This window comes from Bos grunniens, chromosome 8 (assembly GCF_055505025.1).
Source record: "Bos grunniens cultivar Pamir isolate PY7600 chromosome 8, Bosgru_T2T1.0, whole genome shotgun sequence".
Lineage (NCBI taxonomy): Eukaryota > Metazoa > Chordata > Mammalia > Artiodactyla > Bovidae > Bos > Bos grunniens.
Window position 1 is genome coordinate 104539583 of NC_141172.1, and position 122918 is coordinate 104662500.

General features: G+C 40.6%; 2 long non-coding RNA genes across 10 annotated transcripts; one reads left to right on the forward strand and one right to left on the reverse strand.

Annotated features, from left to right (window-relative positions):
- Nucleotides 1-47194: 47194 nt before the first annotated feature.
- LOC147367868 (uncharacterized) lies at nucleotides 47195-61077 on the reverse strand. Of its 9 annotated transcripts, none has more exons than XR_015168757.1 (6): nucleotides 60803-61077; nucleotides 60144-60446; nucleotides 58242-58322; nucleotides 57681-57791; nucleotides 49975-50150; nucleotides 47195-48512 (listed from the first exon to the last, which is right to left on the reverse strand). It is a non-coding gene; the product is annotated as an uncharacterized LOC147367868 (long non-coding RNA). The 9 variants fall into 9 exon arrangements; XR_015168758.1 differs by adding an exon at nucleotides 58463-58867 and having other exon boundaries at nucleotides 60144-60937; XR_015168759.1 differs by adding an exon at nucleotides 58750-58867 and having other exon boundaries at nucleotides 60144-60917.
- Nucleotides 58724-120988, forward strand: LOC147367869 (uncharacterized). The gene is made up of 2 exons (XR_015168764.1): nucleotides 58724-58860; nucleotides 120577-120988. It is a non-coding gene; the product is annotated as an uncharacterized LOC147367869 (long non-coding RNA).
- The last annotated feature ends 1930 nt before the right edge of the window (nucleotides 120989-122918 follow it).

The following is a 122918-nucleotide window of genomic DNA, read 5'->3' on the forward strand; positions in this document are numbered from 1 at the left end:
GTTGGCTATCTAACACGGGTCAAGATCTTTACCAGGAGTATTAAAGAAGATAAAAATGTAAATAATAATGACATTTTTCACCTTGATTATAGTTTCCTTTGCTATGCAAAAGCTTTTAAGTTTAATCAGGTCCCACTTCTTTACTTTTGTTTTTATTTCCATTACTCTAGGAGGTGAGTCATAGAGGATCTTGCTTTGACTTATGTCATCGAATGTTCTGCCTATGTTTTCCTCTAAGAGTTTTATAGTTTCTGGTCTTACATTTAGGTCTTTAATCCATTTCGAGTTTATCTTTGTGTTGGTGTTAGGAAGTGTTCTAATTTCATTCTTTTACATGCACCTGTCCAGTTTTCCAGCACCATTTATTGAAGAGGTTGTCTTTGCCCCATTGTATACTCTTGCCTCCTTTGTCAAAAATAAGGTACCCATAGGTGCATGGGTTTATTTCTGGGCTTTCTATCTTGTTCCATTGGTCTATATTTCTGTCTTTGTGCCAGTACCATACTATCTTGATGACTGTAGCTTTATAGTATAATCTGAAGTCCAGCTCCATTCTTCTTTCTCAAGACTGCTTTGTCTTTCAGGGTCTTTTGTGTTTCCATATGATTTTTTGTTCTAGTTCTGTGAAAAATGTCATTGGTAATTTGACAGGGATTGCATCAAATCTGTAGATTGCATTTGGTAGTATAGTCATTTTGGCAATATTGATTCTTCCTACCCAGGAACATGGAATATCTCTCCATCTGTTTATGTTGTCTTGATTTCTTTCATTAGTGTCTTATAATTTTCTGTGTACAGTTCTTTTGTCAACCTAGGTGAGTTTATTCCTAGATATTTAATTCTTTTTGTTGCAATGGTGAATGGGATTGATTCCTTAAATTCTCTTTCTGATTTTTCATTGTTAGTATATAGAAATGCAAGTGATTTCTGTGTATTGATTTTGGATCCTGCAACTTTGCTAAATTCACTGATTAGCTCTAGTAATTTTCTGATACTATCTTCAGGGTTTCTTTAGGGTTTTCTATGCACAGTATCATGTCATCTGCTAACAGTGAGAGCTTCACTTCTTTTCTGATCCGGATTCCTCTTATTTCCTTTTCTTCTCTGATTACTGTAGCTAGGGCTTTCAGAATTATGTTGAATAATAGTGGGGAAAGTGCACACCCTTATCTTATTCCTGATCTTAGGGGGAATGCTTTCAGTTTTTCACCATTGAGAATAATGTTTGCTGTAAGCTTATCATATATGGCCTTTACTATGTTTAAGTAGGTTCCTTCTGTGCCCATTTTTGGAGAGTTTTAATTATAAATGGGTGCTGAATTTTGTCAAAGGCTTTTTCTGCATCTATTGAGATTATCATATGGTTTTTATCTTTCAATTTGTTAATATGGTGTATCACATTGATTGATTTGCATATACTGAAAAATCCTTTCATCCCTGGAATAAAACCAACTTGATCATGCTTTTTGATATGTTGCTGAATTCTGTTTGCTAAAATTTTGTTCAGGATTTTTGCATTTATGTTCATCAGTTATTTTGGCCTGAAGTTTTCTTTTTTGTGTGTTGTCTTTGTCTGGTTTTAGTATCAGGGTGATGGTTGCCTCATAGAATGAGTTTGGAAATGTTCCTTCATCTGCAATTTTTTGAGTTTTAGAAGGATAGGCATTAGCTCTTCTCTAAATGTTTGATAGTATTCTCCTATGAAGCCATCTGGTCCTGGGCTTTTGCTTTTTGGGGAGATTTTTTATCACAGCTTCAATTTTAGTGCTTGTAATTGGGTTATTCATAATTTCTATTTCTTCCTGGTTCAGTCTTGGAAGATTGAACTTTTCTAAGAATCTGTCCATTTCTTCCAGGTTATCCATTTTATTTCCACATAGTTGTTCATAATAGTCTCTTATAAGCCTTTGTATTTCTGCATTGTCTGTTGTAACCTCTCCTTTTTCATTTCTAATTTTGTTGATTTGATTCTTTGCTTTTTTTCTTGATGAGTCTGGCTAAAGGTTTGTCAATTTTATTTTTCTTCTCAAAGAACAAACTTTTAGTTTTATTAATCTTTACTATTGTTTCTTTCATTTCTTTTTCATTTATTCCTGCTTGGATCTTTTGATTTCTTTCCTTCTACTAATTTTGCTTTTGTTGTTGTTGTTTTTCTTCTTTTAGGTGTAAAGTTAGGTTATCTATTTGATGTTTTTCTTTTTCTTGAGGTAGGATTGTATTGCCATAAACTTCCCTCTTAGAACTGCTTTTGCTGCATCCTATAGATTTTGAGTTGTCATGTTTTCATTGTCATTTGTTTCTAGAAAGACAACCCTCAGAATGGGGGAAAATAATAGCAAATGAAACAACTGATGAAGGATTAATTTCCAAAATATACAAGCAGCTCATACAACTCAAAGCAAGAAAAACAAACAACCCAATCAAAAATTGAGAAAAAGTCCTAAACAGACATTTCTCCAAAGAAGACTTACAGATGGGTAACAAACACATGAAAAGAAGCTCAACATCTCTCATTATTAGAGAAATGCAAATCAAAACCACAATGAGATATCACCTCACACTGGTCATAATGGCTATCATCAAAAAGTCTACAAACAATAAATGCTGGAAAGGGTGTGGAGAAAAGGGAACACTCTTGCACTGTTGGTGGGGATGTAAATTGATACAGCCACTACGGAAGACATTATGGAGAGTCCTTAAAAAACTAGGAATAAAACCACCGTATGACCCAGGAATCCCACTCCTAGGCATATACCCTGAGGAAACCAAAACTGAAAAAAAACACACGTATCCCATTGTTCATTGCAGCACTATTTACAATAGCTAGAACATGGAAGCAACCTAGCTGTCCATCAACAGATGAATGGATAAAGAAGTTGTGGTACATATACACAATGGAATACTACTCAACCATAAAAAGGAATGCCTTTCAGTCAGTTCTTAGGAGGTGGATGAACCCAGAACCTATTATACAGAGTGAAGTGAGTCAGAAAGAGGAAGATAAATATCTTATTCTAATGCACATATACAGAATCTTGGAAAATGGTACTGAAGAATTTATTTACAGGGAAGCAATGGAGAAACAGACATAGAGAATAGACTTAAGGACATGGGGAGAGGGGAGGAGAGGGTGAGATGTATGGAAACAGTAACATGGAAACTTATATTACCATATGTAAAATAGATAGCCAATGGGAATTGCTGTATGGCTTGGGAAATTCAAACAGGGGCTCTGTATGAAACTAGAGAGGTGGGATGGGGAGGGAGATGAGAGGGAGGTTCAAAAGGGAGGGGAGATCTGTATACAAATAATAATAATAATGACAATAATAAGTAAATAACTTTGAAAGTTTCTGTACTCATTCTTTTAACAATTTGCTTAATATGCAAATATTGATAATGATTTGTGTACATATGCAAATTACTTCAAAAACTGGTTCTAATGAGTGCTCAAATCTATTATCATCATTATTTTTACAACAGATATCCTTAAATGTTGTAAACATAGATTTATAAAACCCAAATCCTGCAAAAACACAAATCTAAAGTGTGTAAAATCTAAGTGGGTATAATTTTTTAATGAAAGAGTCCTGAAGCCCTTAAAAATTATAGGGCTTGCCCATTGTCAGTGTCCCAGCTAGACTTCCAGTACTGAATTACACTGGATTTGGAATAATTACCCAGGGACAATGCCACCATAGCAAAGTTAACTCCAGCTCATTCACTCAGCATGTGTTTGGAGGGTCCCTACCAATGCCAGGTCCTGAGCTAGGCATCAGGGTTCTGAGTTACCTTTTGGGTAACTCTGAATGAGGGCCCTCTGCCTATTAGCACTATAAATGTATTATCTAGGCACTCAGCATAGAGAACCCATGTTCCAGTCTTATGATTACATAAGCCCCGTGACCAATCTCTGGGCAGAACCATCAGGAAATAACTGCTCTTTGGCTTCACATTCCTTTGTTAAGCTTGATACCCTCACAAAAGGAGGATTATACAAGGAAGGAAGAGATAAACTGAGGAAACATCACGTAAACACGTTCTTTTCAGAATGGAGCAACCTGCATGGGGGGAGAGTTAAGGCAAATGTCTCATACAATCCAGTAAAGAAGCTTTAGGGTGTGGACACTCTGACACTCTCTGACACTTTTAATTCCTCATCATTGGCCAAAACAGTGTGTCAACAGCATTTTTTTGGTGGCCAAAACGTAGAGAGATTTGCATTTGGAACAGCAGATGGAAAATGTAGAGGAGTCAGAAATACTTCCCTTCACAAAGTGTGCTTAGTCACTCAGTCATGTCCAACTCGTTGCGACCCCATGGACTGTAGCCCACCAGGCTCCTCTGTCCATGGAGATTCTCCAAGCAAGAATACTGGAGTCTGTTGCCATACCCTTCTTCAGGGGATCTTTCCCACCCAGGGATCAAACACAGGTGTCCCACATTGCAGGTAGATTCTTTACCATCTGAGCCACCAGGGAAGCCCCCCTTCACCTAGATAGCAGTGTAAATGGCACCCTCTAGAGCTGTGTAGGAGAAGGCAGTGGCATCCCACTCCAGCACTCTTGCCTGGAAAATCCCATGGACGGAGGAGCCTGGTGGGCTGCAGTCCATGGGGTTGCAAAGAGTCGGACACGACTGAGCGACTTCACTTTCACGTATTGGAGAAGGAAATGGCAACCCACTCCAGTGTTCTTGCCTGGAGAATCCCAGGGATGGGGAGCCTGGTGGGCTGCCGTCTATGGGGTCACACAGAGTCAGACACGACTGAAGCGACTTAGCAGCAGCAGCAGCAGCAGCAGAGCTGTGCAGTGCAGTCTTTACAGTTGTATCAAACGTGATTGAGAAGCATTCCCCACATTCACGTGCTTGTATATGAACAACAGGGATGAAGGAGGTGAAAATACAAGGCCATGGGCTATAAGAAAATATCGAGAGAAAGTAACAAACTGTATAGCTGAGGTTTAGGGAGGGGTAAGGCTTCCCTAGTGGGTCAGGGGTAAAGAATCTGCCTGCAGTGCAGGAGACTCAAGAGACGTGGATTCGATTCCTGGGTCAGGAAGATACCCTGGAGGAGGGCTTGGCAACTCACTCCAGTGTCCTTGCCTGGAGAATCCCTTGGACAGAGGAGCCTGATGGGCTATAGTCCGTAAAGTCACCAAGGGCTGGACACAGCTGCAGCGACTGAGCACAGTACACAGAGAAGGGTATGGTAGATTTAGATTTGTCAGGCTCAGATTCGAATTCAATCTGCAGGCAACATTAGGAATCCATGATGCAGGCTGATGGAAAAACAGACCTGATCGAAGGTGTGACTGAGATTAGAAATTTGGGTTTAAGATTTGTCAGTAGAAAGTTGATAACTGGAAAACATGAGAAGGAGGGTAATTTCTCTCATGGAAACAGAGCACAGAATTATAATAGAAGTGAAAGGGGTGCGGACTTAGACCTTGCAAATCCCTGTTAGGGAAAAGGATTAGGAGGAAGAGGACCTGGAAAAGCAGCTGGAGGCTGACGCTTTCATCCTTTGGAAAACACTGTCCAGTGTTTTGAGTGAATTGCAGTGGCATATCTCAGACTACAAGGACTCTGTGGGTTACAGAAACTTTGTTTGGCAAAGAAGAGTTTGCCATATAAGGGTACAAGCTGTCATTTTTCACAGATTCCAACCTTCTGTTTCTCAAGATATGCTTCAAATGCACTCATCAGTTTCCTCAAGGACGTTTCCCAGTGGTGAGGGAATCATAAATCTCACAATGTTCTTACGAATTCTTTAAAAAAAAAAAACCCACACTTTGGTTATTTAGATAGTAAATTAGTTTAAACTACCACTGTTTTTATATTCAGGGGGTGCTTAGACTCAATAAACATCCCATGAAATACAATAGATGGGCAGAATTTAACAGAAATTCTTTCCACTTGGTAGGTATTTAATCCAGACCTGACCATGCAACAGTGTTAAGGACTGAGGTCAAGTAGAGAATAAGCCTGACATCACCCTTACCTTATGGATGTACATTCTGATGGGGGAACAAACAAAAGTAAAGGCAAAAACAAACACATATCGAGTATTAGATAAAGACTGTGAATAAGAAATTAAAGTGGAGACTAACAGGGGCTCACCTCTTAGATAGGGTAGTAAGCAAAGGCCATTCTGCAGAGATACTATTTTAGCCAAGCACTAAAAGAGAAAAAAGTACAACCTCATGAAGAGGCAGAAGGAAGAACAATTCAAGTAAAGGGAATGGCAGGACCAGAGGCTCTGAAGCAGGAAAGAACCAGATGAGTTTTAGGACCTGCAAGAACCAGGAGAAGAGTTCAGAGGATGGAAGGGGGAGGAAGTCAGGGGGCAGATTATTGCTATGTGGACAATGGGTTGAAGGTGAGTAATAAAGGAGACTGCCCTCGTGGTCCAGTGGCTAAGAGTCTGTGCTCCCAATGCAGAGGGCCCAGGTTCAATCCCTGCTCAGGGGACTAGATCCTATTTGCCACAAGTAAAGATCAAAGATCTTGTGTGCTACAGCTGAGCCCTGACACAGGCAAATATATATATATATATCCATCCCAGGGACAGGGGAGCCTGGTGGGCTGCCATGTACAGGGTCACACAGAGTCAGACATGACTGAAGTGACTTAGCAGCATATATATACACACACACACACACACACACACACATTAACAGGTGAACAGTAACGTGCCTAGAAATCACAAAGGGATGACTAGCACAGTCATTCTGGGCTTCCAGACTAAGACACTGGCCATCAGACAGAGAGAGAGGATGGGAGAGAGAGAGTGGGAGAGAGAGAGATGAGTGGACCCAGGGATATATGTGGAGATCAAGTTTACAGCACTCATGGATCTGTATGTAGCCCCAAAGACACGGATGTCTCTCCAGGTATTTTGTTTGAGAAACGAGGTAAATGGTGGGACCCTTTGTTGATATAAAGAAGACCTGGGGGAGAACCACGTTTCTGGAAGGAAAGCCACAGTTTTATTTTAAACATGCTATGCTTGAGATATCTGTGAATGATACAGTCAAACATAATATTAGCACAATTTGAGAGGGAAAAGGAAGCCTTTGCTCTGTGGTAACTCTCAACAAGGTGAACAAAAATGTGCTCAATTCATTTGTTACCTTAAGCCTGTCTATGGCTTCAATTTACCTCTTGCATAATAAGGATCTTGATTTTTAGCCTGGAATTCGTTTTTGAAAATATGCAATACTCATTATTTTTCCTTCTTAGATATATGTCATCTAAATACAATGATACTAAGAACAATAAGAAAATGAAAAAGAAAGGAAATGTTGATTTACTCTGATCCATGAATCATGGACTTCTGGTCCAAGTCTGTTGTATTATGGAGTTTGAAAGGTAGAAAAATAAATACTTGCTAAGCCCCTGGTTTTTGCTTTTTTGCTATCAGCTGACAAGCTCACTATGAAGAATGAAGAACTGGCTACTAGATAAGTAAATTGCCAAAATGCTAAACCTTCTCAAAGAAACAGGAGTGGGGTTATGAATCTCCAATATTTTGGTCACCTGATGTGAAGATCCAACTCATTGGAAAAAACCTTGATGCTGGGAAAGATTGAGGAAAGGAAGAGAAGGGGGTGGAAGAGGATGAGATGGTTAGACATCACTGACTCAATGGACATGAGACTGAGCAAACTCCTGGAGATACTGAAGGATAGGGAAGCCTGGTGTGCTACAGTATACGGGATCACAAAGAGTAGGACACAACTTAGCAACTGAACAACAACAAATATACAGAATGTGTGTCTCCAGAAAAATGACCCCAAAACCCACTGGCTGATCTACAATATTCAGGGCAGGTACTTGGTACTGTAAGGCAAATCAAGGAGAAGGGAGGCACAGTCTTGTTTCTCAGAGAACTTGCATTATCTAGAAGAGACCCACATGCAGTATCAGTAGGAGAATAGATTAGAAGCTATCCAACTCAGAATGCCAGGAAATAAACATTGCTATTGGAAAAATGATGATAGAGAACTTCCAGCTGAGAATATTATGGAAGAGCTTCATGGAGGAGGGAGTGTTTGAATAGGACTTCAAAGGATGGGTTTGATTTTGAAAATATGATGAGAGGGACAGATCAGGAGGAAAGTAGATTGGAGCAGAGGCTGGAAGATCAAGGTATGTTTGTGAAACTAGAAATAGTTCAGTATGCATGCATCTACAGAAAGTAAAATCCAAAGTGGGAGGTAAGGATGGAAACATTGGTTGATTCAGAAGTTCAAGAAACAGGTTGATACTAGAGTATCCAATCCAGCAACCTCCACATTTGTGAGCCTTGAAAATTTTATGGCATTAGTTCCACTCCCAGTTGATGGGGGTAGGTCCTGTTTTGGAAGGAAGTGTTAGTTGCTCAGCTGTGTCCAACTCTTCACAACCTCATAGACTATAGCCCACCAGTTTCCTCTGTCCATAGAATTCTCTAGGCAGGAATACTGGTGTGTGTTGCCATTCCCTTATACAGAGGATCTTGAACCCAGGTCTCCTGTGGCTCCTGCATTGCAGTCTTACCTCCTGAGCCATCAGGGAAGCCCATATATGTATGTATTTATATATGAATCAGTTCAGTTCAGTTCGGTCACTCAGTCATGTCCGACTCTTTGCAACCCCATGACTGCAGCACACCAGGCTTCCCTATCCATCACCAACTCCTGAGATTGCTCAAACTCATGTCCATTGAGTCCATGATGCCATCCAACCATCCCATCCTCTGTCATCCCCTTCTCCTTCTGCCTTCAATCTTTCCCATCATCTGGGTCTTTTCCAGTGAGTCAGTTCTTCCCATCAGGTGGCCAAAGTATTAGAGTTTCTCAACTTCAGCATCAGTCCTTCCAATGAACATGCAGGACTGATTTCTTTTGGGATGGACTGGTTGGGTCTCCTTGCAGTCCAAGGGACTCTCAAGAGTCTTCTCCAACACCATAGTTTAAAAGCATCAATTCTTCGGTGCTCAGCTTTCTTTATAGTCCAACTCTCTCATCCATATATGACTGCTGGAAAACCCATAGCTTTGACTAGATGGATCTTTGTTGGTAAAATAATGTCTCTGCTTTTTAATATGCTGTCTAGGTTGGTCACAACTTTTCTTCCAAGAAGCAGGTGTCTTTTCATTTCATGGCTGCAGTCACCACGTGCAGTGATTTTTGAGCCCAAGAAAATAATATCTCTCACTGTTTCCATTGTTTCCCTATCTATTTGCCATGAAGTGATGGGACCAGATGCCATGATCTTAGTTTTCTTAATGTTGAGCTTTAAGCCAACTTCTTCACTCTCCTCTTTCACTTTCATCAAGAGTCTCTTTAGTTCTTCTTCACTTTCTGTGATAAGGGTGGTGTCATCTGCATATCTGAGGTTATTGATATTTCTCCCAGCAATCTTGATTCCAGCTTGTGCTTCATCCAGCCCAGTATTTCTCATGATGTACTCTGCATATAAGTTAAATAAGCAGGGTGACAATATACAGTCTTGATGTATTCCTTTCCCGATTTGAAACCAGCCTGTATATACACACAGACACACATACACACACATACATACATTGCTCTGTTGGCTTTATGCAAGAAAATCTCTTTGCTTCAGTGTGTGTTATAAGATAATGTTCTTTTTTTCCCCCGGATGTGAACATGGAAACCTGAAGCTTTGAGAACTCCTGACAGCCGTCTTGGGACCAGAGGAAAAATAAATTTTAAAAAAATTAAAAATAAATCTGGCACTGAGAAAACAAGGCTGAAAAATGAAGAGAGAGAAAAACTATGTCCTAACATTTTTTGAGTTAATGGATTAAGCTTCACATGAGAGCAGTGCTATTTCTGTGCTTTTGTGTCACATGAGCCAATAAATCCCCTTTATGGCTTAAACCAGTTTGACTTGAGTGTGCTATTATTTGCCACTCGAAGTACCTTGACGCAGAATCCTTGGAAGGCACATTAAAGTTTTGGTAGGCAGTAAGGATCTACCAAAATCTGTAGCCCCAAGAGTGTCATAATCTGGAAAGAAACCCTCCTAATAGTGGACAATGCAAGACACCATGAAATCAAGGTAGTCTAAAAGAGAAGCCAAAAAAGTCAGCCAGTGTTTTAAGCTGAGATTTGTCTTATTTTTTTCTCTCCTTCCCTGTCTAGTCATTTGACTTCTGTCTCTGTCCCCCAGAAGAGGAAAGGAAATAATTCTACTTAAGTCTTTCCTTGAGACCAGACATCTCCCCTGGGCTTGGAGCCTGACACCATTTTTCTCTCTTCCACTGACGTCATAGATGTATTCATTTCTCTTTGGGTATTTAATGTAAACCAGATAAGCCACAAACTTATAAAAACTTTAGTCAATTTCCATTCTCAGGCAAGCTGAATCACTGAGGCCAATGCTTCAAGTACAAGATACTGTGATTTCACCGATGGTGAGGCTGTTTGGGGAATTGCTTTCCTAAACTTTCCTTCCAGTGTTTAGATTATGGCACGCAGTCTAGAGGTATATTATGAGTGATCCTCTTGAACTTAGTCAGAAAGTCCTCATAAATCACATTCAAGAAAATATAGTTAACTTCCATATACATATATATGAAACTCAAGAACTCAGACAAGTGGAATGAATTCCAAACTGTCAGTTTATAGCAGTAACTTGCCTTTCCAATTTGAGGACTGAAATTTGGGGTGAGAAAGCTCTAATGGAAATAATATGTTCTTAGAGAAACAAGAGGATCTGCCTGACTTCTGAAACATTTTATATGCAATGATATTTAACCTTGGAATTTAAAAAAGGTTAGGTTATGATCCCAGATATTGGTGGGATTCCAATAGATCCCAGTTGCTAAACCTTAGTCTTTCATCTATGAAATGGGCTTAATTATTCCATTTTGTGTTATGACTCTAAAAGAAAATATTCTGGAATTAATACAATATTTACAATTGACTGTACGCTTAATATACGCCAGGTACTGTATTACAGACATTAGTTATTATCATTTATTGAACTCTTAATAGGTACCAGGCTGGAGTAAGAAATGGTAACCCACTCCAGTTTGCATGCCTGGAAAATTCCATGGACAGAGGAGCCTGGTGGGCTATAGTCCATGGGGTTGCAACAGTCAGACACAACTGGGCATGCATGTGTGCATGCGTGCATACACACACACACACACACACACACATACTCACACAGGTACTAATAATTGATTTGTATGAACATACTTAATACTCACACCATTCAAATATATGGGTGCTAATATTTTTGCCATTTTATAGATGAAAAAATTGAGGTACAGAAATGTGAAGAGTTTTCCCAAGGTCACATATGGCCGAGGAGAGAACCAAAGGGAAAAGGGAGGCCGTATGCTCTTGGTATGTCTTATCATTTTTATGGTTCCTAAAAGCACTGAGAACTAGGGATTGTGAATACTAGTTTCTAGATAAGAAAAGTAAGACTAACAGAGGATTATATATTTCTCAAGGATACACAGATAATTAATAAAAGAGCTTAGACTTAAATCTTAACTCCAGGACTTTCCTGGTGGTCTAGTGGTTAAGACTGTGCTCCCACTGCAGGGGGTAGGGGTTTGATCTGGTTGGAGAAGTCCCACATGCATGGTGTGGCCAAATCCTACTCCCTCCCCCCAAAAAACACTTAACTGCAATATTGCTTTTATCTTCTAGTCCCCATAGTATTTTCCTCATACACTCAGTCTCTTCACTTTAAAGCCTTCCATTCTATGCTATCTTCAGATTACATTGTCACCATTCTCTTTCTGAGCTAGAGTTGAGTGACATAGAAAAGGAGATGAATATTAGATAAATCACAAATCACTAGATTTGGTATGTACCCATGCTACGTTTTAGGAAATTATTGAAAGAACTTGATGTAAACAAGATATTTGACTCAGTGGCATATTCATTTTCAAATATAATTTCCAGTTTCATTTTTAAATTTAGCATGCTTTTTCATTTTTTACCACATTCATTAATGTCTTAAAATCATTAACACATTAGCACATTCCCCTAAAACAGGGAAGGCTTATTGATTCCAAACTCAAATTTAATCAGGATTAGATTTCTGAGTTCTCATTCTTTATTATTGGTAAATTGTGTGTGTGTGTGTGTGTGTGTGTGTGTGTTAGTCGCTCAATCGTGTCTGACTCTGCAACCCCTGGACTGTGGCCCACCAAATTCCTCTGTCTATGAAATTCTCCAGGCAAGAATACTGGGATGCGTTGCCATGCCCTTCTCCAGGGGATCTTCCAAACCTAGGGATTGAACCCAGGTGTCCCACATTGCAGGCAGATTCTTTACCATTTGAGCTACCCAGGAAGCCCAAATTATGCAGTAGTAATGTAGAAATAATCTGCTGCATTTTATTGTTAAGTTTGGCAGAGTCTCCTAAACTCCTTTTCTCTAAGACAGAAAGTGTAGAATAATTGTTAGTATTTATAGTTTTTGCCTCATTGTCACCTTGTGAAAACTGGTTTTCACCTTGACCAACTTTCACAACCCCATTCTTTACAAGCTGTTCAACAGATAAGGTTAAGCTATGAGGCATCATGATTTGACTTATGCTAAGAGGAAAGATTTGTTAGTGTTATGAAACCACCAAAACCATGAGATATAAATGGGCCACATTGGAATAAGGACAAGATATAGGAAGTTATCGGTTACAGAATCATCAGAATAAGAAGGAATGCTACATGGAACTACATGAGGTGCTCAAATGAACCTTGTGTTTTGTAACTTGCAGAGATCTTTCAGTTAACTCATCTCTTATAATGCACACAACCCCCCTGTGAGGCAAGTATCCTTTTTAAAATATTCCTGGAATAAGGATCAGAGACATGGTAAAATTACCCAAGTGTCTGCAGTTAGTAAGTAGGGATGCCAGGATATGAATCAAATTCTGACTCCAGAATCCAAGTAGATGAAGTGTTAAAATCCCATGGGCTTCTGTTCTGCTCTCACACAGGAATCTACTGGGTGATTTGGGTTTCTCATCCTTTCTGTCCTCTTCTTTTCTTTGACTCTTCTCGGCCACATTCATGGGAAAGGACTTCGTTTAGAACTTTGGGAGACGAAGGCTGGTTAATGCATCACTGACCACAGATGCTCCAGGATGTGGCCAAACCTTGGTTCCTCAATTGTCTGCCGTTCACTCCAGTCCTGTCCGGCCCCCTCTAGACCTTCTATTGCCAGGACTCAGAGCTGGTCTCTTTGCCCGGCTTTGGCCTAGACCTAGAGACCGGACAATTGTTTATGTTCCAATTATATCTTTATTCCCTTCTAAACCATCCACATAGAGAGAAAAGGGATGAAGCCCAAGTTTGCTTGGTGTTGAAGCCAGGATTCTTACCCTCTCCCTGTAGGGGTACTTAAGATGAGATACAAAATTTGTTGCTCTTGTTGAATTGCTAAGTCTTGTTTGACTCTTTGTGGCCCCATAGACTGCGGCACGGTAGGCTCCTCCTTCACTATGTCCCAGGATTTGCTCAGATTCATGTCCATTGATCTGGTGATGCTTTCCAACAGTCTTATCTTCTGCCACCCCCTTCTCCTTTTGCCTTCAATATTTCTAGTATGCATGCATGCATGGATGCTAAGTCACCTCAGTTGTGTCCACTTCTTGCAACCCTATGGACTGTAGACCTCCAGGCTCCTCTGTCCATGGGATTCTCCAGGCAAGAATACTGAAGAGGGTTCCCTTGCTCTCCTCCAGGGGGATCTTGCAAACCCAGGGATGGAACCCACATCACTTATTTCTCCTACATTGGCAGGTGGGTTCTTTACCACTAGCACCACCTGGGGAGCCAAGACAAAAATTCTATGCTAAATGTTAGGCTTTCTACTTTTGGTCCCAATATCTGTCTACTGGACCAGTTTTCATACTCCCAGTAGCTTTGAGTCACAACTATCAGCTGAGCACATTACCATCCACCTATAAGATTACATTTACATTCCAATTTTCTCTTGTGTAATTAGTTTCCACCATGGGATGAAATTCTGGCTAAAGATATGTAAACTAAAGTAGTGTGTAGAAGATTGTTCTGGGAAGTTTTCTTAAATGAGAAGTTATGTGTCCTTCCTTCTTCTTTCTGTCCTTCTTGATTCTTAGTGCACAGTTTCAATGGGTACCACTGTAGCAGCCAATTTGGTAATGCGAATGAGGTGCACACTCAAAGGATGCTGGAGAAGAGAGGTGTAAGGATCATGTTCTCTGACATCAGTAGAGCCACCAAACCAAATTCGGATCTCCAACCCATAATACACTTTCAAATACTTGGACACTTGTCCAAGTGTCCAAGGACACTTGCATATACTAAACCTGCCTTATTTTAAGATATTATTATTTATTTCCCTTATATACAACTGAAACCAATGCCAACTGATATAGATGGATATATATGTCTATTTAAAAAGAATGGATAGAGAGAGTTACATACTGATAAACTAAAGAAAATTGGCATGGATAGAGAATGTGGCTATTGTATTGAGCGAAGAGAAATCTTTTCAGAAATGTAGATTATTCCAGTGTTACCTATTATCTTTGTAGTTGGATAACTTGCATATAATACCCTCTAGTCCTTCCAGTTTTACCTTAAAGGATAAAGCCTACAATCAAATTCATGGAATCTCCACTTGCTAGGTGTTTGACATCAGATGAACTCACTTATCTCTTAAAGCCTTCTTTCTACATCAATGCAATGGATTATGAGTTATCAATAAATTACAGCATATGTGCCTGGAATAGAGAAGAAACCAAGCAGTGGGAATTCCCAGAGAGTCAGACACTATCCTCAAATCCAGGGACTTCATTGCCAGTTAGCTTTAAAGGAGCTAGATAACTGTATCTGCTGAGAAAACCTGTCTCCCATATTTGTGTTCTATTCCCTTTCCTCTTTGGATACACAGGGAGATAAGATCCTGTGATTTCACTATGATTCCATTAGCATTAAATGGAGCACACATGACCCAGGAGAATCGAGACTCTGTCAGTGGAAAACTCTAAGTGGAAAGGTTCTTGTCCACAAAGCTATGTTTTAGAGACCTTGTCAGTAAGAGCTTTTGTCTTAGGGGTTTGTAAATATTTATATTTTCAAACTACTATGAGAGGAACAACAGCCATTCCACATGAATGGATTACGTTAAATGTACCCAAAGTCTGTAATTCAAGCTGTCAAACGTGAGGAAATACCAGACTTAAGGCTGCCATTCCAATCCACTCAGAATAAATAAGGACTTTGGGCAGAGTTCGTCTGCACAATGGCTCACAGACATATGGAAGGCGTTACTAGGGAAGACGACCGAGGAGAAGAAAAAACAAACTAAATGAATTCAAGAAGTACCTAGCCGTTCTTCCAGAAAGGAAAGGGACTGGGGCTTGAGGGAGAAGGTTGTTGGCCCAGAAGCAAGGAACTGGGATTAACATTAGACCAAGAGTGAGGGGTGGCACGTGGAAGCTTTTCCTGTTCCTAAGACGCTTGTCTGTTTTTCATTTATTGTTTATGGTGTTTGGTGATATGACACCAATATAGGAATCAAAATGTGTGTCTGGATGGGCTGGATGAAGGGTAGGGGATTTATTTGCTGTGAAAGTTCTGTGTTAAGCATGCAGTGGAGTTTTCTAGACCATATAACACAGGTGGAATCTGTGTTTATTGAACAGAAAAAAAAAAAAAAAAGAATTTCAGGGAGATGCTGACTAGTGGGTCATATAAATTTGATTCAATTCTACAGACGTGTACTAGCCACCTACTTTGTGCCAGACATGGGCAATGAAGCTTGAGAGACAATCTGCTTTAATGGAAAGAGGTTTAGCTTCTTGTCCTTCCTCTGAAGTTCACAGATTTTGCAGAGTGAGGCAAGTAACTTTGCCTCTCTGAGCATCAGCTCACAATGCCAATATTTTCTTTTTAATAACTAAATACTAAGTTAGATGACTTGGCAAAGATATGGGACACATTGGGCTTGCTAATGCTCTCCTATTAACCAGGTGTGGTATTGTGTGTTACCATTCACTCTCATTCCATGCTCTTCTCTGTGGTGCCCCTAACTGTGACAGGATATAACACCCCGCTCTTTTTAATTCAGGTGAGGTCAAAAGATTTAGTTGCCTAGTGAGGTAAACGGAAGTGATATATCCGAGACGAGTATATGAGAACCACGGAGAGGCTCGCTGCATCTGTGTTTTCTCTCCTTCTGCCCTGATGATTCAATAATGGTCCAAATGGAAGCAGCCTGGGTTCTGGAATGATGACACGAAGCTGTGTTATTGCTTTCCTGCTAGGAACATTCACCATTAGTGCTTTTAAGTCACTAAAATCGAGGGCTCTTTCATTACTGCTGCAAAACCTACCCTTGCTGAGACTGAAACTCACAGAATAAGAGACAGCTCTAGTCTACAAAGTATAGATTCTTAACTTAGAATAGCCTAAGTCACAGTGACCCTAAGTATCAACCTAGTCCATGGCAGAAAGTAAGAGAGAGCAAATTCTAAATGTTCATGGTCTTTCAATAAACTAGCTCCACCCAGTAAAGAAATGTAGGCCAACCTCTATCTATGGTTTGCTGGTTTTCCCTCTATAAGAAGGAGACAGTAAAATTAGGGTCAATGACAAAATGTGTTACTTTAGTAAAGTCTCCTAAGAAGGAAAGTATGATGCCTGTTCCCCATTAATAGCACTGAAGACTTCTTGAAGAAGGAGGCGGCACACTCAGGTCTTTGTCTGAAATCTCTCTTGACGTGCTTGCGAGGGTGGACTGGAGTATATATGCCTGCAGCTAGGCTGACTAAGTAGAAGGGGGTATAGTAACAAATATAAATGAATGTGGAGAACAGTTTTAATAAGGACACTTGCAATAGAGATTAAGACTGCAAATAGGAGAAGTCTTTTGCAGGCAGAATTAATAGTCAGGGTTTAGATGTATGGAAGACGTGTAGTTACAGATGACAGTGACAAGACAATGATCAACTCATTAATAGACAGGAAGCCTGCATAAGGTGACTCAGTGAGTAAGTAATTTCGTTATGGGTTCCTCTTATGCTTCTGCACAGAATATCAGTCATCACATGGTTCTGCCCTTTGGGACCATATTTAGATGCAGAGCACTGGGCAAGATGCATCATTCAACTGGCCAGCGGTGACCCTTTCAGAAAATCTATGTCAGATTTACTGGAAGACCACATTGTTTATGATTCGTGGGAGGCATTCACAGCAAGTTAAAAAAGCAGAGTTTCGACCGCAGTTGTGAACCCTGAGACAGAAGACAGCTGGGCAGGATGCCTGGAGAACAACCTGAGGAATTCTGCAGGCTTGGGTTCAAATTCCAGCTCTACCACTCTCTTGATGTTTGGTTTACAACAAATTACTCAAAACCACTGAGTCTCAGTTTTCTCACCTATAAAACTGGGTATAATAATATGGACTTCAAAGGATTGTTGTGAAGATCCCAGAACGCAATCAATGTAATGTGACCGAAACATGGTAGGCATTCCATAAATGCCGTTTCCTTTTTCCTTCCCACATACCACTTAAATGATGTGAAATGAGACTGTCTCTAAAAGACACCATTGAATGATCTGCTTGTTATCGGTCGACTCACCCTTTCATTTTGGGAGCCCCAAAACAATCCTTTATGGTAAATCAAAGGGATTTTGCCATCAAAGAAAAGAAAGGGACCAAACATTTTTGGTTTACTACCCATTGAAAATAGCTTAAGCCAGAAGAGCATTTTGCCTGGAGATGATGACTTCTATTGGTATGTGCATGGTGGGAGTGGTAGGAAGAAGCCAGTCACCATTTCCAAATATCAGATGGTCATCTGAAAGGCAGGGGAAGTGATATGCTTTGGGGTCCAGACAAGAAAACTCTGGCCAGTAGGTTAAAGTTATCATGAGACATTTCTCAGTTCAATTCACTGCAATTAATCACCCCACAATGCCTCTTTGGAGGCAGTAAGTACTGTTACTGGATGTATGAAAGCTGAAGTCAGGCAAACACTGCATAATTAAGCAAGGAGTAGAGTTGCCCACACTTGGTGGGTGGGTCTACCAGATGCAATTTAAGGTAGAAAATATGTAATGAGGATCTAGTACATGTAGGATTCTGGCTGTAATCTGGGCAAGAAACAGATTCAAAGAAGACAACCATGTAATAAGTAGGTACTAAATATATACTATACATCAGATGCCATCTGAGGAAATGAAGTAAAGAAAGTAGCAAGGCATAGACCCTGTCCTGGAAGAATTCACATCTTGTAGATAAAGCAGCAAATGATTACAGGAAACAAGACATAAAAGCTTGTTGATACTAGACCTAATGCTTATGAAAATGAATAAACAAATGATTTTTGCCTTGAAAGATTAAGGAAGACTTTTTTAACTGGGGTTGCCCTAAGGTTTTGCGTGTCAGAATGATATGGAAAATCAGGATGATTCTGAAAATACAGATTCTGACATGTGCTTTAACTAGAACTGTGTGGATTCATGTGCTATAGGCTGGATAAATGAAAGCCAGTAAATGACAGGGAGAAAGAATTGAGTCCAGGCACTGGAGACCGCGCAGTGTGCTACACATATCGTGTACATTAACTCACTGAGTCCTCCCGACAGCCTATGGTTGACGGTACCACCTCCACTTTCACTTTACATAAAAAGGAACAATGGCACTCTATTTTAAGTTTAGTTAAAGTTACAATTCAGACCCAATGGTAGTGGCTAACAGCCGGGGTGTTGAAAGGATTTGGAAGCCACATATGATAAGAATGGTGACCTAAGTGGGAAGGAAATCCAAAAAAGAGGGGCTGTATGTTTTATGCAGGGCTGATTTACCTTGCTGTACAGTAGAAATTAATACAACACTGTAAAGCAACCATACTCCAATGAAAATAAAAAATGAATTGATAGAATAACATGCTTAATTAGGAATTCACACCAGAAATATTACCAAACTCTTTCAAAGTTTTAAGCATTGTTGTAAATGAGTGGAAAAGACTGGTAAACAAAAGCGGACATGGGACTCTGCTCTTCTGTTGCTGATTTCTAGAGGAAGACATGAGGAACAGTAAATATAAAAAATAATAAAATGCATCACTTTTAAGCCATTGAAAAGAGCTATGGAAAACCAAGACAGTGTAGCCAGGGTTTGTGGGCTCTGCAAGCTCATAGAGGTGTTACAAGTTCCATGCGGCGGACAACGTAGGTCTTAATGAGAAGATGGCATTTAAGCAAAGGCTTGAGCATGGTTCAAGGGTTAGCAACAGCAGGACGTGAGCATGGGTGATGTGAGATATCACAACAGCAAAATGGACATAAGGTCAATCTCTAATTATAGGTCTTGATGGCTCAAAAGCTTCAGTAACAGATTTCTGGTTAAGTAAAACAAAAACTGTGATTTCAAATCTTAGTAGAACCATTTCAAGCTGAAGGTATATTTACATTTTCAAGCTATGAGATTCTAAAAACAGTTATTTTCCCTTTTCTGAGCTCCAGTCTTCTCATCTGGAAAATGGGCTTCAAAATATCCAACTGACTATTTGTGGTGATTTAATGAGATGGTGATGGTGATTGTAAAAAACCCTGGTGTGGAGCCTGACACAGAGCTGGTGCTCTATAAGTGGTGTTTTTGTTCTTGTTTTTTCTTTTTCCCCACTCTCTTGAAAGTTTTAGGCACTACAGGGGGAAAAGAAATAGTGAATGTTTTGCTTTGGATAATCCACTCCTTGTGCAGATGTTTCTGGAATTTGCAAGCCACCATCCACCAGTTTCACTGCATTGTTGCAGGCTTATGTTCAAGTCTTTGCCCAAGTATTTATATAGCTTTGACTCATATTTGGGGTATCCAGAATATTTCTCTTTCCTGTTCTCTGTCGGATCTTACCACCCTCTTACCAGCTCCCTCTGCGAATGTCAATTTTGTGAATTTAAAGACTATATCTACTGTCATTGAAGTGTAGCAATTTTCTTTTTATGGGTTACAAAAAGAGGAAACACAAAATTGATAGGCAATCAAAGTATATAGTAGGAGAGAATTTTAAAGTAGGAAGAGTAAATGAACCTGACTTGTAGGCTAGTAATAGTTCATACTCTCAAACATAAATTCATTAAGACATTTTTTCACACACATCTTTGGAATTAGAAGCTCTATCTAAAGATGGTTTAAATAAACCTCACTGAAGGGCATGAGAAATAGTGTTTAATGGAATTTTACTTTGGTTCAAATCTCACTTACAATACCTACTGTGCATTTACTGATACTCTATGTACCCTAGGCTCCATGGAAGGGACTTTAATACCTTATCTAACTGAAGCCTTACAGCAACCCTGAGACATGGGAACTTTTTATCCTTTCACATAAGGAAACTGAAGTCTTCTATATCCTCAGTGTGCTGTGCTGTGTTTAGTCCCTCCGTCACGTCTGACTCTTTGTGACCCTGTGGACTGCAGCCCGCCAGGCTCCTCTGTCCATGGGGATTCTCCAGGCAAGAATACTAGAGAGGGTAGCCATGCCCTCCTCCAGGGGATCTTCCCAACCCAGGGACCAAACTGAGGTCTCCCACATTGCAGGCAGATTCTTTACCGTCTGAACCACTAGGGAAGCCCTATATCCTTACTACATTAGGAAATAGACTTGTTTGGAAAAAAATTTGTATTCAAAGAATACAAATAGAACTCCTAACCTTCAGAGTCAATAGTCAAATTCTGAATCCCCTTTAAGCCTATGTTTTTTCTTCCATTATACAATCAGTTCAGTTCAGTTCAGTCGCTCAGTCGTGTCCAACTCTTTGCGACCCCATGAATCGCAGCACGCCAGGCCTCCCTGTCCATCACCAACTCCCGGAGTTCACTCAGACTCACGTCCATCGAGTCAGTGATGCCATCCAGCCATCTCATCCTCTGTCGTCCCCTTCTCCTCCTGCCCCCAATCCCTCCCAGCATCAGAGTCTTTTCCAATGAGTCAACTCTTCGCATGAGGTGGCCAAAGTACTGGAGTTTCAGCTTTAGCATCAGTCCTTCCAAAGAAATCCCAGGGCTGATCTCCTTCAGAATGGACTGGTTGGATCTCCTTGCAGTCCAAGGGACTCTCAAGAGTCTTCTCCAACACCACAGTTCAAAAGCATCAATTCTTCGGCACTCAGCCTTCTTCACAGTCCAACTCTCACATCCATACATGACCACTGGAAAAACCATAGCCTTGACTAGATGGACCTTTGCTGGCAAAGTAATGTCTCTGCTTTTGAATATGTTGTCTAGGTTGGTCATAACTTTCCTTCCAAGGAGTAAGCGTCTTTTAATTTCATGGGGGCAGTCACCATCTGCAGTGATTTTGGAGCCCCCCAAAATAAAGTCTGACACTGTTTCCCCATCTATTTCTCATGAAGTGATGGGATCAGATGCCATGATCTTCATTTTCTGAATGTTGAGCTTTAAGCCAACTTTTTCACTCTCTTCTTTCACTTTCATCAAGAAGCTTTTGAGTTCCTCTTCACTTTCTGCCATAAGGGTGGTGTCATTTGCATATCTGAGGTTATTGATATTTCTCCCAGCAATCTTGATTCCAGCTTGTATTCCATTATACAATACCATTCTGTATTTTTAATAAAATAGATTTTGTATGAGAAATTTGAAGAATAGATTTGCATTTTATACACAATTCAGAAAACTCTGTTTGGGGAGAGAATTTTCATAGCATTCTGGAATAATTTTTAACAGAGGGGGATACCCAGTGTTTATGTCAGCACTATTTACAATAGCCAGGGTATAGAACCAACCTAGATGTCCATCAATAGATGAATGGATAAAGCAGTTGTGGTACGTATATATAATGGAATATTACTCAGCCATGAAAAGGAACAGATTTGAGTCAGTACTAGTGAGGTGGGTGAACCTAGAGACTATTATACAGAGTGAAGTAAGTCAGAAAGAAAAAAAACAAATTTTGTATATTAATGCATATATATATACACACACACACGCACATATATATATATATATATATACATAAAATATAGAAAAATGGTACTGATGAAACTATTTGCAGGCCAGAATAGTGACACAGACCTAGAGAACAGGCTTGTGGACACAGCAAAGGAAGGAGAGGGTGGGACGAGGTGAGAAAGTAGTGCTGAAACATATACATGACCGTATGTAAAAGAGATAGATAATGGGAAGTTACTGAATAACCCCAGGAGCTCAGTATGGTGCTCTGTGACAACCTAGAGGGGTAGGATGGGGTAGGGAGTGGGAAGGGAGGTTCAAGAGGGAGGGGACATATGTACATTTATGGCTGATTCGTGTTGCTGTATGGCAGAAACCAATGCAACACTGTAAAGCAATTATCCTGCAATCAAAAGTAAATTTTAAAAGAGTTATGTTTAACTCTCAAATATAAAAGCTGTCTAATGGTAGAGCTAAATTTCAAAGCATCGTTTTTGGTTTTCAGCATAGCAACTGAAACACGGTATGAATGCCATACCTGCATTTTCCAACTCTTGACTTCCAAGCAATGCAGAGGTGTAGACAGATGAGACATGCAGGAGACCATATCTGAGTGGTTTCCTGGGCCAGAGGGATGGAACAGAGACATCTATCCTGGGAGGCAAAAGACAGCCCTTCTGGCTCTTGACTGGAGGGTAATTTGTTTTGCAAAGATCTTGGGCAAGTTGCTTTGTCCTCTGTCAGATTGGAAACAGGTAACAAGTGCCTGTCTGGCATCCAGCCCCCACCTGCAGTCTCTGCATCTCTCTAGATCTGGCATCCAGCCCCCACCTGCAGTCTCTGCATCTCTCTAGATTGGATGGGTGTTTTTGGCTCCCTTGTGTAGGAAGCTTCTTGGATCAGCCATTGAATGTAATTCCTTTGATTTGGTTCTTTCCTATTATAAACACTGCTGCTGCTGCTGCTGTTGCTAAGTTGCTTCAGTTGTGTTCGACTCTGTGCGACCCCATAGATGGCAGCCCACCAGGCTCCCCCGTCCCTGGGATTCTCCAGGCAAGAACACTGAAGTGAGTTGCCATTTCCTCCTCCAATGCATGAAAGTGAAAGTGAAGTGGCTCAGTCGTGTCCAACTCATAGCAACCCCATAGATTGCAGCCTCCCAGGCTCCTCCGTCCATGGGATTTTCCAGGCAAGAGTACCGGAGTGGGGTGCCATTGCCTTCTCTGATTATAAACACTAGAAATGAGAAAAGGTAAAATTTTCTCTAAACATCACCCGGCCCTACCCCTTAATGATCAAATGAGAGACACAGAGGGTCACAAAAGGCTAAACTTTGGCTTCCCAGAGCCACATGTCAATTTAAAGCAGAGCAGGGCCAGATCCAGGTCCCTGCATCCTGGTTCAGCAAGCTCCATTGCTTCAGCGTGATTAAATCTGACGTCAGACCTCACAGAGAGATGGTGTTTTGTTGTTTTGTTCTGTTATCTCAGTCCAGACCATACAAGTTTTTCCTCCATAATGAAAAATGATCACCCTTCCTAAAGAATAATTGAAATGAAAAAGACAGTGTAATCATGCTGCATCTGCAGCTATTGGCATTTCAAAACACTGAGTGCATAATGAAATAATCCTTAAGGAAATTAGTTATTGTCCAAGCACGCTGCCTGCTTTGACTTCCTCCAGTGCACTCTCACATATATTAACATTGTACCGAAAAACAGTCAAGGTCTTCTTTCTTTGGTCTGCATGACAATGCTGGAAGAGAAATGAGATGCTTTAATATTATAGAGTGGTGTCATTTAATAGAAGTGTGATGGCCAAAGTCATGGTGATGAGATTCCAGCTTTGCAATTTACTTGGAACTATTTTTCCCTCTGGATGCCTGAGCTTCCTGGGAGACAAGCAGAAGCCCTGCACAATAAAGGGGCATGAAGTCATGTTATATCCTCTCAGGTTTGTAAAGAGAGAAGAAAAGCCAATGCAGAGTGGGAAGAAGATGGCTCACCATAGCAAAGGCTTCATGTGCTTCCTCTCATTCATCCTTATGATGATCCTGTTATATAGCCATTATTGTCCATTAATTAAAAATGAAGAAGCTGGGCCTCATGGACATTAAACAGAGAGTTCAAGGTCACTAGTGTGTCAGTAGAAGACCTTGTTGTTGTTGTTCAGCTGCTCAGTTGTGTCTGACTTTTTGTGACCCATGGACTGCCACACACCAGGCTTCCCTGTCCTTCACTATCTTCCAGGCAGTGAAAGTTTGAGTTTCCTCAAACTCATGGCCATTGAGTCAGTGATGCCATGCAGCCATCTCATCCTCTGCCTTCCTCTTTTCCTTCTGCCTTCAATCTTTCCCAGCATCAGGGTCTTTTTCCAATAAGTTGGCTCTTCACATCAGGTGGCCAAAGAATTGGAGCTTTAACTTTAGCATCAGTCTTTCTAATGAAGATTCAGGGTTGATCTCCTTTAGGATCAACTGGTTTGATCTTGCAGTCCAAGGGACTCTCAAAAGCCTTCTCTAGCACCATAATTCTAAAGGATCAATTCTCTGGTGCTCAGACTTCTTTATGGCCCAACTCTCACATCTGTACATGGCTACTGGAAAAACCATAGCTTTGACTATATGGGCCTTTGTTGGCAAAGTGATGTTTCTGCTTCTTAATACATTGTCTGGGTTTGATATAGCTTTCCTTCCAAAGAGCGAGCATCTTTTCATTTCATGGTTGGTTTTGCTATAACTGCAGGACTTTCTGAATTTGAAGACTTTGCTTTATTTTGCTTTTTCATGTTACTTCCAATGAAGAAACAGGTTGTTTATATTTTTATACATGGTAGATCATCTTTTCCACTTTTAATACTCAGTGTCACTTTAGAGACTGACAATGAGATTTTTCTTCCCTTGGATCCTCAGAATGGTGAGCAGGGAATACAGATGGGAAAAACAGAAGACATACTTTTAAGAGAAGAGAGGCCTTCCTAATGGTAAGACGTATGACTTTGATAGATCAGCTTCAGAAACTGCATGTTTTCAAAATAAGTATGATCAGTAAGTCAAGCAATGACCTCACAGAGATATAGGGAAGATCCAAGTCTTAGATAGGACTTTGGGCTAAAGAATCTGTACATTTCTGTGATTTATCATTTGATTTGCAGCACTGGTTAACACAGAAGGTACATTCGATTCCTGTAATTTTAGGTTCCTAAGTTTTGTCCAAATGCATATTTTTGCAAGAAAAGAAAAAGATCCTCGGCAGTGTTATATTATGGCTTTTGGCTGAAATCTCATGCCTAAAATGTGCAACTGAAATATGGCTTTATGGAGGAGCTCCAAGTTTTTCAGAATTATGTACTGTTTGAGAGGGGTCAACCGCAGAACTGCACATCTCTGCAGTGTCCTCAAACACTCTGAATTGCTGAGGTCTGCAAAACCAATTTGGAAACCTTCAGAATGGGAGGTCCTTTTGGCTTTCCGTCCCCAAGCTGCTCTCCAGCAGAATAGGAACCAGGAAACACTACTCACTCACTCAGAGCCACCAGGTTAGAAATTCACTGGCATTAGAAAAAGGAAGGCCCTGGAGAACTGTCAATGGTGAAACTCCTCCTTGATGCCCTGAAGCCTCCATAAAACTGCAAAATATTGGAGGTGAGAACTCAGCATTTTTTTTTTTTTTTCAGCCAGAGACACTAAGCTGAGGCTCAGAAACAGGAAGGAAATTGTTTAATAAGACACAGTGACTTTGTTCCAAGATTAGTACTAAATTCTAAGTTGCTTGACTCATTTGGTGCTTGAGGAATTGTAGAATTCCAGGATGAGACAGAACTTCAGAGGTCATCATTTCACCACCATTACCCCAACTGGATAGTAGTAGGCTTCCAGCGAAAGGGAGTTTCCTGAACAAGTAAGTTTATGAATCAGTGCCTACTATAGTAGAGACCCATAATGTCTTTGTGCAAAGTTCTGAAAAGCCTAGCATAAAAGATTTTTGTTTTGTTTTTATTACAGTATAATTGGAGTATAATTGTTTTACAATGTTGTGTTAGTTTCTGCTATACAACAAAGAGCATCAGCTACTTGTATACGTATATCCCCTCCCTCTTGAACCTCCCTCCCACCCCACCCACCCCTCAGGTCATCACAGAGGCAGAGGTGATCTCTCTGTGCTATGTAACAACTTCACAACCGCTGTCTGTTTGACACCTAGCAGTGTATATGCGTCGATGCTACTCCCCCAATTCACCCCCCTCTTCCCTTCCCCTTCCTGTGTCCACATGTCTGCTACCTACTTCTGCGTCTTTATGCCTGTCCTGCAAATAGGTTTGTCTGTACCATTTTTAAAAATTCTACATATGAATACATTTGATTTTAATTGTTTCCCTAACTCATTTGACTGCAGAGCCATTTTCCTCCAGGCCACCTATTGACATACTGGGAAACACTTGGACTTTGCAGAATACGGTTTGGAAATGCTGGCTTGGGCTGTTCTCACTGGATGCTTAGTTCCCCTACCAGCCAGGCTACCCTGTAGTGTCCAGATAGTGTCTACAGCAATGACGCTCTCATCAAACCGTAAGTTTATCAAGCAGATGATCATAATATGTTCCCAGTCCGGTTTCCTGTGCATGAAAACAAGGGCTTGATAATTACACGACTATTGCTCCCACAGGCATCCCTGCCACAGCTTTCAACAATTCCAGTCGTCAGAATGTCAGTCCTAACATTTGGCTCCAATTGACTTGCTGCAAGCCTGGTTCTCCTCAATGGGATCTGTCTATGCAGATGATAGCCTTGCAAAGATTTCAAGATGTTGATCATAACTCTCTTTCTCTCAGAAGCCTGAACTTCTTCTTGTTAACCACTCCCTGGTTCTTTTTCTGTTTCCCACACAGAATGGTTTCAAGTCTCTTCACCATTTTGGCCACTGATTTCAGTTAAAACCACGGGCTTTTATGCTATGAGACAAATTTAGGTTCAAATTTTTAGTTATTATACTTGGTACAATAGATGCATGATATTCTCAAAACATTTCCGACTTTTGTTAATCTCATTTTTTTGTTTTTACCTAATAAGAGGTATTTATCTCATATCTATCTTATAAAATCAACCCCATAAAGCTATGTTGATAAATAAAGTGCATGTATGACCTACAATATAGTACTCGATATATTTTATTCTTGATACCTTTATTCCCAGAAACACACTGATAGGAATCTACCCCAAAGCAGCATCATTTCAGCCAATCTTGTGAACATTTGGTTAACAAGTAAAAACAGAAGGCAATACTATGGGAGGTGATTGTCCTTCTGTTTCTGACCACTTTCAGAGGGCTGAGTTTCAGTTCTTCCTCGTGTTATCAAGTTACAGTTGACTTCTTCTCTATCTGGTCCTGCTCCCCTCTGTTCTTTACAGGTGTTTCTGAGAGCACTCCTCAATAAACCACCCACATGCAAGTCTCCAGTGACATTCTGCTTTTGAGACTCCATCAATGACACAGAAATGACATGGGATTTGGGAGAAAGGAAGAGTAATTGAGACCTTGATATTTGAAAGAGCAATGAGCTAGGAAGTTTCAAGTCATAAGAGCAATGTGCCATCACTTCATACTCTTGAGGTGGAGAAATCTGAGAATACACGTGTTAACTTGTATGGGAAAGTTACGGTTTGAAGAGAACCTCATTGTTGTAGATACTATCTGGACACTATGTGGTAGCCTGGCTGGTAGAGGAACTAAGTATCCAGTGAGAATAGCCAAAGCCAGCATTTTCAAACTGTATTCTGCAAAGTACAAGTGTTTCCCAGTTACAAGTTACATCTCTGTCACTTGGATTTAATGCAGTTTCTAGTTGGACAGGGAATTCTTTTCTTCTCTTTAAGGATGTACACATTTTATAAAGTCCTGACTAGTGAGAAGACGTAAGAAACGAGTGAACACTAGTTTAAACCTGTTGGACCAGTCTTATATTTTTTCTTCTAGGTTTCAGTTTCCCAACAACACAATGGAAAAGTTGAACCAGATAATCTCTGAAGGGTTGTGCAGGCTGTCCTTACAATGTTCTCTTTCTTTTCCAGAACTTCATCAATTATTCTCCTATCCCTTGAATAGAATTTTGAGATCCTTTAAGCAATTGACAGGTAATTATAGTGAAACAACCGTGGGGTAATTCCATTGCTTGGTTGTGAAGACATAATCGTAAGAGTGCTAGAAAAAGTGTAGAAGTCCGTGAAGATTTCCCTCTAAGTGGCTAGACATCCAATTAAGTGAACAATACGAAAGGGTAATGGGTAATAGATGAAGTGGCAACGACAGCCCACTCCAGTGCTCTTGCCTGGAGAATCCCAGGGACGGAGGAGCCTGGTGGGCCACCGTCTATGGGGTCGCACAGAGTCGGACACGACTGAAGTGGCTCAGCAGCAGCAGCAGCAGCAGCAGGATGCTATAGTAATGCCATAGAGGGAACTCAGCAATACAAAGAAGTGAAGACAGGTTTTTCAAGAGAAATGTCCTTTAAACTAAGGCTTGAAAAATGAGCCACAACAGATAAAGAGTTTCTATATGAAACAGTTGCAAAATCCTAGAGGCTTGTATATACTTGACTAATTTGAGCAACTAAAGAAGGCAACCCTTATAAAAAGGTTCTACATATGCTGAAGATTATGAAAATAAATAATATGTATTTGAAAAAGAAGGGTCATCTTATATTTTGTCACCAAACTTAAATAGTCTGTGCTATAATTTGTATATGTGAATTGGCACATCTGCATAATCTAAGGGTTTCCAAGAACAATAAATTCTTGGGCCTCACCCCAGACCCACTGAATCAGAATCTTTTTGGTTGGGGGTCCAAAAATCTGGGTTTCAATTATTTCTTTGGGTAATTCTTACGTAAACTGGAGTTAAGGTGGAGTTTTGACTCATGTTTACTTAATCCATTTGGATGTGTTCGTGATACATTAGGCTGTATCAATGGCAAGATTTCCTGCAAAATGTATTGGGATGCTTGGTGATGGTTATAACAGGGACAAAGAACTTGTAGCTGTTTCTTACATCAAAATTGACTTTTCCTCAGCCACCCAAGGCAGAGAATGATGCCATCTAGTTGTTTTTTGAGTAAAGTTTCTTGGGCTGTGGATATTTTCAATGCAGAATACACTGTTCTATTTCATTTCAAGGTATTGAACATAGCCTTCTGAGATATCTGATTCAAATTCTGGTATTTGAAGTTGCTTTCATAAAGACACAGAAAATCAAACACCCAGTCTTGAATATTTGATGTTCGGAAGCCTGCCTTTTATCCAGAACTCCAAATCTTCTTGCAGCATCCCTAAAATCTGTGTACAAAACATGAGCTCATTCAGATCTAAAACATAGGTCTCTAGAGAGCATGATGTTTATAGAATTTTGGGATATCAATTATAAGACAAAGACACTTTTCTCTCTGCAACCAGCCAACAATAGCCCTGTTTCTCCATAAATATCACTGGGGAGGTGGGGGTTGGTCAGATAGGATCTGGTTGGTGCTGCCATGTGAAATACCTTTTATGTGTCAGTTTTTAAAGAAATGGGATAATTTAGCCTCACCCTAATATCCTACATTAGCATGCTAAAACCCAGCCCCAGATAAGAAAAACTGCCCTGCATTGCTAAGAGTCATGTTAGCACCTCTTTAGGGCAGTAAAGGAAAAGATAAACGATAATGGTAGGGAAAAAAAACAATTTCCATAGTGCTTTCAGTCATGACTAAAGGCCAGTGTGTGAGGCAAAGACTTATACTGAGAAATCATAACATATAATGCATCATAATCCCAACAACCATCAAGAAGGACAAATGACATGTAAGAAAGAAAACCCTTCCTTGGTAAGACACTTGGTGAGTGCACCTAGGGAATCCTAGGATAATTTAAGCACTAATTTGGTGCATTGAATTTATAACACAGAGCAATCTCCATCTCAAATGCTGTTGTTTTATTTACAGTCTGAACTAATGGCTCCACCACGTTGCTCCTCTGGGTTCATATGGCAATCAAATACTTAGAGGGAAAATAAAGCAGGTTCTAGGACTTCTGATAAGGCTCCCAAAAGACAGAAATTGTGAAGTAAAGAGCTCTAGATAAGAATGTTTCTCTCTACAAAAACTGATTTGGTTCTTCGTAGTTCTTATCCCTGAATTCAGCTCCAGAACTTTTTAGTATAACTATACTCAGTAAGGTGCTCAGAACAACTGAAACATCCCTCATTTGGCAGAGTCTGCTCTCTTGAGAGGGCTTCCCTGGTAGCTCAGTGGTAACGAGACCTCCTACCAATACAGGAGACGTGGGTTTGATCCCTGGGTCGGGAAGATCCCCTAGAGAGGAGATGGCAAACCACTCCAGTATTCTTGCCTGAAAAATCCCATGGACAGAGGAGTCTGGTGAGTTATAGTCCATGGGACTGCAAGAGTCAAACACAACTTAGTGACTGAACAACAACTCTCATCAGAAGACAATTTTGGCTTTAAATAACAAATATTTTTCTTCACTATGCATCCATAGGTAATTTATTCTTTTACTTGTCAGCTGGCCTTTTTTTAGAGCAATTAAATATTTGTATTGGTCTTCACCAAATTATATTGGAAGTTTTAAGATGGCACTTATCATGACATAAATATCTTGGTTTTCCTTAGAGCATGTAGCATCATGCTTGGGACATAGAGAACTCTAATTCTTCTCATTTTCTTTATGCTAAATCACGTTCCTGGATCACAACCCATGAAAACCCATCTGAGTTTTGAGGAAAGGTTCCAAAGCACCCACTTAAGCTGGAGTTTTGACTCATGTTTACTTAATGCATTCAGATGTGTTTGTCATGAATTAAGCTGTTAGCAATGGCAAGATTTTATGCAAAGTACATTGGGATGCTCAATGATGCTTATAAGAGGGACAGAGAACCTGTGGCTGTTCCTGGTCTCAAAACTGACTTTTCTTCACCGTCTCTGGCAGTGTATGAAGTCATCTAGTTGCTTTCAGAGTAAAATTTCTTGGGTTGTGAAGTAACTCTGTCTATGGATGTTTTTAATGGAAAAGATTTGACCTGGTAAAGTAGAGAGAGTACCATGGTGTTTCCCAGGGTCGCCTGGAGTCTCATCCCAGCTCTCTACTAACTGCCTGCCTGAGCTTAGGAATTTCCTTCCTCTCACTGATCTTTGTTGTATTGATCTGTGTAAAGTTATAAAAACAAGTGATCTCTAAGGTCCTTTCGGAGAAGGCAATGGCAACCCACTCTGGTACTCTTGCCTGGAAAATCCCATGGACGGAGGAGCCTGGTAGGCTGCAGTCCATGGGGTTGTGAAGAGTCTGACACAACTGAGCGACTTCACTTTCACTTTTCACTTCCATGCATTGGAGAAGGAAATGGCAACCCACTCCAGTGTTCTTGCCTGGAGAATCCCAGGGACGGGGGAGCCTGGTGGGCTGCCGTCTATGGGGTTGGACACGACTGAAGCGACTTAGCAGCAGCAGCAGCAAGGTCCTTTCAGCTCTAAAGTTTAAAGATCTCTGTCAATTTGAAGTGACCTATTTTGGGTTTCACCATTTTTACACCTAATTTTGCTGTCTCTTGTGAGGCATAGGAGACTAAGTCTTGTAAATGTAGTGTGGTGGGTGTTTGAATTTCCCACTAATAAAGACTATTCATCAAATTCAGGTTGTATTAATATAGCAACGAGAATAGAAAAATGCTAATTTTAATGCCTTATAATAAAGAATGCTGATGAGCTAATGGAGAGGAAGGTGCACGAATATGAAAGATTTAATATGAGATAGAACAGGCTTGTGACGAATGTGGCATAAATAAAATCAAAGAGCTGGAGGGGTCAGAAAAGGAGATTGCTTCCTCATAGTGGGGGTTGGGGTGGCTTAATGGAAGCATTTTAATTGACACTTGAAAGTCCAAGTAGGAGACCTTCCAGGGTTTTGACTGATGCATAAAATGTGATGAAGCAGCATGAAGGATATAAACTAGAAGGGAAAGTTAAGGCTGGATTATGAAAGGAAACCCAGGCCAGTTCAGGTCTCTGGAGTTTTTAAAGTAGTAGTTATCAACCCTGGCTGTACATAAAAATCACCTGGGGAACATTTAAAAATTATCTCCACTGGGGCCTCATCTTCAGAAATTTCATGAATGGTCCATATTGAAGGCCAGGCATCAGTATTTTCATTTTTAACTCTCTAGATAAATGCAGGCATGCAGGCACAGGTAAGAGTCAACCATTGATGTATGGTGGGCCAATGGGAGGTGGAAGACAGGGGAAGGTTATAACTACAGTAGCCTTGTAATGAGTTGGAGAGATTTGTGTCCTCAGGACAATTGATACATGAATTGCTTTTGGGAAGGGAGACCCCTTTTTTTAAAAGACGTCCTTTATAGTGGGGAGTCATCTCTGGTTGACTCCAGGTATCATAAGGAAAAAGGAGTCTACTCTGCATGATTATGGGCTTCCCTTGTGGCTCAGCTGGTAAAGAATCCACCTGCAATGTGGGAGACCTGGGTTCGATCCCTGGTTTGGGAAGATCCCCAGGAGAAGAGAAAAGCTACCCACTTCAGTATTCTGGCCTGGAGAATTCCATGGACTGCATAGTCCATGAGGCCACAAAGAGTCAGACACGACTGAGAGACTTTCACTTTCACTGCATAATTAAGGAGAGAGGAAAACCAGAGAAAAGCTTGGCACTGCTTGGCAGGAAAGTTAGCCTCAAGAGATGGGTGTGACCTAGATAGGGCTGGGGTGAGGAAACCCTTGGGGAAGGAGACCTATCTAATGGGTTTGTTCCAAGTGAAAAGCTGTTGCCATACTACATTTCTCTTTCTCAGTACCTCATAAATCTTCAGCAAAATATCTAAGAAATGAAAAATGCTGGCTGTAGTAGGACTTCTTGTGGAAACTCATGAAAGCCTAGATAGTCGTGCTGAGATTTTCATGGTGCAAAGAGCTACTGTGGACAGCTAGCACGTTATATTCTAGGTTAGAGAGCTGTGCAGAGCTAATTGGTATACCTTAGAGAAGGTTCTCAAACATGACTAAGCCACAGAAACTGTGAAGCAACTCATTATAAATGTAGATGCCTGGACTCAATGCCAAACTTTATGTTAAGCTGGGTTTTGATGGTGAGGAACCTGTATTTTTAAGGTTTGTTTTTTTTAAAAAAAAACTTTTAATTTTTTTTGAAGTAGAGCCAATTAACAGCGTTGTGATAGTTTCAGGTAGATAGCAAAGGAACTCAATCATATATATACATGTATCCCTCAACTGCTGTCTCATCCAGGCTGCCAAATAACATTGAGCAGAGTTCCCCGTGCCATACAGTAGGACTGGTTGATTATCTATTTTATTTTTTTAATTTTTTTTTCATTTTCTTTTTTTATATAAATTTATTTAATTGGAGGCTAATTACTTTACATTATATTGGTTTTGCCATACATCAAGATGGTAATGATAACCCTGTATGCGAGACAGCAAAAGAGACACAGATGTATAGAACAGTCTTTTGGACTGTATGGGAGAGGGAGAGGGTGGGATGATTTGGGAGAATGGCATTGAAACATGTATAATATCATATATAAAACAAATCGCCAGCCCAGGTTGGATGCATGATACAGGATGCTCGGGACTGGTGCACTGGGACCAGTGCACAATTTATCCATTTTAAATATACTGGAGTGTTTATGTCTATCTCAAACTCCTTAACTATCCCTTCCTCCCATTTCCCCCACTAGCATAGGAACCTGTGTTTTTAATCAGTTCCAAAGACTGAAACTGTGTCAGAGGTCCTGAGTGTGGGCAAGACTTAAATGGAATATACGAGAGTGGGAAGATCTGGAGACAGGGAGGAAGAGAGACAGCTAGAACTGAGAAGTTCTTATCATAGTTTGAGAAAGGGGAAAAAAGGCCTTTGATTTAGATAATTCTAGAGGGTTTATATGAAGAAAATAAGATAGTTAAAATAACTGCAGGTCATATGAAATAAATATTTCCCTGTGGCTAGGCCTGGCCAAAGACATCACAAAGCATCTTTTTTTTCTTTCTATTTCTGCTATCCCCTGGGACAGACCGCTCTGGGCCTCACAGAGTTAGGAATCAGAGTGTTCTGACATATGCAGCTAATAGAACATGCATTAGTCTTAAAATTAGGAGCTCTGTTCTGAGTGTCCATGATTTCATTCTTTATTCCAAGAATATTAGCCTCTCCTAATATAGAAGAGATGTGAAATTTTCATACACGTTTCACTGACTATCTTACAATGGATTCGCCACTCATTTAGTCTTTTCTTCACCAATTCTACTCTGACTACCCAGGAGACAGATCACAGGAATGATTCCCTACTAGCTTGATTTCAGAATTACTAAGGCTATCAATCACAGTGTCTTTGAGTGAGGAATTTTCATTTTAGGGTGTATATATCTTCTGCAATTAAACAAGAATGACTGTGTGTGTGTGTGTGAGTTCCTCTAGCACTAGGGAGGGCATCCATAAGATTTTCCAAGACCACAACCCATTTATTATCAAGTGTCCCTGGTGTATAAGAAAAGTGAAAGTTGCTCAGCCATATCCAACTCTTTGTGACCCCATGGACGGTAGCTCACCAGGCTCCTCTGTACATGGAACTCTCCGGGCCAGAATACTGGAGTGGGTAGCTGTTCCCTTCTCCATGGCACCTTCCCAACCCAGGGATCAAACCCAGGTCTCCAGCATTGAAGGCAGGTTCTTTACCAGCTGAGCCCCCAGGGAAGCCCAGTATACAAGAAAGAACACTGCTAAATTTAGTACTGGCCCTGACATGTGCATGAGCGTGACTTTGCAGGAGGTCATCACTCCAAGTCTCGTTTTCCTTCCACTCTACACAGGGATATGAATTCAAATTATCCAATGCATTTAAATATGTCAATTAGAAAGCAATAGAATACAGGGGGTTCTTGTAACCCCATAAGCAATCTTATGTACACAGAGATGGAGCACCACAGCTAGATCCACCACAGATTCCATTAAAAAAGAAAAGCCACGAATGAAATAATGATCTTTGTAACTGAAGAATTGTGTTCATATATATTAAAGTATCATGCTATCTAATTCACTTAACATCAGGATTACCATGAGTATAAATGTAAGACTTCCTTCCTTGGTGGCTCAGACAGTAAAGAATGTGCCCGCCATGCTGGAGACCTGGGTTCATTCACTGGGTTGGGAAGATCCTCTGGAGAAGGGAATGGCAATCCACTGCAGTATTCTGGCCTGGAGAATCCCCATGGACAGAGGAGTCTGGGGGGCTACAGTCCATGGGGTTGCAAAGAGTTGGACATGACTGAGCCGCTAAGCACAAATGTAAAACTAACGATAGTGATGAGAGCGACTCTTATTTATTGAGTGCTTACCATGTATTGGAGAAGGCAATGGCAGCCCACTCCAGTGCTCTTGCCTGGAAAATCCCATGGATGCAGGAGCCTGGTGGGCTGCAGTCCATGGGGCCACTGGAAGTTGGACATGACTGAGCGACTTCACTTTCACTTTTCACTTTCACGCATTGGAGAAGGAAATGGCAACCCACTCCAGTGCTCTTGCCTGAAGAATCCCAAAGACGGGGGAGCCTGATGGGCTGCCGTCTATGGGGTCGCACAGAGTCGGACACGACTGAAGCAGCAGTACCATGTATAGGCACAGTTTTATTGAAGCCCACAATCCTATTAGGTGAATATACTTATATCCATCATAGGAATGAAGAAGGAAACCTGAGAGGGTTGAGTGAGTAAATGAAGGTCAGAGTTAGGGCCAGAGTCAGGGTTAGCAAGTGGGGTAAAGAAGTTTGCATGAAAGCTGCTCTCACTTACCTTCAAAGACAGCCAAAGGGAAGGGAAGTTGATTTTCTTCTGTGTGACTCCGTAGAGTAGCAGAACCATGATCAGGAGTGGCCGTGCTACGAGGCTATGACTGTCCAGCTTTATTCAATGCAGAAATATTCAATGCAGGGCAGGAATAGAGACACAGACATAGAGAATGGGAGAGCGGACACGGGGTGGGGCAGGGAGAGGGTGTAGGGGAAGAAGGGGATGGGACGAATTGAGAGGGTGACATATATACACCACCATGTGTAAAACAGATAGCTAGTGGGAACCTGCTGTATAGCACGGGGAGCTCAGCTCAGTGCTCTGTGATGACCTAGAGGGGTCTCTCGTCTAGAATATTGTAGACAAGGCTCCTGAACCGGATGGAGGGATTAGGGTGGCCCTTTGTAGGGGTCTCTTCCCAAACTTGGAGCTTGTATTTTCATGATAAAAACGATCTGTTTCCTTGGTGATCACTGTAAACTCCTCAGGGAGAAAATGGAATTGACAGGGACATTTGCCCCTTTGACTCAGATTTGATAGTTTGCCTTAAACAAAACCACAACCTGATTCCATCTCAGCTCTTTCCTGAGATACAGGGTTGCTGTAATATCTGTTGCTGATTTCAGAAACAGATGATGTTAGCATATGCCCCAGATTCCTTGGGAGGCTCACCTGAAAGGTGGTTTTGCTATTGACATTTTCATAGCTAGGAAGAGGCTAGCCCACTCATTTGTGAACTTACAGATGGCATAATGACCCTTTCCCACGAAAGGCTGGGAGACTTGAATGAGATATTGTATGTAAAACGGCTAGACACACTGTCTGGCACTTAGTAAGTCTTCAGTAAATGTTACTTGAGTCAAGTTCAGTTCTAGTGGGCATAGAGATGTGCTCTCCCGGTCCCCTTTTAAGGAAGGTCATGTACCCAGGGACTGTTGATGGCTCTGGCAGAGAGCGTGCTACTGCTAGCAACCCCAAACCCATCTTGACTGCAGAGAACTGCCTCACGGGAAGTGCACCCTCCTGGGAGAGTCTACACCCAGAGACCGAGCCAGGCAAGTATTTCGTCTTCCCATTTTGGTCTAACGTGAGACACTCAGACAAGCTCCTCTCTGGCCTGGTGGAGACTTCTCCCTCTCTCAGTCCCACACTTCACATCTTCCTCCTCCTTTCACAGGCATCGATCCCCAAGAAGCACCTTGTGTTCTAAACTCCACCTCAGTGTCTGCCCAGAGAACCCGACCTGTAACGCCTGCCCACACCCCACAGACTTAGGTGTTAATTGAGAAGATCCTCTTCATTCCAGCTTCCTGGAAGGTGTCACAGTATTTGTACAAAAATATAAATCTCTTGCATTTTTAGGGTATTTCTTGGATATTTGTTGGGTAATTCTTGGGTATTTCTTTTTTGGGTATTTCTTAGGTAATTCCTGGGTATTTCTTTGGGTAATTCTTGGGTATTTCTCTAGCCTTTGGTTGCCTTTGGTCTTCAGCAGGACAGCTGGGGCCACACGCCTGTAAGGGTCCTCTCAGTGCTGACCCTGCAGGAGGTTTTATTTCCTCCATTCATATTCTCATCACACCCACTGGAAAACTTCCTTGGGGTCATATTTTCTATCTTGTGTTCTCAGGGCATGCTGTGTCCACAGCAGAAAACCCTTCCACTACATTGTCATTTGGCTTTCATGCAGCTGTCTTCTTTACCGGATGGAAACCTTTGGATTAAAGACGATATCTTTCATCTTAAAGTCACCTGTGGTACCCACTGCTGAGTCAGGAGCCTCAAAGGTATTTGATAAATGGATGCTCAATAAATGAACCCGTGCAGACATTCTCTGGGTTACTCTGACTGAGGAATACATGAATGGCACTCCATAACTCTCTTTCCAATTGTCCTCTCTTTGGGTAAACCATATCCTACTTCATGAAGATCAACTTGTTTTCAAATTGCCGCAGGATACAAACGTGTCTAAGTAACTGGTTCAGAAAATGACGACATGGCACTGTATTTTAATCAACTGTCAAAATCAGGTGGTTCAATTCGCCAGCACATCATCCCTTCCCAACCAAACGTATCTTGCTTAAAATGAAATTGCTTTGTATTGATTTATTTTGTTTCCATGTAAGAAAGTAAGGATGACAGCTACCAAAAGACAAAAGGGCAAAGGGTGATGAAGTGATTGGCATGAGACAGACTGAAAGGGTGCAGGAAAATCTGGGAAGGGCAAGCAAATTATACATGCCAGGCATTGTTTTAAGCTCTTATTTAAGCTCTATATTTAACTTAATCATTGTATTTAGCAGACAAGAATGCTGGGGCACAAATTGGTTAATGATTTGCCATGAATCCCGTAAGAGAGGTCACAAAAGTAGAAATAGAAACTCAGACATTTCATCTCCACTGAATGGAGCTGTCTGAACAAATAAATGGAATGAAGACCTCAGAGGTATGTTCTATGCAAATTGTTCACAGAGTGGGAAAGGGGGAAGGAGAAAGAGAGAGGACGAGAGAATTACCAGTAATTGCTAAATAAAATTGTACTTATCTTACTTAAATGTAGAATCTAAAAAAAAAAAAGTCAAACTCATAGCAGAGTAGAACAGTGAATACCAGAGTCTAGGGGATGGGGGGAAGAGGAGATATTAATCAAAGGGTACAAACTTGCAGTTATAAGATGAGTACATTCTAATGCACAGCCTGGTGACTACAACTGATAACCGTGTATATTTGAAATTTGCTAAGAGAGTAAATCACAAGTGTTCTTCCCATTTCCCACCACCAAAAATAGTGGCTATGGGGGATAAAGGCTATGGTAATTTCTTTGTGGTAATCATTTTACCATGCACACATACATCAAAACACCACACTGTATACCTTAAATATGTACAACTTTTATTTGTCAAAAATAGATCCAGGGACTTGCCTGGAAGTCCAGTGGTTAAGACTTTGCTTCCAGTAAAGGAAGTGTGGGTTTGATCCCTGATGGGAAAACTAAGATCCCATATGCCTCATGGCCAAAAAACCAAAACATAAAACAGAACAAATGCCGTAACAGATTCAACGAAGACTTAAAAATGGTCCACATTAAAAAAAAATGTTAAAAATAAATAAACAGAAGCTCTAAAAATATTTCCTGAGTAGAAAGCAATGGTCTAAAGAAAAGGACATATATAATTGCAAAGCATGTTTCCTGCCCACAAAGAACTTCAATAGATAGTTGGGAAGACAAGACATCAGTGCATTAAAAATAGAACTAAATGGAATACTACTCAGCCATAAAATGGAATGCATTTGACTCAGTGCTAATAAGGTGGATGACCCTCGAGCATATTATACACAGTGAAGTAAGTCAGAGGAGAAAAACAAATGTCATATCATATATAGCACACACATATGGAATCTAGAAAGATGGCACAGGGAAGCAATGGAGACACAGAGAACCGACCTGTGGATGCAGCGGGGGAAGGAGAGGGTGGGGCAAATTGAGAGAGCGGCATGGAAACATAGATGTTACCAGATGCAAAATCAGATAACCAGTGGAAATTCACTGTATGATACCGGGAGCAGAAATCCAGAGCTCTGTGACGACACACAGGGCGGGGTGGTGGGAGGTGGGAGGGGACTCAAGAGGAAGGGGACACGTGTATGCCTGCCGCTGATTCACGCTGATGTGTGGCAGAAAGCAACACAACATTGTAAAGCAGTGATCCTCAGAGTAAAAGTAAATACATTTGAATTTAAAAAAAGAGAGAGAGATCTGGCTACCCAGGGCAATGAGGCAGGGATGTTCCATCGCCTTCACAGTAAGTTCAGAGTCGAGATTGTTTCCAGTAGGGCAGTCAAGATCGACTGGAAGGAAGACCTGTCTTCACTCCCAATTCATCTGGCTGTGAAAGTGAGTGATGTCTTATTTCTTCCACTTCTCTCTGATCCCTCCTTTCAGGGTCTCCTCACACTCACTCCAGAGTTATCAGAGGGGGGCCTCATGAAAACAGAGGTCAGGACTTCCCCGGTGGTCCAGAGGTTAAGAATTCACCTTCCCATGCAGGGGACACAGGTTCAATCCCTGGTCTGGGAAGATTCCACATGCTGTGGGATGACTAAGCCCTTGCCCCACAACAACTGAAGCCCTTGCTCCTAGAGCCCGCGAACCACAACTTCTGAAGCCTGTGTGCTCTGGAGCCCAGGCTCGGAGACAAGAGAAGCCACGGCAGTGAGAAGCCCACACACCGCAAAAAGGGTAGCCCTGCTCGCCACAACTGGAGAAGGTGCTTGAGCTGCAACGAAGACCCAGCACAGCCAAAAATACATAAATAAATAAAGCGAACTGTTTAAAAACAGAAAACAGAGGCTGTACTGTATTCTCCTTCCCCAGCACTTCAGTGGCTCCCTGTCCCCCCAAGGATAAAGGACCTTGCTCTACATTGCCATGAGTTCTTTACATGTCAACCTACTACTAACTGAATTACTACTAATCCACCGTAAGAAAGAAGGAAAGGAAATCAGGTTTTCAGAAATCAGCCCTATGGCCAGAGAGGTTGCCCCATTTCAAGGAGTCCTGTGGGCCTTGCCCGGAAAATTATCCACATTTTTTTTTTTAGTTTACTTTCAATTATGAATTGATTCGCAGACATAGAATTTGCCTATAACCACCTCCAGCTGTGTACCTTGAGTATTTTCAAAGAGAGAAAATATAAGATGATATGGAAGAATCAAAGAAATGTCTCCATTTAAAAAAAAAAAAAACACTACTCATTTCAAACATGGTCCCTAACTAGAAGAAAGGCTTTTGCTGAAAATGCCGGGACTCAAAAACACAAGGCTGCTTTAAAGTGGGAAGCTGTTCCGGTGAAAACGCATAGAAAAGGCAGTCCTCTGTGAAGATTTTGCATCTGGGTGTGTAATACAGACATGCAGGTCTGATTTCCTTTGCAGAGAAGGAATGTAACATTGTGACGTTTTTGAAATTCTAAACCTGAGAACAGAGGTCAGGGGGAGTCATTAGAGTGAACACAAATGCCAAGGTATGCTTTATGAATGCTAAAGCTGGAAAGATCACTTTTAAGGACGTGCACAGGTTTCCCTCCTGGCCACCCCTGCATCCGGCCCCTTTTAAAGGGTCTCTCTTGGAAAATAAAGTCGGGGATTTTGGTTTTTTTCTGAAAGGACCCACAAAGCAAGAACAGATGTGACACGAGTAACCTCTACTTTGTGCATACCTCAGAGAAAAACGACGCGGACTAGCGCCGGGGATCTGGCCGCTGGCCAGGGAGAAGGACAATTGGAGTGTAGGCCTCTAAGGACAGGGCTCGCGTCAGCTCGCTCCTCTCACCTCGCGCAGGGAGTGCAGGTGGGAGAAGGGGCTGCGTCCCCGCGTTGCGAGCAGGGACGAAGGATTGGCAGAACGCTGCTGCGTTCCTCCCTCTTCCCACCTCAGCATGCCCCGCTGCTTTAGCTGACGCCTTTAAGTGCCTGGAAGATGGGACCTGACGCCGTGCTGGTGGCTTGGGTACCAGATAATGAGACCCAGAGTTAGACTTCTGACTCTGCCACCTACTAACTACGTAACTTCTAAAAAAAAATATATATATATATATATATATATTTATGCTTTCTACGCCACCTTCTTTATTAACAACACAAGGATAATAACATGGTCTACTTCACCAAGTTTGTTTTGAGAATTTGACAGGAAGTAAATTAGGAACAGGGACTCCCCTAGTGGCTCAGAGGTAAAGAATCTGCATGCCAGTGCAGGAGATGTGGGTTTGGTCCCTGGGTCAGGAAGATCCCCTGGAGAAGAAAATGGCAATCCACTTCAGTATTCTTGCCTGGGTAATGCCAGAGCCAGAGGGGCCCGGAGGCCTACAGTCCATGGGGCTGGAGGAATTGGACGCGACTCAGGGACTAAACAACAGCAACAAATGAGGAGCACGTCCAGCGACAGCCAACACACAGCTAGTTGTCCACCGCCGTTGTTTGTTCTAAGGATTAAGAATCACTTTCCATGACATTTTGTATTTATTTGGGTACATCTCTTGTTTTCCCCTTGCCAGAAGGGAAGACCCTCAAGTATGGGAAAACATGTCAGTTCATTTTAATATTGCACTATCTGAACTCAGCGTCCGTGGCGTGCTGCTACATGCTTGACAACAGGCTCTCTGAAAAGGAAGCTGGGATCTGTCCTGTTTGCCAATTTCTGTGGTGTAAATGCTCCCACCATGGTCATTTTCAAAATATCAACAGGACATCAGCTGACTCACAAGATTCCTGAAAATTTAGCAATGGCCTCTTGTAGGGCAATGCAAGCCAGCATCAATACTCTGCTAAATGTATGCACGAGAGAGATGAGAAAGAATAAACATGTCAACAAACAAATTTAGAAATTACTGATTCCCAGATTCTCAATGATATGAATGAGTATGCAACCATTTATTTGCTCCCCCCCAGCTTTATTGAGGCAAAATTGACAAAAATTGTGTGAATTTAAGGTGCACAAGATGTTTTGATAAACCTATACAGAACCTGGGCCCCCTGCAGTGAAAGCATGGCATCCTTGGAGTGCCAAGGAAGTCCAGAACAAATTTATTTTAAAACTGGAAGTTTGTACTCAGTGACCAACTTCTTTCCATTTTTCCCACCACCTGAAACTATCATTCTCCTCTGTGTTTCTATGACTTCAACCTTTTTTTTTTTAGATTCCACATACAAGTGAGATCATACAGTATTTATCTTTCATATCTGACTTATTTAACTTAACATAATGTCCTCTAGGTTCATCCACGTTGTCACAAGTATTAGGACTTGCTTTTCTATGGATGAATAATGTATTTAACTCACAGTTACTTTATCCATTCACTTATCAGCAGACAATTCAATTGTTTCTCTGTCATGGTTATTGTGAATAATGCTGCGATGATGGGAATATAGATCTCTCTTTTCTACCATTAACTAGGTTTTGATAATCTTGTCTATCATCTTAAGAGAGGCCCCTGGCCAGAAGAAATCTTTACTAAAGATTTCTACAGAACATGGGTCCTTTGTGCTGCCTCTCCAAAAGAATGTGCTGTGCTTTGCTGCTCAGTCATGTCCGACTCTTTCCAACCCTTTAGACTGTGGTCTGCAAGGCTCCTCTGTCCGTGGGATTTTTCATGAAAGTATACTGGAGTGGGTTTCCATTTCCTACTCCAGGGGATCCTCCCAACCCAGGGATCAAATCCAAGTCTCCTGTGTTTCCTGCACTGAAGGCAGATTCTTTACCACTGGCCATGGATGCTGTCACACATCACGTGTTTCTTGTGAACACTCATAATACACATGCATATGTTACAGACAGTAGTGTTACAGTAAAGAAACCCATTTCTACACTGTAATGTAAATGTGAAGAAACATTTCCTAAATATATTTGATCACTAAATCTAGTTTGCCTCAGTAAACAGTAACATAATAAGGAGTTAATATCTCTGCAAAACACTATCAGGACTACTTTTTATACTTATATAGAAAAAAGTAAATGTCCTTAGTAATTTTTGGAGAATATTTTTTTTAAACTTGGAACAAAATACATCATGGATATTCATCAAAAGAAAGAATATATTAATAAAAAGTAATAGCCACTCTGTGCTGAGGACTGTTAATGTATAAATCTGCAAAGTAGATAAAATTACCCCATTGTACAGATGATAAGATGGAGACTCAAGAAATTTAATTAATTTACTTACTGTCATACTTTTGAACAGAATTCAGATGCAGCTCTTTGTGGCTGCAAAACCAACATTTTTCTTGTGATGTCACATGTCAACATTAGACATGTGATGTCATTATGAAATTATGACTGTTAGTTTATGGTTAACCTTCACTGTTCTAGCCAATTTCAGTAATGTTTTCTTCATTTTATTTTCCTTTTCTTCACAATAATTATTGCAAAATTTCTACATTTTGCCTGCCACCCTACTTGTAGAAGTTTATTTCACTTCCTCTTAACCAATGTTATAAAAACATTAGAAATAAGTGTCCTCAATTGTTTGCAACCTAACCTGTACGTTTAGCTTTATGTGTACCCATCTCCCCATCTTTGTTCTATTCATCTCAAGAAATAAAGAGAGGAAAAGAAAAGAAAATCTCTACATCTGTGCTACATAACACTTGACTTCTCAAATTCCTTTTTTGTACCTATGCCTATCTCATTCTCTACCCTTCCCTCCCCAGTGGATTTTTTCAACATTTTTAACATGTTCAGTTCTCTCCCTACAAGCAGTCTAGAGCAACTCTTTCTCCTCCTTTCCTACCTGCATATCTTCCAGTTTACTTTTCTCTCTCCTTAGCCAAGCTTCTTGAAAATCTTGTCTACTTATCTCCACTTCTCACTTTCCAAACCTCTTCAATTAAGCATCTCCCCCTTTTCCCTTGAAACTTTTTCAACAAGATCATCAGTGAGCTCTTAGTTGCTGAATCTTTGGGTACTTTTTGATTCTTTATTTAATCAACCATCCCTTTCCTCTTGCAAAACGCTATTTCTTTTCCATCGTTACAACTCGGTTGACTTGGTTTCTTCCTGCTTCTCTAGTGACTTTGTCTCAAACTCCCCTAGAGGTTTCTCTTCCTCTAGCTGTCTTCTAAATGCTGCTTTTTCTCAGAGAAGAAGTCCAGGCTCATATTCCTTCTCAATAGTCATACTCTTTTTGAGTCATCTCACCCACTCTTGTGGATCCAATTTCACCCTGTTATGCTTATCATTTTAGGTTTACCTGCAATATAGAAGAACTGCTGGCTCAAAGTACATCCAATTCTTACAAGAAATTTCAACTTGAATGACCTATACATATGTCTAAATTGAAATTATTGATATTCTCCTGTCTCAATATGCTTTACTACATATATTCCCTTTTGAAAGTAACTTGCACTCAGACTTTAAGGCAAATGAATGAATGAATTAACAGTAATCCTCATTTTTTCTGTCTTATTTCAGACCTAATCCATCAACAATTCCCTTTGAATTGTTTCTACCTAACACTTCTAAAATTAATCCATTTTTCTCTCATACATGATAAACATGCTACATTTTTTTTCTTGGGGGTCAATAGCACCCTTTTATCTGAACTTCTAACTTCTACTCTTGCCATACTATAGTTAATTCTGCATTCTAAAGCTAGAGATATATTTCTTTTTATCATTGTTATTCAAATAGATTTATTATTTGTTTTAAAATTTATTTTATTGAAGTGTAGTTGATTTTACAATCTTGTGTTAATTTCTACTGTACAGCAAAGTGATTCAGTTTTACATATATATTATATATGTATATATAATATATAATGGTGGAGAGGAAGAAATAATTATGTATATGATGTGAAATAATTATATAAATCAAGGCACAACATGGTAAAGATTAGGAACACTGAGGATGTTGGGAAGAACACAAAATTTTTGGAGAATAGAAGAAATCAGGTTCACATACAATGTTTGGGGCCTCAAAATGCTACCACTGTTCTCAAAATGTAAAAATGTCCTTAAAATTGTAAAGAATTTCTAACATCTAAATTTCTAGACTCATATTCAAATTTAAAAGTAAAATAAGGACTGGCTGAAATGTTCAAGGGCTAAAAAATTACACAGGAAGCCCAGATGCCCCAATAAAATAAGGCACCAAAATATAAACAAGAGAAGATTGGGATTCAGAAAATCATAGCTTCTATACTGAAGATAAAAGAACCCAGGATAATGATAAAGGGAATATCTAAGGTAAGAGCTGTTTAAAAAACCTGGAGAGAAGTTAGAGTTATGTTGGTGGGCTCCAGGAGGAAGACCTTTAAGGAGACAAAAAACAGATATATTAACTTACCTGTGTACATTCGGAACACGACTGAAGTGACTCAGCAGCAGCAGCATGTACATTCACACATACACACACACCCATATAGATGACTGATACATAGATATGCAGATAGTCTTTTCTTTAACAGAAATAAAGTTTCATTGTTCTGGTAGATATTTGAAGGCTTAAAAGAACTTCCTGAACAAATGGATTATTAAGACAGTTGTTAACCCAAAAAAGAAAATTTATACAAATAAAGGAAGTAATTTTGCTATACTTCATGGCTCAGCTCTGAAAACATTTTCACAGTCTAATAATATAAACACTAAAATGTTTATTTAATTAAAGGCGTGGTAGAACTATCTTGAAAAGTTAAGGGAAGGAAAATGTGTATGCTGCATGTTCGTACAAAGGAAAGGCAGTAGCCATATTATCATAGCTGATCAATAGACAATGTCTAAAGTTAAGACTAAAAATAGATATTGCATAATTTAGAAAATGGAAGCAAATACCCAAAGAAATATTTTGAAAATGTTGAAATTATGTCTTCAGGAAGTGAGACTCAGTGATAAAAAGGGGAAAGGATTGCTACTTTTTGCTAAAAGTCAGAGAATAGTATTCAACTTTTATAAAATATTTCCGTACAAATAACAAAACAGTCATGTGGATGGGGAGGAACACATAGGTAGACATGAATCAAAGGTCATGTTCTTGTCCTTGAACTGGATGCTAAGTTCAAAGTGTTGGTTATATTATCATGCTTTATAGAATACATAAAACTTACATATATTATTTCATATACATCAAAAACCTAAAAAGTATTTTAATACATAATCATTAATAAATTAAATATTTGATAAATCAGTACAACCACTATGAAAAACAGCATGGAGGCTCCTCAAAAAAAAAAAAAAAAAAAAAATATCCTGCCAGGCTCCTCTGTCTATGGAGCTCTCCAAGCAAGAATACTAGAATGGGTTGCCATTTCCTTCTCCAGGGGATCTTCCCAACCCAGGAATTGAACCTGGGTCTCCTGCATTGCAGGCAGATTCTTTACCATCTGAGCCACCAGGGAAACCCAGAATTACCATATGGTCCAGCAATTCCACTTCTGGGTATAAATCCAGATAAAACAAAAACATTAATTCAAAAGGATGTCTGCATCCCAATGTTCACAGCAGCATGATTTACAGCAGTCAAGATATGCAAGCAACCCAAGTACCCATCAGCAGAAAAATGGATAAAGGAGATTTATAGTGGAATATTACTCCATTATATAAAAATGAAATGCTGCCATTTACAGCAACATGGACGGACCTACTAAGAATATTATGCTTACTAAAATAGGTCAAAGACAAATACTACATGATAACACTTGAATGTGAAATCTAAAAAATAATGCAAATGAAGGTATATAACAAAACAGAAACAGACTCACAGTACATAGAAAACCATCTAGTGGTTACCAGAAGGGAGAGGGAAGCAAGGAGGGGCAAGTTAGGAGTGTGCAATTAAGAGGAACAACAAACTACGCTCTATAAAATAGGTAAGCAGCAAGAACGTTCTACAGAGTACAGGGAGTCATAGCCATCATCTTATAATAGCTTTTAATGGAATAAAATCTGTAAAAATGCTAAACCACCAAGCTGTACATCTCAAACTAGTATAAAGTTATTGTACATCAAAAATAATTCAATTAAAAAAAAACTTGAAACCAAAAAACCTCATCTGCATTCAATGTTGAAGTTTTCAGAAATGGGGAAATAGATTTCTGAACGTCTCTAAAGACTGTTGGCTGCAGTGTTTCCAATAAGTTTCTTTTCTTTGACTAAATACGAAGTAAATAAAACAGTCAAGTGTCTTTGTTACACAAATCTCTGGTGAACCATGGGTAAGTTAGCATGTGGTGTGTTTCAATAAAAGATGCATTGTCAGACATAAGACCATGGAGACCACTGGGCTGAGAGAAAGAAGTCTGACGGCAGCATTTTACTGACGTCTGTTCTATTACTACAGACACTTGCTCAGGGCACATTGGGTTTACATCTGCCTCTCATCCTGGAATTTACTGACAAAAACAAAGGGACACATTACCATAAATCTAAAAATTAATTGTCTACGCTTTCCAAAGGATCTGCCATTGAGCAGATCATGTGCTCACTCAGTGTTCCACTTCACTTTTTGTCTGCAAGCTCCATGCAGGTTGGGACCTTATGTCTTGTGCATTCCTGGATATGCCTGCCATTTGCCTCGCACATTGGGAGAATTAAATACATAGCAATTGAATGAATGATTGAACTATTGATGTTTTTTTGCTATTGATTAATCTGAGGTTTAGCCTATAAAAAATTGTATCAGTTCAGTTCAGTCACTCAGTCGTGTCCAACTCTTTCCGACCCCATGGACTGCAGCACGCCAGGCCTCCCTGTCCATCACCAACTCCCGGAGTTTACTCAAACTCATTGAGTCGGTGATGCCATCCAACCGTCTCATCCTCTGTCGTCCCCTTCTCCTCCTGCCTTCAATCTTTCCAAGCATCAGGGTCTTTTCAAATGAGTCAGCTCTTCGCATCAGGTGGCAAGAGTATTGGAGTTTCAGCTTCAGCATCAGTCCTTCCAATGGATATTCAAGACTGATCTCCTTCAGGATGGACTGGTTGGATCCCCTTGCAGTCCAAGGGACTCTCAAGAGTTTTCTCCAATACCATAGCCAAATCTTACACTTTTCTGCTTCTCTCTCAGATGACGTAATGACGAGAATGTAAAATTTAATGGCAGAAGACTTCAGGTCAATTCCTGGGTATGCCCTCCACCAACTGTGTCATTCTGAGCAACCCTGCATAGTTCTCTGAGCCTAAGTCCTCTCATCCATTCATCCATCATATCATGGTCATAAGACTTCTCTTGCTCTGGGGAGGGAATGAGTTAATAATTGGGTATTTTATAGACTGTAAAATAAGATATGAATGTCAGTTGTATCTATGACAAAAATCTTTCTGATATGTATTTTCTAAATATTGTAACCATTTTATTCACCTCAGTACATGTTAGTTTTCTAAATTGAATTAATAAGCAAGATATTTTGGTGCAATGCTAATAGTCTTCATGAGTTTCTGTGCATATAGATATAATGGATTATTACTCAGGCATAAAAAGGAACAATATTGTGCCATGTGCAGAGACATGGATGGACTTAGAGACTGTCACATAGAGTGAAGTAAGCCAGAAAGAGAAAAACATATATCATATATCAATGTATGTATGTGGAATCTAAAAATGTACAGATGAGCCTATTTGCAAAGCAGAAATAGAGACACAGGCATAGAAAACTTATGTATGAATACCGAGGGTAGAAGGGGGAGATGGGATGAATTGGGAGATTGGGATTGACATATGTACACTGCCATGTATAAAATAGAGAGCTAATGATAACCTACTGTATAGCACAGGGAATCCCACTCAGTGCCCTGTGGTGACCTAGATGGGAGGGAAGTCCAGAAGGGAGGGGCTGTGTGTACACATGGGGCTGATTTATTTTGCTGTATAGCAGAAACTACCACAGCACTGTAAAGCAACTATATTCCAACAAAAATTTTAAAACTAGATAAATAATAACTTCTTACACTGCACACACTGCACGTGCACACACACACACACACACACACACAAATTGTTAAAATAGGAATTGCCACAAATATTCATGTCTACCTCCTGGAGTCATAAGACCTCAAATATGTGATTCAACTATATTTTGCCCAAGGTACCATTTTCCCGCCATTTTTCTGACAAACACAGAGTTGATCAGTTCTATTATATGGTTAAGTCACTAAGATATAGGGAAACAAGAAATCATTTTTTATTTTCTTTTTTAAATCACCTGTGTTTCAGATAAGTGCATGCTCTATGAAGTTACAGATAAAAGTTCACTTTATTTAACTACTGAAGAACAAAGAAACCCCATCACCATTAAATTAAAATTATTTCATTATTAGATCTCTGTGTGCACAGATGATCTTTCTTTTAGATCAGTTAACATCTTTGCAATGCAACAAAGATCAGACCTCTATATGAATTATTTAGAAGAGAATCTGATGCAGTGAAGCAAGACAAGGTTTTGTAGCAATGCACCCTGAATTCAAATTCTGACTCAGTCATTAATTTCCATGAGCCTCAGTTTCCTTACATGCAAAGAAAAAAAAAAAAGCAAACAGATACTTGAAAGGATGACAGAAATTTTACAGAAGGTGCCTGATTGGCAATCAATTAATGTTGGTAATCAGTGTTAGTAATCATCATATTAGAGTCAGATTTTGGGCTTTTGAACCCCTCATGCTCAGATATCATTCTCCAACAATGCTTGTATTTACATACCAAGTTGGATGTGTGGAAAGCAGTGGATACTGGCTGATTCCCAAGAAGAAGAGATGTGGCTCGGATGTGCAGGTGTGGAGGCAGCGACATCCCCAGAAGGCGGGAGTGGCTGGGCTGCATCTATGTGGCTGTCACACACGCTCAGAGACCCACAGATGCCAGAACTGCGTGAAGTGCTTTACATGTGGAACAAGAAGAGAAACAAAGGCAGGCAGCAAACCAAGAGCGTCTGCTTGCTATCCCCAAACCACAGCTACGTTCAAAGCAGGGGGAAGCCTGTCAGATAGAAAGAGCTTTGTTCTCCTGAAAACTTGATGGCTTTGGACATGCATGTTTGGTATTAAAACCTAAGAAAAGCAGCCAATACCCTGCTTTTAAGCACTGCAAGATGAAGGGGGTGAGTGGGAACAAAAAAGAGAGAGAAAGAGAGAAGCAGGGAAACTCATGCAGGTCTGCGTACAGCCAACCAGGGAAGCCCCCAAATATTTCAGTAAAGTCTACTGAACTTATGCATGCTAATGTGAGTGACTGTGTTATTACAGTTACATAAACTGGAGGAAAAACTGATGCCTAAATCAATGCAGTAAGGGGAAGAGGTAGGTAGACCATCATATCAAGAGAAACTAAGTATCTCCCAGGGACTCCTATAAACCTTGGGCAGGACTTGAACTTGCACAGGCTATTTGGGAGTTGGAAGTAATTTGATCAAATCCAAGTGTACATGTGTGTACTTTTGTTGGGGGACTCTTAGTTCACCCAGAGATTATACACAGATCATAGTATCCTTATCTCTACACTACAAACAAGGCTGGAAGATGCTTAAATGACTTGTCCAAAGTCACTTAGCTAAGTATATAGGGAAGGGGGTGTTGGTATTTGAACCTGTGCCCACCTGTCCCCTAAATGGAACCCTCAGTTACCATGTCATGTAGTTTTTGTAAGATGATTCTCTCAATCATCTAGCAGGGGTTAGCTAGATGGGGGTTGCATCATAAATCACATCAGAGCTCTTGAATAAAACAAGCAAGCAAGCCCTGACTGTGCATATTCTGATTCATTAAGTTTAGGCAATATCAGGGGAATCTGTATTTTTTTTTTTCAATTTTATCAGACATTTCTAATAGGAATTCAGACTCGGGACCCAAAGATAGTCTCTTCTCTTAATATAAATGTGGGAAGCTCAGGGTCTCTGTTGGGAAGGGTCTTATGCAAAGACAAACACCAAGAACTCAACTTATTCCGAAGTCAAGGATAGAGCCTATATTTCTGGTCTCAACACTCAGTGGGAAATACTCATGAACACAAACTAAGAATCCACACAACACAGAGCCTAGAGGAATCAAGTGATCAAAAAAGTAGTTTAATGAGACACCTCTTTTTTAAAGAAACTACTAGAAAGTATAAGAATGCTTCGGTAATTTTCTAGTTACCAGTTTTGTAACATAAGAGTAGTAGCCTTATTCTGTCAAAAAAGAACACGAGGCTACAGAAGGAAATGATTTGACAAAGACTACAAGAGCAGCCCAGATAATCATGGCCCAGATAATCACAATACTGTGATCACTCACCTAGAGCCAGACACCCTGGAATGCAAAGTCAAGTGGGCCTTAGGAAGTGTCATTACGAACAAAGCTAATGGAGGTGATAGAATTCCAGCTGAGATAGTTAAAATCCTAAAAGATGATGCTGTGAAAGTGTTGCACTCAATATCTCAGCAAATGTGGAAAACTCAGCAGGGGTCACAGGACTGGAAAAGGTCAGTTTTTATTCCAATCCCAAAGAAAGGCAATGGCAAAGAATGCTCAAACTAGTACACAATTGTACTCATCTCACACACTAGCAAAATGATGCTCAAAATTATCCAAGCCAGGCTTCAACAGTATGTGAACCATGAACTTTCAGATGTTCAAGCTGGTTTTAGAAAAAGCTGAGGAACCAGAGATCAAATTGCCAACATTTGTTGGATCATCGAAAAAGCAAGAGTTCCAAAAAAATATCTGCTTCTGCTTTATTGACTATGCCAAAGTCTTTGACTGTATGGATCACAACAAACTATGGAAAATTCTTAAAGAGATTGGAATACCAGATGACCTGACCTGCCTCCTGAGAAAGTGTATGCAGGCCAAGAAGCAACAGCTAGAACTGGACATGGAACATCAGACTGGTTCCAAATCAGGAAAGGAGTATGTCAAGGCTGTATATTGTTACCGTACTTATTTAACTTATATGCAGAATACATCACGAGAAATGCTAGGCTGGATGAAGCACAAGCTGGAATCCAGATTGCTGGGAGAAATATCAATAGCCTCAGATATGCAGATGACACCAACCTTATGGCAGAAAGTGAAGAAGAACTAGAGAGCATCTTGATGAAAGTTAAAGAGGAGAGTGAAAAAGTTAGCTTAACACTCAACATTCAGAAAACTAAGACCATGGCATCTGGTCCCATCACTTCATGGCAAATAGATGGGGAATCAATGAAACAGTGGCTGACTTTATTTTTTGGGGCTCCAAAATCACTGCAGATGGTAACTGCAGCCATGAAATTAAAAGACACTTACTCCTTGGAAGAAAACTTTTGACCAACATAGACAGTATATTAAAAAACAGAGACATTACTTTGTCAACAAAGGTACATCTAGTCAAAGCTATGGTTTTTCTAGTAGTCACGTATGGATGTGAGAGTTGGACTATAAAGCAAGCTGAGCACCGAAGAATTGATGCTTTTGAACTGGGGTGTTGGAGAAGTCTCTTGAGAGTCCCTTGGACAGCAAGGAGATCCAACGAGTCCATCCTAAAGCAAATCAGTCCTGAATATGCATTGGAAGGACTCATGTTGAGGCTGAAACTCCAATACTTTGGCCTCCTGATGCAAAGAACTGACTCATTTGAAAAGACCCAGATGCTGGGAAAGATTGAAGGCGGGAGAAGGGGACGACAGAGGATGAGATGGTTGGATGGCATCACCGACTCAATGGACATGGGTTTGAGTAAACTCGGAGTTGGTGATGGACAGGGAGGCCTGGTGTGCTGCAGTCCATGGGGTCGCAAAGAGTCCGACATGACTGAGTGACTGAACTGAACTGAACAAGAGCAAACCAGGATTCTAATTCAGCTCTCTCAGCATGAAAAGAGAGACTACACACTTGATAAACAATACTCTCAATTTCAAAGTGCATGTGTATTACATGAGCTGCTCTTGAGGTTGTAAAAACAGGGTCATTTTGTGCGTAATCAGAAGGATTCCTCTGGCTCCCACTCTCACCCACAGTTTTGCAATCCCCAGTCCCTTGTAGAGTCTTGTTCAGGCATTCCTGAGGGTGGTCGAGAAGAGAACACTACTCTCTCCTTACCAGCCTTATCTGTCCTCAGGATGAAGCTAGCCTGGAAAACTATAAACCATAGTGACAATGAAAGGCAGTTCAAATGAGACAGCATGCAAGTCAAAAGAAAATCAGACCCCTGGATAAGCAAGGAGCTGAAAGTCAGAGAGGACACTGTTAGAGAAATGGGAGGAGAAACTCATTCATGACAAGCTTTACAGTCAAGTGTCCTTTATATGCTGGAGACCACACCACAGCTGTACCAATGTCTGCATAGCTGTAACTTCCCAACTGCTATGCTATTACAGCAGTGATATAATGAGAATAACAACAGAATGACTCTTCCTTCTACCCTCTTCCTTTCCTTCTTCTCTTCCGTCTTCTTCACAGAAGCAAATGCATGCCCTGCAGTTGAGGAAGAAGAGTTTCGGAGAGATGGGGTCATGGCATCATCCGCAGAGCACTGATGCTCAGAGATGCTCGTGTGAGTGTGTGTGCACGTGCAGTGGGGGGAGTGCAGGAGGGCCAAGGGAGCAGATGTGGGCAGGTGAAGATGAAACCAGGATGGTGGGGAGATTGCTTACATGAAGCAAATGACTGAGCAAACGAGTAGATATTTTGAGAATAATGACATCCAGTTTTCTCAATGTTGAAAAAATGATTTAGAAACATAAATAGGGTGAAATCTAGAAAGAAGCCTGAGGTATTAGAATTAGATGTTGTTCTAGTTACATGCCAAACCTTCCTGAAATTGAGTTGCATATGGCAATCGCGTTTTCTATTCGCAGGTCCTGTGGGTCAGGAATCCCGGCAAACACAAGAGGGCACAGAACGGCCTGGCTCCCTGGTGTCTGGGGCCTCCGCAGGGGGTGGCCTGGGCACAGTGTGCTGCAGTCATCTGGGGTCTCCAGGGTGGCTGAGCTTCTCCCATGCTAGCCCAGGACTTCTGTGCAAGCATTCTGGTGAACAAGGCAGAACCTGCATGGTTTTTTCTGCACTGGCCTCAGAAATCACATAGCATCATTTCTGCCATAACCATGGAATTATATACGAGTCAGAGGTTAACCCAGACTCAAATGAAGGGGACATGCATTTTCTCTTTGGTGGAAAGAGCGACAAGAAATTTGTGGGTATTCAGAAACACCTAGAGGATCGCCATGAACTCATGTAGGTATGCATATGCATATTTAAGCATATATGTAGGCACGTGTATGGGCTTCCCTGGTGGCTCAGTGCTAAAGAACCCACCTGCAACACAGGGGACACAGCTTTCCCCAGGTCGGAAGGACCCCCTGGAAGAGGAAATGGTAACCCACTCCAGTATTCTTGCCTGGAGAATCCCATCTCTATCTTGCCATGGATAGAGCAGCCTGGCAGGCTACTGTCCATAGGGTTGTAAAGAGTCAGACATGACTGAAATGACAGCATGTACACATGTGTATACTTAGTGTATAGATACACACACATTCATGCATGTGTATATATGTATTCATACATATAATGACATGCATATGTATTTCCCTACCTCTGTCAGTCAAGAGTTCATTGAGCAATGCCAGAAAAATAATGATGAACACACGGAATACCCAGATGATCTTGGCTTCTAAATATCTTACTTCACAAGAAGGAATGATGATGCTTCCAGAACTAAGAAAGGAAAAGCGATGATTGTAGGTTATCTTGTTTTGCCATAAAGCAAGGAAAGGTTGAAAGAATACAAGGCATGTCAAATAGATACAGGAATCAGCTAGTAGTTGCTCCCAACGACCAAAGATGGGACAATTTAAGCATCAAAATAGATAGTGATAGTGACATGTAACAAATCAGGAAAGTAACTGGTATTCATGAGCCCATACTTGATATAAACAAAAATATAAATAAACAGGGTGAGGGGATATTTATTCCTTGAGAAAAACTGAAAGTGAAAGTTGCTCAGTCATGTCCAACTCTTTGCGATCCTATGGAATTCTCCAGGCCAGAATACTGGAGTGGGTAGCCTTTTCCTTCTCCAGGGGATCTTCCCAACCCAGGGACTGAGCCCAGGTCTGCTCACATTGCCAGCAGATTCTTCACCAGCTGAGCCACAAGGGAATTCCTTGAGAAAGATGCCAACTGATACATGTAGAAGGAATAATGGAAATAGAAAAATCACTGCTTGGCTATCATCACATTCTGGATTGATTTAGGCAGAAGTTATTTGTCTCAGATGGTACAGAGTCTCCCTGCAATGTAGGAGACCCAAGTTTGATCCCTGAGTCAGGAAGATGCATCCCCTGGAGAAGGGCATTACCCACTCCAGTATTCTTGCCTGGAGAGCTCCGTGGACAGAGGAGTCTGGCTGGCTACAGCCCATGGGATCGCAAAGAGTTGGTCACAAGTGACTAACACTTTCACTTTCTATCGATGGATGCTAAGGCAGCGGGTGGGGTTCCGGAAAACAAGATGCCAGAGTAATCTCTGAATACCTACCCCTGGAAGACTCATCAGAAACAGAGGGAAAATGGTGACCTCACTGTAGGGCAGTCTGGCAGTTAGCACTGTGCCCAGGTGATCCTCATTATGACCACTGGTGGGACCAGTCAATATCATGTGTCTCCTGACATGAGTCACTGAGAAGAAAAGAATGCAAGGTCTCTGCTGCTTCTGTCTAGAAAGCATGGCCCATGTTAGGTTGTAAGGAAATAACGGACTCTGGTTGAGGTTTGTCCTACAAATTGAACAGATTGTGCTCTTAAAAACTGTTAGAGAAAGGACAGAGAAAGTCCAAACCACTGTTCCAGGCTGAAGGAGAGTGATGAGAGCTGTTAACTAAAACAATGAATTTCTGAAGAAGCTCCTTGGCCAGGAGAACAAATTGGACACTGTTGAGACTGTGGCGAAATCTGCATGGGGTATGGATAATAGATTGGATGGTAGGGCCATGTCAAGATTGATTTTCCGATTTGGAGAGTTGTGTGGCAACGCAAGAGTCTGTCTTTGCCTGGGTGGTATACATACTGGAGGGGAGAAGGCGATGGCGCCCACTCCAGTGCTCTTGCCTGGAAAATCCCATGGGTGGAGGAGCCTGGTAGGCTGCAGTCCATGTGGTCGCGAAGAGTTGGACCTGACTGAGCGACTTCACTTTCACTTTTCATTTTCATGCATTGGAGAAGGAAATGGCAACCCACTCCAGTGTTCTTGCCTGGAGAATCCCAGGGACGGGGGAGCCTGGTGGGCTGCTGTCTATGGGGTTGCACAGAGTCAGACATGATTGAAGCGACTTAGCAGCAGCAGCAGCATACATACTGGAGAATTAAGGAGTCACGGGAGGGGGTTATACCTGCTATTGCTCTCAGATGGTTCAGAAAAACTAATGACAATGGGTATGAGGAAAGAAGAGAGAGCAAAGGAGGAGAATCCATGGGTTGAATGACGTTCCCCTTTCTAAATTCACATGTTGAAGTCCTGTGCCCCAGAACCTCATAATGTGACCTTATTTTAAGATAAGGTCTTTAAAGAGATAATGAAATTAAAGGGAGGTCATTAGGGTGGGCCTTACATCAATATGACTGATGTCTTTACAAGAAGAGGAAATCTGGACACAGACAGACACACAGAAGGAAGAAGTGTAAAGAGACAAAAGGAGACCACCGTCTGTAAGCCAAGGAGAGAGAGACTTGGAACAGATCCTTCTTTCACAAGCCCTCAGAAGGAATTTACCCTGGATACACTTTGGTTTCAGATTTTAGACTTGATCTTTGACTCTCCAGAGCTGAGACAGTAAACTTCTATTGTTTAAGCCATCCAGTCTGTGGTACTTCGTTTTAGTACCCCTAGCAAATCAACACTATGTGAAAAGGATACAGATCTTCTTCATAATGTTGTTTGCAACTTTCCTGTTTAAGTTCGAAATTACTGTACACTATTATTGAAATAGTGAGAAGGTATCATTTTACATGTGATCACCTAGCACTATTTTCACATGTGCTCTTTCCTTTGATCTTCAGTACACCTCAAGTGGGGTAGCGATTATTAATTGATCATTAATTATTCATTGATCCCTTTCATGGTGCAGTAGGCTCTGAGTAAGTTGCAAAGGGATTTTTATAGTTAACAACTAATGGAGAAAAATGAAGCTTAATGAAGTATCCTCTGAGCTTCTAATGTTGACAGTAGGAGAAGCTACTAGTTAATACATGTTAAACTTTTAATGAAGTAATCAGAAGAAGAAGGGCAATAAGAAAGTTTCCTTTACAGATTTACAGATTGCCCTAAACTCCGTTTTTTTAAAGAAAAGACTTGGAGGAAGGATAGAAGAGAAGAGGAGAGAGAGAAGCAGAAAACAGGGAAAGGGTGAAGGGGAGAGAGGAGTAGTGATTATCACCGGCTGTTTTTGGCCCTCACCTGGAAGCTGATGAGCAGGCAGATGGGAGACAAAGAGCAGCATCCTCTCCTCGCAGGTAGAGATGGTCCCTTTCTAGTCTCTCCTGGTTCATAAAATCTCCACAGTGTCCCCTGCCAAGTGGTATTGTTATAAAATGCTATTTTTTTTTCTCTACTATAACCGGAGGCATTCTAGCCTCTTCAGGTCCTTGGTTATAGAATCTTGGGTAAAGACAGAACCATGATCCTGTAAAAACACACTCATGGGCTTCCTGGGAAGTCCAGTGGCTAAGACTCAGTGCTCTCAATGCAAAGGGCTTAGGTCAGATCCCTGGTCAGGGAAGTAGATCCCACAGGCTGCAACGAAGACCCAGCACATACAAATAAATAAAAATAGACATTTAGAAAGTACGTAGTCATATGAAGTCATTCCTCTGCTCAAACCCCACTGGTGACTCTCAGTAAAATCCAGTGTCCGTCCCAAAATGAGCATCGCCCTACCTAATCTGTCCATTTGTCACCTCCCACACTGCATCCCCTCAGTCCAGCCTCCAGAAACTCCTCAAGGTACCTCAAACTCACCAAGGTGGCTCCAGTACTGGTGCTGTGTAGAGTAGGTCCCCCTTCTCTGCAGTTTCACGTTCCTTGGTTTCAGTTACCATGCTTTGAAAACATTAAATGGAAAATTCCAGAAATAAACCATTGCTAATTTTTAATTTCATGGATGTTCTGAGTGGCGTGATGAAATCTCGCGAGGTTCTACCAGTGACATGACTCCTCCCTTTCCTCAGCAACCCCCATGCCTTAGTTACTTAGTAGCCCTCTCAGTTATCAGATGGACTCCCATGGTATCACCGTGCTTGTGTTCAAGGAACCTTTCTTTTGCTCGGTAGTGTCCCAAAGTGCAAGAGGAGTGATGCTGGCAATTCAGATTTGCCAAAGAGGAGCCACAGAGTGCTTCCATTAGGTGAAAAGATGAAAGTTCTTGACTTAATAAGGAAAGAAAAACGTCATATGCTGAGGTTGCTAAGCTCTACCATTAGGGCAGACCTTCTATTTGTGAAATGGTGAAGAAGAGAAAAGAAACCACCTGAAGCAGCTGATTCTCCTGCCATTATCATCAGAAGGTCAATAGCAGCCCATATCATTCATCTCAGCTCATCACTGAGGCTTTTTATCTCCTCTCATCATCACCAGAAGGGTGAGTGCTGTGTTTTGAAAGAGAGACCACATTCACATAGCTTTTATCACAGTGTACTGCTACAGGTGTCTATTTTATTACTAGTTATTGTTGTTGATCTGTTACTGTGCTTAATTTATAAATTAAACTTTACCATAGGTATGTATGTATAGAAGGAAACGATATATTTAGGGTTTGTTGCTATCTGAGATTTCAGGCACCCGCTGGAGGTCTTGGACCATATCCCCCTGTGAATTAGAGCCGGGGGGCTACTCTACTCACTGTTGCCTCTGTCTCCAGTGTGCTGTCTTGAAATGCCCAGAAACCTGGTCCCCTTACTTCCTCTGATCTTTACTAGAAAGTCACCTGCATGGCCAACTCTTTAAAATTTAAAAGCTACCCAAAATGCCCCATTCACCTTTCCCTACTTGGTTACTGTCCTTAGAGCTTGTCACTGTGTAACATTCCGTGGTTTTTACTATTTGGCTTTCGTTTATACATTGCTTATCTTTTTCACTGGAACATCTCTTCCACAGGGACAGAGAGTTTTGTTTTATTTACTGTTGTATCCTTAGCACATAGAGTGGTATTTGGCTCAACAAATACTTTTTGAGTGAATAACTGGGGTTACTTGACCACCCTGTGTCCCAGTTACACTATCAAAACCAGTATAATAAGTGTTATATGCTGCTGAGGATGTGGAGAAACCACTCACTCATATACCGCTGGTGAAAGTCTGAAATGACACAGCCACTCTGGAAAACCATTTGGCAGTGTCTTATTAAAGTAAATACGCAGTTATCATATGACCCAGCAACTGTACCTTTGGGCATTTATCCTTGAGAATGAAGAGTTCTGTTCCCATTGAAAAAAAAGTACATAGTTATTCTTAACAGCTGTGGTACATCCATACTATGGAATATGACTCAGCAATGAAAACAAATATAATTGTTGATACAACTTTGGTAAATCTTGAAGTAAAAATCAAACAAGCAAAAGAAAACACACACACACACACACACACAGCAAAAAACAAATCCCAACAGGCTATATACTGTATGATTCCATGTATACAATATTCTCAAATGGTAAATGTAAAGAGATGAAGGGATTTCCAGGGATTAGGGATGAAGATGGTGTTGGAGGAAGAGAGGTAAATGTGTTTATTACAAGATAATATAATGGGAAAAAATAGCTATAGAAGGAACACGTGGTGATCAAATTGCTGTTTGACTGTGGTGGTATATATGCAAACCTACACTTGTGATAAAATTATACACATCTAAATACACACACGCTGTTACCTTTTGAGTTGGCTCCCATCAAATGTCCTCCTGCAGGTGTTGCTTGCGCCAGTAGAGTGAGATGGAGTTTGGTTCAAAAACAAAGTTCTTTGATTGAACTCAGGTGCCAGCTCCTGCAATAGAGTCCATGCTCTCGGTGATAGGGTGCAGGTGGAGCTGCTTTATAGTGATCAGCTTTATTAGGATCAGCCTGTAGGAGTCTCCTAAGCGGGGAGGGACGGAGTTCCGCCCCTTGCGCTCATTAACTCTGGTCCAAGCACAGGGCAGAGGCCACTGCATGCAGCATCCTATGAGCAAATGAAACTAGACGAAGCACAGAGGAAAAGGAAAAAAAAAGTTAGATTTAATTTTATTACCTGGAATCTATTTTTATTTTGCCGGGAATTGTGAATGGGCTTTGCTGGTAACAAAATGTATCACTGTCAATTTCTCGATTGTGATATTGCAAGATACTACCATTGTGGGAGACTAGGTAAACAGAACACGGGAATCAGTCTGCATTATTTCTTACCAGTGTCTGTGAGTCTACAGTTTTCTCAAAAGAAGAAAGAGTGTTTGAAACACTGCAATATTTTTAATTCTGGAAATGTGCATTGAGAGCTCAGTATGTATGTGCATCACCTCTGCAGGGTAGTTGTAGACATTAAATGGATACATACACATACATGTGTCTATGTGTGTAAATAATGCGTTGAAAGTCTGCTCAGGGCCTTTCTTGGTGGTCCAGTGGCTAAGACTCCATGCTCCCAAAACAGAGGACCCAGGTTCGATTCCTGGTCAGGGAGCTAGATTCTGCATGCTGCGACTACAACCTGGCACAGCCAAATAAACAAAAATAAATATTTTTTAAAAATTCTGCTCAGCATATAATAAACCCTCGGTACATTTCAGCTGCTGTTGTTCCAATCCTTGAAGGCAGAGCTTGGGTTCAATTAATCTGATTCCCAGGACTTGTATTATTGTTGATGCAAATTTCTAGCACCTGTCAAGGTAAACTGACTAACTGGCTTATCTAATCCCTTGTACCAGGGTCAGTAAGACCTCTCTGTGGAGTCCAGCATAATCAAGAGCCCTAACCAGAAAGACGATAGGACTACCTAGACTCCACCTCCCAGCACTGCTAATTTATTATAAGCCCATCTCCTTCAGTAAGTCTTTGTTTCGTCATTTGTGAGAGGAGGAATTGGAATGACATTATTTCTAACTCTTAAATGTACATCATTCCATGTTTTATAATACACAGAGAATTATTCTTTTTATTTAAACATTTTGTATCAGAGTATAGCTGGTGATAGTCAGGTAAACAGCAAAGAGACTCAGCCATACATATATCCATTCTCCTCCAAACTCCCTCCCATCCAAGCTTCCACATAACATTGAGCAGAGTTCCCTGTGCTATTCAGTAGGTCCTTGAAACTTGAGCTTTGGGCCAGGAGTCCAAAGGGAGTTATATACTGACTCCAAAATTCCAGTCTCCAGTTGCACTTCAGTGAAGTAGACTCTTCTCTTTCTGGCCCCCATTAAAGCACAGTTATTAGCAGCTGTTTTTCAGAAACTTTATAGGTCTTTGAAGTATGTGGTAGTCAGAATATCTGCAGATGATAGCAAGCCAAGATTTTTGAAACCTATAGGGGATAAGAAATTGTAGAAACTTAAGCCGTAATTATGGTATTAATCACTGGCATTGCATCATTATCCTCCAAAGCCGAGGGGAATTATACTTGCTACATTTAAAAACAATAAAGGCATGTTGGGATTTAGGAAAGTACAAAAAAGGCTTCAGAAAAAATACCAGTTTGTTTATTTTATCTAATATTTGCAATACAACCTGATGCATTTCTGTAGTGTTTTGGGGGGGACTCCTGTGTAATTTTTCATGCTAAAAGTTAGCCAATAGCTGACAGATGTTTTACTCAGGTTTTAACATTGCAATGAGCATTGTATGGATCATTCTTGCCTGTTCTGTTACCCAGAGTATCTGGAATGTCTAACCCCTTCAGAGTTGGAACTGCTTATATTTTAGTCTCAATTTGGGATTCCTTGAATATTAAATTAAGTGCTTATTAAACACCTTGTGTGAACTTACCCTTGCAGAAACACTATGAACTAATTACAATGAAATATGCACGTTTCTCTATTAATAGTAAATACAATTTGTTGAGGAACTACTAAAGGCTCACATTATATGCATATTAACTCATCTAATTCTCATAACTCTATCAAAAGCACATTAGTAACTCCAGTTTACAAAGAAAGCATACCAGGTCAGAGACTTTATGTTAATAAAATCTTAAGTATTTTTTCCAATGTGATAGGCTGTTGCAATCAAATTTTTTAATTCAAGTCAAAATAAATGTATGGATGCTGGCACTGAAATTACAATGACAAGAAATAGAAATCAACTATGGTTAGAGTAATTGAAGAAAATAGAAAAAGTATTTTCAAAGTGCTGAAAAAATTTGGTTAAGTTGTATTTCCAGCAAAACCATCCTTTAAGAATCTGGCTGAAATAGAGACATTTTTATATAAACAATGAATAGATTATGAATAAATTCTCATAAAATAAACTTGGAAAGGATGTACATGTGGGAAAAAAATAAATCCAGTAATAAGGTTCATAATGTAAAGGAACAGCAAATGTTTGAGCTTGTCCAAACAAACACTGAGTATCTGAAAAACAATAGTGTTTAATTTGAGTTTAAAAAGCAAAAACCATCCATGATGCAACTTAAATACCAGCAACAATAACACATACTGGGGAGGAGTGGGAAGAGTAAAAGTATTCTGAAGTCCATTGTACTGTTCATCATTGGAATGAAAATAGGTGTTAACTGAGGACTTAGTGTTAATTGTTTGTAATTATTAGCATAACCACTAAAATGCTAGAAAGAGGAGATTGATTAGAGCACATGTTTAAGTCTACAAAATAAAGAAAAACCATGCCAAAAAAAAAAAAAAAAAAAAATCTACCAAAACAGGAGAAAAGGATTCTCAGGCCAGGGTAAGACAAAAGTATGCTTCGTTATCAATGGAAACCTACTGAGAAGAACTTGATCCATTCAAGAGCCAGTCATTGAAGATAGCATACTGACAGACAGACCTCCCTTTGCAGGAATTCTGTACAGTGGAGCCTCCAAGCCCTCTTCACTGAGGACCAGTTCTTAAGAATATAAACATTGTAAATCTTCGAGTTAAAACTTGCCAGAGATATCCACCTACGTTAGTCGTTCTCAAATGCAGGACTCAAGATTATACTTCCAAGCATACTGACTCAGTAGGTGTGTTTTTATTAGAAATACCAAGAGATACTATAAAAATGTGGAAGACTTGAAGGCCACATGTGATAGTCACTATCTGACATGAGAATACCAAAATCCCCTTGGCAGTAAGATTTATCAATACAAACTGAGAATGAGATGCTTGGTTTATATCTCAATCTCTGGCAGAATTTGAGAAGAGGAAAAAAAAAAAGTATACATTCATTTGAATAAGACATTACTCTTCACAATGGAAAAAAATAAAAAGATTTCTTAAGCTTTAAACAACAGATCTTGGTATATTTCCTAACTAACGTCTGTGAGTCTCATACTTCATGGGAGGCAGCCCATGTGGTCTCACCTGGTAAGACCAGCTAGCTCAGAGTTCCTGCTATTTTTCTCATTTCAGAAGAACTAGATAGGAAAAGAGGTTTTGCTAATAAGCCCAGGCCAACTTGCTGAAGATCCCTCAAATCCCTATCTCAGAAGATAAAGAAAAGTCAAACCTCAGACAGAACTAAACTCTTCTTGAGGTCAGAGTACAGTTCAGAATTTATGACTGTGATTCAGGCAGGTAAATCAAACCCTTCTGAGCACTAATTCCTACAAAATGAACTTTTTTTCTAGTGGAAACATTGACTTAAATATGTTCTTGTACATATTCCTTTGATCAATCACATATTCATTTTCATATCCACTTCTTCTCCTTAGTCATATTTATTCATTCACATATTCCTTTATCAACTTTCTTACAATTTATCAACTTAGTCATTAACTCATTCAAGACTCTCTCAATCTCTTGATCATTTACATATTCACTTAATTGTTTTTTTTTTTAATTGGAGTGTAATTGACTTGCAAGGTTGTGTTACTTTCTGCTGTACGACAATGTGAATCAATTATATGTATATGTATATCCTCTCCCTCTTGAGCCTGCCTCTCACCACCTGCCCATCCCACCCCTCTAGGTCGTCACAGAGCACTGAGCTAAGCAGCAGCTTCCCACTGGCTATTTTTCTGCATGGCAGTGCCGTAGAGCTGTCCATGCTACTCTCCCAGTTGATCCCACCCTCTCCTTCCCTTGCTGTGTCCTCAAGTCCATTCTCAACGTCTGTGTCTCTAGCCCTGCCGTGCCAATAGGTTCATCAAGACCATTTTTCTAAGTTCTATCAGTTCAGTCGCTCAGTATATGTGTTCGTATATGGCATTGTTTTTCTTTTTCTGACTTCACCCTGTATGACAGACTCTAGGTCCATCCATATTACTATAAATAATCCAGTTTAGTTTTCTCAGTCTTTGAATCTCTAAGTCATGCGTTTTTGTTCACTCATCCTTTAATTCATTTATTCATTCATTTAACACACACACACACATAATATCTTCATACAAGTCTCCTCTCTGCTAGAGGCATAGGCCAAAATTGGCGGTGCACCCAGGACTCCCTCTCAAGCTTTGAATTAGTCCCTTTGACTTTCTCTTTTCAAGATCCCCATCTATGAGGACTTTGGACAGTCCATTCTGCAGCTATAGGTCCTTCGTTCATACACAGGGATAACATTTTTATCTGCTTCTAGGTGCCAATCAGGCCAGACTTGTATCAAAATCCTGTTTCTTTACATCAGGCCTCAGTCATCCCAGAAGTTTCAACCTAGCTTTAAGGCCCTAGAAAAGGAAAACCTCAGGCCTTTCATTCCTATGTAGGGAAAACCCTACGTAGTAATTCACAGTAGTTCACTGCTGTGAATTACCACCCTGTGAGTCCCTACTACTCATATAAATCAGTTCACTCCTGACATTGCTCATCACTAAATGAGTGGAAACTTTTCCCACACCAAGCAATTCTCTGTAACACCAGCTGGGTGTCCTAAAACTTAATTCAGTTCTGACATTATTTACCTGGTGATAGCTTCAGATTCCACAAGTTAGGGGCTCAGTCCCACAAGACTGCCTCCCCCAACAGGCACTCACTACAGACGCCAGCTGCAAGCCCAGTTTACCACCTGTGCTTCTGACACATGAGCTGTAGGTGGGAGTTTCCATTAGATTAAATTTACTAGAGCAGCTCACAGAACTCCAAGAGACACATATGTTTTCCAGTTTATTAAAGGAGATGATAAAGGTTACAGAGGAAAAGCTAGATGAAGACATACACAATGTGAGGGCCAGGAGGGCCCCCCATGCAGGAGCTTCAGTCGCCGTGAAGGTGTATGCATTGTCCAACTCCCAAGCTCTCTGAACCTTGTCTTTTGGTTTTTGATGAATGTTGGATTACAGAGGCATGATTGATTAGCTCCTTGGCCATTGGTGATTGATTCAACCTCCAGTCTCTTCCTTCTCCTTAGAGACTGAGGGGTAGAAGGTACTAAAGCTTCAACCCTCTAACTTGGGTTGGTTCTCCTGGCAACCAGGACCCTTCCTCAGGTTACCTGAGGTATTTTGGAAAGTCATTAACATAACAAAATAAACCTTGATGGCTCTTAACACAGGAAAGTCTAAGGGTTTTAGGATTCTGGACCAATAAAAGGTATAAGACCAGATATATCTATTTCTTATAAATCACAATATCACAGGTTCACAAGGTTCTTGCTCCTGCCTCAAATGAGTGGTATCGATCATGACCTCGGTGGAGGCTGTGTAGTCCTGAGTTCTGGTAATTGATCTATGTCAAAAGAAGAATGTTTACCCTAACTCACTCTTCTCTGATTATAATTATATTATAGTCCAACACAAATGACCATTGACTTGGTTAAAGTCAAGAACTATATTTTCAAAACACAAAATATTTTATTTTCTTAATAACACATACAACTGGTGATTGTTTAATATTTGTTTTTATTGCTAAGGAGTGTCCGGAGGGGTAAATTTCTTCTCTGCCCTTCTTGGTTCTTTGGCTGGATTAATTAAATTGACACAAGACAGATTAACAGAAAAAAGCTAGTTCAATTTGTATGTATGGAGGTGACATAGAAATAGGACCTACAAAGTGACCAAAGCAGACTATTCATATAAATGATCTTAACAATTATTTGTTAAGATTTAACAAAACATAGGAGTTTGTGCTTTGGGTTGCAAACTAATGAGGGAGTAACAAAGTTTGTTATACAGGTTTCTTAGCCTTGAATTCCCTATCTCTGGTGATAAGGATGTTAGTGTAGGGAGGGTACCTTCAACATGGAAGATTTATTTCCTGCTTTCAGGGGAAAGAAGAGGGCCGGAGTATTGTTGCTGCGCTGCTGTTTTATTAATAAAACATGTTGCCCCACACCAGCTGTGACTTCAGTGCAAAATAATATGCCAGTGTGGTATATCTTGGGGTAGGCTGTCCTGACCCCTAGCAAGAGTGAGTTCTATGATGATCACAACTTTGATGGTGCTGTTCATTGATGTATCCCTAGCCACTGGCCTAGCTTTTGGCAAAATGTATATTTTTAACAGAAATAAGAGCAGCATGCATTGTGACTGAGTAGATGCAAAGGGTCTAGAGAGAGAGGATGTGGAATAAATTGGGCATTTGAGGGGTGGGAGTGATGAGGAAGATGGCACACAGGACAGAACTTCCAACTGTGCTTTGAACATAAGTAGGGGCTTCCCTGGTAACCCAGACGGTAAGCTGCAGTGCGGGAGACCCAGGTTCAATCCCTGGGTTGGAAAGATCCCCTGAAGAAGGGGATGGCTACCCACTGCAGTATTCTTGTCTGGAGAATTCCATGGAGCCTGGTGAGATATAGTCCACGGGGTCGCAAAGAGTCGGACACCACGAAGCGACTCTCACTTTCCACTTGTTTTTTCCCCAGGAGTTTGGCAGGCCCTTGTGTGTGGGAGGTGGTGGTGGTGGTGGCGGCTTTTGGCAAAGGAAACTGCATTTTCAATGATGTGGAAGTGAAACAGAAGAGAAGATCACTGTGGTTGAATCATAGTGTACAGGGCAATGGGAGTGGGAATCAGGAAACCATGGGTAAATGAGGCTAGGAAGACAGGCAGAGACTAGATCATACAACGGGCAATCCATGCGAAGGATCTGGGACTTAATTATGAGGGCAAAGGGGTGCCAAAGACCTGACCTAAGCTGTTGCTACCACTCCTGCACTATTTTTGTTGCCTCCTCGATCTTACTCCCTGGAGGAGGAAATGACAGAGTCTACTCCAGTATTCTCGCCTGGAAAATGCCATGAACAGAGGAGGCTGGCAGAGTACAGTCCGTGGGGTCACAGAGTCGGACGCGACTGAGCATAGCTCATACAGCAGATCTTTCTCACCAGTCTGCGTTTCCCACTATTTTTTTTAAAGTAAGCATTCTGAATGTCTTCTTTCCTGTTTAATATTTTCCAATAGCTGCCTGTTCCCTAGAAGATCAAGTCTAAACTCCATAACATTCCATGTTTCACAGTGATGTCTCAAGTGGCTTCTCCAGAAGAATTTTCTCCATCATTTGATTACTGCATTTTCATAAAGCCCATCAAGTCAGCTAATTAAGAGCCCCTTTCTTACTGTCTGGGCTTCCCAGTGGGGGCTAGTGGTAATGAACCTGCCTGCCAATGTAGGAGACATAAGAAACCTGGGTTTGATCCCTGGGTTGGGAAGATCCCCTGGAGGAGGAAATGGCAACCCCATTTCCTAGAGAATCCCATGGGCAGAAGAGCCTGGTGGGTTACAGTCCATGGGGTTGCAAAGAGTCAGACAGGACTGAAGAGACTTAGTGCTAGCACTCCTTACTGCCTGCCACAGGAAAGGGCCACCTCCTCATTGATGCTATTTGTGTATCCTGCCCATATGTCTCTTGTTATGCTTATTTTACTGTCTTTATTCATTTGTGTGCATGTCTTTTTTTATCTACTAATTCTGTCCTCCTTGGAGACAAGCTATAAGTTATTTGCAAACACCCATGGTCTGGTACACTATTTAAATGGATGTCTTCCCTTCCTCCAATTTTATTTTAGTGAGCAAATTAATGAACAACGATAAAAAAAAAATGAAAAGGATGAATCAAAATAGAGAAATTGGGCCATGTTCAACCAAAGTATTAAAAAAAAAAAAAAAATCACGTGCTCTTGTATTTTGGAACTGAGTAATATTTTCAGCTTCTTTAAAAGGTGCAGAAGATCTCTTCCTCACTACTGCTCATCCATTATGAATTTCACTATTAAAAATATACACATGGTGTGGTGGTTTTACTATTGATCAACTCTAATGTGTATATTTTAATACCTGGGGAGAAATTGACTCCCAATGTTTCCAGTCACATGACCAGAAAGGACTTTAACTGGAAAGTCACTGGGGTCAGGCCTGGAAAAGGCACGACATTCAAGGGTTTTCCCTCAATTCCCTACTCGCTTTCTGAGTCTAATGGGAGCTACTTGGGCTCATCCCTCTGTAAGATTAAGGTATATTCTCAAAAACCAGGTTAGGGGGGAAACCCTTCACAAACTGGGACTAATGACCTGAGAAATTCTCTGAACTGGAGACTCATTCAGGTCCGATGTAGAACATACAAGCCAAATAGGAAATGAGGAAAAAGAGGTGAAAGTTCCAAGAATATGAGGAGGAATAGTTGATATGGCTGTGGGATAAGCAGTTCTCAAGGAGAGTAATAAAACCGGAAGGATCAGGAAGAAAAGGCGATCTGAGGGTAGAATTTCAAAGCTACATGAGTGCAAGAAATGCTATGCTGTTCATTCAGTGCTGTCTGTATGTAAGTGGTGATATGAATGTAACGGTAGGAACATATGGTACCTTAAATAGAGGATAATTTTGATTCCCTTTTCATAAAAAATGTCATGAGTGTATATCCTTTCTGTGGCATCCTGGTGTTGAATTTTGTTCCTTTAGGCAACTGGACAGTGAGGATGGACAAACGAAGTAACCAGAATTACTCAGCACTTGTGTGTCAGATGTTCTGCTGAGAATTGAAAAGAAATCTGTAAAACGACCTGAGTGCATGTGTGCTAAGTGGCTTTCAGTTCAGTTGCTCCGTCGTGTCTGACTCTTTGTGACCCTATGAACTGCAGTACACAAGTCCTCCCTGTCCATCACCAACTCTCTCTTTGACTCCCTATGAACTGTAGCCTGCCAGACTCCTCTGTCTATGGGATTTTCCAGGCAAGAATATTGGAGTGGGTTCTCATGACCTCCTCCAGGGGATCTCCCTGACCCAGGCAGCAAATGCGTGGCTCTTACATCCGCTGCATTGGCAGGCTAGTTCTTTACCACTAGCATCACCTGGAAAATCCGTAGAAAAACTTGACTTTGCCCTAAATGAGCTTTCCAACACCGTGGGAGGTGTCTACAGCCATTCCCCATTTATGAGCAAGAAAAACTGAACTTCAAAGTGGTAAAATGGAAGCTTCTCATCTTGTTGTTTTTGTTCAGTCCCTCAGTCCTGTCTGGTTCTTGGCGACCTTATGGACTGCAACTCACCAGTCTTCCCTGTTCTTCACCATCTCCTGAGCTTGCTCAAACTCATGTCCATTGAGTCAGTGATGCCATCCAGCCATCCTGTCCTCTCTCATCCCTTTCTGTTCCTGCCTTCAATCCTTCCCAGCATCAGGGTCTTTTCCAGTGAGTCAACTCTTCTCATCAGGTGGCCAAGGTATTGGAGTTTCAGACTCAGCATCAGTCCCTCCAGTGAATATTCAGGACTGATTTCCTTTTGGATTGACTGGTTGGATCTCCTTGCAGTCCAAGGGACTCTCAAGAGTCTTCTCCAACACCACAGTTCAAAAGCATCAATTCTTTGGCACTCAGCTTTCTTCATAGTCCAACTCTCACATCCATACATGACTACTGGAAAAACCATAGCTTTGACTAGATGGACATGTCAGCAAAGTAATGTCTATGCTTTTTAATATGCTGTCTAGATTGGTCAAAACTTTTCTTCCAAGGAGCAAGCATCTAATTTCATCTAAGGAGCAAGCATTTAATTTCACGGCTGCAGTCACCATCTGCAGTGATTTTGGAGCCCAAGAAAATAAAATCTGTTACAGTTTAAATTGTTTCCCCATATATTTGCCATGAAGTGATGGGACTGGATGCCATGATCTTTGTTTTTGAATGTTGCATTTTAAGCCAGATTTTTCACTCTCCTCTTTCACCTTCATCAAGAGGCTCTTTAGTTCCTCTTCACTTTCTGCCATAAGGGTGGTGTCATCTGCATATCTGAGGTTATTGATATTTCTCCTGGCAATCTGGATTCAAGCTTGTGCTTCATCCAGCCCAGCATTTTGCATGATGTATTCTGCATATAAGTTAAATAAGCAGGGTGACAATATACAGCCTTGACTTACTTCTTTCCTGATTTGGAACCAGTCTGTTGTTCCATATCCGGTTCTAACTATTTCTTCTTTACCTGCATACAGATTTCTCAGGAGACAGATAAGGTGAACTGGTATTCCTATCTCTTGAAGAATTTTCCACAGTTTGTTGTGATCCACATAGTCAAAGACTTTGCATAGTCAATAAAGCAGAAGTAGATATTTTTCTGGAATTTTCTTGCTTTTTCTATGATCCAGTGGATATTGGCAATTTGATCTCTGGTTCCTCTGGCTTTTCTAAATCCAGCTTGAGCCTCTGGAATTTCTCAGTTCACATATTGTTGAAGCCCAGCTTGGGAAATTTGAGCATTATTTTGCTAGCATGTGAAATGAGGGCAATTGTGCAGTACTTTGAATATTGTTTGGCATTGCTCTTCTTCGGGATTGGGATGAAAACTGATCTTTTCCAGTCCTGTGGCCACTGCTGAGTTTTCCAAATTTGCTGGCATGTTGAGTACAGCACTTTCACAGCATCATCTTTCAGGATTTTAACTATCAGCTGAAATTCCATCACCCCCACTAGCTTTGTTTATAGTGATGCTTCCTAAGGCCCACTTGACTTTGCACTCCAAGATGTCTGAAAGCATATAACTAGAAGAAAGGACAGGAGGGGAATGCTTTTATAAATTCGTCTCTTCTTCCGCCTATGACACAATGAATCCTAAAAAGATGTTACATTTTTCCCTTTCTGATAGATATTACTGGGTATGACGGAGTAAGATGCAGAGAAGGGCATTGATTTGTTGGATTTAACAGTGCTGTGGTGCCAGAGACAGGCTGCTCCAGTGTTGCTGTTCTGCGTGACCTGGAGCCTGTCTTTCTCCATACTCAATCCCCTCATTCTAAAAGGAGGTGACTCACTTCATCTTTAAGGCTGTTCCGAGAATGGGGACTGTTCCAAGCTTATGTGGGATTATTGTTGTAAGAAGGGTTCTTATTTTGACTTATTCATTCTGTTACTGAGTTAATGGTTGATCTCTCATTATCCCTGTAGCAAATGCTAGGGACACATGGCAAAACTATGGTTGGGTGATATAAATTGATGGGAGCAAAAATATAGAATATTTTAGGCACTGAATATGACTTTTAGTTCAAATTGTATAATTGAAGATCCCAAAGTGACCTTGCCCATACAACTTTGAAATCTTCTAGTCAGTGTACACTGCCTCCAGAGTGCTAGATTTTTCTGAATTAGCACTCAATAGGTTAATGTAACTATAGAGTATAATAGAATAAGCAGTCTTATAACTTATCTATTGCTGTTTAACTAATTCACTGTTTCTACTGCTGCTGCTGCTAAGTCGCTTCAGTCGTGTCCAACTCTGTGCAACCCCAGAGACAGCAGCCCACGAGGCTCCCCCGTCCCTGGGATTCTCCAGGCAAGAACACTGGAGTGGGTTGCCATTGCCTTCTCCAATGCATGAAAGTGAAAAGTGAAAGTGAAGTCACTCTTAGCGACCAACTCTTAGCGACCCCATGGACTGCAGCCTACCAGGCTCCTCCATCCATAGGATTTTCCAGGCAAGAGTACTGGAGTGGGTTGCCATCGCCTTCTCTGACTGTTTCTATTGAGACCCTTCTTTTAATTAACTTTACCTATGAACTTTCTCAGAGAAGGCAGTGGCACCCCACTTCAATACTCTTGTCTGGAAAATCCCATGGATGGAGAAGCCTGGTAGGCTGCAGTCCATGGGGTCGCAAAGAGTCAGACACGACTGAGCAACTTCACTTTCACTTTTTCTTTCTTGCATTGGAGAAGGAAATGGCAACCCACTCCAGAGTTCTTGCCTGGAGAATCCCAGGGACGGGGAAGCTTGGTGGGCTGCCGTGTATGGGGGCGCACAGAGTTGGACACGACTGAAGCGACTTAGTAGCAGTAGCATCTCCTGCAGATAGAACAAGCAAGCATATCACTGTTCATAAAGACATGTAACAAATTCATTGTATTCGCTGATACTTTCAATCCCATGTTAGTTAAGAACTTATGAGCTATGGTCATCCTTCAATTTACAGATGAAAAATTGAAGCCCATAGAGGTAAATTGATTTTCCATAAAACACTTTGCACATAACCAAAGGATCCAGAATTTCAACTAAGTTTGAGTTCAATACACTTTCAGCAGCATTTTGCCCATCTTCTCCCCTCCCCCCACTTTCTTAGCCATAATATTTTACTTTTTTTTAGCAGGCTTGCATTCCCTGGAAAAATTTAATCTGAGAAATTCATGAGAAATAGTCCTAGGTGACTGAAAAGCAAATAAATGTCCAGATAGAGAAGCACAGAGGATACAGAAAAAACCCAAGGTTTGATATGTTTTCAAAGACTATAAGTGAGATTTCAGCTTAGGTCTACAAATACATATAGATAACTTACTTTGTCCTAACAACTAGGCTAGTTTCTTCTCTAGATTTCCCTCCTTGGCAAATGACAGGTGATGCTGGGCCTCGTATAGGGGTCTTGGGAACAGGTGATACAGCAAAGGAAAACTGAGGGCTGAGTACTACATGGCATGTCCTCCAAAAAAGAGTGACCATGTACAGCATGAAGTTTCATGGGACAAACAAAGTCTGCTGAGACCCTAGCAATGACAGCTCAGTCCTTGTGGTCACGAGTAAAGAATAAGAGGCAGAATTAGGGGGACTTTCTTGAGTTGAAGGAACACAAGAAGAAGGACCCTTTCTTAAATCTATACCAACCCTGAAAATTGTTCTCAGATGACTGAGCCTATGCCTATGGCACTGAGAACCAGAGATAAATACGGAAAAAAAGAAGTTCTACTTTTAAGGAATCACATTCTGCATTGATAAGTAGGTGCAATGAACAGTGTTAGGGGTTAATCAACAAAAGTTTCTGATAAAGCTCTTCAGAGTAAGTCATGCCAAAGGAGGAGGATGTTTTGTGGTTAACCAAGCAGAGCTGGTTAGTAGAACAAGGGCATTCCTGGCAGAGGAAAAGCATATGCAAACTACAGAGCTATGAAGCAGGATGATACGTTAAGAGAGCTGCAAGTCAGAGCCTGCGCTCCAAGTTGCAGCACAGAATCGCTGAAAGATGGAAAGGCACCTGGGTGGCATCTCATGAACCACATAAATGCATGAAGACATTCCCTCCGCTTCCTGGAAACCACAGACTGGCAAGAACATGGTGTAAAGTTTACTCCTCCACCATGACAGAACAGTTTTGAGGAATATGAAGGTTCCCATGTAGTCAGCATTCAAAGCATTTAAGCATCAGGCTAAAATTCATTTGACTTCAAAGATCTTTTTCCAGCTCTAAGATATTCTGTAATATCTAGTTAAGCCTTTTAAACCAGATGTCACTCTTGGGGATGACATGAGACTGAAAAAGAAGAAATAAAAATAAATAAAAGAAATATTGAGGTAGAGGAGTAGTGGACAGTGCTTAACAGCAGCCCTAGAATGGATGGTGACAGGAATAGGGGAGGCAAAGCTGGTCCAAATCATTTTCTCCTGCCTGGATACTCAAAAATTCTCTTAACCGTTCTCTACCATTTGTTCTTATTTCTCTCTAATCCAAGATTATACAGACATCCAACATGCCCTCATACTGAAGCCTGGATGATTTTAATGAAGGGAAAAACAAGGGATGCCATCTCTCATGCTCAGTTCTTTATTGGCTCCCTCTTATTCTTCATGGGCTTCCCTGGTGCCCCAGCTGATAAAGGACATGCCTTCAATGCAGGAGACCTCGGTTCAATCTCTGGGTCAAGAAGATATCCTGGAGAAGGGAATGGCAATCCACTCCAATACTCTTGCCTGGAGAATTCCATGGACAAGAGGAGTCTGGCAGGCTACAATCTATGGCCTCTCAAAGAATCGGACACAACTGAGCTACTAACTCTTTCCTTCTTCCTTACTCTTCCTGACCAAACTATTTCCCATGGACTACAGAGACCTTCATGATCTTCGCACATCTGTCTCTTCAGCCTTATTTGATACCAGTTTCCACTACATTAGAGGGTCTCAGCTTTGGTACTATTGACTTGTTGGACTGGATGATTCTTTGGGGGCTAGTGTAGAATATTTAATAGCATCCCTGGCCTCTACCCACTAGATGGTACTCACTGCCAGTTATTCACAGCCAAAAATCTCTCCAGCTTGCCTAATGTCCCTGGGGAAGGGGGGATTCCCCTGCTTGAGAACTGTTGTTCTAGATCTTTCCTTTTCAGGTACATGTTCATTCAAATGTACATGCTCCCCTCCCTCTCATTATAATACGTCTAAAAGCACTACCTACTTTCCTTGAGATAATCTCCCTCTCCCCACCCCTATACCAAATTACTAATCGTTGCTTCTCTCCAGGCAAAATCATCATTCCATCCATGGAGCCTGCACTGAACCTCCACTCACAGTGCTGCAACCACCCCCTTTCCTTTAGGGCTTTATTTTCAATCATATGTTCATCACTGGTGTCATTGGAACCATTTTTGACCTCTCCTCCAGCCATTATACTTCACAAAAATAGGGGCCTTGTCTATTTTTATTCACCACTGTGTCCTCAGTACCTGGCATGGTGGAAACTCAAGAAACACTCAATGAGTGACGGGAAACTGAACAAAAATTGCAATTATCAGAAAAGTAAAGCAGGACTTTCAGTCTCTGATGCCAACAACTATTTGCTGAGCACTGATTTTGCGATTAAGCGAGATCTGAGCCCTGGGACCACAGTGAAGAATAATACACAGCCTTTGCCAGGAAGCATACCCTTGGAAAAGATATCGATTTGTATGTAAAAAGGATTAATACAATATCCTCACTGATCAATGGAGGTTTGAGCAAACTGAAGTTGGGTATCTACAGAGGAGTTCCAAGGTCTGCCTGCAGAGTAAAGTTTCAGAAAAAAAGATAATTCTTGAGCTCAGACTAAAGGACAGAATTTGGCCAGATGGACAAGGCTTAATAGTGTAGACTGGTATTAGAGCTGGTGTGACTGGTGGGAATTAGTCACAACAGTGATACAGGTATAGAGAAATCCAGCTGGCTGTGTATCTCCACGCAGTTCTGGGAAATGAGCTTAAAGACTTAAGCAGGGATAGAAGCATGAGAACTTCCTGTATAGGCTCAGAGATCTGTACTTTGTCCTGGAGACACTGGGTGGTCATAGATGGATGGAATGCAGTGGTGTGAGTCAGATCTGCAATTTCAACTTGATAAGCTGAAAGTTTGACCAGTAGATAGGGAAGAACATGACTTCACAACTCAGAGTCTCATTAAAGTTTTTGTTAAATCTTCAAGTGGCTGTGGACCAGGCACATAGCAACTTCTCAACAAGGAAAATCAGAATGCTAGCTCAGTATGAGGTTCAAGAGTACACAGATTCTATTCTTAGCAAGAGCAGGGCAGAAAATCTCTTGTTCCAGGGAGTCCTTATAGCCTCAGTGCTATGAATCCTTATTTATTGTTAGTGGCAAAGTATATATTGGGAGATATGGGGATCAAATGACTCAGATGGTAAAGAATCTGCTTGCAGTGCAGGAGACCAGGGTTTGATGCCTGGGTTGGAAAAATCCCCTGGAGAAGGGAATAGCAACCCATTCCAGTATTCTTCCCTGGAGAACTCCATGAACAGAGGCTACAGTCCTTGGGGTCGCAAAGTGTTGGACACAACTGAGTGATAAACAGTTTCATTTCAGGTACCAAAGGCTTCCCTTATAGCTGAATTGGTAAAGAATCTGCCTGCAGTATAGGACACCTGGGTTCGATTTGTGGGTCAGGAAGATCCCCTGGAGAAGAAAATGGCAACCCACTCCAGTATTCTTGCCTGAAGAATACCATGGACAGAGCAGCCTGGCAGGCTACAGTCCACAGGTTCACAAAGACTTGGACATGACTTAGCAATTAAACCCCCACCAGGGATCACTTCCCTGGTGGCTCAGACGGTAAAGCATCTGCCTACAATGTGGGAGACCTGGGTTCAATCCCTGAGTCAGGATGATCTTCTGGAGAAGGCAATGGCAACCCACTCCAGTATTCTTGCCTGGAAAATCCCATGGATGGAGGAGCCTGGTAAGCTACAGTCCATGCAGTTGCAGAGTCAGACGCGACTGAGCAACTTCACTTCACTTCTTCACTATAGGGATCAAGAGGGCTTCCTAGGTGGCACTAGTGGTAAGGAATCTGCCTGCCAGTGCATGAGACACAGGAGATCTAGGTTGGATCCCTGGGTTGGGAAGATCCCTTGGAGGAGGGCATGGCAACCCATTCCAGTATTCTTGCCTGGAGAATCCCCTTGGTTAGAAGAGCCTGGATGGCTAAAGTTCATAGGGTAGCAAAGAATAGGACTTGACTGAATTGACCTAGCACGCATATAAGAATCAGTAGGCCAGCTCTAGGTTTCAGAGAAAAAGAGGCAAACATAGGCATTTTCTGGACACTGCAACATTCTGAAACCTGATGATTGAGTGTCTGTTTTCCCATTGTCTGCATTTCTGCTTAGTCCTCCAACATGAATAATTGTCAAGGTTTTGCTAGGCCAAAGTATATTCCAGGGAAATCGGATCTGCAATTTTGCAGAATTTCACAATGCCTTTTTGCAGTTCTGTGTCAAATTGTTTGTTTAAATCTAGTTTATTTTACCTTCTTGGTCCTGGACGTACTATCAGCTGAAATATTTATATCACTGCCTCTTAGGAGTTGTGCATTTCCCTTGTTCTGTGAAAAAATGTGCTGACCTGCTCTATGTATATGAGTAATTGTTTTTATTTTAATTACTTGAGTGCCTGTGGAAGGAGACAGAGTCGTCTGGCCTGTTCTCGACCATTTCTTGCTTTCATTCACTACCTTTTACCAAAAAAAAGTCTTGTTCTCGTCAACAGCAAAATCTCTGGAGACCATTTGAAGTTGAAATCTCCATGTTAAATCCAGCCTTTTGAAAGGAGGCGTGGGAATCATAAAGATAAACATACCTTACTGCCCAATGCAGAAATCCCCCTCTCCCAGCTAGATTTCAGGATGCTGGAAAAAACAGCCCCAGCATGTTCTTGCTGTTGTTCAGATCTTATTTTTGAAAACAGGCCTTCCATAGAAACATACACATGTATTGCTTATTACATGGAGCATTCTGTCCTCAACTCATGCCCTTCTGACCTCATTCATTCATTTGACACAACCATTGAATATCCATGGTGTTCTAGTCAGTGAGCAAACAGGCAAGCCTTCCCTCACAGAGGCCACAGTCTAACTCAGGAAGCAGACAGTGCGGCAGTTAGTACTGTCCTGCAGGTGGAAGCGGGGACTCCGCAGGAGGGGGTGCTATATGGTTCTAGAAAGTCATGGAAATTATGCCAAGAGAACTGATATTCAAGTTAAGGAAAGAGAGGAATGGGTGGAGGAGGCTAGCCCCAGGGAGAAAAAAAGCCTCAGGTTGGAAATGGACTCTCACTTGATGAGAGATTCACCTAGAGAGGAAAGGCCCTGCTGCATGCACTCAGCCCTGACTCTCTGTGACCCCACGAACTGCAGCCCACTGGGCTCCTCGGTCCATGAGATTCTCCAAGCAAGAGCACTTGACTGGGTTGTCATTTCCCATGCCCGGGGATCTTCCCAACATAGGGACTGAAACTGTGTCTCTTGTGTCTGAATTGGCAGGATTCTTTACCACTGAGCCACCTGGGAAGTCCCCAGCAAGGTAAGGAGCTGGATGGTATTTTTTTAAAACCTGGTTCCTACAGCAGTATGGTCTGACATATTTGTGTTCATCACCAGCTCCAGCTCTTCAGACTGTTTGATTTTGAGCAGATTACTTAACCTTTCTAAGACTGACTGCCATTATTAGTCATTATTAGATCATAGGGTGTATGTAAAGGTTGAATAAGTTAGAACATGTAAATTGTTTACACACCAGCTGAGACATGGTAAATATGAGGTCATGATAAATGACCTTGATAAATATGAGGTCATGTTACTACCGTTATTATTATTATGTATTTATTTTTTATTTCATCTTCACTTTGCCTTCATTGTCTTTTCCTGTTTTGTTTTCGTTATTGTTAATCCCTTGAGTCAAGTGATCTGGGATCAACATCTCCTTTCTGGAAGCCCTGAACCCTGGATCCTCTCTCTGTCCATCTTCTCTCCTTCCCTCTCCATCTTTTTTTTTTTTCCTTTTCATTACCCTCTCTCACTTGTAGTTAGCACCCCACCATGGTAAGGCCCCAACAACTGGATAATGGGTAATCTCAAATAATGGAGTCCTGGGTATTATCAGTTCCATGCCAGGACCACGTAAAGAACAATTTCTACATAGAGTTCAGTTGGAAATTCACGTTAGCATGCTCCACCATGTATAAGAGGAAATGAGCAGAGCATAAATTATAGGTAAAATGATATTTCTCACTTAGCTGTCAACATTGAAGAGGCATTTCTATTTAACTTTGGTGATGTTTCTCAGTTTCTCTGCATTTCCATATTCACACTGCCATACTTAAAGATTCATCTCTCATCCAAACTAGTGTGGTATCATCCCCAGTGTGCCCTCTCCCTTTGCTCTTTCAAACTTGTCTATTTCAGTGCAGCTTTCACTGGGATATCAGAACGTTCTTCCTGTAATGTCACACTGATCACTGTATAATCTTGTGTGGAAACCTTCACAGATGTTCTGTTTTCTGAATAATGTCTATTAGGACACTTTTCATTGCAAGGAACAATGACAGACCTATCCAATTAAAAGAATAATGAGAATAGATTACTTCACTTACCAGAAAAATCCAGAGATGATTTGGGCTTTGGGCACAATTTGAATAGAATTTTAGCTCTGTCTCTCACTTGGTTCTTGTCCAAATGTCAGTTTTGTTCTCTAACTGACTTCTATTATTTAGTGACGTGTTTAAAGCAGTCAGAGGTATCCTAAATCCACATCACCGTCCCGCACAAGTCAAATCAAGGATTTCTTCCTACTGCTCCATCTTAAGCTGTGGACCCGCCTCTGAAACAATCACTGGCTCTAAAGAGATGCCATAAGCTGATTTCCTTAGATTTGAGTTTAAAGCAACCTCTGAGCTGAATGTTGTAGGAAGGTATCTAGAGTGGCTACAGTCTGTTTAGGGAAATCAGCACCAACCCCTGGCCAAACAGCGTGAACCATGTGGATGCAATAAAGGTTCAGTAGACGCCAGGAAGGCAAGCAGCGAAGCTGCTCCCCCATCCCCTGAGGATGTCGTTCAAGATGTGTCACTTTCTGGCTTCAATTCACAATTTCAACTTCCCATCGTTCCTATTCTTACTTTACTCTTGTCAGACTGAATTTATTGCCCCAAATTTCTATCTATGCTTTTGCTCTAGATTGATTTTCCATGTGGCATGCCAAGCTCCTGCCCTTCTTGGCCACATAGAACCTAGACCCACCTTGAAAGCTGTCTCCTTATGAATCCTATGGTATCTCCCCCTCCCTAACCCCTTGCTGCCACCATTCAGCTAGAATGAAGCTAAATTTGTTATCATCCAATTAGGATTCTACCTGCTAGAGTAATTCTTTCCTGAGTAAGTCAGCCTTGCTCTTCTTTATCATCTTCTTCAAGGACCTACTCTTTGTCTTTTGTGTTCTTATCCAAGAAACTATCAGTCCTTTGCCTTAGGGTATTTCTCTATAGGTCAACGTTGTCACCACTTATTAAATACCTATATCCTACTGAGTTAGAATTTTGAGCTAAAAATTAAGAAAATCGGGATGACTTCTTATAATTTCAAAGGAATGGTCAACTAATTACATGCTAATAACCTACATATTATTACTTAAATACATAAAAACTTGGAAATTTAGAAAACTCGGAAGTGGCCACAGGACTGGAAAATGTCAGTTTTCATTCCAATCCCAAAGAAGTGCAATGCCAAATGATGTTCAAGCTACAATTGAGCTCATTGCACATGCTAGCAAGGTAATGCTTAAAATCCTTTAAGCTAGCAGTACATGAACTGAGAACTTCCAAATGTACAAGCTAGATGTAGACAAGGCAGAGGAACCAGAAATGAAATTGCCAACATTTGGTGGATCATAGAGAAAGCAAGGAAATTACCAAAAAAAAAAAAAAAATCTACTTCTGCTTTATTGACTACATTATAGCCTTTGAACGTGTGGATCACAACAAACTGGAAAATTTTTAAAAAGATGGGAATACCAGACTACCTTATCTGTCTCCTGAGAAACCTGTATGCAGATCAAGAAGCAACAGTTAAAACTGGACATGGAACAACAGACTGGTTCAAAATTGGGAAAGCTTTTGTCAAGGCTGTATATTATCACTCTGCTTATTTAACTTTTATGCAGAGTACATCATGCGAAATGCCAGGCTGGATGAATCCTAAGCTGGAATCAAGATTGCTGGGATAAATATCAAGAACCTCAGATATTCAGATGTTGTTGTTGTTCAGTTTCTTAAATCGGGTCCACTTCTCCACCATGACCTGCAGCACACCATGCTTCCCTGTCCTCCAACATCTCCTTTTCAGATGTGTCAGCTCTTTGGATCAGGTGGCCAAAGTATTGGAGCTTCAGCAACAGTCCTTCCAATGAATACTTGGGGTTAATTTCCTTTTGGACTGACTGGTTTGATCTCTTTGCAGTCGGAGGGACTCTCAAGAGTCTTCTCCAGTACCATAGTTCAAAAGCATCAGTTCTTTGGTGCTCAGTTTTCTTTATGGTCCAACTCTCACATACATACATGACTACTGGAAAAACCATATCTTTGACTAGATGGACCTTTGTTGGAAAAGTAATGTCTCTGCTTTTTAATATGCTGTCTAGGTTAATCATAGCTTTTCTTCCAAGGAGCAAGCGTCTTATAGTTTCATGGCTGCAGTCACCATCTGCTGTGATTTTGGAGCCCAAGAAAAGAAACTCTGTCACTGTTTCCATTGTTTTCCCATTTATTTGCCATGAAGTGATGGGACCAGATGCCATGATCTTAGTTTTTTGAGATCATGCAGATGACATCACCCTAATGGCAGAAAGCGAAGAAGAATGAAAAAACTTAATGATGAGAGTGAAAGAGAAGAGTAAAAAAGCTGGCTTAAAACTCAATATTCAAAAAACTAAGGTCATGGCATCTAGTCCCAACACTTCATGTCAAATAGATGCGGGAAGAGTGGAAGCAGTGACGGATTTTATTTTCTTGAATTCCAAAATTACTGCAGGCATGAAATTAAAAGATGCTTGCTTCTTGGAAGAAAAGCTATGACAAACTTAGTCAGTGTATTAAAAAGCAGAGACATCATTTTGCCTATGAAGGTCCATCTAGTTAAAGCTATGGTTTTTCCAGTGATCATGCATGGATGTGAGATATAGACCATAAAGAAGGCTGTGTGCTGAAGAATTGATGCTTTTGAACTGTGGTGTTGGAGAAGACTCTTGAGAGTCCCTTGGACTGCAAGGTGATCAAATCAGTCAATCCTAAAGGAAATCAACCCTGAATATTCATTGGAAGAACTGAAGCTGAAGCTCCAATACTTTGGCAACCTGATATGGAGAACCAACTCGTTGGAAAAGACCCTGATGCTGGGAAAGATTGAGGGCAGGAGGAGAAGAGACGACAGAGGATGAGATGGCTGGATGGCATCACCGACTCAATGGACATGAGTTTGAACAAGCCCCAGGTGATGGTGAAGGACAGGGAATCCTGGTGTACTGCAGTCCTTGGTGGTGTAAGGAGTCAGACATGACTAGATGGCTAAAGAATAACAACATAAAAACTAATTAATGCAGGTTACAGAAATTTCAATTCACCATAGATGTGAAGTATCAGTATTTTTCTCTCATTTGCAAGTAAGTCTTGTTCTGTGCAACACCTGTATTTCTGAGAATCCATTTGTAAATCAAATATCAGTCTCATTTACATACATTTTAATTATAGAAATGAACTGTATGAGTTCCTTTTCAATTTTTAGTCACTTCTAATATTTTAGCTCCTTGTCAACTCATTAATAAATTAGTGAATACATACAGAATGTCTGTGACTTAACCACTCAAACTACTCAAGGTGGTTTGACTCAAGACTTTTTGGCTTTAGGATGGTGTAAAAGTGGCATGTATTCAGTAGAAACTGTACTTGGAATTTTAAATTTGACCTTTTCCTAGGCTTAGGAATATGTTCTCTTGTGATTTGGGCAGTGGCAGTAGCCACGCCTCTCTGTCAGCCACCAGATCATGAGAATGAACAACCAATATCACCATTCTGGACCTGTACAACCATTCTGCTTTTCACTTTCAGGGCAGCATTTGAAAAATTACATGAGATTCAACACTTTCCTATGAAACAGACATTTTGTTAGATAATTTCTGCCAACTGTAGGCTAACACGTGTTCTGAACCCATTTAAGATAGGTTAGTTTAACTTTTGATATTTAGTAGATTGTGTGTACTAAATGCATTTTGACTTAAATATTTTCAACTTATGATAGGTTTACTAGGATGTAATCACATCCTAAGTCAAGGGAGATGTGTACTTAACTGAATTTTTTAAAGGTACATTTTAGCTAGGCAAAAATACCTTTAGATTTATGGGTAATAATGACTGATTCATTAGTTTTGAAAGTTCAAGTTTTGACTACAATGCATTTTTATCAGTGTTCGACACTAGTATTTTGATTTCTTTTCAGGATAAATAAATATATAAGTAAGGTGACACAAAGGCATTGTGAGACAAAATTATGGTGAAATGTCAATTCCAATTGTGAAGTAAGGACATTTGAAGAACTCTTATAATTACCTTTTATGTCAATTCCAAACATTAGACATAAGTGACTGTGAAGACCTTTAATCAGGCTTTTAAAGATGTGAGAATTTATTTGGCTTTTAATATCTTTCCTTTTTTGGACTACATTATTTTTCAGGCAGTATCAATTTCACATGTAATCCTGAGAAGCAACTAGTATATAAAATCTGATTCACAGAGATCAGTATAACACTGGGCTAAAAGTGTGAGACGGGGGGGAAGAACATACTTTCATCAAGTGATGAGATGTAGAAGGACATTGAGGACATGGAGTCAATTTGAAGAAGTTTCCAGTGACCAAATCATGCTGCTGCATGATTCAGGCAGCAAAATAGTGAATAAATGAATGAGTGAGTTGATAAATAAATGGAGAAAAGGGGCCTCACTTCCTTATGGTAGAATGAATTAGTTTTCTATTGCCACTGTAAAAAGAATTAAAATTTTAAAAGATTATAACGCAAAAAATTAGTTTAAAATTAAAAAAAATTTTAATTCTAGAGGTCGCAAGTCTGAAATGGGTTTCAGTGGGCTAACACCGAGTTGTTGACAAGAATGCATTCCTTTATGTGGGCTCTGTGGGACAATATTTTCTTGTCTTTTCCATATTCCACAGACTTCCAGCATCCTTAGGGGGACTACCACTTTCCCTCACTCTGAATATCATTAAAGTCAAAAATGGCTAGTAGAACCTTCCTCACATTACATCACCCTGACGCTAAACTCCTGCCTCCCATTCAAAGGACCTATTTGATTACATTGGACCAACTAGATAATTTAGGATAATATTATTTTAAAATCAGCTGATTAGCAACTATAATTCTATCTACACTCTTATTTCTTCCTTTTCATGTAACATTATAACTTACAGGGTCTGGAGTTTAGTATGTAAGTGTCTTTGAGGGACAGAGTTACTATTCTCTAAATCATATAGAATTACACTTAATAAATGTAAAAGGAAGGACATAAATAGAAAATTACCTTTTGGCAAAATCTGTTGTAATAATTATTGTGTGCATCCATGGATACTAAAGTTAGGGGATGATGAGAAACAGAACTTGTGAATAGTTTCAAAGTTGCTCCTCACCTGACACTTAATAGTTGCAAATGGAGTAACTTTCCATGCATAAACATGACAGATACCACCATAATGTATATATGTATAATTGGAGTTCCCAAAGGCAAGGAGAAAGAACAGAAAATGTATCTGAAGAAATGATGACTGAACTTTATCCACACTTGATGATAACTATAAACCCACATATCTGGGAAGGACAACAAATCCTAGCAGAAGAAATATGAAGAAAACTACACCAAAGCATATCATCAAATTTCTTAAACCAGTGTTAAAGAAATCTTAGGAGGAAAAGAAAAAAAAAACATTTTGCACAGAGTGTCAAAGACTAGTATACCACTGACAGTTCCTTAGGAAAAGTAAAACTCAGAACACAGCAAAGTAACATTATTAAGTACTGAACGAGGAGAGAAAAAAAAGGTCAGTGTTCAATCAGGAATTTTATAATCAACAAAAATATTTAAATTTTTAAAGCAAAATTAAACATTTTACAAAAGAAAGCTGAAATTATTTATCTCTAGTCAGTTACCTCTAAAAGTAATGTCTTTAAAAATACTTTAAGAAGACAGAAAATAATACCAAAGGGAAATTTGCCTCTATACAAAGGAATAGATGGCATTGGAGGTGGTAGATATAAGTGTAACAATAAATATTTGTGTACTATTTAATTAAATTTGGGGGCTCCCCTGGTGACTCAGATGGTAAAGAATCTGCCTGCAATGTGGGAGACTTGGGTTTGATTCCTGGGTTGGAAAGATTTCCTGGAGAAGGGAATAGCTACCCACTCTAGTATACTTGCCTGGAGAATCCCATGGACAGAGGAGCCTGGCAGGCTACAGTCCATAGAGTCACAGAGTCAGACATGACCGAGCGACTAACACTAACTCATGAAATTTAATTAAAATATTCAGCATAATTAAATGACTTTGATTTCCCACAAGAAGAAGCGACAGTGATCATGTTGAGCTTACTCCATGAAAACTAAAAGGAAGCAGAATTACGAACCGATGGTTTTGAAGACATCAGGTAGTGAAGGACAGTGGCCCTTCAGAGACAGGAAGCAAATACTGTGAGCTGTATAGCTGTGACAGCTTGCTGCCTTGAGAGAGTTTCCAGACCTAGCAAAAAGAAAATGGAACACAATCTGAGCCAAGAAGACTCCCTGAGTTGAGATGGAACTCAGAATCCTGGAAGACCAAGGGGCTTAGGATTTCCAATAACAGAAGAATTGTCTGCATAGAGAGCACTCTAAACATATGCAAACCATGTGGGTGCATGCTTATTCCCGTCCTACTCTTTGTGACCCCATGGATTGTAGCCCACCAGACTCCTCTGTCCATGGAATTTTCCAGGCAAAGAATACTGAAGTGGATTGCCATTTCTTTCTCCAGAGGATCTTCCTGACCCAAGGATCATACCCTGAGTCTCCTGCATTGGCAGTCAGGTTCTTTACTATATGCAGAGGATGCCCTTCAATTTTTTTTAGCTCGTTGTTAGGATGTTAATTCTTCCAAAACTAACCTATAGATGCAAAGCAATACATAAAACACTAGCATCGTTTTTTTTTTTAAGAAATTAAACTGCTTCTAAAATTGAAAGGAAAATGCAAAAAACCTAGAATAGCTAAATTAAGAAGTGTGGAAGATGAACACAGCTTGATATTAAGACTTTTTATGAAGTTGGCATTTTTTCAGAAGGCAAGTGTTTCTGATGCTTTGCCTCAGAGCTCACTTCTTTTGAGTTCATGGGAGCCAAATCCATGGAGACATCTGTTTCCCTTCATGGGCCTCCTCAGTAGCAGTTTTTTGCCACAGAGTTGCAGTCCATGTTTCCAAATACACATAACCTTGTTCTAGTACTGCCTGTTCTCAAATTGCACTTTTCTCTCTCTCTTTTTTTTTCATTCATGGTCTAAAAAACCATTGATTGTAGATACCTTTGGTGAAAAAATTTGTAAACATCTTCCATGTTAAGTAGATGGATAATAGGTAAAAAGATCAATACATACATAGATACTAGATCTAGCTATCTTGGGATAATTGCAGATAGTTGTTTGGGGGAAAAAAATCATTTCTTTGAGCTGGTAAGGAGTCTAGAAGTCATGATCATCAGTAATCTGGAGAGCAAGTCTTCTGTTGAATATATAATATTCACATAGTAGCTCAAGATTTCTGTAATTATTTCCTATAAAAATTGGAAATGTGAGATTGTTGATTTTTTTAAAAAATTATATACAATGATATGATTACTTTGTATTTCTTATACCATATTTTCATTCCTTGAATTATCATCCAAGCATATCCTTGCTTCCGTACATTACCATAATTCAAATTTATCCCAGTAATGGACACCAACAGAAACTCTAAGATAATCTTGATGGACAAAAAATTAATTTAGTTCAGTTCTTTAAACTTTTTTGAAGCCCTGTTGTATTTTCAGTCCCATGCTGCTGCTGCTGCTGCTGCTAAGTCGCTGCCTTCGTGTCCGACTCTGTGCAGCCCCATAGACGGCAGCCCACCAGGCTCCCCCGTCCCTGGGATTCTCCAGGCAAGAACACTGGAGTGGGTTGCCATTTCCTTCTCCAATGCATGAAAGTGAAAAGTGAAAGGGAAGTCGCTCAGTCGTGTCTGACTCTTAGCGACCCCATGGACTGCAGCCTACCAGGCTCCTCCATCCATGGGATTCTCCAGGCAAGAGTACTGGAGTGGGGTGCTATTTCCTTCTCTGAGTCCCATGTTACAAACATAAATAGCAGTGGTTTCTCTCCACAAAAAATGAAACAATGAAAAGAAAAGGTGACTGTTAATTTTCTTTGCAATTCTCCAGCCTTCGAATGTAAGTTCATATTGCTTCTCAATCTCAGGAGGGAATATTGAGAACCAAAATGAACCAAAATGAAATGAGGTGTGAATGGGTGATCTTTTCTGGGACAAACGCTGTATAATCTAGGATAAAAAACATTGGTTTGGAAAAGACAGTTCTGGGTTTGAATCTTAGCTCCAGACTTTCTCACTGTCCAATTTTGCCAATCCTCTTACACTTTCTTGGCCTCTCTTCTAACATCTCCAAGATGAGAACAATTATACCTATCTACAGGGGTGCTATGAAGATAAAACTAGATAACTGATATCAATGTTAAGCTCCCAGTCCAGGGCAGGGCAACCTGGTCAGTGTTCAGTGCAACAAATTCCCTTCCTCTAGAATGGAACAAGGGAACTGTCTGAGAGGCTGCTGATCATCAAGAGAAGGGAGAAGGCTGTCAGCAGTAGAACATAACAATTTATAAATTTCTTATTTCACAACAAGCTCTGGGACATCCATCGTCCATGGAAATAAACAAACTCGGAGACTGGGGCCCGTTCCCAGCTGCAGAGTCCAATGCAAATGCACCTGAATGACTAACGTGTGTTGCAAATGACTCACCAACCCCTGACTGCAATCTGGGTCCATCTGCTTAGCAGGGCCAGCCGCCCCACCCGAAAGGGGCCCATGAGAACTTCTACAGACCATCTCTTGGAAAGAGGAAACTTTGCTTGCTCTCAAGGTGTGTCTCAAGTCCCCATTCCAGTCATTTAGCAGACTTTGTTAAAGCAGCAGGCAACTTTCCCCAAATGTCTTTAGAGCTCCTCAAGTTCTAGTCCCTCTTTTAGCAAAATTGATTTCAGGGAGGGGAGGTGTGACTTCTCCAAGGTCTCACAGACAAACATTTACATCCCTTTTTCTTTAATCTGACACATATCTACTTTGCAATGTGCTAATCTCAGTAAGGGTTTCCCTGGTGGCTCAAACAGTAAAGAATCTGTCTGCAATGCAGGAGACCTGGGTTTGATTCTTGGGTTGGGAAGATCCCCTGGAGAAGGGAATGGCTCCCCACTTCAATGTTCTTGCCTGGAGAATCACATATTCAGTAAAGCATTCACTGACATTTTTTCTTTGAGAGTTAAAGGATGAGAATGCAATGAAAGTGATGGTAAGCATGCCCCAAATTCCTCTGAGAACCACCCGGTACCCTCACATGCTGAGACCTGTGTCTGGATTTCTGGACCCATGCAGTCTGATCCTTGGTTACTAAACTCTCCGCACATGGCTTTTCTCTCTCCATCTGCTGTGATCTTTTGAGGCCTTCTCTGCAAGAATCCAGACAATGATGCAAACACGTACTTCCATCCACTCACTTCTCTTAGCAGATAATGCCGATCACTGAGTCTGGCCCTTGCTATTACTGAGTCTGGAAGTTATCTAAAATGTTGTCTCAATACAATCGTGAGAGGACATTTCCAAATTGTAGGGGACATTTCCAAAGCCACTCACTGTACTGTCACTGAAAAATAAGCCTCCATCACACAAGGTTCTCCTTCAAAGTAGACTTACAAAGCTGATTCTGGTATAACACTGCATCTAGGGCTTTGGCACATAGTAATTACTCGGCAATATTTGTTGAATGAAAGACTGAAACGATCAGATAAAGGTAGTGTTAGATCCACTTTCCCAGGTAACAATTACTTTTATAGAAGATATCAGATATAAAAGGGACGTTACCGATCACAGGGAACATCAGATTCAGAGAGAAGGGTGAACAACGGTTTCACTGGTGACTGTAAATAAACACAGAATAGTACATAGACCTTTCAGTTAAAGGAAAATTAAAATGTCAGATATTTGAGCAGGGGTGGGGATCCCATAAAAACTTGTCTCTACCTACTTGTCCATAAAATCAACATGCTTTTTATGGGTTTTTCATAGTGAATAACTCTCAGAACAGTTTCTAAAATGAAAGCCTGTGCACACCCACACTTGGGACCTTACACATAGGATAGTTTTCTCTGTAATGAAGAAACTACGGGGCCACGAAGTCGTCCACTCTGTTTTGTTCCTTTCGGAAGACTTTGAACTCTATATGTTTATTACACTGTAATACGCTTGTAAAAGTTTTGGCTTGTGTGGCAGTGAGTGGAATTGGCTGTATCTTTCACATTGAGGTGAGTACAGAATTCATGGTGTTCAGAAAAAAGATGAGTGGGGGTAGAAATAGGATTTTGGGGAAATGATGCTGCTCCTTCTTTAATACAAGGATGCTTATTGTCAAGTGTGGTCAAAAGCCAATGACTCATCTTTATAACAAAACTTGCTAAGGAATCCCAGCTGAGTCAAAGGTGCTCTGAAGATCTATGGCAATAACTGTCTGGTTTTTCCATTAGAGAGCCTTTCCACAAATGGTTGCACTGTTTTTGTTGTTTTTAAATTAATTCTACTTAGAGAATTTTATCCTGAATTTTTAAAGAAGAGCAAAGAAAACATTTAGGTAGAAGCGCAGTGATAGAAATGAACTAACCAGTTTTTATTGGAATGGTTCAGCACAGGAAAAGGGAGTGACCCCTGGTGCCACAAGGAGCATCAAGTTTTAGAAGGCTGGCTACTCGGGCTCAGCTCACTGTTTTGGTGAGTCCCTCCTCTCAAAGGACCTCACTTGTTCTATCACTGTAGAAATGAGGGGATTTTGTATGCCATTATGAAACTTCCTTTGGCAGTATCTCCTACAGCTGATTATACGTATACCCTGCTGCTACTGCTGCTGCTAAGTCGCTTCAGTCGTGTCTGACTCTGTGCGACCCCATAGACGGCAGCCCACAAGGCTCCCCCGTCCCTGGGATTCTCCAGGCCAGAACACTGGAGTGGGTTTCCATCTCCTTCTCCAATGCATGAAAGTGAAAAGTGAAAGGGAAGTCGCTCGGTCGTGTCTGTAAACCCTATGATTCAGCAATTCCACAGCTAAGTGTGTACCAACAGAGAAAAGCGAGCATATGCACCAGAAGATTCCAACGGGAAAGTTCCCAGAAGCGTGACTTGTGATAATACAACTTGGGAGAGCCCAAGTGTCCATCAACCCTAAACTGTGTTATAAAGTAGAATATTATATAGTGATGAAAAAGAACATGCAAAGCCGTGGAAATATTGAGGAAGTGTGCCAGGCATGAAAGGTTTCATGCTACAGAATGCCATTCATGTACGGTTCAAGAATAGGCACATCTAATTCACAAATCTCAGTTTCCCCATCTGGCATAAAAAACATTTAACACGATGTCTTTCATATTAAAAAAAAAATACACAGAAAATAGTGGCCCTTGTTAGTAGTATTCCAAACTCACACATCCGAGGTTCCTGTGAGGTGTGTTATTTTAAGATTAGATGGGGATTCTTAAACCTATTGCTCTAAGTCTCCATCACGTCCTCTGTCACATACATTTTGATCCTTTCCTCTTTTCCTCTCCCCAACCTCCTTGCTTTTCTGTGTTGCCCTTTCCTCACAGTGCTCCCGTGTTGCCTGCTTTTTACTGTAGCTCTCTAAGACCCCGCCCTCCCCTGCACTGACACAGTTCCTTCTAAGGTGCTTTCAAGACAAAAAAGAAGCGGCTCATCTCCACATCCTCTCCAGCATTTATTGTTTGTAGATTTTTTGATAATGGCCCTTCTGACTCCTGTAAGGCAATATCTCACTGCAGTTTTGATTTGCATTTCTCTAATAATTAGTGATGTTGAGCCTCTTTTCATGAGCCTGTTGGCCATCTGTATGTCTTCTTTGGAAATATGTCTATTGAGTTCTTCCACCCTCTTTTTTTTGATTGGATTGTTTGTTTGTTTTTATTTTGAGCTCCACGGACTGTTTATGTATTTTGGAGATTAATCCTTTGTCCATTGCTTCATATGCAAATATTTTCTCTCATTCTGAGGATTGCTTTTCGTCTTGTTTATAGTTTTCTGTGCTGTACAAAGTCAAAGAGAAAAACAAATATTGTATACTAACGTATATATGTGGAATCTAAAAACATGGTACGGGTGAGCCTATTTCCCGGGCAGGAATATAAATGCAGATGGAGAGACTGGACATGCGGACATGGGAGTGAGGGAAGGATGGGGCAAATTGGGAGATTCGGTTTGGTATAAATACACTACCATGTGTAAAATAGCTGGTGGGAACCTGCTATATAGCACAGGGAGCTCAGCTCCTTGCTCTGTCGTACAGCAGAAACTAACACAATGTTGTAAAGCGATTATATCCCAATTTTTTTTTAAAGTGGCTAAAATGTTCTCTTTGTGCTTCGCTCCATATATTACTCTCCTGCTTTTCATGTGCATGGACATTAGTATGTGCAGATTACAGTCCCATGTAGATTCATTGCTGGATTCAAGGCACAAATATGTCATGATACAAATGTTTCATAGCATGTAAAGAAAGGTAATAGAATCCTAAGGCTCGGTTGGCATGTTATACTTAGACTGAAGTTAAAGTCCTATGAATCATTCATTCTTCAGTTGCCTACTGCCTTGACCAGAATAGACCAAGTCTCCTAAATAAGTGTTGTTGTTGTTGTTTTTATTTTCCTATTGGCCATGGACACTGCCCTTCCATTTCCCCCTTGCAATAATTTACTGCATTTTCTGTTTAGCAATCTTTTTAAGAAGTGTAAGCCACATCCTATATCTTCTTTGTTTAAATCCCTCCAACAAAGCCCAATGGAATTGGAGGAAAACCTATGACCTCACCATAACCTACCTTTTCAGGACTAACCTTTTTTCATCTTCTCCCTCATATTTCTGTATGTCACATACATTATGCTTACATCCAACTCAGGGATTTTGTATATGTTAAGGCTCCATTAGAAAATTCATCTCCCAGATTTCACAGCTAGCTCCTTGTAATGGTTCAAGACGAAGTATCAACTACCGAGGGAGCTTTGCCCAAGACCACTCACTAAAACAACATTTACCCCACCCCAGGTGACTACCACATCAACGTACTATACTTTCTTTATAGCAGTTTTCACTAACCTCATTTACCTGCCTGCTTTGTTGTGTTTATACGGTTACTGATTGAACGCTGCCCTGGGGGCCGTTGATGTGGTCTATAGGTGATGCCGGTGGCAGTGGTGGTACAGGGAGTAGCTCTTCAATAGTGGTCTTTCTGTGGTCTAGGTTTTCATTACTCCTACTCATGGTTGAATTCAGTAACTCCCTGATCCAGGCAGAAGAACCCATGTGGAAAATGAAAGCCTCAGACATCTTCCTCTCCTAGTCTCTGACTCCAACATGATCACATTCACTGGCTTCCACACACTGGGTCAAGCCATTTCCCAGGCTTGATTTGAAAATGAGAACGTCACAAATTTCTCCCTCTTATTTACAGACTTTAATATGATCTGAGCACAGGATTCTCTAAAAAGGAAGAACATTCTCAGCAAATTTCTAGAATATTAACATGAACATGAATCATTGAACTCTAGCCACTTAACTTCCCCCTTGCATTGTACATCTTGGATAAAATAAAAACACCTTGTCAGCATTTTGTATTTGTTTGGTTTGTTTGTTTGTATATAATCCTGAGGAACCTAAGTACTCCCGAAAGCACTGAGAGATGACCGTTCTCTGCCTGCTATGTGCTGTAGGAAATAGAAGCCCCAGGCATGCTTAATAAATACATGCACCCCCAAAATCTGAAGTTCTTTTACAACATTACAGTGCCCTGTTTATTCAATATTTACTCTAAGGCAGAGACTGCGTATGTTCATTTCTCCAGACCCTCTTCCCTTCCTTAAAAGAATACATGGGTTTAGAAAAAACATTGGCATTGAGATGTAGTATAAATATTTTGGAGTTTGATCTGCACTCAAGTCTTGGTTTAACTCATTATTGTTCAGTTGCTAAGTCATGTCCAACTCTTTGCAACCCCATGGACTGCAACACACCAGGCTTCCTTGTCCTTCACCATCTCCTAGTGTTTGCTCAAACTCATGCCCATTGAGTCAGTGATGCCATCCATCCATCTCATCCTCTGTCATCCCCTTCTGCTCCTGCCCTCAATCTGCCCCAGCATCTGGATCTTTTCCTGTGAGTTAGCTCTTTGCATCAGGTGGCCAAAGTATTGGAGCTTCAGCTTCAGCATCAGTCCTTCCAATGAATATTCAGGGTTGATTTCCTTTAGGATTTTCTGGTTTGGTCTTGCAGTCCAAGGGACTCTCAAGAGTCTTCTCCAGCAACACAATTCAAAAGCATCAATTCTTTGGGGCTCAGCCTTCTTTATTGTCCAACTCTAACATTTGTACATGACTACTGGAAAACCACAGCTTTGACCATATAGACATTTGTTGGCAAAGTGGTGTCTCTGCTTTTTAATATACTCTCTGAGCCGAAATTTCCTCAATTGTTCTGTGAGACACATAATACCTAATTTGCTTTTTGTTCAGTTATTGAATGATGTAAATGAGTTTATTAAATCATTGGGAATTAATAACTGTCAACTCTCTTCATCAGCCACAAGATTCCACAAAACTGTCCTTTACTTGGAGTGGAGTCAAATGAAGAATATAGGTCTTGCTGTTGTCCCATAAAGAACGCAGTTGCCCTATATGGGTAACGGAAATTTTTCTGCTATCAGTCTGGACAGTATTAATCTCAGCTGAATGAAATCTTTGTGTATATATGCACTCACTGAGGAGTAGGATAAGTTTACACACAATTATGCAAATATGGCTGTATGTTTTTCTCCAGACCTAACCACAACAGGAGAGGAGATTAATCAGTGTGGACATCTTTAGCAAATGGAGCATTTCATTCTGATTTTCCTGAGAATATAAGAATTAGTGTCTAATGCTGAGTCTCAGTTCAGCTGTGTGAGTGGGGTCAAGATAAGCATTGACTGAATTAACTCTGTTCTGTTTCAAATAATTATCCCCAAGAGAATCTAAACAGTGAAGCATAGCTGGGGCGGTGGAGGTAAGCATGATAAAAAGGAAGTACATATTATTCCCTGGTAAATATTGACAGGATAATATTACCATCCAAGGTAAGAGAAACCCAAGTAAGATGGTAGGTGTTGCAAGAGGGCATCAGAGGGCAGACACAGTGAAACCATACTCACAGAAAACTAGTCAATCTAATCACACTAGGAATACAGCCTTGTCTAACTCAATGAAACTAAGCCATGCCTTGTGGGGCCACTCAAGACAGGTGGGTCATGGTGGAGAGATCTGACAGAATGTGGTCCACTGGAGAAGGGAATGGCAAACCACTTCACTATTCTTGCCTTGAGAATCCCATGAACAGTATGAAAAGGCAAAATGATAGGATACTGAAAGAGAAACTCCCCAGGTAAATAGGGGCCCAATATGCTACTGGAGATCAGTGGAGAAATAACTCCTGAAAGAATGAAGGGATGGAGCCAAAGCAAAAACAATACCCAGCTGTGGATGTGACTGGTGATAGAAGCAAGGTCCAATGCTGTAAAGAGCAATACTGCATAGGAACCTGGAATGTTAGGTCCATGGATCAAGGCAAATTGGAAGTGGTCAAACAAGAGATGGCAAGAGTGAACATCGACATTCTAGGAATCAGCAAACTAAAATGGATGGGAATGGGTGAATTTAACTCAGATGACCATTATATCTACTACTGCGGGCAGGAATCCCTTAGAAGAAACGGAGTAGCCATCATGGTCAACAAAAGAGTTCAAAATGCAGTACTTGGATGCAATCTCAAAAACGACAGAATGATCTCTGTTTGTTTCCAAGGCAAACCATTCAGTATCACAGTAATCTAAGTCTATGCCCCAAACAGTAACGCTGAAGAATCTGAACGGTTCTATGAAGACCTACAAGACCTTTTAGAACTAACACCCAAAAAAGATGTCCTTTTCATTATAGGGGACTGGAATGCAAAAGTAGGAAGTCAAGAAACACCTGGAGTAACAGGCAAATTTGGCCTTGGAATACAGACTAAAGCAAAGCAAAGACTAATAGAGTTTTGCCAAGAAAATGCACTGGTCATAGCAAACACTCTCTTCCAACAACACAAGAGAAGACTACACATGGACATCACCAGATGGTCAACACCGAAATCAGATTGATTATATTCTTTGCAGCCAAAGATGGAGAAGCTCTATACAGTCAGCAAAAATAAGACCAAGAGCTGACTGTGGCTCAGATCATGAACTCCTTATTGCCAAATTCAGACTTAAATTGAAGAAAGTAGGGAAAACCACTAGACCATTCAGGTATGACCTAAATCAAATCCCTTATGATTATACAGTGGAAGTGAGAAATAGATGTAAGGGCCTAGATCTGATAGATAGAGTGCCTGATGAACTATGGACGGAGGTTCATGATATTGTACAGGAGACAAGGATTAAGACCATCCCCATGGAAAAGAAATGCAAAAAAGCAAAATGGCTGTCTGGGGAGGCCTTACAAATAGCTGTGAAAAGAAGAGAAGCGAAAAGCAAAGGAGAAAAGGAAAGATATAGGCATCTGAATGCAGAGTTCCAAAGAATAGCAAGAAGAGATAAGAAAGCCTTCTTCAGCAACCAATGCAAAGAAATAGAGGAAAACAATAAAATGAGAAAGACTAGAGATCTCTTCAAGAACATTAGAGATACCAAGGGAACATTTCATGCAAAGATGGGCTCAATAAAGGACAGAAATGGTATGGACCTAACAGAAGCAGAAGATATTAAGAAGAGGTGACAAGAATACATAGAAGAACTGTACAAAAAAGATCTTCATGACCCAGATAATCATGATGGTGTGATCACTGACCTAGAGCCAGACATCCTGGAATGTGAAGTCAAGTGGGCCTTGGAAAACATCACTACAAACAAAGCTAGTGGAGGTGATGGAATTCCAGTGGAGTTCTTTCAAATCCTGAAAGATGATGCTCTGAAAGTGCTGCACTCATTATGACAGCAAATTTGGAAAACTCAGCAGTGGCCACAGGACTGGAAAAGGTCAATTTTCATTCCAACCCCAAAGAAAGGCAATGCCAAAGAATGCTCAAACTACCGCACAGTTGTACTCATCTCACACGCTAGTAAAGTAATACTCAAAATTCTCCAAGCCAGGCTTCAGCAATATGTGAACCGTGAACTTCCTGATGTTCAAGCTGGTTTTAGAAAAGGCAGAGGAACCAGAGATCAAATTGCCAGCATCCACTGGATCATGGAAAAAGCAAGAGAGTTCCAGAAAAGCATCTATTTCTGCTTTATTGACTATGCCAAAGCCTTTGACTGTGTGGATCACAATAAACTGTGGACAATTCTTCAAGAGATGGGAATACCAGACCATCTGACCTGCCTCTTGAGAAATCTGTATGCAGGTCAGGAAGCAACAGTTAGAACTGGACATGGAACAACAGACTGGTTCCAAATAGGAAAAGGAGTACGTCAAGGCTGTGTATTGTCACCCTGTTTATTTAACTTTTATACAGAGTACATCATGAGAAACGCTGGACTGGAAGAAACACAAGCTGGAATCAAGATTGCTGGGAGAAATATCAATAACCTCAGATATGTAGATGACACCACCTTTATGGCAGAAAGTGAAGAAGAACTAAAAAGCCTCTTGATGAAGGTGAAAGAAGAGAGTGAAAAAGTTGACTTAAAACTAAACATTCAGAAAATGAAGATCATGGCATCTGGTCCCATCACTTCGTGGCAAATAGATGGGGAAACAGTGGAAACAGTGTCAGACTTTATTTTTGGGGGCTCCAAAATCACTGCAGACGGTGATTGCAGCCATGAAATTAAAAGATGCTTACTCCTTGGAAGGAAAGATATGACCAACCTAGATAGCATATTCAAAAGCAGAGACATTACTTTGCCAACAAAGGTTCATCTAGTGAAGGCTATGGTTTTTCCTGTGGTCATGTATGGATGTGAGAGTTGGACTGTGAAGAAAGCTGAGCACCGAAGAATTGATGCCTTTGAATTGTGGTTTTGGAGAAGACTCTTGAGAGTCCCTTGGACTGCAAGGAGATCCAACCAGTCCATTTTGAAGGAGATCAGCCCTGGGATTTCTTTGGAAGGAATGATGCTAAAGCTGAAACTCCAGTATTTTGGCCACCTCATGCGAAGAGTTGACTCACTGGAAAAGGCTCTGATGCTGGGAGGGATTGGGGGCAGGAGGAGAAGGGGACGACAGAGGATGAGATGGCTGGATGGCATCACTGACTCGACGGACGTGAGTCTGGGTGAACTCCGGGAGTTTGTGATGGACAGGGACGCCTGGCGTGCTGTGATTCATGGGATCGCAAAGAGTCGGACAGGACTGAGCGACTGAACTGAACTGAATTATTGACAGAAATACCCATTCTATGCTGTCAAAATCAGCCCCCTAGGCTACTATACTCTTTTATCTCTTAAATTTCAATAGAAGAATGAATCCTGCCCTTTATGTAGATGTAGAAGAGGTAAAAGGTCCCCTAGAACTCTGAATTTCTTAATCATTGATTAGCTACAGTTACAGAAGGAGGGGCCATTTATATCCATATCTCAACGTATAGTTATATACATTATACCCAAATGTACATTTCTTATGTGTGATATCTCATAAATATTGTAAGTAATATCCAAACTAATGGGTGACTGATCATGCGTATGTCATTTTATTTCTGTGAGCCAAAGTTTTCTTATTGCACAATGGGAATGAATTATATGAAATTGTCATTTAAGAGTAAAATACCCTAAAAATTTAAAAGAATTTCTTCATAGCTATTTTTTCTATCAAAGTCAGACTCATTTATTTAGATAATAATTTCATTTAATTTTTATTGTGTATTGGAGTATAGCTAGCTGTCAGTGTTAGGTTAGTTTCAGGAGTATAGCAGTATGATTCAGTTGTACATTTGTTTCTATTCTTTTTCAAATTCTTTTCCCATTTAAGTTATTGCAGGGTTCCCTGTGCTATACAGTAGGTCCTTATTCATTACCTATTTTAAATATAGCCATGAGTACATGTCAATCTCACACTCCCAATCTATCCTCCCTGACTCCAGCTCTCTTCTCCTGGTAACCATTAGTTCATTTTCTAAGTCAGTGAGTCTGTTTCTGTTTTCAAAATAAGTTAATTTATATCCATTTTAGATACATATAAGCGATATCATATATTTGTCTTTCTCCATCTGACTTATTTCACTTAGTATGATAATCTCCAGGCCATCCATGTTGGTACAAATGACACTATTTCATTCTTTTTAATGGCTAAGTAATATTCCATTGCATATGTATATCATATCTTATTTATCCATTCATGTATTGAGGAATATTTAGGCTGCTTCATCTTGGCTGCAATGAACACTGAGGTGCATGTATCTTTTTAAATTAGGGTTTTCTCTAGATACATGCTTAGGAGTGGGATTGCCGGATCATATGATAGTTCTAATTTTAGTTTTGTAAGGAAGCTCCATACTATTATCCATAGTGGATTTACAAATTTACACTTCCACCTGACTCCTGTCCAGCACTTATTGTTTGTAAACTTTTTGATGATGGTCTTTCTGACTCGTGTGAAGTGATATCTTATTGTAGTTTTGATTTGTAGTTCTCTAATTATTAGTAATGTTGAGCATCTTTTCCTGTGCCTGTTGGCCATCTGTATGTCTTCTTTGGAGAAGTATCTATTTATGTCTTCTGCCCATTTTTTGATTGGGCTTTTTTTTTTTAATCTGAACTACATAAGCTATTTGTAAGTTTTGCATATTACTCTCTTGTGGGTCACATAATTTGCAAAAAAATTTTTTTCCCTTAGTAAAGTAATGCTCAAAATTCTCCAAGCCAGGCTTCAGCAATATGTGAACCGTGAACTTCCTGATGTTCAAGCTGGTTTTAGAAAAGGCAGAGGAACCAGAGATCAAACTGCCAATATCCGCTGGATCATGGAAAAAGCAAGAGAGTTCCAGTAAAACATCTATTTCTGCTTTATTGACTATGCCAAAGCCTTTGACTGTGTGGATCACAATAAACTGTGGAAAATTCTTCAAGAGATGGGAATACCAGACCACCTGACCTGCCTCTTGAGAAATTTGTATGCAGGTCAGGAAGCAACAGTTAGAACTGGACGTGAAACAACAGACTGGTTCCAAATAGGAAAAGGAGTACGTCAAGGCTGTATATTGTCACCCTGCTTATTTAACTTCTATGCAGAGTACATCATGAGAAATGCTGGACTGGAAGAAACACAAGCTGGAATCAACATTGCTGGGAGAAATATCAATAACCTCAGATATGCAGATGACACCACCCTTATGGCAGAAAGTGAAGAAGAACTCAAAAGCCTCTTGATGAAAGTGAAAGTGGAGAGTGAAAAAGTTCAACATTCAGAAAACGAAGATCATGGCATCTGGTCCCATCGCTTCATAGGAAATAGACGGGGAAACAGTGGAAACAGTGTCAGACTTTATTTTTTGGGGCTCCAAAATCACTGCAGATGGTGACTGCAGCCATGCAATTAAAAGACACTTACTCCTTGGAAGGAATGTTATGACCAACCTAGATAGCATATTGAAAAGCAGAGACATTACTTTGCCAACAAAAGTTTGTCTAGTCAAGGCTATGGTTTTTCCTGTGGTCATGTATGGATGTGAGAGTTGGACTGTGAAGAAGGCTGAGCGCCGAAGAACTGATGCCTTTGAACTGTGGTGGTGTTGGAGAAGACTCTTGAGAGTCCCTTGGACTGCAAGGAGATCCAACCAGTCCATTCTGAAAGAGATCAGCCCTGGGATTTCTTTGGAAGTAATGATGCTAAAGCTGAAACTCCAGTATTTTGGCCACCTCATGCGAAGAGTTGACTCATTGGAAAAGGCTCTGATGCTGGGAGGGATTGGGGGCAGGAGGAGAAGGGGATGACAGAGGATGAGATGGCTGGATGGCATCACTGACTCGATAGACGTGAGTCTGGGTGAACTCCAGGAGTTGGTGATGGACAGGGAGGCCTGGCGTGCTGCGATTCATGGGGTCGCAAAGAGTCGGACACGACTGAGAGACTGAACTGAACTGAAGAGTTTTATAGCGTTCCAATTTACCTTTAATCCATTTAGAGATTATTTATGTGTATTCTGTTAGAGAATGTTCTAAAAATTGTTTTCTTACATGTAGCTGTCCAGTTTACCCAGCACCACTTATTGAAGAGGCTGTCTTTTCTTTATTGTATAATCTAGCCTCCTTTGCTGTACATCAATTGAACATAGATGTGTGGCTTTCTTCCTGGGCTTTCTATCCTATTTCAGTAATCTCTGTTTCGTTTTTGTGCCAGTACCATGCTGTTTTGATGACTGTAGCCTTATAGTGTTGCCTGGAGTCAGGTAGCCTGATTCCTCCAGCTCTGTTTTTCTTTCTCAAGTTTGCTTTGGCTATTTGGGGTCTTTTGTGTATCCATACAAATTTTAATATTTTTCATTCTAGTTCTGTGAAAAATGCCATTGGTAATTTGATAAGGATTGCATTGAATCTGTAGAAGAATTTGAAAATTTTAATTCATTTGTTAAATTTTAAAAAATTTGTTAAAATTTTTCAACAAATTGTATTGAGTACATAATATGGATCCTGGTTACTGAGACATTAAAGAATTTGCCCACAGTTCAGGGGACCTGGGTTCGATTTCTGAGTTGGGAAGATGCCTGGAGAATTCCATGGTCAGAGGAGCCTGGCAGGCTACAGTCCATGGGGTCCCAAAGAGTCAGGCATAGTGAGTGACTAACACTTTCACTTATTATGGGTCAAGTTCAATTCTAGGCACTGGGATAAATAAAGGTACAAAAACCACTGCCTGCATAGAAATTGCCTTTAGCATAGGGGCATAGACAACAAATAAATTATATATGTTTTATGTATATATATGAAAGTGTTATTTGTTCAGTTGTGTCCAGCTGTTTGTGACACAGTGGACTATAGCCCACCAAGCTCCTCTGTTCATGGAATTCTCCAGGCAGGAATAATGGATTGGGTAGTCATTCCCTTTTCCAGAGGATCTTCCCAAGCCAGGGATTGAACTTGGTTCTCCCACATTGGCGGCAGGTTCCTTATTCCCTGCTGCTGCTGCTGCTAAGTCGCTTCGGTCGTGTCCGACTTTGTGCGACCCCATAGATAGCAGCCCACCAGGCTCTTCCATCCCTTGGGATTCTCCAGGCAAGAACACTGGAGTGGGTTGCCATTTCCTTCTCCAGTGCGTGAAAGTGAAAAGTGAAAGTGAAGTCACTCAGTCGTGTCCGACTCGTAGCGACCCGTGGACTGCAGCCCACCAGGCTCCTCCATCCATGGGATTTTCTAGGTAAGAGTACTGGAGTGGCAGCTTTATTCATATATGCACACACACTCACACACAAGTGAGTGTATAGTTTATAGTACTATAAGTTTGATAGAAAAAAATTGAACAGAGTAAGATTTCCTGAGAAGTTTATATTTGAGTCAAGGCTTATAAATGAGTTGAATACCCTGAATATATAAAATATGGATTAAAAGACCAAGTGACTATCTGTGTTGAACACATTGAATTATGAGTCTTTGTTTCTCCCTGTCTAATAATAGAGCTTCCAATTCCTTGAACACAAGTAAACAATCTTTAAATTACTCTAGAAAAATATGTAGTAAATAAAGTTACATCAGTGTGGCTTAAGTAGGATGAAAGTTTTAAACAGAGAATATAGAACTAGGAACTGCAAGATCTGTGTTCTGGCCTTTCTCTGGATGAAACTAGCTCAGAAAACTTGGATGAAAACTAAACTGATTTTCTCTGTCTCTGAATAGCCTTTTTTTTCTTCCAAAACTGGTATAATACTTGTTCTACCTATATCCAAAATATCTAGAGGGATCACTTGGACATAGCATAACTGTACCATGTAAAAGTCCTATATGGAAGCAAGATGGCTTAAGATAAATTATACATTCTTTAATAGATTATAGAAGCATCATGTTTTGTTTGCCTGAGAAGATCTCAAGTATTAAAATCAGTTTACATCTTTGCAGTATGTGTCTTACAAGTTTGCTATTACAAGTACGGAAGCTATTCTGCTAAAATACTTTCAAATTATATGTGTTCATAGGTATTTTTTGTAAAAAAGCTGCTCACCAGAACAAAAGTACATTGACTGTATCCAAGCAGATGAAACAATCACATGAAATCATTTTAGTCTCATTCATTTTTGTAAATTGGTTTATGTCATATGTACTGTTTGAGGTAGCACACTTCTACATTTTATGATGAAGAAAGCTAAAATGGAAACACCTTTGTATTTGGATTTTTAAGAGTTGACAGGAAACAGTAAGGTTAAGAAGTAATATTGTCACTATCTCTGGTTCTCCTGTGAAACTTCACTTTGCAGAGATGTTTAGCAATATTTTGCACATGTCAGAAAAGGACTTCTGCACAGCTGCTTAAAATCTGTGTGTGTGTGCGCTCACTCAGTCGTGTCCGACTCTTTGTGAACCCATGGACTGTAGCCCACCAGGCTCCTCTGTCCATGGAATTTTTCCAGGCAAGAATATTGGAGTGGGCTGCCATTTTCTACTCGAGGGGATCTTCCCAACCCAGGGATCGAACCTGTGTCTCTTGCGTCTCCTGCATTGGCAGGCAGATTCTTTACACCACCTGGGAAGTCCCTTTTTTTTTTTTTTCTAATTCTATTTTATTTTTAAACTTTACATAATTGTATTAGTTTTGCCAAATATCAAAATGAATCCGCCACAGGTATACATGTGTTCCCCATCCTGAACCCTCCTCCCTCCTCCCTCCCCATACCATCCCTCTGGGCCGTCCCAGTGCACCAGCCCCAAGCATCCAGCATCATGCATCGAACCTGGACTGGCAACTCGTTTCCTACATGATATTTTACATGTTTCATTGCCATTCTCCCAAATCTTCCCACCCTCTCCCTCTCCCACAGAGTCCATAAGACTGTTCTATACATCAGTGTCTCTTTTGCTGTCTCGTACACCGGGTTATTGTTACCATCTTTCTAAATTCCATATATATGCGTTAGTATACTGTATTTATGTTTTTCCTTCTGGCTTACTTCACTCTGTATAATAGGCTCCAGTTTCATCCACCTCATTAGAACTGATTCAAATGTATTCTTTTTAATGGCTGAGTAATACTCCATTGTGTATATGTACCACTGCTTTCTTATCCATTCATCTGCTGATGGGCATCTAGGTTGCTTCCATGTCTTGGCTATTATAAACAGTGCTGCGATGAACATTGGGGTACACGTGTCTCTTTCCCTTCTGGTTTCCTCAGTGTGTATGCCCAGCAGTGGGGTTGCTGGATCAAAAGGCAGTTCTATTTCCAGTTTTTTAAGGAATCTCCACACTGTTCTCCATAGTGGCTGTATTAGTTTGCATTCCCACCAACAGTGTAAGAGGGTTCCCTTTTCTCCACACCCTCTCCAGCATTTATTATTTGTAGACTTTTGGATCGCAGCCATTCTGACTGGTGTGAAATGGTACCTCATAGTGGTTTTGATTTGCATTTCTCTGATAATGAGTGATGTTGAGCATCTTTTCATGTGTTTGTTAGCCATCTGTATGTCTTCTTTGGAGAAATGTCTATTTAGTTCTTTGGCCCATTTTTTGATTGGGTCGTTTATTTTTCTGGAGTTGAGCTGTAGGAGTTGCTTGTATATTTTTGAGATTAGTTGTTTGTCGGTTGCTTCATTTGCTATTATTTTCTCCCATTCTGAAGGCTGTCTTTTCACCTTGCTAATAGTTTCCTTTGATGTGCAGAAGCTTTTAAGGTTAATTAGGTCCCATTTGTTTATTTTTGCTTTTATTTCCAATATTCTGGGAGGTGGGTTTTTAAAAGATCCTTCTGTGCTCACCTTTATGACAATTTCGGAAATCATGGGCTCACACAAATAGGTGCTATTTTTAGGCATATGTTGTAGGCTGGATAACAGCTCCCCAAGATATCTGCATCCTCATCCCCCAAACCAAAGAATGTTACTTCATATGGTAACAGAGATTTTATAGATGTGATTCAGGATCTTGAGACGGAGCGATTGATTTTCCCATATTAGCCAGGTGGGCTCTAAATGTAATCACCATAGTTCTGTAAGGAGGCAGAAGGAGATTGGACTTCAGAGACAGAAGAGGAGAAAGTGATTTATAAGGAAACAAAGATTTAAAGATGCTATGCTGCTGGCTCTGAAGCTGCAGGAAGGGGTTGTTGGGCAAGAAATGCAAGAAATGCAGTTCAGAGGTTGGAATAACCAAGGAAACAGATTTTCCCCTGAAAGCTTCCTGAAGGAGCACAGCCATGCGGCACCTCGGTTTTGGTCCAGTGAAACTGACTTCAGAGCTCTGAACTCTAGAAAAAAAGAATAAATGTGTGTTGTCTTAAACTACTGAGTTTGTAATAATTTATAGCAGCATCAATAGGAAATTACTACAGTGTGAACCTCGAATTTTCGGCAACATTCCCCAAAGAGATGCAATTCATTAAGTCAACATTGGACTGCACTGTGTTAAACAGGTTCCAGACTCACCACCCCCAGAATGTTGAGAGCATCTGGCGGCGCCCCCAGAATGTTGAGAGCATCTGGCGGCGTCATTGTTCAGTCACCAAGTTGTGTGCGACTCTTTGCGACCCTATGGACTGCTGCGTACCAGGCACCCTTGTCCCTCACCATCTCCCAGAGGTTGCCCAAGTTCACTTCCATTGAATCGGTTATGCCATCCAACTATCTCATCCTCTGTTGCCTTCTTCTTCTTCTGTCTTCATTCTTTCCCCGCATCAGGATCTTTTGCCAATGAGTCAGCTGTTGGCATCAGGTCACCAAAGTGTTGGAGCTTCAGCATCAGTCCTTCCAAAGAGTATTCAGGATTGATTTCCTTTAAGATTGACTGGTTTGATCTCCTTGTTTCCAAGGGACCTCAAGAGTCTTCTCAAGAGCATCTATTACATCTACAATATATCAGAGAGCAGTACAATTTTTGTTCTGGAAGCAGGTGCAACCAGATTAATCATCTATCTCTACTTGAAATAATACAATTTTCAATACGTTGCTGAATTTTTCTGGGCCTCAATGTCCTTGTGTATAAAAGGGAACTAAATAATAATACTCATGTGCCTTGTGCTCAGTCATATCCAACTCTTTGTGACCCCATGGACTATAACCTGCTAGTCTTTTCTGTCGATGGGATTTTCCAGGCAAAATTATTGCAGAGGATTGCCATTTCCTTCTCCAGGGGTTCTTCTCCACCCAGAGACTAAACCCGCATCTCCTATGTCTCCTGCATTGCAGGCAGATTCATTACCCATAAGAATAATACACGAGTCTTAGGGCAAGATGAGGTGAAATAATGCATACTCAGCACTTACACAGATTTTTGGCATAGTGTTTTGTATCAGTTAACATATTAACTTTTTTCTTGACCATAGCAAACCCTAAGCCAAGTCACATCAATCTATTAGAAAGATCAAGCTAAATTCAAGCTAGGTCACCATAAACATTACATATAAAACTCAAAGTTAGAAGAAAACAATTTTGGATATTTAAATTAGTGACTCTTAATGATTGAAAGTACCTGTCCAGATGAGCCAGTGTTATTTGGCTGCACTTCTGAAAAGTGTGCCTGTTACCTGGGTGAAAATGTCATCCAGGATTGGAGACCTGGGCTTTAACATTGACTAGAAAAATGACCACCAGAGAGTTATTTTTCCATACGTGCCTAAATTTTCTTGTATGTAAAATGGAGAAACAGTGAACTTTCCTATATCAGTGGGCTATCTTAAAGGTTCATTGTTATTAAACACAGAATTTAGGAAATAGCAAAGCACAGTGGCTAGAATATAGTAACTGCTCAAAAGATGACAATTATGAACAATAATAATTCTTAGACACTGGGACTATAAACTCGATTAAAATTATATGATTTATCCAGAATTTCATAAGTCTAGGTATTAAACTTTGAGTGCTTCCAGTAAATAGATGGATAAATAGATAAAAATAACTCTTAAGCAATCTATGTTCTACATCAGCTCTGTCCATTAGAAATATAATATGTACAACATATATTAGTTTAATTTTCCTAACATCCATATTTATAAAAAAGCTACTGAAATAAGTAACAGTAAATGAGACTATTTTAATAGCATTTATTATTAACTCAATACATCTAAAATACTATCATTTCAACACGTCAAGTATTTTGCATTCTTTTTAAAAATACTTTGTCCTTGAAATTCAGGGTATTTGCCCTTAAGTAAGGTAACTAAAGTAATGCTCAAAATTCTCCAAGCCAGACTTCACCAATATGTGAACCATGAACTTCCTGATGTTCAAGCTGGTTTTATAAAAGGCAGAGGAACCAGAGATCAAATTGCCAACATCCGCTGGATCATCGAAAAAGCAAGAGAGTTACAGAAAAACATCTATTTCTGCTTTATTGACTATGCCGAAGCCTTTGATTGTGTGGATCACAATAAACTGTGGAAAATTCTGAAAGAGATGGGAATACCAGACCACCTGACCTGCCTCTTGAGAAACCTATATGTAGGTCAGGAAGCAACAGTTAGAACTGGACATGAACAACAGACTAGTTCCAAATAGGAAAAGGACTTCGTCAAGGCTGTATATTGTCACCCTGCTTATTTAACTTCTATGCAGAGTACATCATGAGAAACGCTGGGCTGGAGGAAGCACAAGCTGGAATCAAGATTGGGAGAAATACCAATAACCTCAGATATGCAGATGACACCACCCTTATGGCAGAAAGTGAAGAGGAACTAAAAAGCCTCTTGATGAAAGTGAAAGAGGAGAGTGAAAAAGTTGGCTTAAAGCTCAACATTCAGAAAACGAAGATCATGGCATCTGGTCCCATCACTTCGTGGCAAATAGATGGGGAAACAGTGGAAACAGTGTCAGACTTTATTTTTCTGGGCTCCCAAATCACTGCAGATGGTGACTGCAGCCAGGAAATTAAAAGACTCTTACTCCTTGGATGGAGAAGGAAATGGCAACCCACTCCAGTGTTTTGGCCTGGAGAATCCCAGGGACAGGGAAGCCTGGTGGGCTGCTGCCTATGGGGTCACACAGAGTCGGACACGACTGAAGTGACTTAGCAGCAGCAGCACTCCTTGGAAGTAAAGTTATGATCAACCTAGATAGCATATTGAAAAGCAGAGATATTACTTTGCCAACAAAGGTCCGTCTCATCAAGGCTATGGTTTTTCCAGTGGTCATGTATGAATGTGAGAGTTGAACTGTGAAGAAGGCTGAATGCCGAAGAATTGATGCTTTTGAATTGTGGTGTTGGAGAAGACTCTTGAGAGTCCCTTGGACTGCAAGGAGATCCAACCAGTCCATCCTAAAGGAGATCAGTCCTGGGTGTTCATTGGAACGACTGATTCTAAAGCTGAAACTCCAGTACTTTGGCCACCTCATGCAAAGAGTTGACTCATTGGAAAAGACCCTGATGCTCGGGGGGATTGGGGGCAGGAGGAGAAGGGGACAACAGAGGATGAGATGGCTAGATGGCATCACTGACTTGATGGACATGAGTTTGGGTAAATTCCGGGAGTTGGTGATGGACAGGGAGGCCTGGTGTGCTGTGATTCATGTAGTCGCAAAGAGTCGGACACTACTGAGCAACTGAACTGAACTGAAGGTAACCAACCCATTTGGTTTCTCTGAGACTGTCCAGGTTTTAGCTCTGAAAGTCTGTATCCTGGAAAACTTCTCAGAGACAGTTGTTTATAGCACATACTGATTTGAACTCTAAGCTATAATCAGAAATAGCTGATCTATATATTTCATCCAGTTCACAGTTGGGAGAGTCACAGATCAAAGTTCTTCAAATGTGCTGGAAAGATATATTTTCAGTAATTGAATTGAACATCCATTGTTTCATTAAAATTAATGACAACCTAAAAATGTAGTTCCTCAGTCTTAGTAGCTTTTTGATGTTCAAATAATGGCTACTACATTGGGCAATGCAGTTATCTCCCTTTTTAAAAAATTACACATCAAATAAGCTATGCCTTCTGGAAATTTACTCTCCTAAACTTTTCAAGTGCCATCCTGGAACTGAGCAATGGGATTTCTTATTGTACTGTATATATTACTGAGCAGTATTATACATTAATACACAGCGCGTTACAGAGATGTGAGCACTGCTTTAAAGATGTAATAGTATGCATTGTAATTTTATGAAGTTTTGACTTAAGGAGCATCCATTTGAAAAGAAAAATGGATGAAATGTGGTGACAAAGGCAGAAATATAAAGCATCAGCAAATGTAAGTTGCGGGCTATTCATCCATTCTGTGATGGAATAACCAGCAGTAAGCCAGGCCTCTTGGCTCTGTGAAGAGAATGCTAAAGACAAAACTTAGTGTTTTGTTTTGTTTTGTTCTTTCCCCATCTGGTCTGACTTCACGCTTCTTGCAGTATCATTGTCTGACTTCACACCTCTTGCAGTATCATGGTCTGACTTCACACCTCTTGCAGTATCATGCAATGTAATATCAGAGCCTTCAGAGACCCACAGTTACTCTGAACACATAGCGATACTGCATTAATTATAACAACAACAGCAATATACCAATCAGTAGCTGGGATTGAAACAGATGAATTCTAAAATATAAGAACTAGGGTAGATCTAAGCCAAATGCTTCTAGTATCAAGTTAATGGTAATGGTGGCTTAGAAAGGGAACAGATAAGGTAGGAGTTGAATTCTCTGTGGAAATGGGAAGTATAGAGTTACACCTGCAGGAAACTGGGAACCTTCTGTGCTGCATGCTAAGTCGCTTCAGTCGTGTCTGACTCTTGGCAACCCCATGGACTGTAGCCCACCAGGCTCCTCTGTCCATGGGATTCTCCAGGCAAGAATACTGGAGTGGGTTACCATGCCCTTCCCCAGGGGGGAACCTTCTGTGCTACACATAAAGTCGGGGCCCTGAAACAATGCTCAATCTATGTAATTAGGGGACAAAGATCTTCCTGTAAGTCAAGTAAAGTGGCAGGAGAGCTCATCTTCTGCCTGTGCTCACAGAGGGAAAAGCAAACGCATCTACGATGAGAATTTGGGAAACCCAGCATGTGCCATGCATGCATTTGGGTCAGAATATATGCTATTCACATGGAACATGGATCACAAGAAGGGAAATAATGCAAAAAAACACTCTTAAGACCATAAACCTCATGGTTTTGGCAGAAGCAAATAAAAGAAACCACGCTGTGAAGATGCTTCCAAAACCCAGAGGACATGTGCCTCCCATTGACAGAGGGGATAGACTGTGGCGGAAAGACCACCACGAAAAATAAACACATAATCCAAAAATACAAATTACTGGAGGAAATGATCTACTACGTGGGAGATCAACAGAAACAACAAAGCATAAAATTAATACCCCAAGACACTGAAATTACAGAACATAAAAAAGAGGCTATCGAATAAATACATTTTAAATGATTAAAGAGAACATAGATGGAAACAAATTAAAATAGAACAAGAACTTACCAAAATGAATAATTAGAATTTAAAAATGGATATTGTACAAGAAAAACATGTATATAATTTTAACTTTTAACAAATGTCAATGTCTGGGCCCAACAGATTAGCCGTAGCTGGAGAGAGAAGTAAAGACCTAGAAGATTAAAAAAAGATCGCGTTACTGAGATGGAAGTGCAGCAACAATAAACAGATATGAGTAAAGAAAAAAGAGGTGAAGAGTTTGGACCAGAAACTTAGAAGTTTCAATATTTCATACTGGGGATATATTACTAATATTCTGAAGCAGTATGTGGCACATAGAAAGTACTCTAGAAATATTTGCTGAAAGGATGAATTAATGAATGAATAGAAATCCCTGAAAGAGAAGAGAGATGCTAAGTGCCTAAAGAGTGAAAATTAAAGAGATAATAGCTGTGAACTTTTCAGAACTGGAGAGAGTTAAAGCTCAACATTCAGAAAACGAAGATCACGGCATCTGGTCCCATCACTTCATGGCAAATAGATGGGGAAACAGTGTCAGACGTTATTTTGGGGGCTCCAAAATCACTGCAGATGGTGACTGCAGCCATGAAATTAAAAGACGCTTACTCCTTGGAAGGTAAGTTATGACCAACCTAGATAGCATATTCAAAAGCAGAGACATTACTTTGCCAACAAAGGTCCATTTAGTCAAGGCTATGGTTTTTCCAGTGGTTATGTATGGATGTGAGAGTTGGACTGTGAAGAAGGCTGAGCACCGAAGAATTGATGCTTTTGAACTGTGGTTGGAGAAGACTCTCGAGAGTCCCTTGGACTGCAAGGAGATCCAACCAGTCCATTCTGAAGGAGATCAGCCCTGGGATTTCTTTGGAAGGAATGATGCTAAAGCTGAAACTCCAGTACTTTGGCCACCTGATGCGAAGAGTTGACTCATTGGAAAAGACTCTGATGCTGGGAGGGATTGGGGGCAGGAGGAGAAGGGGACGACAGAGGATGAGATGGCTGGAAGGCATCACTGATTCGATGGACGTGAGTCTGAGTAAACTCCGGGAGTTGGTGATGGACAGGGAGGCCTGGTGTGCTGCGATTCATGGGATTGCAAAGAGTCGGACACGACCGAGCGACTGAACTGAACTGAACTGAAAGAGGAAAAATCATAATAAACATACACTTAAAAACCATAGACACAGTAAAAATCTTATAAAGCAAACAAAGGGAAAAATAATATCAAAAACAGAAGCTAAATGTTTGGTAGAATTAGCACCAACAATAGAGGCTAGAATTAAATAATACACAACATTCCAAACAATAATAATTTTAAGCCAATTATTCTATAAGACCTCAATGTTATTCAAGATTGGTAATAAATTGAATATAATTTCAGTAAAGACTGAAGGCTTACAAAACATAACAAGAAAAGTGCTGCTAAAGGTTCTGTTTCAGAAAGCAGCAAGTTGTATGTACAAGGAATTAGAAATGCACGTGAAATAATAATAAATTACTTGATACATTGGTAAATCTAAATAAACAAACAATATTAACTAATTTGAAGTAATGAGAAATAAGGTGAAAACAAAGTATTCCAAAACAATAATGAAAGATGAGGGTGAAAGATATTCCCATTTGAATGCAGAGTTCCAACGAATACAAAGGAGAGGTAAGAAAGCCTTCCTCAGTGATCAGTGCACAGAAATCGAGGAAAACAATAGAATGGGAAAGATTAGACATCTCTTCAAGAAAATTAGAGATACCAAGGGAACATTTCATGCAAAGATGGGCTCAATAAAGGACAGAAATTGTATGGACCAAACAGAAGCAGAAGATATTAGCAGGTGGCAAGAATACACAGAGGACTGTTCAAAAAAACAGTCTTCACAACCCAGATAATCACGATGGTGGGATCACTCAGCTAGAGCCAAACATCTTGGAATGTGAAGTCAAGGTGGCCTTAGGAAGATCACTACGAACAAAACTAGTGCAGATGATGGAATTCCAGGTGGTTATTTCAAATTGTAAAAGACGATGCTGTGGAAGTGCTGTACTCAATATGCCAGCAAATTTGGAAAACTCAGCAGTGGCCACAGGACTGGAAAAGGGCAGTTTTCATTCCAATCCCAAAGAAAGGCAAAAAGAATGCTCAAACTACCACACAATTGCACTCATCTCACACGCTAGTAAAGTAATGTTCAAAATTCTCCAAGCCAGGCTTCAGCAATACGTGAACCGTGAACTTTCAGATGTTCAAGCTGGTTTTAGAAAAGGCAGAGGAACCAGAGATCAAATTGCCAACATCTGTTGGATCATCGAAAAAGCAAGAGAGTTCCAGAAAAGCATCTATTTCTGCTTTATTGGCTATGCCGAAGCCTTTGATTGTGTGGATCACAATAAACTGTGGAAAATTCTGAAAGAGATGGGAATACCAGACCACCTGACCTGCCTCTTAAGAAACCTATATGTAGGTCAGGAAGCAACAGTTAGAACTGGACATGAACAACAGACTAGTTCCAAATAGGAAAAGGACTTCGTCAAGGCTGTATATTGTCACCCTGCTTATTTAACTTCTATGCAGAGTACATCATGAGAAACGCTGGGCTGGAGGAAGCACAAGCTGGAATCAAGATTGGGAGAAATACCAATAACCTCAGATATGCAGATGACACCACCCTTATGGCAGAAAGTGAAGAGGAACTAAAAAGCCTCCTGATGAAAGTGAAAGAGGAGAGTGAAAAAGTTGGCTTAAAGCTCAACATTCAGAAAACGAAGATCATGGCATCTGGTCCCATCACTTCGTGGCAAATAGATGGGGAAACAGTGGAAACAGTGTCAGACTTTATTTTTCTGGGCTCCAAAATCACTGCAGATGGTGATTGCAGCCATGAAATTAAAAGACACTTACTCCTTGGAAAGAAAGTTATGACCAACCTAGATAGCATATTCAAAAGCAGAGACATTACTTTGCCAACAAAGGTCCATCTCATCAAGGTTATGGTTTTTCCTGTAGTCATGTATAGATGTGAGAGATGGACTATAAAGAAAGCTGAGCACCAAAGAATTGATGCTTTTGAACTGTGGTGTTGGAAAAGACTTCAGAGTCCCTTGGACTGCAAGGAGATCCAACCAGTCCATCCTAAAGGAGATCAGTCCTGGGTGTTCATTGGAAGGACTGATATTGAGGCTGAAACTCCAATAGTTTGGCCACCTGATAGGAAGAGGTGACTCATTTGAAAAGATTCGGATGCTGGGAAGGATTGAGGGCAGGAGGAGAAGGGGATGACAGAGGATGAGATGGTTGGATGGCAGCACCGACTCAATGGAGATGAATTTGAGTAAACTCCGGGAGTTGGTGATGGACAGGGAGGCCTGGTGTGCTGTTATTCATGGAGTCACAAAGAGTCAGACATGACTGAGCTGATAAACAAAGTAAAATGTTCTAGGTTCTTTGAATCATTTGGTGGAAGTTTAAAGAAGACACTGATAAGACTATTGCTATATATGCATCTTAAATTTTAAAAGTAAATTATAAAAAATAAATCTGCTCTACAGACAGTACTGGATTTGCCAAAAGGTTTGTTCATTTTTCCCATAAGATGGTTCTAGTAGCATTTAGTTATTTTTAACTTCATTCAAAGTGATTTTTTTAGATTATATTGTGATAGCTATGATGTCAGCATGCATTCAAAAACATTAACAAAGTTGGTGGATTTCTATATAGCCATTTTAATATTGAAGATGGATGAGAAAAAGCAATATTTTTGTCATAGTATGCTTTATTATTTCAATAAAGGTAAAAATGCAAGTGAAACACAAAAGATTTTTGTAGTGTATAGAAAAGGTGCTGTGACTGATTGAATGTGTCCAAGCATTTTGTGAAGTTTCTTGTGAGTGATTTCTTGTTGGATGATGCTCCACGGTTGGGTAGACCAGTTGAACATGATAGCAATAAAATTGAGACATTAGTTGAGAAAAATCAACAGTATACCATGTGGGAGATAGTAGACATACTAAAAATATCCAAATCAAGCACTCAGAATCATTTGCACCAGGCTTGGTTATGCTCAAAATTCTCCAAGCCAGGCTTCAGCAATACGTGAACCATGAACTTCCAGATGTTCAAGCTGGTTTTAGAAAAGGCAGAGGAAGCAGAAATCAAATTGCCAACATCCACTGGATCATGGAAAAAGCAAGAGAGTTCCAGAAAAAACATCTATTTCTGCTTTATTGACTATGCCAAAGCCTTTGACTGTGTGGATCACAATAAACTATGGAAGATTCTGAAAGAAATGGGAATACCAGAGCACCTGACCTGCCTTTTGAGAAACCTATATGCAGGTCAGGAAGCAACAGTTAGAACTGGATATGGAACAACAGACTGGTTCCAAAAAGGAAAAGGAGTACGTCAAGGCTGTATATTGTCACCTTGCTTATGTAATTTCTATGCAGAGTACATCATGAGAAATGCTGGGCTGGAGGAAGCACAAGCTGGAATCAAGATTGCAGGGAGAAATATCAATAACCTCAGTTATGCAGATGACACCACCCTTATGGCAGAAAGTGAAGAGGAACTAAAAAGCCTCTTGATGAAAGTGGAGAGTGAAAAAGTTGGCTTAAAACTCAACATTCAGAAAACTAAGACCATGGCATCTGGTCCCATCACTTAATGGGAAATAGATGGGGAAACAGTGGAAACAGTGTCAGACTTTATATTTTGGGGCCCCAAAATCACTGCAGATGGTGACTGCAGCCATGAAATTAAAAGACACTTACTCCTTGGAAAGAAAGTTATGACCAACCTAGATAGCATATTGAAAAGCAGAGACATTCCTTTGCCAGCAAAGGTCCGTCTAGTCAAGGCTATGGTTTTTCCTGTGATCATGTATGGGTGTGAGAGTTGGACGGTGAAGAAGGTTGAGCGCCAAAGAATTGATGCTTTTGAACTGTGGTGTTGGAGAAGTCTCTTGAGAGTCCCTTGGACTGCAAGGAGATCCAACCAGTCCATTCTGAAGGAGATCAGCCCTGGGATTTCTTTGGAAGGAATGATGCTAAAGCTGAAACTCCAGTACTTTGGCCACCTCATGTGAAGAGCTGACTCATTGGAAAAGCCTCTGATGCTGGGAGGGATTGGGGGCAGGAGGAGAAGGGGACGACAGAGGATGAGATGGCTGGATGGTATCTGACTCGATGGACGTGAGTCTGACTGAACTCCGGGAGTTGGTGATGGACAGGGAGGCCTGGCATGCTGTGATTCATGGGGTCGCAAAGAGTCGGACACGACTGAGCAACTGAACTGAACTGGTTATGTCTGATGTGTTGGCTCCACATAAATTAAATGAAACAAAAACCTTCTTGACCATATTTCCACATGCAGTTCTCTACTGAAAAAATGCAAATATTCCATTTTTAAAACAGATTGTGAGAGGAGATAAAAAGTGGATACTGTACAATAGCATGAAACAGAAGAGATCACTGGGCAAGTGAAGTGAACCATCACCAACTGCGCCAAAGTCCGATCTTCGTCCCAAGAAGTTGATGTTTTGTACATGGTGGGAGTGGAAAGGAGTCCTCTAGTAAGAACTCCTTCCAGAAAAACCAAAATATGAGTTCCAACAAGTACTGCTTCCAATTTGACTGAGAGTAGCACTCGATGAAAAGTGTCTGGAGTTAGTCAACAGAAAATGCATAATCTTCCTTCAGCATAAGGCAACACCACGTGTCTCTTTGATGACCAGGCAAAAACTGTGATAGCCTGGTTGGGAAGTTCAGATTCATGCACCGTATTCACCAGATGTTGTACCTTTGAATTTCTATGTATTTTGGTCATTACAAAATTCTCTTAGTGGAAAAAAAATTTTCAGTTCTCTTGAAGACTGTAAAAGGCACTTGGAATAGTTCTTTGTGCAAAAAGATAAAAAGTTTTGTGAAGATAGAATTATGGAGTTGCCTGAAAAATGGCAGAATATTGGAACAAAATAGTGAATATACTGTTCAATGAAGTTCTTGGTGAAAATGAAAAATTTGGCTTTTATTTTTGTTTAAAAATCAATATTTATGCATACATATAGTATATATGTACTTTCACACATATATACCTTCAAAATTATTAGAGGAAATTAAAGAGAATAGACAGAATTTCATCAATCCAAATGAAGGCAGGAAACAGAAGAAAAACAAAGGAAACACATATAGTAGAACAAATACTACTATAAGTACGTAGGAGAATAACAGATATGAAGTCAGTAATCACCATTAAAAAACGTCACAGGGTCAATCAGGAAACTCAGACAAGTTTCAGAGCTGTGTCTGCATCTTGAAGAATTTGGCATTTGTTTCATTTCAGATTCTATATAATCTCCAATGTATTTGGCCAAACAGTCTCCCCTTGATCTTTTTTTAAATCCCAGGTATAATTTAAGGAAAAGCTGAATCTCTAGATTTAATTCACCAAATGTGATTTTCTATAGGATACTTGATAGCTTTTAAAAACAAACATTAAAATGATTTTTTTTCTCTCCTTTCAAACACCAGAAGGTTATAGTTAATAGATTTTGGTTTAAAGAATAGAAACCCTCAATTCTGAGAATTCTAAGTATAGATAAAAACATATTTGAGCTTTGTAGGCTGAGATACATATATGCTATCTGCATTTGGATGTGTTTTATTCTCCATCATTCCCAGTCAACCTCACCCCCACCCTTGCCAATTCTGTCTTCAGTTTACAAACAAACAAAACAATGATACTCTTGAACAGTGAAAACTAATTACAAGTAACATTATTTTAGATCCATGGTTGGTAAAGATTTGTGCTTTAGAAAGTTTTTGTGTTCTTTTGTGTCTCATAAAAGTTTCTGAGTTAGAATTATTTAGAATTTGTGCTCTAAACTATTTTTCCTATTTAAACTTTGAAATTGACTTTTTTCCCCTGCATAGTCTTTTATTAATTTGTTGGGGAGAGAAGATATTCAGGAACTTCATACCAAGGTCCTTTTTCAGAAAACAGTGGTAACTTAAAATAGTTTTAGATTTATAGGAAAAAATAAAAGATAATACAGAGAGCTCGTGTATATCATTGTCTATTTTCTCCTATTGACATATTTTGTTACTAGGATGCATTTGTCACAAGTAAGAAACTTAGTTAGTACCTGACTATTAATTAAATTCTTCCCTTTATTTAGATTTCATCAGTTTTCTTTAATATCCTTTTCCTGTTTGAGAATTCCATCCAGAATACCACATCATGTTTAGTTGGCAAGTCTCTCTAGATGACTCTGTCCTGCGACGATTTTTCAGACTTTCCTTGTTTATGATGACCTTGACAGTTTTGAGGAATACCACTCAGGCATTTTATGGAATGTCCCTCCGTGTGGATTTGTCTGATGTTTTTCTCAGGGCTGAACTGGGGTTTGGGGCATTGGAGAGGAGGACCTCAGAGATGAAGGGCCATTCTCATCACATCACATCAAGGGTGCATGCTGACAACATGATTTATAACTGAGGGTGTTAACCTCAATGACCCAACATACATAGTGTTTGCCAGGTTGGAAATGGATTACTTTTCAACAAACTCCTCTTTCTTATTCAGAGAGGCTTTGGGGCAGAGGTTTGTGATGTCTGATCTTGGTTCAGGGAATATAAATTGTTAATCCTGATCCTGCCATCAATTTCCTGTGTCACTTTGCTTCTTCAGGTCTCAGCTGTCGTCTATGGGGTTTAGAGAAAACACCAAAATATCTTAGATTCTATGTTCTCACCTTTTCTATAAATTTTATTTATCTTTAATTGGAGGATAATCGCTTTACAACTTTGTGTTGATTTCTGCCATTATTTTTATCCCATTTTGTCAGAGTCCTGGTAGAAAGAAAGATGGGTTATTTGAGGAGAATATGGTAAAGTATTGACAGAGGTGTGGGTGGGGTAGAGGGAAAAGCCAAGATTTAGCACAGCGCTCTGGGTCCTATGCCAGCAGGGCACCTACATCACACCTAGAACTGAACGAAGGGAGGACAGAGCGCTTCTGGGGTCCATGAGACACAGATGCTCATACCACAGGGGAAGGCGCTAGAAAGGAGCTGCGCCATCATCCAGAGGAAACAACCAGCCTATGACAAACCTGTAAGAAGGGAGGAACCAACTTCCTGACTTTATGCTGCTCTCTCCCTCTTATCTGGATGAATCTAACCTAAAGCTAGAAGACAAGGAAGCCCAGAGAGGTAAGACACATGGGGCACAGGAAAGGGTGGGGAAGAGTAGAAAGTGTACCTGTATCTGGATGACCAAACCAAAGATAGGTTTATCGAACACTGTGAGTTACAGCCAAATCAACTCAGCCTAGCATGTAACATGCCCAGCGGAATTCAATAGTTTACAATAACTATCACTTAAGTATGCAGAGACAAAGGACCCAATGAATTTGCAAACAGCCCATGCTTATGTATTATAGTTCTAATGATTGCAATTTGCTGTTTAGTTTTCAATCATCTCAGACAAGAGGTGTGATTTGTCTTCCCTATCAAAATTTGAAATACATGCAAACAATTCCAACGGTCTATTTCTCCAGCTAGATAGTCCAAGTTTCTTCCAGATGAGGTGGAAAATTAGATCAGGTTACGCTAAAGAGTCACCCAAGCTAGAATCTGTAATTCCATGTGAATACAAACCACTTCCTTGGAAAGATTTATATCCCTAAGATTCATTAATGTTGCACTCAGAATTAACATAAGGAGAAGAAGAACAGAGGTTTTGAGGGACTGGATTAAAAAATAGAAGTTTAATACCTGTATCAGGGCAACATCAATCAAAACGGCAAAGGGGAAACTTAAGTCCCCCTTGTGAGTTAGGAAACTCAAAATTGCACTAAATAGGCAAGTGTCCATTGCGTAGAAATGACTCCACCCTAAATATAATTCTAGGCACAGAAAAAGTATAGGTGAAAGAAACAGCAAAAGTTGTTTTACATTTGACAAAGCTTTACTATTTCTTATATCACTTACATCATTGTAATATAGACATTATTAGGCCCATGTCAATGATGAGGAAAAAGAAGCTCATGCATGAAGCACCTGGCCCAAACTCACAGCGTTCTAGTACAGGGCCAGACATATATTTGACACTCAGCAAACAAATCTGAAGGCGTAAAGTTTAATTAGCTTAAGTGCTGAGCTAATCTAGAAAGGACTGACCAACACGCGCTACCTTCTGGCACAATTGCTGGGCACAGGGAGAAGTCAGCCAGGGTTCCTCTTCCATGTTCAAGCCAAAGAGGCTCATTTGAACCCCTGAATGAAAATAACTTTTATATTCACTAATGACTATAACTCTTTCTATTACTTAACAAGTGGGATGAATAAGAGAGTTCTTATGAAGCCAGATAGCATTTGCAAATGGGCTAGTGTGACTTGACGGATGGATCTGGAACCCGATGCCAAGAACAGAGTTGCTAAAACCTGCAGGTGTCGGCAGAAACTGACTTCCGAGCCATTTCTCTTTCTTCGGAGGGTGATAATCTGGGCTTTTTAACTGATTAGCGAATCTAAAAGGTGCTCTTGTTTTCTTAGTTTGTGTATAAGAATCAGGCACCTGCTGGAAATTCAGCAGGCCTTTTCTTTCTCTGCCTACCTAGCTGTAGTTTCCCTCTTTACTTTGAGCACTGTGAAGCAGTCATGAGACCTAAGAGATTAGAAGGACTGACTTAGAAAATAGGATCTCTGTTTCTGCTGGGAGCTAGAAAAATGAGAAAAAGTCAGAGCAGAACTATTTTTACAAGCTGCACATTGTTTATACTGCTGAGCATTTTTAAAGGATTTTGAGTATTTTAAGGAAAGATTGGATGTTTTAACTACTATACCATGGTGGGTACAGTGGAAAAAAACCTTGATTTGGAGTTAGACAGTCCTAGGTTTGGTTTTGAACATATCACTTATTTTTTTTTTTTAAGCTTTGGGCAGTTTTCTTTGTAACCTCTCTATGTCTTATATGAGAAAGAAAATATGTTTTAAAATGTACCCTTTAGTCCAGTGGTTCTCAATCTTGACTGCTCATTAGAATCTCCTGGGGAGCTTTAAAAAACACAGATGCACGAGTCAATTAAATGCTTATATGTGGGACAAAGGTATTAAAAAATACTACCCAAATGTAGATTAAGAGTAACGGTAGACAACTCGTGCTTAACCAATCAGAATGAAATGGTCAGTTTTTCAGGGACATAGAAAATTGCAAAGTTTACTCTAAACCCCTGTGAATGGGGAAGTTGAAACCCAGGAAGATTCCTAAGTTTATATAAAATCACTCAATTTAGATTTCAGGTCTTCTGATATCTGGGTCATAATATTTTCTAAAATATTATAAACGTGGCCTGAGTTGCTCATAAGCTACCCAGATCAGAAAACAGGGTTTGAGACACCTATGCCTTTAATAATAATAATAATAATAAACAATACAAGAGGCAGCTTGGCAATGAGGTTATCCTCTACAATGCCTGCATTCTGATCACCAACATATCAAACCTTGGATTTGGCTTAAACCAAGAGTCACAGTCTCTCTTGTCCACTGAGTTTAGGCAGGCAACGGACCTGGAACAAGACAGGACAGGGAAATGGGAGCCAGGATGAAGTGGAGGGTCCGCTTTTTGAATTCAAATATTTAACAGATTTCAGAACAAGCAGAACAAGTTGATGACCTGAATTCCCTCTTGTAATGTGCTGGCTTACATACTTCAGCTTCAGACTCCACCAGTGTATCACACTGGCTGCTAGATTGTAGGAAGAACTTGACAGCATGATATGGTTCAGAGTCTTGTCTTTCATCTGATGTTGTTGCATCATCTGTTTTCTAGATCCAAAGAAACCAGAGGCTGGAGAGGCTGAGTATTGGTCCAAGCTCTCAAGGTGGAGAGTGAGAACCAGGACAGAAGCTTTGGTAGTCCCCACCTCACACTCTTCTGGGCACTGTCAGAGCCCAAGACCTGGAGTCAGACGAGAGAGCAGTTCAAATCCTGGTGACACACGTCCAAGCTGGGAAACTATGAGTTACTTTCTCTTTACTAAGTCTTTTTTTTTTTCACTATAAAAATGAGAATGATAAAACTACTTACCTCATAATCGTAATATGGGGATTCAGTAAAGTAATGATGTTAAATGTTTAGCTCAGTGCCAAGTGGGGTTTTTTGTGGTTTAACTGGTTTTTTGTTATCATGGTTGCTGTTTTGCTGTGCAGTATCACTTCCCATACTAAAGAATGAACGTTCAGAGTTCTTGATGTTTTTAAGGACCAGATAGTTTTAAACTGGTATTCTCTTCCTGCAGGAGTAGTCTCTTTGCCACCCACAAGCCAATATGCTTGAGTTCAGTCAGCTGAGAGTTTCGTATGTGGTACATTCTAACCTGCAGCTTGGTGTCTGGAACTAGGGTATTACAGCTTTAGGGCTGACTGGTGTGTGGCTGAGGCCAGGGATATGGCCTCCCTTCCGTCTCCTATTCAGGAGGGGCAGTGCAGTGGTAAACAGGAGCAAGTCTTTGGTCTGGATGAGAAGGAGAAGTGCACTCCTTGGACTAAGGAGAGATGATGGGCCCAGCAGAGCGGAAGCTGGGGGCAGTGGGCTCCACCCCGTCCAGTTCACGCAGCTCCTTGGAGAAGGGTGAGGTTGGGGAGGGCGGGAGGAGGAGGCTGGTCTCCATGGCCACTCACCCAATTCCATGTTAGAATGTATCCATGAGGGGGAGAAAAAGTGCTTTTAAGAAAAAAAAATAGCATCAGAAGCTTGAGAATGTTCAGACCTCCTAGACCCTGGAAACAATGACATCCTTTCCCCATAGCCCGAGCGAGAGGACTTTGGCCTGGAAAACTGGCTCATTTCCTTTCCGTCGCTGTCTCCAGTGTCTTGTCCTGGCCTCATCCCCTCTGTCATCATCCTGCAGACATAAAGAAGGGCATGTATGTGTGGAGTGATGGGGCGGATATGTTTTCCAAGCCTCCAGGGCACCCCAGACTATGTTACAAGAGTATGCTCTTAGTGTTTCTAAGTTGATGAGGCTTCCAAGGTCCCTGAGACTTGGACTTGAAAGAAAACCCCAATAGCCCATTCATTGGCTCCCCTCTCCTGGGGGGTAAGGATAAGCACTCCCTGCCCTTGGCTGTCTGCTGGCCTGGCTGCTGTGTTGAGACCATCACGCAGCCGCCTGCTTGTCCCCAGTGCCGTCCTTGTTGAGAACCACAAGGTGGCATTGCAGATTCAAGTGAAGCCACAAACCTTCCTGCTTCAGGTGAGGCTCCGGCGCTCCACACCTGGGAGTCAAGAGAACATCTGTCCCCATCTGCTCATTCTACAGATGGTCACGCTGAGGCTCAGAGACAAGGTGTAACCTGCTTGGAGAGTTACGGCACAGAACAGAAGTCTCCCAAAACTGCTCAGGCAGGGAGATGCTTGACCCAGTGTTAGGTACTGAGATAATGAAATGTGTCCCTTCAATTTAGTGAAGTGTAAAATACATCCATGTGATTTCTAAATGAATAAATAACTTCCTCGATTCAAGTGGGTACAAGAAATTACAGCATAAAAGCCTCAAGGGCAGGGGTTGTGCCTGCTTCACTTGTCACATTTAAGATCCTGGAACCAGTGTTCAGAGTATTGATTTATGGTCCCTAATACATGTTAGGTTCTCTCCTCTTTATAGCTTTTTCATCTTCAGACCAGATTTCTAGAAGTGAATGGGGCAACATGTGCTTTCCCCTTGATCTCTCTTCGACTCAGTTAACACATGGTCACTGAGACCCTCCCAGGTCCGCAGGCTGGACCGGGCCCCTGCCGGGAGCCTGGCCTTGGGCTTGGCAGTGAGCAGATGCCCTGCTCTTGTGGATTTGCTGTTGCCTTGCACCCTGACTTAAGGGGTTTGAACAGGGATGTTTTGAATTCCTTCCTCCTTTACCCATCTTTGGTTTCTCCCCAGAATTTGGGGTCCAAGCTTTGTTTCTGATTCTTGGGGAAGCAAGGTAGTCTCTGAAGTCCAATGGCAGAGTCCATTCCCCTGGACAAGACCTGCAGCATCACTTCTGATATGTTACATGGGGGTGACCCCTCATTCTCTCACTGTTTGAGGCACCTTGAGAAAATCATTTTTTCTTTTGGTCTCAGGTTCCCTATGTCTAAAATTTGCTCAAAGCTGAATATGCTATGCTATA